This window comes from Panicum virgatum, chromosome 4N (assembly GCF_016808335.1).
Source record: "Panicum virgatum strain AP13 chromosome 4N, P.virgatum_v5, whole genome shotgun sequence".
NCBI lineage: Eukaryota > Viridiplantae > Streptophyta > Magnoliopsida > Poales > Poaceae > Panicum > Panicum virgatum.
The window spans coordinates 13,651,526-13,794,195 of NC_053148.1; the positions used below are offsets into that span (position 1 = coordinate 13,651,526).

At 48.5% G+C, this 142,670-nt stretch overlaps 8 protein-coding genes, 1 long non-coding RNA gene, 1 other non-coding gene and 2 pseudogenes across 10 annotated transcripts; 5 read left to right on the plus strand and 7 right to left on the minus strand.

Annotated features, from left to right (window-relative positions):
* Positions 1-2,469: 2,469 nt before the first annotated feature.
* LOC120671138 (12-oxophytodienoate reductase 1-like) lies at positions 2,470-4,099 on the minus strand. Its single transcript, XM_039951394.1, has 2 exons — positions 3,598-4,099; positions 2,470-3,491 (listed from the first exon to the last, which is right to left on the minus strand). The coding sequence occupies exons 1-2, from the start codon at positions 3,947-3,949 to the stop codon at positions 2,704-2,706; spliced, it is 1,140 nt and encodes a 379-aa protein (XP_039807328.1). The 5' UTR covers positions 3,950-4,099; the 3' UTR covers positions 2,470-2,703.
* A 7,628-nt stretch (positions 4,100-11,727) lies between these two features.
* Positions 11,728-13,289, minus strand: LOC120671459 (chitin elicitor receptor kinase 1-like). Its single transcript, XM_039951795.1, has one exon. It carries the CDS (start codon positions 13,226-13,228, stop codon positions 11,978-11,980), a length of 1,251 nt encoding a protein of 416 aa, XP_039807729.1. The 5' UTR covers positions 13,229-13,289; the 3' UTR covers positions 11,728-11,977.
* Positions 13,290-15,801: 2,512 nt separating this feature from the next.
* On the minus strand, positions 15,802-17,645 carry LOC120670777 (pentatricopeptide repeat-containing protein At3g29230-like). Its single transcript, XM_039950921.1, has one exon. The coding sequence runs from the start codon at positions 17,563-17,565 to the stop codon at positions 16,096-16,098; it is 1,470 nt and encodes a 489-aa protein (XP_039806855.1). The 5' UTR covers positions 17,566-17,645; the 3' UTR covers positions 15,802-16,095.
* Positions 17,646-24,765: 7,120 nt separating this feature from the next.
* On the plus strand, positions 24,766-26,289 carry LOC120670742 (annotated as a pseudogene).
* A 12,920-nt stretch (positions 26,290-39,209) lies between these two features.
* Positions 39,210-47,714, plus strand: LOC120669769 (annotated as a pseudogene).
* A 537-nt stretch (positions 47,715-48,251) lies between these two features.
* On the plus strand, positions 48,252-65,208 carry LOC120669768. The gene is made up of 18 exons (XM_039949615.1): positions 48,252-48,647; positions 49,545-49,714; positions 50,033-50,140; positions 50,225-50,296; positions 50,409-50,556; positions 56,101-56,183; positions 56,795-56,850; positions 57,069-57,196; positions 57,284-57,374; positions 57,469-57,534; positions 57,625-57,847; positions 63,332-63,433; positions 63,577-63,662; positions 63,763-63,885; positions 64,274-64,343; positions 64,436-64,527; positions 64,662-64,766; positions 64,859-65,208. Exons 1-18 carry the CDS (start codon positions 48,325-48,327, stop codon positions 64,970-64,972), a joined length of 2,160 nt encoding a protein of 719 aa, XP_039805549.1. The 5' UTR covers positions 48,252-48,324; the 3' UTR covers positions 64,973-65,208.
* Positions 65,209-66,389: 1,181 nt separating this feature from the next.
* Positions 66,390-69,479, plus strand: LOC120670348 (zinc finger protein ZOP1-like). Its single transcript, XM_039950431.1, has 5 exons — positions 66,390-66,549; positions 67,201-67,401; positions 67,671-67,752; positions 68,640-68,735; positions 68,845-69,479. The coding sequence occupies exons 1-5, from the start codon at positions 66,541-66,543 to the stop codon at positions 69,195-69,197; spliced, it is 741 nt and encodes a 246-aa protein (XP_039806365.1). The 5' UTR covers positions 66,390-66,540; the 3' UTR covers positions 69,198-69,479.
* Positions 69,480-81,861: 12,382 nt separating this feature from the next.
* On the minus strand, positions 81,862-83,501 carry LOC120671390. Its single transcript, XM_039951697.1, has one exon. The coding sequence runs from the start codon at positions 83,393-83,395 to the stop codon at positions 82,166-82,168; it is 1,230 nt and encodes a 409-aa protein (XP_039807631.1). The 5' UTR covers positions 83,396-83,501; the 3' UTR covers positions 81,862-82,165.
* Positions 83,502-90,280: 6,779 nt separating this feature from the next.
* On the minus strand, positions 90,281-90,387 carry LOC120671690. Its single transcript, XR_005673788.1, has one exon. It is a non-coding gene; the product is annotated as a small nucleolar RNA R71 (small nucleolar RNA).
* Positions 90,388-117,893: 27,506 nt separating this feature from the next.
* Positions 117,894-118,460, plus strand: LOC120668842. The gene has a single exon (XM_039948638.1). The coding sequence runs from the start codon at positions 117,894-117,896 to the stop codon at positions 118,458-118,460; it is 567 nt and encodes a 188-aa protein (XP_039804572.1).
* Positions 118,461-127,603: 9,143 nt separating this feature from the next.
* Positions 127,604-128,455, minus strand: LOC120669157 (skin secretory protein xP2-like). The gene is made up of 2 exons (XM_039948955.1): positions 127,700-128,455; positions 127,604-127,621 (listed from the first exon to the last, which is right to left on the minus strand). Exons 1-2 carry the CDS (start codon positions 128,453-128,455, stop codon positions 127,604-127,606), a joined length of 774 nt encoding a protein of 257 aa, XP_039804889.1.
* Positions 128,456-136,233: 7,778 nt separating this feature from the next.
* LOC120671184 lies at positions 136,234-137,728 on the minus strand. The gene is made up of 2 exons (XR_005673527.1): positions 137,273-137,728; positions 136,234-136,569 (listed from the first exon to the last, which is right to left on the minus strand). It is a non-coding gene; the product is annotated as an uncharacterized LOC120671184 (long non-coding RNA).
* Between the last annotated feature and the right edge of the window lie 4,942 nt (positions 137,729-142,670).

Genomic DNA, 142,670 nt, shown 5'->3' on the forward strand with positions numbered 1-142,670 from the left:
CGGTGGTTGATTGGTTTTCGACATGAAGTAGGTGATCCAAGCTATTTTCAAAGGAGGATCTAATCATCTGTTTGTAAATAGACAATGAATTGTGCAAACCAAAGACAGGTTGCGCGATAAGAGTCCCAATCTGAGTGGATTTGGGTTTGAGATCAATCTGAGTCCGAATAGAACTCGAGTTGTTTTCGAGTTTCGGCTCGATCTCCTTATCGAGGTCGGGAAGCAACATAACGATGCGATCATGAGATCTGGCGAGCTTGTTCGAGTCTTCCGACATAGAGCTCTACGGCGTGGGAGAGTTGGTTAAGTGGCTATCGAAGACGCCTGAACCATTGGCGACACAAACCCACGAACCGAAGATGAAGGTGGCACCTCTGGGAGGCGTCATGGTGCTGAAGGCGAAAGTGGCCATCGAACTTGCCGATGAACTCGCCGAGTCCCCTACCTGGCGCACCAGCTGTCGGTGTTTACCGCCAAGCCTGCTCAGGGATACCCTTAGCAGTAGGGTTTGTAGGTAAGGATCGACGGCTCTGGAACTCGATGGTGAAAGGAACACAAAGATTTAGACAGGTTCAGGCCGCGAGTTGCGTGATACCATACGTACTGTGTGGTGGTCTGTATTGCCTTAGGTGTAGATATGTTTCGAGGGGGTCCCTGCCCGCCCTTATATATCCGGGGGGACAGGGTTACATGGAAAGTCCTAGATGAGTACAGTTGGAGTCCTTTTACAATACAATCGGTTAGTTTCCTTGTACTGCAGCTAGTTCTACGACTATTCGGGTAGTTACAAAAGTGGTAAGGTACAACCATGAGCTATCCCTTACTTCAGAACATTCTATGTTTATAAGCAGTCACGCTGTCCCAGGTCTGACACATGGGGATGACGCAACGAACTCCACATACTTAGGGGTGTTTGGGAGCACTCCACTCCACAAAATTTGGCTCCACTCCATAAAAAAATACCCAAACACCTCATCTAGCTCCACTCCACTACATTTTTTTTGTGGAGCTCCTCAAGAGGTGCTCCACCAATTCTTGGAGCCGGTGGAGTTGATAAGAATTACCCACCATGCCACTGGTTATGTGCATCCCGTACCCCTTCAGCAAAAAAAATAGACAAAGTCAACAGGCGCACCTCCCTCCCTCGGTCTCTAGCACCCTCCGCTGCCCATGGCCCCGCCGCCGAGCTCGTCGCCATTGCGCCCTCCGCCGCCGAGCTCGTCGCCGTTGCGCCCTCCGCCGCCCTCGCGCCGCCACTAGCCACACTTGCGCCGCCGTCCCCCGCTTGCCGGACTCACGCTGCCCCGCCCCCACGCTGTCGACGGCCGCAGTGGCGCGCAACCTTCTCCCACCGGGCTGCGCCGCCAGCGCCTCCTCCGCCGGCCAGGGCACGCCGCCAACGCCAACAGTTGTCGCGCAGAGCCCCTCCGCCGTGGAGCCCGTCCACCGCCAAGCGCCACCGCCGCACGGAGCCCCTCCACCGCCGTGCCCTTCGTCGCCGAGCGCCACCGCCGCACAGAGTCTGGCCGCCGCGAGAAGCCCCTTTGCCGTTGAGCCCTCCACCGCAGAGCCTCGTCGCCACGCGGAGCCTTCCGCCTCCGCACGAAATCCCTCTGCCGTCTAGCCCCGCTGCCATGCTAAACCCATCCGCGACGGTCGAGCCTCCTCCGGCTTCCCTGTCTCACCGTGGCCCCAGTGGCCTTGGGGTCTCGCCACCATCCGCAGGCCTCGGGGTGTCGACGCCGACCTCGCGCCGCCGCCGACCTCGTTGGTGGGCTAGCTGCGTTGATTGGAAGCCTGCTGCTGGTAGAAGAAGTACCTGACAGTGGGACCCGCATGGAAGTGGGTGGAAGAAAGGTGGGCAGAGATGGGCCAGCGAAGGAGGTGGTGTTGGGCCGTTGGTTTGCGCTGGGCTGGCCTGCTAAAGTTAGTGGAGTGGAGCTATACAATAGCCAAATAGAATGAAATGAAATTGGTGGAGTGGAGTCACAATGTGGAGTGGCGTTTGTAGAGTGGAGCTCCTTTTTCTGGAGTGGAGAGGTTCCAAACAGGCCCTATCCGTATCTTTAGTTCAACTTGGATCCCTATCCATATTTGTAGTTCAACTTGGATTTCGTAAAAAAAAAGGTCGCAGAGGGGAGATAAGGTTGGGGCATCATGGGCTCGTGGGTGTAGACGCGTTGCGGGGGTTTTTTATTTTTTTCTTAATCCTTTCCTGTTCATTTTGATCTCAATTGTTTCAAAGAAGCAACAAAAATGCATACAAAGGTCTTATTTAAGCTAGATCATGAACACATATATTTATTAAATAGTTTATAGATGGTCAAATAGACAATCCATTGTACAAATTGTCTATTTACTATCTGTGTGCGTTGCTCAATATACTTACAAACGGCAACTGTCTACACCATTGTACGTAACTTTATGCGTGGATTACAAGAGTTGAACGAATAATGGTAGTATTGTTAGTTAACCGGATGAATGGAACATGTGAAAGGGAAAATAGATTTAGCAGTATATCGTATTACACGTACACTTTTTCTTTGTTTCTCCTGATACAAGCTAAACAGTAGCACTGAAAAGCAACATGTGTGTACTAATTCGCATCTATATATAAATCAATGAAGAGTAGTGGATAATGGACAAATGATGCATGAATCCTGCACATTATTAGCCCTGATGAAATCAATAAAACCCGCGGGCTCAAGCTTGGGTACCGGATTCTTTGCTGTTGCTATCGTCTTCAAGAAAAGGGTAGTCCGTGTAGCCAACGACGGGATCCTGTATGTAGAAGGTGGATCGGTCGTACTTGTTCAGTGGCGCACCCAGCTCAAACCTCCTGGGCAGGTCTGGGTTGGCCAGGAAGAGCCTTCCATACGCGACAAGGTCAGCATAGCCTTCCGCCACGACCTTGTTGCCTTCCTCCCTGTCGTACCCGCCGGCGGCGATGAACGTGCCGTTGAACGCCTTCCTGAACGGCAACAGCCGGTGTGGAATCTGCCTGCGACCGTCGACGATGGCCATCCGAGGCTCCACCATGTGGCAGTAGACGAAGCCCTCGTGCCTGTTGAGCTGTTGGATCATGTAGTTGCCGAGCGCCACCGGGTCGGAGTCGACGCAATCCATGTAGTCGACGAACGGCGACAGCCTGATGCCCACGCGGTGCGCGCCCACCTCGCCGACGACGGCGTCGATGACCTCGACGGCGAAGCGGCACCGGTTCTCGAGGCTGCCGCCGTACTCGTCGGTGCGGTCGTTGGAGCTGTCCTTCATGAACTGCTCGAGGAGGTACCCGTGCGCGCCGTGGATCTCCACGCCGTCGAAGCCCGCCTCGATGGCGTTCCGCGCGGCACGCCTGAAGTCGTCGACGACCCCCCGGATCTCCTCGGTCCCCAGCCGGCGTGGTTTCGAGTACACAGTCCAGGACTCGGGGTCAGGGGAAATCTGCCTGTCCGTGCTCGAGATGGGCGCCAGCCCGCCAGACTGGAGCTCTGCCAATTGGGCCAAAAGGGTAAAAAATCAGTAACCAGTCAGCAACAGAACAAGCAATGACACTGCTAGCAGGCAACAAGAATAGCATCGTAGTTGGAAAGTCACCGTTGGTGGAGACCCTGCCGACGTGCCAGATCTGGCAGAAGAAGATGCCGCCCTTGCGGTGGACGGCATCGACGATGGGCTTCCACGCCTCGACCTGCTCCGGCGTCCAGATGCCGGGGGTCTCCGGGTACCCCTGCGCGGTGGTGGAGACCCCCGTGGCCTCGGCGATGAGGAGGCCGCCCTTGGTGGCGCGCTGCGCGTAGTACAACGCGGCGTGCGGCTGCGGCACGTTGCCGTAGGAGCGGCAGCGCGTGAGCGGCGCGAGCACCACCCGGTGCGAGAGCTGGAACTGGCCCATCTTGTACGGAGTCATCAGCGGGACCACCTCCTTGGCGGCTTCTTGGTGCACCATCTTGCCTGCCTGATCGGCCACGGTCGCCGGCGTGCCGGAGATGCTTCGGTCTGGAACGCCGCGGCTGCTCGCTGGCTCTCTCTGCTCTTGGGCTCTGCTTGCTTCGCTTGCTCTGTTTCCTGCTTGATGATGCTTCTGCCTCTCCAGCCGGGCAGGGGTGCGCCCGGATTTATACGTGTCGGAGTGGGTGCGCCAGGCGTGATGCTTATTGGCTTTCCTTTTTTCTTCGCCGGCCGTTTTCGTTCTCAAGTGTCCAGATTGTTCGGATCCCTGGCCCGGCGTCACCCTTCTCGTCATCCAGCCTTGACTCGCGCGCGTGCGGCAAAAGCGGCCAATCGGCCATGGTTTCTCACGCACGCAGGTTCATTGTATACAGCCGTGTTTCGTCTCGTCTGCAAAACCAACCGCACGTGAGCTTTCAGACTGTCGTACTGGCCGATTCTTTGTTAGGGGGCGTTTAGTTCCAAAAAAAAGTTTGTGCAGTACATGTTACATTAAATTTTCGCACACATGCATGAATCATTAAATATAATTGAAAAAATAACTAATTATATTGTCTAACTGATTCTTACAAGATGAATCTAATAATACTAATTAATTCATGATTGAACATTAATTATCAAATAACAACGAAATGTGCTGCAGTACCCAAACTCAAATTTTTTCACCAACTAAACACCCTCTTAAAGTGCAAATTACACGTATAAGGGATAACATCTCAGCAAAATATATTGTAATATCTCATATGGCATCGTTACATTTATGACATGCAGATCTCCGCAGTCTCTGACAGTGGAATATAAGGAATCTAGAATTTAACCAATGATAAGTGGGATTTTTTTTCTAAGTACAGTGGTGGTTCTTAAATTTGTCCACTGGGTTAGGGGATTAGTTATTTTTTAGACATGAAAGGGTTCCGGTTATCTGGATCCACGGTAGTGTATTAGCAATGTTCATTGGTGCTCCCTCCACCCAAATTATTAATCATTTTTATTTTTCTATATGCATATATTTTTTGCTATGTATCTAGATATATATCATATCTAGATGTATAGTAAAATCAATATATATAAGAAAATTTGGGACGGAGGGAGTATATTGCAAAAAGAAAAACAAAATAAGAAACTAGACACATAGCCTAAATCACGTGCTCATTCATTGATTAACTCACATTAGGTAACACAATATAAACATGTAAGTTTAAAGGTGCAAATTGATGATCCATAGGTGCATCTACAACTCTTTTTAGTTTGCATCTCTATATATGCACTTATTTAGGGCTAACGCTCTTTCTACTTTTATATGGATTTAGAAACTCGTTCCTCGATCGATATGGATCAACCAGATATGTGTACGAGTAGTACAGTAGAACGTCGCGGAGGTTGCAAAGTGTGGTGTCAGTATATGCGTGTGAGGGTAAAAACTTCAATTACGGATAGTCCTATATTGTACTCCCTCCGTCATAAAATAAATACAATTTTAGAACCGAGCACACAAACTAATGCTAGGTATAAATTACCAAATTATTCCTTGTCTTTTTGTAAGAAAAATCTAAACTTTGGCTTGTCTTTTGTACAAAAAGTTTCCGGAGACTGTTGTCTTTTGTGGTTGTTTAATCAAAGTTGCATTCTTTGTGGGACAAATTTTAAATTATAGAATTGTATTTATTTTGAGAATGATGAAGTAGTATAATAACTATTTTTCCAACATAAAGAAAACTTGAGTTCTCCAAATGTGTACCGGGGTGTGCAGGTGCTGCTGATAACGACCCGGCGCCACATTTTTCCCACGAGGCGTTGACGCATCGGGCACACGCTGCGGAGCGCATCCCCCCAGACGCATCCGCGCGACGGGCGCCGTTTAGTTACCAAAAAAATTCTCACGCTATCCGTCACATCGAATTTTCGAATACATGTATAAGGACGCGTTTAGTTCCGTTTGCAAAAAAATTTTGGGTGTCAAATCGATTCTTTGACCAGATGTCGGGAGGATTTTTCGGACACTAATTAAAAAACTAATTTCAGAACTCACTTGGAAACCGCGAGACGATTCTTTTGAGGCCTTTGACGCATCATTAGCACATGTGGGTTACTGTAGCACTTATGGCTAATCATGCACTAATTAGGCTCAAAAGATTCGTCTCGACGTGTACATCCAAACTGTGTAATTAGTTTTGTTATTCAATTACATTTAGTGCTTCATACGTGTGTTTAAAGGGGAGGTGAAAATTTTTGGGAACTAAACGCGCCCTAAAATATTAAATGTAGTTGAAAAAAAACTAATTACACAATCTAACTGATTACCATAAACTAATTTTTTTAAAACAAATTAGTTTATACTTAAATATATTTATCAAATAATAATAAAATATGCTGCAGTATCAAAATATAAATTTTTTCACTAACTAAACGCACCCGAAAACAGTGACGCGAAGGTTCCCCACCGTCCGTTGGTTGGGCGGCGGTGTCAGGCTACCGTACGTGCTTACGTCCTGCCGACGTCAGAGCATGCGGGTTCCAATACGGGCCGCGTGCTACTGCTACTGGAAATGGAAAGCAAAGCCCTCGGAGAAGACGCGACGCGATCACAATGAGCCCAGCTCGAAATCTCACTAACCTTCGTTCTGGGCTCCTGTTTTTGTATTTTTTTAAAAAAAATTACAGAAATATATTTTTGGTTTTAGATTTTATAGGTCTATACCCCTACCGCCCGGCAGGGGGCGGTAGGGACCTATATGTAAATAAAAATAATTTTTTTTGCGCAGAGGTCCTTGGCCGGAGCCTGCTGCCCCCCTGTCGGGCGGCAGGCCCCCTGCCGCCCCCGCCCCAAATATAAAACTCCGCCCCTTCCCTCTGCGCCTTCATTTTCTGCCCACGAGATCCAGAGAGGGGAGAGGGAGAGAGGAGGGGTGAGGGAGGTAATTCCACCGGCGAAACCCTGCCGGATTTTGGATCCAAACCGCAGGTAACCAATATTTCTCAACTATTATATACTTGTTTCTAAAATAATTATGAATTAGAATAGATTTAGTTTTTGGATAGTGAAATATAGAATAGTAAACTTAAAATGACAGTACCTTATTGTTATTGCAGCATAAGGCAATAGATGCCTCCAATTCTGTTGGATTTTCATGGACCGAAGAAAAATCTAATATATTTCTTGAGATCATGACACATCTTGTAATCAGTAAGAAGTTGGATCCATTAGCGGATGGTACGATAGAGATGGTGTTGTCCAAATTAGTTGAGTTTAAAGATTTGACATTGTTTCGAGATATTACAATGCAAGATTTAAAGGAACATCAGCTTGAACGTCGGAAGATATACATGAGGGTATGTGAACTAGCGAATCATCCTTATGTTATTGGATTCTTACAAACTACTTGTAAGATATGGATGCGGCTAGAGGTGTATGAGATGCGCATTAAGGTAACTCTTATTCAGTTCTAATCACGTCCGTTATTTGTAATCCATATTTACGAAATAGTAAAATTATTGTGTAATTATATGCTAGGATTACCCCGAGGACACGGAGATGATTAACAAATCGATACCAAATTTCCATAAATTGGTATGTATCTTCGGTGGAGTTATGCCGCAAACTAGACGAAGGAGGTGGAAAAGATCTTCGGGTGATAGTTCTCGGCCTCCGCAAGAACAAATGACCGGAGGTTCGTCAAGTCATGCTGCACCACCTCGAGCACCTAGTTGTGTTAACTGGGATGACAATATGGATGACTTCATGCCCCCCAAATCATAGCCTCGAACACCTGATGTTCCTCCCCCTGTGCATGAACCTAGAACCAGAAAAGAGAGAACAGGAAAGTCGAGAGGTTCGTCAAGTAATGCTACACCACCTACAGCACCACCATCTGTCAACTGGGATGACGACTTAGATGATTTCATGACATGATCTGTAACATATGATGGACATCAGTTTTAGATTGTGATGTAAATTGTGACGGGACGCCTGTACCTTTAATTGCAATACTTATATGTTTGCTATGTTTGATTGTAATGATTATATTTATGATACAATACCACATAAGATACAATGAACGAAATATAAATAGAACGTTAGACAAAATACCACATAACATATTACAGTGAAGGTTTCATTCGTTACAACCAAATTCGAGACAAATACATAATATACTTAGTTTCATACACACAAATACATGCAAGCTGTTACGTGCACAACTAGATGCGGCGAATTCTTGTAGGTGGAGCCGATCCATCCGTCGGATTCCGGAAGGTCCAGCCTCGGCAGCAGCGGTGGGTACTAAAAGTTGTGGGCACTTCTTGTAAGTGTGACCGTCCGCTCCACACAAGTTGCAATATTTTTTCTTCTTTCCAGCCTCGGACTCGTCCATTCCGTTCCGGATCTGACGTGTCTGCCATCGGCCTATGCCCCGCTTCGTAGCTGCATCAGGGATGAGCATTGGATGTGGATTTTTTTTTGAGTGAATGGGCCTAGAATACCGATGCTGTATATCTCATGACACCAAGTCTGTGTTGCGGCTTCTTTTGTGAAATATTGAGAAACATAGGACGCAGCATCTAACCCAGATACAGAACAAGCCGCGATGACATGGGAGCATGGTAAGTGATGCACCTTTGGCTTCTGACATCGGCAGAACACCCTCCCGTCAATGGTTATCAAAACTTCTTGAATTACCCTTTGTCTGCGGACACCCTGTCCGGTCCTGTCCCTACATGATACCTCAAATCTTTGCTCCTTTGTGCCCATCGATATGACTGAGTGAAATCGAGCCTTTTCAATTTTTTTCTTCATGTACTCATTGACACTTCTGCAAAAATGCACTCCTGGATCATTAAGTAAGGGAGCGGCTGATGCGTATCGCTCCCGAAAATACCTTATACATCCATACATGATGAACTCAACAATGCCAACAAGAGGAAATCCACGAACACGACGCATTACCATATTGTAACATTCAGCATGGTTGGTCGTCTCGATCCCATAACGTCTCCCATCTGTGTCATACATAAGTGACCACTTCTCTTTAGGTGCACCATCAATCCACTGTGAAAATGGCTTAGCATGTCCAACTAATGAATCTGTAGAACGTCTCCTGCTGGATGATGAGGCCTGGCTCTTAAGCAATTCAGCGCTCATGTCATCAATTATACCCCACAAAGCATCGAACTTTCTCTGCTGATTCTGAGTGCACAATCGATTGAACAAATTCATCAGATCCTTATTATTGAACCGCTCATAAAAGTTAGCAGCCATATGCCTCACACAACACCTATTGACAACATCTGGCCATATAGGAGGTGAAAATTGACTATCTTCTTGGAGCTGCCTTATAGCTACAAGTAGACCTGCATGCCTATCACTGATAAGGCAAACATTAGGCCTTCCAGCAACAACGTGAATCTTCAAACGTTCAAGAAACCAGTACCAGCTTTCTGTGTTCTCATTCTCAACAAAGGCAAAGGCGATGGGAACTATCTGCTTGTTGCAACCAATTCCGATTGCCGTCAATATTGTTCCCTTATATTTCCCTGTCAGGAAAGTGCCGTCAATACACAGAACAGGAAGGCAGTAAATGAATGCCCTCACACATGCTCCAATGCAGAAGAAAGCTCGCAGCAGAATGCTTGGCCCCTCTGACAAGCTCGGTACACTGTATGTATCAAAAGCACTTCCAGGATTTCTGTGCACAATTGCTTCAAGCATACGAGGTAGGTTGTCATATGATGCTTCATAAGTGCCAAACCTCATCTCAAATACTTTTTGTTTAGCCCGCCAAGCCTTTGTATAGCTGATCACATACTTGAAATTCTGTTCAATGTCCCTAATTATCAATACAGTCTCGTAATCCATTTTGTCAAGAATCACCCCATACATCTTCTTAGCCATGAAAGTTGATGTGATATTACGATGATGTCCCACAATACCTGTCAATCTACAAGTATGTGGTGTAACAATTGAACATTCCCAGTGTGTCTTGAACTTTCCCTTGTATGCATGCACTCGCCATGTACAGTCTCTATCTGCACACCTTACCTCGTATTCTTTGCTGCTAGACTTCAGTACTCTGAATTCCTTCCTCAGAGATACAGCCCAGAGCTTCACAGCATCCTTCACATCCTCAATGGTACGATACTTTGCCCCTTGTATGACCTCATTCACTCTGTATTCAAACTCCAGACATCTAATATCTTGTACCACTGGATTACCAAAACCCTCTTTACGCCATTCACCTAGCACTGGGAAGTGCTCATCGTCCGATGAGTCCCCACATTGCTCTATTATTTGTGCATCCTGGTCTTCTTTCTCCATGTCCTCCACAATTCCAAGTATCCACTCGTCTTCATCTGCTAAACCTTATGGTTCTGGTTCTGGTTCTGTAGCTTGTATGTTCTCTTCTTCTTTATCCTCTTCCATCTCTTCTTTGCAGTCAGATGTTGTGTGTGTTGACCCTTCACCTAAATCACCGGTCTTCTGGTGAATCTGAATTACCATTGCGAGAGGCCACCCATTTTCAAGAGCTGCGTGCATGTAATGTTGTCATTCTTCCGTACTTCTTATATGCGTCAACTCCCAGAAATCCCTATTAGTTTCCCAGGAAGTCAAGGTATGAACCGTAAGCAAATGGGTCTTTGGATTCACATTGAACATCCTGTGAAGACATTTCCGTATGGACTCAAAACTCCTCTCTAGGGGTTTATCTAGACTGCACTGTCTTCTTTCCAATGCTGATAGATTTACTCCATAGGAATCATGAGTAATTCTATAGAAGTCAGCGTAATGAACTTGAAACGCCACTTTGCTCGACATATCTGGCCATGCAAAGACTTCATTTTAATTAATCTAATATCTATAAATATACTATGGCTTCAATTATAATCACTAATCCGAACCCTAAGTGCTTACAATAATAACAAATACTAATCATAAAATTAAACATACAAAAAATCTGGAATGACAAAGTTGAGAAATATTAGTTACCTGCGGTTCGGATCCAAAATCCGGCAGGGCTTCGCCGGTGTAATTACCTCCCTCACCCCTCCTCTCTCCCTCTCCACTCTCTGGATCTCGTGGGCAGAAAATGAGGGCGCAGAGGGAAGGGGCGGAGTTTTATATTTGGGGCGGGAGCCTGCCGCCCCCCTGCGGGGCGGCAGGCCCCCTGCCGCCCCACCAGTTGGCGGCAGGGGCCTGCCGCTTGACAGGGGGGTGGCAGGCTCCCGCCAAGGACCTCTGCACAGAAAAAAATTATTTTTATTTATATATAGGTCCCTACCGCCCCCTGCCGGGCGGTAGGCCCCCTGCCGCCTCCCTGCCGGGCGGTAGGAGTATAAAACTATAAAATCTAAAACTAAAAATATATTTCTGTAATTTTTTTTTTGAAAAATACAAAAATAAAAAAGACGCAACAAATGGTAACGCAGCTAACGGGCTCAAGCCTCTGGGACCAAAAGAGCAAAAACAATTACCTTGTGAAAAGAACCGAGAGACTCTTTCTTTTTTCACACAAAAGGGCTTCCCGTACTAAACAAATGGTAACGCAGCTAACGGGCTCAAGCCTCTGGGACCAAAAGAGCAAAAACAATTACCTTGTGAAAAGAACCGAGAGACTCTTTCTTTTTTCACACAAAAGGGCTTCCTGCACTGTGCGGGGTCCGGGAAGTGCGGAAGCACAAATCTACCCGTGATGCGTGAGCGTGATGTGCTGGCCAGCCGCACATGCTTTTACGATCGATCAATCCTCTGAACGAGGACTGGTGCACGTGCACACAAAGATCATCTTTCCCCGTCGACTCATCTGATCTTTCCCTGCTTTCAATAAATTTGTCTACAGCAGAATCAGGATATACATAGTTTTCAGAATTGAAATTTCACAAGAATTCCAATAAATTTCCTATGGATTTCTGGTTTGCCTACTTTCCCCAACCCCACTACCACGAGTCCACGATCGAGCCACCAAAGCCGCACCCAGCTGAAAAGGGCAATCGGTTCACCGCCGGCGATGTCGGCGCGTGGTCGCGTTGGGTCGGTTCACCGCGGCGCCACCGAGACGGAGAACTCGGTGGGCACTTGGACCTTCTGCTCCCACGCCCGGGACTCGAGGTAAACCTTGGACACCTTCCCCGCGACCCACGTCATGTCCGGCCGGTTCTCCGCCGACGCGCACCGGAGCGCTACCTCCACCAGCCTCTCCGCGGCCGCCACGGGGAACGAATCCCCCAGCCTCCTGTCGACCCAGCTCCTCACGCTCCCGCCAGCCGCCGCCGTCTCGAGCACCGACACCAGCTGGAACTCCTTGGTGCCCCTGTCGAAGCGGTACCTCGCCGGCTCCTCCCCGGAGAGCAGCTCCAGCAGCAGCACCCCGAAGGCGTACACGTCCGCCTCCCGCGACGGCTCGCCCGAGCCCGTCGCCGCGTAAGGGGAATCGCCGGCCCCCCGGGCGTCGGCGGGGGCCGCGAACTCGGCCGCGCCGAAGTGGGTGAGCCGCGCGCGGAGGCCCGGGTCGGACACGACCACGGCGGAGGGCGAGACGCGGCCGTGGACGGCGCCCGCGTGGTAGTGGACGTACTCGAGCCCCTGGGTGACGTCGGCGGCGACCTGGACGCGGGAGACCCAGGTGCGGAGCGCGGTGAAGCTGGGGTTCCGCGGGCTGCGCAGGCACGCCGCCAGCGTGGCGGCGCCCGGCGGGAGCTCGTAGGCGAGGTACAGGTGCGCGCCCGCGGGGCACGCGCCCAGCAGCCGCGCCAGGCTGGTGTGGTGGTACCTGCCGACCCGGGCGAGCACGGCGGCGTCGACGGCGGCGGCGCCGGGGCGGCGCGGGAGCTGGACGAGCGCCGTGTCGCGGCCGCGGAGGGAGCAGCGCCAGTAGGCGCCGCCCCCGGCGCGCTTGGCGAGGAAGCTGTTGGTGGCGGCGGCGAGCTCCTGGAACGGGTAGAGCACGGGCGGGTCCGGGAGCGAGGCGCGCGCCGCGGCGAGGGAGGCGCGGCCGGAGGACGCGGACGAGTTTGAGGACGACGAGGTGGCGCCGCGCCGCTGCCCGCTGCCCGTGCCGGCGCCGGAGGGCCCCGGCCCCGAGTAGGAGGAAGTGAAGGCGGTGGCGGAGGAGTCGCCGGCCGCGGCGAGGCGGCGCTTGGCGGAGGACGAGTTGGAGGAGGAGCGGCGGGACGAGGGGGCCGCCGCCGGCGCCGCGTCGGAGCCGGGCCTGGGCTTGCACATCGCCCGCTGCGACCGCGTCCAGCTGCGGCTGCCGATTGCGACCGCGCCAGAGCCAGAGCACAGCATATCCCCCCAGCAAAATCGCGAGGCGCGTGCGTGCTCCGCTGGCTCTGCCGGTGGAATGTCGGGGGGGGGGGGGGGGGGGGGGGGGGGGGGGGGCTAATGCTTTGCTACTCCTACTGCTAAGCATGTGGATTAGCCACGCGGCCGCCTGGTTTTGCAGGGGAAAGGAGACAGGGACAACGGGAGAGCGCCTTCGCAGTTCACACTCGTTGTCGTTGGGTATCGTCACGGGCTGCTGGAACCTGACGCCGTGGTGCACTGGTACTGTTGCTAAGACTGACTCCAACAAGCTATTGCAAAATGGGATAAGCATTGTTCATATGCATTGTGTACAGAGACCGGCTCGAGCAGGCAAAAAACTTCGTCTCCAACAGCAGGTAGAAACTGCCTCTCCCGTCCGTCCTCGCTCTCCTCCGATCCGCGCCGCCCCCTCCCCTTCATCTCCGGCCGGAGCCGCGCCCTCCCACCATCTCCGGCCAGCGCTGCCCACTCCCCTCCTCTTCCGCTGCCACCTCTGGTCCCCGGCCCTCACCGGAGCAGCAGCACCCGCCCCAACGCGCCGAGGAGGCGCGGCGTGCACAGCGCTCGCCGCCGCTCCACGCTCTCTCGCGTGGCCTCGCGGAGCGTGCCCATCGCCGCCGTCCTCGTCCACCTCCCTCCCTATTCTCTCCCCACCGAGCAAGAGCGTGGCCGGCAGAGTCCTATGCACCGCGGGAGGCACCGGAGCCGGCGCGCGGCGTGGCTGGCAGGGTGGCGCTACGAGCGCCCTCTCCCTCCCCTTCTCTCTGCGGATCCATGGTGGCCAGGCCGGCGGCACCTCCCTCGCAACCTCCAAGCGGCGGCGGGCGCGACCTCCTTCGCTCCCCAGCCTCCTCCATGGCGAGCAGCGCGGCTACGGTGCGGCGGCGGCGGCCCCCGCGGCGAGCATCTGTCTCCGCGAGCTCCAGCGGCCCGGCGGCCTCCGCCCTGCTCCTTGCCCCTGGATCCGGCCGTCGAGGCGAGCCGGGGCAGCCGGCGTGCGGTGCGAGGCCTGCACGCGGCGTCGCAGCTCGCGCCCGGCAGCGGGGCCCACACGGAGCTGTAGCGCGGTCGGGTGGCGCAGAGCGGCGGCGAGAAGCTTGCCGTGGCGCGGAGCTGCGGCGAGGCGAAGCGGCGGCGGCGCGCGCATGGGAGCAGCGACAGCGAAGGGGCGGGCCGACGCGGTGGAACGGCAGCAGCACGGTGCCGCCGCCGGAGCTTCGCTCCCCTCCCACGGCTCCGGGGCCCAGGCCGGCGGAGCTCCCCGGCCCTCTCCCTCCGGCTCGAATGCCTTGCATCCCCTCTCTCCTTCGAAGGTAATTTGTCTCCCACGACGCCACTTCTGTTGGAGAAGAAACCGAGCATGCACAGTAGCCAGGCAGAGGCAAAATGCTTTTGCCTCCGCAGTTGGAGTTAGTCTAAGGTTTGCTTTGCTTCCTTCTCCCCCCCGGCCGGCCTCCAATGACCCATCACAGTTCACGTCACAGCCAGCAGCCAAACGCGACGAAGTGACACAGAGCGGATACTCTACTATCTACATCACCTGCCTATGCCTGCCCTACGAGCCTTTGGGCGTTTTTTCATGTATGCACACACCATCAGTCCATGATGTAAATAAAACAAGGTATGCCAGTCAACTGAGTCAAGATAGGCTAGCTTCTGCTTATCCGAGCGCGTGTTCTCTTCTCCAACTAGCATTATCCTATAGGGGAACGGGAGTACCAGGTGTGCAATAGGCAAGGCACGCCGGCTGCCTGCCTGCTATTCTATCTGATCGGGGCACAAGTGCAGGAGGAAACACGCGGCTTTTTTTTTTGAACAAAAACACGCGGCTTTTACATTGCATGACTGGGGATCTCTTTCCCGGTTTTACCCGTGTGATCCGGCCAGCCGGTGGGGACATTTTGGTTTTTGGAGATACTGGCAAGGCACAAACACCATGCAATCATCATATTGAGCCGATTCTACACGCTGATCTGGTCAACATTTGCACGCTCATTTAGCTATGCCGTATGCTTGCTGCAATCGAGGCAGGGCGTCCTCCGGAGGATCTGTCACACGTGTGCAGCCACAGCACAACGATATGCATCCTAGCCTCAAATAGGAACAGTGCGGATCAAGGGGGGTGCAGTGCAGGGGAGATCCAGCCCCCCCCCTCAGCCATAGTGCCAATGGAAATGAAGGGGAGGAAGAAGGGAGAAAAAAAATGAAATACAGAAGAAAAGGTCAAAGGGAGATGAAGGAGGAAGATTTTTTTTAAAGAAAAATCCAATTTACACCCTTAAACTATTATAAAAGCCTGATTTCAACATGCAACTGCAAGAAGATCATCCAACTGTCAAAATTGGACAAATTTGGGTCTTTGGATGGTTTCGAAGATAATTTCCATTTTGCAAACTTTGCGCCTGCATTCGCTTCTCCTTACAGTAGCATAAAAGAGACTTCATTTGATTTTTTTTCAATAGCAAGTCAGACCTAATGAACAATTCCATTCAAAGGAATGTTCTAAAGCGGGGCCCTTTTTCACTACATTCGTGATATGGAACAAAATGGAAGAAATTCCTGACAATTCCTAGATTTCTAGGATTACTTCACTGACATCGATTTTTGCATAAGCACAACCTCTAGGTTAGCTGAAAGTGTAGTACAACATAAATTCTTGATATTCCTTTTTATTTACCATCAAACGAATGGCATCTGTTGAGACGATAAGCAGGTTTCTGGCATCCAAGTCAGCTTTGACTTTGAGGGTACTAGACGGAATCGTGAATCCTATACAACCTGATTCCTTGAAGAGGATGTGAACTATGGAGAACGGAGTACCTCGCATCCCCTGCTACCGCCGTCGCGTTTCAATTTGCGCACGAGCTCGCCAGGTCATAGCAGGTACGCCCGGGCTGCTTGTGGCGCGTGCCCCTGCCGTGCCTCGCGGCCGCGCGCACCCCGCTCCTGTGCTCCTCGACGCGGTCCCACCGCTGCAGGGACGCGTACACATTGGACAGGCCGTACGCGGCGCCATCCCCGAGGTCCATCTCTGAGATCCGTCGCGCCGCCCACTCGCTCAGCCTGACGCCGCCCTCCCGCTCCGGGGCGTGGGCGTCAAGTAGGAGCAGGCTTCCGAGCACCTTGGCATTGGGCCGGCCGGGCATCGTCCGCACGAGCCGCGCCGCCTCGTCGACGCGGCCCGCACGGCACAGGAGGTCGACCACGCACCCGTAGTGCTCCGTCTGGGGCGGCAAGCCGTACACCGGCAGCATGTCGGCGAAGAGCTTCCGGCCCGCGGCCACCAGCCCCGAGTGGCTGCACGCCGACAGGAGCGCCACGAACGTCACCGCGTCCGGCTTGACCTCGTGCTGCCGTCGGTTCCTCGCCCCGTCGACCATGTCACGGAACGCGTTGACGGCGTCCTGGCCGCGGCCGTTCATGCCGAGCCCCGCGATCACCGTGTTCCAGCAGAAGAGGTTGGGGCGGCTGGGCATGGTGCGGAAGACGTCGAGCGCGCGGTCCACGCTCCCGCACTTGAAGTACATGTCCATCAGGGAATTGCTCAGCACGGCGTCGACTCGTGTCCCCTGCTGCCGGATCTGCAGATGGATCTGCTGGCCCAGGGCGAAATCCCCCACCTGGGTGCACGCGGTCACCACGGTGGCCATGGTCACCGTGGTGGGCCTCAGCCTGTGTTCCTCCTCATGCTGCTGCTGTTGCTGATGAATGTGCACCAGACGGTGGAACATGGCAATGGCGGCGGCGGGTTCCCCTTGGTGCAGGTACCCGGCCATCATCGTGTTCCACGTCACAACGTCCGGCAACGTGCAGCCCATACGGTCGAACAGGTCCCGCGCGGCGTCCATCCGCCCAACCTTGCAGTACCCGTCGATCATCGCGTTCCACGACACAACACTGCTGCTCCCCGCGCGGAGGCTTGCCTCGAAGACCCGCCGAGCCGAGGCGAGGTCGCCGGCCCTGCAGTGGCACGTGACCATGGTGTTCCACGAGGCAGGGGTCCTGTCCGGCATTCGCTCGAACAGCGCACGGGTGTCAGCGGTCCTCCCGGCGGCGCCGAGCGCGGCGAGCATGGCGTTGCAGGCGACCACATCCCTACGCGGCATTTCGTCGAACAGCCTCTGGGCGGAGGCCAGGAGGCCCCGCTTCGCGTAGCGGGTCAGCAAGGCGGTGGCCAGCACCACGTCGGAGGCGAGGCCCAGCTTCCAGGTCAGGGAGTGGAGGGCCTGCGCTTCCCGGCAGCCGGCACACGCAGTGACCGCTCGGACGAGGGCTGCGCGGGAGTGCGTAAGCATGGGGTTGTGCCGTTGTGGTAGCATCCGCAACTGTCGACGGGTTTTCTCTGCACGTGCGCGCCTGTGGCGTAACAGGCCATATAGACATGAACAGTCTGCATGAGTATAAAACATCTCTCAAACTTTCCTTGCTTAATAAACATCTCTCAAACAGTTCCTTCTCGTGTGAGTTGACTCGTGGTAACGCACTTGTGCAGTTGTGCCTGTCGATGTGCATGACCTTGACCGGATCTCTGTTTTGAGAAATCAATTTATTTGGAACAGATTGATCCGACATAGGATTAATTTATCTTTTGATTTTTTTTGTGAAATGTGGTCATTTCTCGTTAGTGGATAACTATGGGCCTGTTTAGTTCGCGAAATTATTGGATTTGGGTACTGTAGTATTTTTGTTGTTATTTGGCAATTAATGTCCAATCATGAAATAATTAGGCTCAAAAGATTCGTCTCGTCATTTACAGCTGAACTGTGTAATTAGTTATTTTTTCAACTGCATTTAATACTCCATGCATGTGTCCGAAGAGTCGATGTGATGAGTACTGTAGGAAAATTTTTGGAAACTAAACAGGGCATGGATCACCTCACTCCAACTATGTGATTTGTGAGGATGGATCACCTCACTCCATTCATCAAAGCAAACAAATAACCAAACAACCTACAAATCTCGTCGATTGCGCTGTCGAATATAGTAAACAAGAGTTCTGGTTTCTAGCTCACCAGCTTGCAAAAAGTATAATGACAAACACTTATAGGAAATGTAAATGCAACAAGGGAAATCATCAACTGCAATCATATAGGTGGAGAGCAAATGAGGGCGTCTATTCACCGCAGCTACGATTGGAACTCAATCAATTGAAGCATCGCCAGCGCCCCCGCCCCGCCCTCCGGTCGAGACGGGGTCGCCGCCTCCAGCACCCGCCCTCATCTGGCGACGTTGTGCTCTCCACCCTAATTCTAACACGCCTGTACTAACAAAGTGCAGACACATATGTTGTACTGTACTTGCCTAGGCTCCCACATGCACCATATGTGCCTGCTCTGACCTAACACATGCTTGTGCAGTTGTGAGGGTCATTTCTACTTCCATGCTTATAACACGGCAGCCTCCATATTGTGTGCATTTGCAAAATAGGCAATGCACTTGCACCAATCTGAAATCAGCTGACAGTTGATGTGCATTTGATCAACCATAATGAATTTATGTTGTCTGCTGGTACCATCATTCTACTAAGCCAGCTCTCGGCCTTTACAAGCCACATCCTTTTTCCTTTTCAGCGAGGCACCAGCCAGCTGCACTGCATGTCAAGGTTTCTGAGTCTGAGGCCTGAGGTCTGAGGCCTGAGGCCTGAGGCCATCCTTAGTCTTGAGATAACCTTTACAATTGAAAACAAGGACTGCAAATATGTATTTATCAATTTTTACTTACTCTCCATGCCTTCTGAATTTCGACTAGACTTTCAATAATGCATCTTAATTTCCTTTTCATTTGATAATAATAATATGCAAAAGATGAAGTAGTGGAGGGCCTGCTAGGCCAACTCAACTGGGGTTCCCAGATTCCCAGTTTCTGGTGACTAACCAGAAAGTCGGTTCCAGATCCACGCTTCCCTATATATCCATACCTTGTGCACTATATGTTTACCTTTGCTGTTGGTGTCAGTTCCGCATCTTCCTACAATTGGTGACTTAGAATGATGTCAACTACTGACAAGTCACTTCTATATTTAAATAACCCCTCCCCTTAATCTCTATATCCATCCCTAACTGGAGGGTCCGGTTACTTATCGTTGTGCATTAGCTAGTGCTTTATATGGTGGAGTACCCGCCAGTGAGAGCAGCCCACAAGCTGGAATCCACATACGCTTCCTGCACGATGTGCCTGTCAGCCCGGGGCAGCGGGACTGCTTATAGGCATAGAATCTTCTACAGTATGGGATAGTTCATAGATGTACCTTACTTCTCTTGTAACTACCTAAATAGGTATAGAACTAGCTGCAGTACAAAGGAAACTACCCGATTGTGTTGTAGTAGGACTCCAATTGTACTCGGCTAGGACTTTTCATGTAACCCTGTCCCCCCCGGATATATAAGGGCGGGCAGGGACTCCCTCAAAAGACATCAATACCTAAGGCAATACAAACAACCACATAGGACGTAGGGTATTACGCAACTCGCTGCCCGAACCTGTCTAAATCTTTGTGTTCCTTGCACGATCGAGTTCCAGAGCAGTCGATCCCTACCTACAAACCTACTGCTAAGGGTATCCCTGAGTAGGCTTAGCGGTAAACACCGACAGCTGGCGTGCCAGGTAGGGGATTTGGCGAGTTCATCGGCGAATTCGATGGCCGGATCAAGCGACGCCAACAACATGCCTGAGGGCACAACTCTCATTTTCGGTTCCTGGGCTTGCACGGCTGATGAATCGGGGAGCTTCTCCAGCCACCTTGTCACACCCAACTCGCCTGAGCTGAAAACCATCAACCAACCCGCCGAAATCTACAAGACTGCAGAATTCGACGGAAAACGAGCTCCACTCGAGCTCAGTTCGGATATCACAGAAAATATGTCAACCCAACTCCAACCCACGAGTCAGTCGAGTTCGACACAAACTCTGATTCCGAAAATCTTCACTTTTCCGAAACCCTCGGAAAATACATGACGTATCTCAAGTCAATCAAACGCCCCAAGATCGTCAACCATGAACTACTCGATGGAGTATATCAGGTCTCACGATCAATAGAGGGATGCATCAAGCTTGCAGAATCCGCTCTTGGCTCATCTAAACTGCAGCAGAACCCAAAAGCATTAAACCCACCATAGGAACGGTCGGGCGATATACTCTCAGGGATCGATCGAGTAGATTCTAAGCTCATCGACTGCATCAAGATGGCTGAAAGCACTCTGCAAAACAAGAAGCAGAATTCAGGAGGAGGAACCTGCAGGAAATCTAGAAAGACAAACCCTCGGCTTGCTCGGATGGGACCGTCTTCCTCCAGGAAACCTTAGAACCCTTCACCGAAACCTGCTCACAGTTGGATTCCTGAACCAACTGACACTTCCGATTCCTTATTCGATCAGGATTTCAATCATTTCATGAACAGTCTCGACAACTTTGAACCGTTCGATGACCTCGAAGACTAGTTAGACAACGTCAACTTGTTCATGGATGCAATGGCCCATCCACCCCAGAATGTTGACGCCCTCTGGGATTCAGCCAAGCTAAAAGGAAAATCCAAAGCTCCTGAACAATCCAGCAAGTTGATTTTCGACAAACCCTGGATAAAAGAGCCAGAAGGCTTGACTCCCACGCAATCATGGCTAAATTGGATGAACGAGAATGCCCTCCGTGTCGAGATGGGCATCCCGCTTTTCGCTCACCCAAAGCACACATACTCCAAAATCGGTGTCCTAACAGTTTCCGACTCCGAGTACTCTTACGACTCGGAGGACAAACTGGATGACCTAATTCAGTACAGCAAAGAAGTCGAATTCAACTTGACTAAGAATTCCAAGTCCGATCAGGACTCCCTTCCAAACTTGGTCATATATGCAACACCGCAAGGACGGACAGTGCGCTTGAAGGAGGCACAAGATTCTAAGGCTTTCAGCTCTCAGCCAACAGATCTTCCCTTCCAGCAGAGCACTCCGCTAGACCTGTCATCAAACAAACAAGACTAAAAAATTAAAGATCTTTGCTGTGAAATCCTCATGGTTCGCATCTCCGAAGTCCATGAACCAGAGGATGACTCTACGGAGCGTCTTAACCTCGATGACTATAATTCTGACTTGCTCGATCCCTTGAGTTGGGTCTTTTTCAACCACTCCTCCTTTCCACTATCTTGATCCTTTCCACCAAGGGAGCAAGATCACGCCCGCACAAACATGCCACTGCTCACCACACCGTCGGGAGCTAGCCGACGACACCTAGCCGTCTAGGAGGCTCACCTCCAAGAGTAACAAATGCAAAGATGTATCTTTGATGGAATCAAGAGTGCTCAAGCTATGAATGCTCTCAGCTGCTCGAAGTGCAGCTCTCACAATGATCACTTTGCGCACACACACTCAATCTCTCAACCCAATCTAAAGATATGCAATCTAGTTAGCACAACTCACAAAGAGTGTTGGGGAGAGATAGCTCGTCAAGAAAATAGCTCAAGAAGCTCAGGAGAATGCCAAGAACCAGCAGCCCTCAATGGAGAGGGCTGAGGGGTATAAATACCCCACTTCCAAAAACTAGCCGTTGCTCTATCAGTACAGACCGGTCCCCAGACCGTCCAGACCGGTCTGTTCAAATAAACTAACCGTTGGACCCTGGACCGGCCAGACCGGTCCCCCAGACCGGTCAGGGCCAGAGAACTCCAAACCCCTGTTTATAAGACCCTACTTGATCCATCAAGTTAAGACTTGATCATTCAAGTATTTCTATGTTAGCTCTCATAGGTTTTCTTTCCGGATCCTCTCATGGGTTATCTATGAGCATTTTTGACCGAGTCAAATAATCAATGTTGCATCCCTCTTGATAGTATGGCATACCTATACTCAAGATTAAATTTAAAACACATTTCATCCACTTGAGTCTTGAATCACTTCATATTTTCCATACTTTGATTTTCTCTAACTTGGGATTCCAACATTGCACAATCTTCTCTTTTGAGCAAATCCATACTTGGAAATCTATCCTTGGATCCTCAAGTCACTCTAATAATATATTTGATGCATTACATTTCCTATCACAATAAGGCTTGGATATGATTCTTCGAACACCCCACGGATACTAGCACTTCACCTTAGCAATTCGCACATATGGTGAGCCGTCGCTCCACCAAAGCCTGCTTAGTCCCTCGCACTAGTCATCTCAGTTGGTTTCTTCATCACTTACCGTTGCTATGTTGAGTTAAGCTTTGCACACCAACAATGAATTCCATATACCATTCTCATATCTTCATTTCTTTGTCTTGCGTTGTAATCATGAATGATAACCATATTTCACGCATTGCAAGCTTCCATAAATAAGACCAATATATCTAGCTCACAAGTGTATGTCTCTTTTTATTTTTATTAAACCATGAAGTCTTGCAATAATACTTTCAACAATTTGTACTTCAAATATGCCAAGCCATGAACAGAGACCATTTGATAATATTTCAAGAATACTTGTCTCTTGCCTTCCTTCACAATATACTTGACTTTCAACGATAAGTTTCTCTTTTATTTGATTCTTTTTCACATGAGTCAAAGTATAAATGATATACAAACAAATTTCTGCTCATGATATCTCAAATAAAGCATTAGTTCTTTAATCATGTTTGTCACTCAATTCACCAAAACCCATTAAGGATTTAATTGCACTTTCAGGAGTGCACCCCATTTTTAGCGCCCATTCACCCAGGGTGCACCCTATTTTTAGCGCCCATGCACCCGGAGTGCACCGCATTTTTAGCATTAGCGCTTTCAAACGCAATGTCACGTGGAGGTTGAATCGAATATTATATTGGCTATGGACTACTTTTACTCCCCATTGCAGCGGCCTTACTGGGATGAAAGAATATTCCCTGATAACTGCTGGCTATAGATGGCTAAATGGGCCGGCACAGCATGATCCGACCCTAACCCTAACAGGCACGGCACGATCCGACCCTACCCCTAACTTGCATGATAGCTTAGTCGTGCCGGTACTGCGTGCCTGCTCCTCGGCCCAGGCGCAACTGGTCTTGACGAATCCTGGTTTCGTAGGCCGGGTTTGGACTAGAGTCCCAGAACTGCAGCCATTCAAAAAGCTATCAATCTGATTCGAAATACCAAGGTTCGTCGTGCGCAGTCATGCCGTGCCGACACGATAAGCACAATGTAGACGACGTGCCTGTGCTGAGCCGAGCCCATCCCGGCCGCCGGCCTCCGCCATCCGTGCGCTTGCCAGCCGCCGGCCTTTGCAACACGCTCGCGGGCCTCCGCCACGCTTGCCGGCATCTCCTCCTCCATCGGCAAGGGAAGAGAAGGGGCATCGGGAGAGGGAGAGAGAGAGAGGGGGAGGGAGAGAGAGAAAGAGAGGTGGCTTTCACCCACCGGCGATGTTGTTTAATTCCTGCTCGATCTACGAGTAGATGGGTTTCTTTGGGCCCAGGTCTATCCCATTTCTGGCTATAATTTGCTCTTAGTTTTGACACTAATAAGGAATAAGTTTGTCCTAAAAGTGTAGTTGTGTTAATTAAAGTGGAAAGCGAGTTTTGATATATAGCACCACAGGTGGCTTGGTATCACATGGATTGCTTGATCCTAATACTTCATTGGTTAGAAGAGCTGGTTCATTGTATTCTGCCCCGGCCCACTAAGGACCAACCATCGGTTTGACATCATTATATTATTGTCACTCTAGTACAGCTATTTATTTTTCAACACCATTGTCATTGGAAATTTCATAAACTTGAATTGGCTTTTGGGTGATCCGGTTTGAGCTTATTATTGGCATATGCACATAGGGAGAGAGAGAGGGAGAGAGAGAGAGGCGGGAAGACAGTAAAGGGAGTTAGAGATGAGGATAAGATGGGAGGAGTTGGGCTGTTAAATGGGCCGGATTGTGCCGGCCTAAAATCGTGTCGTGTTCGAATCGGCACTACGTGTCAAGGTTACGGTCCAGACACGACCCTATGCATCGGGTTGGGTTGGCACTGATCCTATTGGTCGCGGGCTGGGCTGGATTAGGATAGGGTTTTTTCATATTGTGCCTAGTGCGGCCCATTTGACCCAGCTTATTTGACCATCTATATTGCTGGCTGCCATCTCTTGCACGTGTGATGACTGGGAAAGGACTGAAAGGAGACGTAGAGAGCGAGCAGGGTGCTGCGTGCTGCCGGCCCGATATATCCTCACGCACGTGTGCTTTGCTGCGCGATGAGACGAAGCCGCCATGCATTGGTACACCTGTGGCTGTGGCTGCGCTCGTGTGATAGGAAAAGTTGAAGAAAATGGATAGTGCCATGTGGCACGTCGACCATCTCTGTGACCAGTGACCACATGACCACTGGATTCGCGGTGGAAATGGTGAAGAACAAACAGTATAATCTCGAGCTAGCAAACAAGAGGGAGACGCGTCAAAACCAATCACACGGCCGGAAGATCCAAAGCAACCACGCCATCTCCAGTAGTTCTCCACTCCGGCACGTACAAATACTCATGCACCCCCTCACCCCGTGGGAGAGGAACAAAGCCAGCAGCGGAGAGCAAGCAACGAGCTCGCTCCCTTGCGGCAAAATGGCGCAGCAGCAGGCGGCGAAGGAGGCGATCCCGCTGATGACTCCGTTCAGGATGGGGCAGTTCGAGCTCGCCCACCGGGTGGTGCTCGCGCCGATGGCGCGGTTCCGCTCCTACGGCAACGTGCCGCAGCCGCACGCCGCCGTCTACTACTCTCAGCGCGCCACCAGGGGCGGCCTCCTCATCGCCGAGGCCACGGGCGTGTCCGCCACCGCGCAGGGCTACCCGCACACGCCGGGCATCTGGACGCCGGAGCAGGTGGAGGCGTGGAGGCCCGTCGTTGACGCCGTCCACCGCAAGGGCGCGCTCTTCTTCTGCCAGATTTTGCACGTCGGCAGGGTCTCCACAACCGGTAATAACGTGGCAATGCTTGTTTTCCTTCCATCAGCTACTCCCATAAGATTAATTGATGGATTCAAGTGTCTTTATTATTTGTGTGGAGAATTCTGAACCGTATCGATCCGGCCGCGCCGGCAGATTTTTAGCCTGACGGACAGGCGCCGATCTCGAGCACGGACAAGCCGATCTCCCCCAACGCCGAGCCCGGCAAGGTGTACTCGAAACCACGGCGGCTACGGGCAGAGGAGATCCCCGGGATCGTCGACGACTTCCGGCGCGCGGCGCGGAACGCCATCACGGCCGGGTTCGACGGCGTGGAGATCCACGGCGCGCACGGGTACCTCCTCGAGCAGTTCATGAAGGACGGCACCAACGACCGCACCGACGGGTACGGCGGCGGCCTCGAGAACCGGTGCCGCTTCGCGGTGGAGGTCGTCGGCGCCGTCGTCGGCGAGGTGGGCGCGGGCCGCGTCGGCATGAGGCTGTCGCCGTTCACCGAGTTCATGGAATGCGCGGACTCGGACCCCGTGGCGCTCGGGAGCTACATGGTGCGGCAGCTCAATAAGCACGAGGGCTTCCTCTACTGCCACATGGTCGAGCCCCGGCTGTCCTACAATGGCATGTTTGCTGCCGATGATCGCAGGCGTGTTCCGCACGGGCTGTTGCCGTTTCGGAAGATCTTCCATGGAACGTTCATCGCCGCTGGGGCTTACAACCTGGAAGAAGGCAACGAGGTGGTGGCCAGTGGCTATACAGATCTCGTGGCTTACGGGAGGCTCTTCTTGGCTAACCCAGATCTGCCTAGGAGATTCGAGCTAGGTGCACCATTGAACAAGTATGACCGTTCCACCTTCTACACACAAGATCCTGTCATTGGCTACACGGACTACCCATTCCTTGAGGACGATCATGATGAGCCACCAGTTCATGCTTAGTCATGCGGTTCAAGATTTATTTTCAAAACGAAAATAATTTGCATGATTCCTGTAATGCGTATGCATGGTTGCTTTCCGGCATGCATTACTATCAAATGATTTGTACTCAGGATTTTGTAGCATGTACTTTATTTGTTTACTTTACTGTTTGCTATAGTGTGCAGAGAAATAATGCATTGTATAAGTGCTGGAATAAATTATTGATTATATGAACATTTGAAGTTAAGTTCACGAAAGGGACACGAGGAATTGAATGCAAGCGTTGTCTGATTCAGGTTTTAGTTAAGGCAGATGTTATCCATGCTTTTGAATGTCAAGGTTTTCTTCTAAATGAAAAAGGAAATGGTTCGCGAACTACGAATTATCCATATATTTTCCCAGAGTTCAAATTGTTGGGATAAAGGTAGTAGCAATACACTAATTAATCTCTCATCTTGTGATGAACATTGAGAAGAGAATATTTACCAATAGATATGCAGTGGAATAATAATAATCAAAGATATAGCGGGTTTACGTGGAAAAACTCCTCAAGGTGGGGAGTAGGGAGTAAAAATCAATGGGAGCAATCGATCCACTCCAAACTTTCACTATAATTAATAAATGGTTACAAGAAGTCTTCTCTGGGACCTCTAGACTCTAGAAGATTACACCAGCAACAATAAATTCACCATGATACAACTGTTATGAATAGCACTTGTATTCAATACATATGAGGGCTCTAGGCCCAAATATATATATGTACAGACATTAGAAAATATGCACAAAACCCCTTATTCAACGAGGAAACTACAAAAAATACATATACATCTAAGGTGCAAGTGCAACACCAGGATTTCGAATTAGGGAGAGGAGGAGGAAGAACTAACCCTAATTATGGCTCTAATACCATGTTATGAATAGTACTTGTATATACAAGGACTCTAGGCCCGAATATGTACATGTACATGCATTAGAAAATATAAACAAAACCTTTTATACAACGAAGAAACTATAAATGGTACATATACATCTAACAACAACCACAACTATCTAGCAAAAGTTATGACAACCGTTTAATAGAGAAGTCAAAGATTATGCCCTCTTCAATAATCGGTTCATATCTTACAAACCACAGGTCCACTGTTTAATAATTTTGGTAGGAAAGTAGATCCACAAGTTCCCTGACCATTGGCAAAGTTTCAGCTCAACCGGACATCGTTTCACCACCCAAACTAATCATATACCGAAACTGCTCTGTCTGAAAATGCAGTCACCTGAACTGATGAAACCCCTTAAAAATCTGATGCTCTGTTACACCAATCCTCAAACCAACTGATTAGATCAAAATACTCTAAGTGTAGAACAAGCTCACCAAATTTGGCGCAAAACTCGAAGAACGTTCGAGTCTCCAATCACTGACTTAAAATAGATCGGTTTAGAGCCACCAAATCTAGACAGACCTCATTTTCCTTCCCGTTCCTCCCTTGTCTCAAGTCGAATTATATGTTGGAAAAAGTCTACATAACCCCTCCAACTAACCTCCAACCTGTAAAACCGGGTATTCCACACCCAAACCTTTTCAAAATCGGACAAATAACCCCCCAAGCGGTTTTGGACAGTGGTTTTTGTCGGTGTTTACTGCCAAGCCTGCTCAGGGATACTCTTAGCAGTAGGATTTGCAGGTAGGGATCGACTGCTCTAGAACTCGATGGTACAAGAAACATAAAGATTTAGACAGGTTCGGGCCGCGAGTTTGCGTAATACCCTACGTCCTGTGTGGTTTGTATTGCCGTAGGTGTTGATGATGATTGTTTAGATGGGGTCCCTGCCCGCCCTTATATATCTGGGGGGACAGGGTTACATGGAAAGTCCTAGCTAGGGCTGAAAAAAAGCTCGCGGCTCGCGAGCCGGCTGGGGCTCGGAGCGGCTCGGCTCGGCTCAGAGCGGCTCGCGAGCCTGGAACGAGCCGAGCCGAACCTCTTTTCTCGGCTCGCTAAAATACCGAGCCGAGCTGAGCCACATATGGACCACTTGTCAATTGTCATGTAATTTAAAATGTTTTCTCTTCATTTTACCTTGTTGTGGCTATGGTACTGTTAAAATCTTGATATGGCACTGTTAAAATCTTTATGTGGTACTGTTAAAATCTTGATGTGGTTGCACTCTTGTATGTGATATGTGAATCTGTGAACTGTGATGCAAATATGCAATAACTAGCTGTGGCTCGCGAGCCGGCTCGAGCCGGCTCGCGAGCCGATAACGAGCCGAGCCGAGCCTCTTTCAACGGCTCTTGAAATTACCGAGCCGAGCCAGGCTCGCCTCGCTGGATGACCGAGCCGTGGCGAGCCGAGCCGGCTCGGCTCGGCTCGTTTCCTGCCCTAGTCCTAGCTGAGTACAGTTGGAATCCTATTACCACATAATCGGGTAGTTTCCTTTGTACTGCAGCTAGTTCTACGCCTATTCGAGAAGTTATAGAAGAGATAAGGTACATCCATGAGCTATCCCTTACTCTAGAACATTCTATGCCTATAAGCAGTCCCGCTGCCCCGGGTCTGACAAGCCCCCGAGCTCTTCGTAGCCAAGTCCTGCAAGCATCGAGTACTTGGTGAGGCATCTTCGAGTACTTCAAGTAATCAGAACATCCTTCTGGTTATTCTAGTCCTTCCTTCAGATAAGTCGAGTAGTCCTCCAAGTACTTTCGTTTGCTCCGAGGTTGTGAGGTGCTCAAGCCCCGAAATCTTGATCATATATGGTACGCGAAGTACTCGCGCTCCATATGGAGTAGCCCCCGATCCTTAGGTTGAATCGCAGAATCAGGCTGAGGGTCACTTCAGTCTTTTTACTTCTTTATTTTCCAAAAAATTTGAAAAATAAATCTCTGATGTCTATATCCCGTAGCCCACGAGCCTTAAATCAAAATCCCTTTTGCTGTGAGTAGCCCCCGAGCGTAGATTTGGAATTAAGGATTTAAGACGTGGCATCAAATTTTATCCTTCTAATTATTTGCAGGATTCATCAGATCCGGAATCCGAAAAGACCTCTTTTTAAGGTAAAATCCCAGAAAAATGATACAATTGGATCCGCCACACTGATTGCACCCGAAATAATGTCAGGAATAAAACCCGGGATGTATGGCCCTTTATTCAACGCTCACGTGGGATGCTACTATTTGGAGAATATGCATTGTTGCATCTTTGACTGCGTCCGTGAATGCTGCCATGAATGCGTCCGTGAGACGTGCACTGTTGGTCCACAGGTTCTTCTCAGTTAGCCCCTTTGTGGCTATAAAAGGTAGGGGAGAGGCCCTTAGCAGAAGCACCGAAGTGTAGCAGCCATGGCTTTTCCTTGGTGTTTTTGCTCTCGCCCTCCTGAGATTTGTATAGTTCTTCCCAACAAAAGATGCTAGAAGAGAACTTGTGAGTGACAAGAGAAGCCCCTGCTACCTCATCCTGTCACTTTCTTGCTCCCATTGGATCCATTTTGGACATCATGTCCTTGCATCTTCCAATGAGACAAGTTCTTTGTGGACTGGTTGAGTCTTGTTGTGTCACATCCTTGGGGCTGCCTGTTTCCGGGTGCCCAAGAACTGATATCTCTGGCGGGGAAGATTGATCTTGCCACAACATATTTTGGGAGAAAGAGAAGTTTCTCCAGAAGATGCTACAAGAGGACTTGCGAGGTGATTACTATAATCTGCCTCCATACTCTTGAAACTTGTCTCCCAGGATACATGTATCATTATTCCCTTGATGGAAATAACAAGTTTGTACTTTGTCACGGCCTCGGGCCGATCTAGCTGCAACAGGCTTCTCAGGAAGCCAAGAAGTGTGCATGCAGACCTAAGTTGTTTGTAAAGTTATATAAAAAGTACTCGAATTGTAATATCGAGTAGTTGTACTATGTCGAGTACTTATCCTTGTTCTGGAATGTAATCCCAGTTAAGGAAAGAAGAGTCGAGTAGTCGACTAGGAATGTGAGTGTTTTCTTTTTCCAGAATGTAATCTCAGAAAAAAGAATGTCTCTTTAAAATCCCGTTGTTTCCGCGATTTGCAACGGACTGTTGTCCTACTGAAAGTTTTTACCATGCTGCCACTGCTATTAGAAAACGAAACAGTAACTTAGGTTTTACCCCACCGGCCGCCACTTGTGTTTACTGCCTTAGATCTGTTTTCGCGCTCAAGCCCCCAGATCTAGAGTCTTTGCTCCCCTTTGCTCCCCACTTTCGCCCTAGGGTTTCTGCCAGTGTATGCGCGTGAAGCGATCCTTAGATTTCCGGATGGCTCCCAAAAAGGCAACCAAGGGAAAGGGTGCAGTTGCGGAACCAACCCACGATGAAGGCTGGAACACTAGTAAGTGTTCCCAATCTGACTTGGAATCTTTAGTGAAATAGGGCCTTTTGGTTTCCAAATCTACTGTCCAATGGCGTCCTGCCTTGGGAAGAGATCATCTGTATGAAAATACGGGGGAAGTTGTTGCTTTCACCTCATTTTTGGAACGGAGATTGGGGTTTCCTTGTTCTTCTTTCTTTTCTGTACTCCTACGCTACTACAGGATCCAGCTGCATCATCTGATCCCCAATTCCTTTGTTCATATTTCAATCTTCGTGCATTTGTGCGAAGCTTTCCTGGGCATCAAGCCCCATTTTGAGCTTTTCCGATTCTTTTTCCATTTGAAGCCTCAACCCGACTCCTACGTCTTAGATGTAGTAGGAGGTGCGGGTCTCCAACTTAGACAAGGGAAACATAGAGAGTATATCTCATATAGTCTTAATAATAAGGTGATCGAGTGGAAACCCAAGTGGTTCTATGTCGAGAACCGATTAGGAAACTTTCCACCAATTTCTCCAGGCCCTCCAATTTAGTGGCCTGAATGGAATAAAAAATCAGTCGACGAGAGTCAGATCCCACAACTTCTCGAATGAATTGCCATTCTAAGACAGAATATGTTGACTGGGGAAGCAGTCATGTTTGACTGGATGAAGCGAAGAATTCAGCCATTGCAGGCTCGGGACTCGCTTGGGTTTCAGTACCAAGGAACAACTGATCCGTCAAGATTCTCACAGAAAGAGATCTCGAATGATGTAGTTTTTAGTCGAGTACAACGACTTCTAAAGAATGTAAAGAAAATCTCAGTTGTTTGTGGTACATTTTCTGCTGGGAATCCTCCAAAGCAGGTACTTGATAAGAGTAGTCGATGCGTAGAAATCGAGTACTTTACCTTAGTGTGAACCTGATAGGATTTGATTTCTATAGGAGGATGTGGAGCACTTTAAAAGTAGTCCTTCGCTACCAGGCATTTATTCTTCCGAATTTCTCAATCTGTTAATCAAGTATAAATATGTCCATATGAAGTTTCATACGAACAATACTTATGTATAATTTTGATTATGCAGGTGAGGAGGAAGCTGAAGGGAGGAGTGATAGGGATCTCAGCCCTACTCCAAGCACTGATACCCAATCTGTGCAGCCTAGGAGTACTCGAACTGCGGCAAGGAAGCGTCGCGGATCCTCCCGAATTACAGCCGATAGGTAAGTAGCTGGTTGTCTTTAGAATCGAGTACTTTTGATATCGATTTGCTAATTGTGCTTTACTTTTTCAAAGTCCGGCGGCTAAAATGCCGTGGATATCATCATCTGGGGATGATACTGCGGTGGGACAGACTATCCCCTCCACCATAGTAGACCCATCAAGTGGGATCAGAGCTACTCCTTCAGCGAGTAATTCCGAAGTAGATAAAACCTTCGATGCGGGTAAGCTGGCCGTGATCATAAAGCCTGCCCGCAAATTTGGCATCAAGGGGTTTACCCTAATAAGAGCTCCCACGTAAGTTCCTTAGAACTTGTAGCCATAGGATTTGTTTTTGAGTCTAGTAGTTTTTTAACTACCTCATCTTTGCAGAGATGCAGTCCTGGAAGAGGACGTGGAGGCTGAGAGCCACTCAGCTTCCCAGTCAGGGCTGGAGAAGCCCCCAAATACTCCTGAGATGAGTGCTCACGATGCAGGGGCAATGGCCAACGCTATGTTTCTGGATTCTCCATTGCCGAACTTGGAGAGGGACAATGATGAAATCCCAGAAGATGACAGAAGCAGCAAGCTTCCAGAAGGAGGAGAAGGCGAGAAGCTTTCTGAGGGAGGCGATGATAAACAGCCTGTGGAGACCCCTGCAGGTAAGCTTGTAGTGCCTTGTAGGAAAGATATCCTTTTATTTGCCCTTAGAGTGATTAAGTAGCATGTTCTTCCTTTAGATTTCCAAGTCACAGGGAATACTATAGGAAGAATTGAAGAAGTGCCCAAGAGGGCTGTGGTTGTGGCAAGTACTTCCCAAATCACATCGGGAAGTGACTTGCCGCGAGAGAAGGTGGAGCATGCTCTCAAGCTGCTGGAAGTAAGTAGTCGAATACCTCGAGAACTTTTTGTAGTAGATCGAGTAGTATACTGATCTTTTTTGTTTTTGCAGGAAGCGCTAGGACGGAAGGGTGGCCAGTCCCAGGATGAAACAAAGCTAAATGTTATCAAGGAGAGGGTTAAAACACTCCCGTCTGAGAAGACTGCTCTTGAGGGAAGGCTGAAGAAGCTTTCCCAGTCTAAAAAAGGTTAGTCTTTGGCATTTGATATGCAATCGACTTATAGATCTGCTTAGTGTTTATAAGATTTTCTTTCTATCGAGTACACAGCTTGTGCCAAATCTTTAGAGATTTAGGAAAACTTGGTACTGGATTTAAAGATTCTTATGTACCAAAACGCAGATGAGATAGAGAAGCTTAAGAAGATTAAGGAGGACTCTGACCGAAAAGCAGCATCAATGCTGCAACAACTCAAGACTTTATCAGAGTCTCGAGACTCGATGCAGCAGGAGCTCGTGGAGCAGAAAGAGGTCAGAGATGCCGCCCTGGAGGTGACAGAGGCCATGGATATCCCACAAAAAGGATGGTGGTAAGCCGCTAACACTGGCTGTGAGGCTTCGCAGGGTGCTTGGAGCCTTCGAGAGGTTTATCTCCCACATCACCCGCCAGTACATAGGTCACGTACTTGGGCTGGTGAAATCTTATTGGCCAACCACTCGTCTGGACGCTCTTGGACAAGGAGCCAAGGCTAGCTGTTCTGATGATTAGTTCCGTTAGTATTTGGCGGAAACTTCCGGGGTGGCTGATCAGATTGTAGAAACCTTGAGCAGGGCAGAGTCTCCTTAAGCTTTTCTTGTAATTGAGTTGGCGTGTGAGCCAGAAGTACTTTGAACAAATGTTGGATATTTGTGTAGTGTTAAGTACTTGGTGGTAGGATTGTGGAATCCTTTGTTGTGTCGAGTGGTTGTACTCGTGGATCCTGAGTCTAGGCAGCATCGGGCCCACTCAGTCGTAAAAGCAGATACAAGGAATTGTATCCGTAGGTGCCTTGGGTGGCAAGATTTTCTCGAATATAATCGAGTTTGTATGGTTCTGAAATCATAGTGCTAACCGGTTAGGATTGAATCCCTCGGGATTAACCAAGTCGGAATAGCACTAGAAGATGAAAGAAGCCGTAGCTTAGAATAGATTTCCTTTTTTGGAGGAAAATTTTCAATTAGCACGCAGCTAATGCGGACTTTGTTGTCCAAATGGGGGAAGAACTCTTATTGAGTATTTAGGAGTTTTAAGAAGTTTCTCGATAGATAAGAAGACAGGCAGCTCTCGACAACTACTTAGAGTACTGAGGGAAGACAGGAGTTCCTTTTGTTCGTCAAGCAAGCGGGTAGTACCCGTCAAGTACTAGAGGCAAAAAGATTCTGTATCAGAGATTCCCATAGTAAACTAAGCAAGTGGGAAACTTGTGTCGACTTATTTTAGAGTATCAAGAACTCATCTGTACTCCTTGAAGGGTTTACGTAGTTGACCAGTTAGGATAGACCTTGTTTGGTTACCTAGATAGTATGCAACTGTTTGCGAGAATATCCAAAATACACGATCGTATCGAGTAGTATGTCCCATTAATGGACTGGATTGATTTCTAGAATAGGACTGTTAGGATTGAACTCTGTCGAGTTAACCAAGACGTGAATATTCTAGAAACATCCTAAACTTACTCGAGCAGGGCGAGTAAGGTGTCCTACTTGAGGACTGGAGTAACTCTAAGGCAAGTCTGTTAGGTACTAACCCCGTCGGGTTGTCCAAGACGAAGGTGCCAAAAGAGTATCCAAGACCTACTCGAGCCAGCGAGTAGGGTGTCCTTTAACCAAGGACTGGAGTAATCTGTAAGATAGAACTATTAGGTACGAACCCCGACGGGTTGCCCAAGACGTAAATGTCGAAGGGATATCCAAAACTTACTCGAGCAGGGCGAGTAAGGTGTCCTTTTAACCAAGGACTGGAGTAATCCGTAAGACAGAACTATTAGGTACGAACCCCGTTGGATTGCCCAAGACGTAAATGTCGAAGGGATATCCAAAACTTACTCGAGCAGGGCGAGTAAGGTATCCTTTTAACCAAAGACTAGAGTAATCCGTAAGACAGAACTGTTAGGTACGAACCCCGTCGGGTTGCCCAAGACGTAAATGTCGAAGGGATATCCAAAATTTACTTGAGCAAGGCGAGTAAGGTGTCCTTTTAACTAAGGACTAGAGTAACTCTTAGGGCAAGTCTATTACGTACTAACCCCGTCGGGTTGCCCAAGATGAAGGTGCCGAAAAAGTATCCAAGACCTACTCGAGCAGGGCAAGTAGGTTGTCCTTCCGGAGGACTAGAGTGTCTTTTAGGACAGAACTGTTAGGTACGAACCCCGTTGGGTTGCCCAAGATGTAAATGCCCAAAAAACACTCGAGTATGAATCATAAAACTACTCGATAGCTGCTCTAAAGCTGAGCAAGACTTTCGAGATGGGGTATTGGTTGTGTGAGCGAGAGCCAAGTAGTCAATATATGAGGAATCAACTTTATTTGGATTTGTCGAAATTACGATAACTGTAAAATGACAGACTTTGACTCTTAAGATCTACCCCTTGCTCGTTGGATGTGAGCAATGGTTTATATGACTGAATAAAACTTATTCGAAGAAAAAAACTTAGTCGATGTGGTGGTCGACTAAATTCGAGGTAGAACTAGTCGATGTAGAGGTCGACTAGATTTATTGGTAGGGTCTCCTTTAGGAGAGGTGCCCCAAGGGCCTTGCGGAGTGAGTCACACTAGAAGATCGTGTGAGAGCTCTTTGGGTGGATAAAGCACTTGCGTAGAAGTACTTTGTTGATCCTGTTGCCACCCTGAGATGATTCACCTTGATGCGGGGTGCGTGGTTTACCCTGAGGACGGCTACTGATGGTTGCCGGCTTGTGCTTCTTGAAGGATGCGGAAGCCTTTGGCGGGATGCGGTAGTTGGAAGAAGGGCTGTACGCCTCGACTTCCTCTCGTTCCTTTCTCCTTGCGATGATGATGTTGCGCGCATCACGCCCAACATTGATCACACTGCGGAGGTCGCAGTCGGAGTAGTCGTAGTTGTCGCCTTGTTGTTCCTGTAGGCTGTTAGCGAGGCGCTGACATCTGAATGCCCTCTTCTGGTTGAGCTGGCGATGACGTTCATAGAGATCTTCTGCTGGATGCTGCTCGTCCAGTTCGATGGTGACGGTCACCGCTGGAGGAGGAGGAGGAGGAGGAGCAGGTAGATTCTCCTTGGTAGTAACTTGGGCTTCTGTGATTCTAGGAGTATTAGTTTCCATGTTGTCAGAAAGGTACTCGTCGAAATCATGAGAATTGTAGTCGTCGAGGTTGAGATGCTCCGTGGGATCGCCCTCAGGTTCTTCGGCGATACGAACCATGAGGATTTCACGGCAGAGGTCTTGGACTTCTTGGTTTTGTTTGCTTGGGGACGTGTCTAAAGGAGTGCTCTGTTGGTAGGGCAGATCCGCTGGCTGTGGGGCGGAAGCGTTGGGATCTTGAGCCTTCCCTAGATGCACTATCTGTCCTTGCGGAGTTGCATATATGATCAGGTTAGGGAGAGAGTCCTGATCAGACTTGGAGTTCTTGGCCGAGTTGGACTCGACTTGCTTGCTGTACTGGATTAGATTATCCAGCTCATCCTCCGAGTTGGAAGAGTAATCGGGTTCGGAATCCATTAGGCCACCGATTTTAGAGTATGTATGCTTTGGGTGAGTGAGAAGCGGGATGCCCATCTCAACACGGAGGGCGTTCTCGTTCATCCAGTGTAGCCATGATTGGGCAGGAGTCAGCCCCTCAGGCTCCTTGATTCAGGGTTTATCATAGATTGAATCACTGGGTTGTTCTGGAGCCTTGGCTTTTCCTTTTTTAAGCTTGGCCAGTCCCCAAAGAGTGTCAGCATCCTCGGTTGGTTTGGCCATAGCGTTTATGAACAGCTCGATGTTGTCTGACCACTCTTCAAGATCGTCGAACGGTTCAAAGTTCTCGAGACCGTTCAAGAAGCGATCAAAATCCTGATCGAACTTGGACTCGACTGGTTTCGGAGTCCGAGTGTGAGCAGGTTTCGATGAAGGGCTCTGAGGTATCCTGGAGATAGACTGCCCCATCCGAACAAGCCGGGGGTTTGTCTCACCAGCTCCCCCGCAGATTCCTCCTCCCGATTTCTGCTTTTTGTTTTGCAGAGTGCTTTCATCCACCTTAATGCAGTTGGCAAGCTTCGAATTTACCCGATCGATCCTTGAGAGTATATCGCCCGACCTCTTCTGCGGTGGGTTTAGTGCTTTAGGGTTCTGCTGTGGCGCAGATGGGTTGAGAGCGGTTTCTATAAGTTTGATGCAGCCCTCTATCGATCGTGAGACTTGATCCACTCCGGCGAGTAGTTCTGAGTTTTTGATCTTAGGGCGTTTGATCGTCTTGAGATGAGCCAGGTATTTTCCGAGAGTTTTGGAAAAGTAAGACTTTTTGGAATCAGAATTTGTGTCAAACTCAACCGAACCAAGAGTTAGGTTTTGAGTTGTCACGTTTTCCGGGTTGTCTGAGTCGAGTTCGGGTAGAACTCTCTTTTCGTCGAGATCCGCAAATTCGTGGATGCCGGTGAGTTGGGAGCGTGTTTTCGATCTAGGCGAGTTAGGCGTGACAAGGTGGCTGGAAAAACCTCCCGTTCCGTCAGCTGTGCAAGCCTAGGAACCAAAAACGAGGGTCGTGCCTTCTGGCACGCTGTTGGCGTTGCTTGATCCGGCCATCGAATTCGTTGGTGAATTCGCCGAATCCCCTACCTGGCGCGCCAGCTGTCGGTGTTTACCGCCAAGCCTGCTCAGGGATACCCTTAGCAGTAGGGTTTGCAGGTAGGGATCGACAGCTCTAGAACTCGATGATACAAGGAACACAAAGATTTAGACAAGTTCGGGCCGCGAGTTTGCGTAATACCCTACGTCCTGTGTGGTTTGTATTGCCTTAGGTGTTGATGATGATTGTTTGGAGAAGGTCCCTGCCCGCCCTTATATATCTAGGGGGACAGGGTTACATGAAAAGTCCTAGCCGAGTACAGTTGGAATCCTATTACAACACAATCGGGCAGCTTCCTTTGTACTTCAGCTAGTTCTATGCCTATTCGAGTAGTTACAGAAGAGGTAAGGTACATCCATGAGCTATCCCTTACTCTAGAACATTCTATGCTTATAAGCAGTTCCGCTGCCTCGGGTCTGACAGTTTTGTCTTTTCATTTTTATATTTATTTCAGATGAATCATCAAAAAATCATAGTAAATCATAAAAAATCATAAAATAGAAATTCCAATTTTGTTGGGCTCCACATGAGCATATCTACACATTGAACATATAATATGGTATGTTGTAGTACAAATTTTTTGCTGTACATTTTGATCTATTTGTTTTTATAATTAATTTGAAAAATTCATAACTATAGTTTGTATGGTATAATTGCGGTGAAATTTTTATGGTGGCCTAACTATGCTTGAACAGTGTTACAAACTTTGTGCTTACTGGATCATATATAACTTAGTTATAAATTTAACAAGCATAAACCCTAAATAAATCTATTACTATGTAATGCATGATCCAATGAGTATGAAATTGTTATTACAGTTCAAGCATACAATAATAAGGTCAATATAAAAAATTTCACAACAATCGAACTATAGAAACTGCAGTTATGAATTATTCCAATTAATTATAGAAAAGAATAGAGAAAAATCTATAGCAAAAAAATTGTATTAAAATATACTATATTATATATTTATTGTATAGTTTTGCTCATGTGGAGTCCAACAAAATTAGATTTTCTATTTTACAATTTTTCTATGACTTACTATGATTTTTTGATGATTCATTTGAAATTAAAAAAAATGACAAAACCACCCTCCCAAATCATTTGAGGGGATTATTCGTCCGATTTTGGAAAGGTTGAGGTATAGAACACCTGATTTTATGGATTAGGGGGTTAAGTAGTCGACTGCCGACTCTCCGCCCCTCTCAAGCGGTATCCACGTAATGCTCAAATGTTGTTGAAGTTCCAAAGAAGGATTTGAATTTTTTTTATGCGAATCAGGATTTGAATCTTTAACTTTATGCGAATCAGGATTTGAATCTAAGTGACTGAATACGTGACCTCGGGCTCAAGTGATCTAAATACTTTTTTTCTTAATATCTTGTCATTTCCGCCTAGAAACACTTTGAAAATATATCTATTTTGATTCACGAAGCATTATTGTTTATTGATTTAGACTTGAGTCAACAAAAACACCTAAAAATTTTCTCTTGATTTATGTTAATAACAGAAATCGTACTAATAAGTAACTGTAACTCTAGTGCAACACCAAGTGTAATAGAAAAAATTATGACAAAAGAGTCTTGGTATCAGATGGAGAGATAAAAAAAACCACTACTATGTCAGATCAAGCAATTGTTTGACTTCTACTCCATTGCGTTAGCGGTTTTCCCGAAGAAAACACAGTAACACTTTGAGTTTGTCTTGGTTGCATAACCAAACTACCTGCTATCACCATTTAAAATTTCTATCTCCTTCGGTCAACTAAAATATCCATTCAATATTCAGACTCTGCCCCTGCTGCCACTATTTGATTATTTCCGACTAGTAGCAATCACTGAGTGGTTTTATATTTTTTTATCCGATTACCGACGAGAACGAGCACAAGTGTTTCATAAAATTCACTCGAAATTTCTCGTCTCCCAAAAGATGCCTTCAGCCTGTTCACCTTCCCGCTTGATTAGAACAGTGTGTGAGGTAGCAGTTGACTGTTGACTCACTGACTGCCGCGCACTCGCCACTCTCCGAGTAGGAGCCTCTCGTCCGCTCCCCCGACCCGCCGCCCGCGCGATCGCGAAGTGACTGCGGCGATGCATCCCCACGCCGCGGGCGGCGCCGGGAAGGCGACCGCGCCGTACGGGTCCTGGGAGTCGCCGATCAGCGCCGCCGCCGTCTCCGCCGCCGGGAGAACCGCCGAGGGGCTCGCCGTCGCCGGCGATGGCCGGCTTGTCTGGGTCGAGACGCGCCCCGAGGAAGGAGGGTACGCTCAGCCACCTGCTCCCCGTTTCCACGGCGACCGCTCCGAGATTTTAGAACTCAGTGTTGTGCGCGACTGTCTTATCTGAAGCTGTAATTTTTCCCCCTTTTCGTCGCCAGGCGCGCGGTCCTCGTGAAGGAACCGGCGGAGCCAGGCGGCAAGGCTCGGGATGTGACGCCGCAGGAGTTCGCGGTGCGCTCCCTCGCGCAGGAGTACGGCGGTGGTGCATTCGCCGTGCAAGGGGACGTTGTTGTCTTTTCTAACTACAGCGACCAGCGTCTGTACAAGCAAACAATCGGAGGTAAGGAGCTGAACCTACGTTTAACAGCGACCATTCCTCATTTCCTCCTTCCTGGTACTCTAACCATTACTCCCAGTCTCCCATCATACTTCGAAGCCTTGTCTTGTACTCTTGTCACTATTGGCCACCTAATTCCAATCATACATGTCACTCTGTCACCCCGAGCTTCAAACCCAGAATGCGGTCTGTACTGAAATTATGCAACAGTGAACGCTTATGCCCATTGTTCATGTGTTATGAGAATGCTAAATGGAGGCGGAGATGTCAGGAGGCAAAACATGGTGCATGCTTGGTGTACAAGCGGGGCAACGTCAACCATATGCATTGTTGATGCACTAACTAAACTTTGCCCAGGCAATTATACAAAAAGTTCTCTTTATAGCAAACTTAAGCTTTCTTCTGCTGTTAACCGGAGAAGCATCGTGTTGGGATCTTTATGTATTAGTGAAATAGAACACACAATGGTTGAATCTCCATGCTTTTTGGGATTCAAAAGAACATTCTGAAAATAGGAACTGTCTGGCTTTGATTTTTTGTGTGTAACTGTTGCCTAACTTTGATTTAAAAAGTTTGATTCTACGAACCTGTTTGGTCCTAAGTCATGACTTCTAATAAAGGGGTGTCACTGTATTCTCCAAAGTCCGAACTCATGTATAAGAAATCGTAATCAATCTTTCAAAACCATTTCCTTGTTGGTTTCAGATAGCTCGCCACTACCGTTGACACCAGATTATGCCGGATCAGTAGTACGCTATGCTGATGTTGTCTTTGATCCTCACTCCCATCGTTTTGTAACTATAATGGAAGGTGATTTTTCCTATTTCATGTATCATGCCAAAATGCTTCTTTGCTTAAATTATTAGTTAATATATAAAAAATGACTTTGACCACAGATCATCGCCACAGCAGCTCAAATCCCATCACTACAATTGCTGCTGTAAGAATAAGTGGTCCAGATATCGAAGGTAAGGAGCCCTTATGTTATGTACCTGGTGCTGTAATCTGTTCCTAAGATCTTTAGGCTTATTTGTAAACTTTACATCTTTCTTTGTGTCAGAACCTACTATGCTGGTCAGTGGCAATGACTTTTATGCCTTCCCACGTGTTGATCCAACTAAGAAACGTGTGGCATGGATCGAGTGGAGTAACCCGAACATGTCATGGGATAAATCACAACTGTGGGTTGGATATTTCAATGCGAAAGGGTAATATATCATTTCTTTTTTTAGTTCAAATTACTCCCCTCAATTATGACCAAAGTCCACATAACCACCAGAACTATTTTTCACTTCAATTTACTCCTACAACTATGTTAATTGGTTCAATTTAACCCTTAATAAGATTTGTCCTTTTTTTCTCCAAGCACAATTGGATTTTTAAATTTAAATTGTGCAGGGTGACACTGGACATCATAAATTATTTTTAAAAAATATTTAATGATTTTTTTGTACGCCTTTTGTATCCCAAGGATTAACTTATTATTTTTTGAAAACTGGATTAACTTATTATTAGAAGTCCTTGGCTATCAAAATAATGGCGAGAAAATCATATTGTACTTTTTTTAACATATGCTGTGATGTTCCCTATCAACTTGCAATTTTTTTACTCAAAACTATACTTGTGTGTATGCCCTAAAAAAAAAACTCTACTTGTGTGTAGTGAAGCAAAAAAGACAAATCTAGATTAATTGCATTCCTGGATTGCTTGTGGTGCTAAGGGCCTTGCTGCCCTGGGCTTTGGGAGAGCATCTTAACAGTGTTAGTTGTGTTTCTGTCTGTGGTCAGGTCCTACACCTTAGTTTGCTTGTAATAGTCCTAGAATTGCTGTAACTTCTACTCCCCTCTCTGATCCAAGGGGGGGAAGTGGTTTATGTATTTGGATCTTTTCTTCTCCTTAATACAAAGATACACAGCTCTCCTGCGTATTCGAGAAAAAAAAAGACAAATCTTGCTAAGGGGTAAACTGGATCAATTGATATATGTTATGAACCTTAGTTCATTTGGGGATAGGGAGGATAACCAGTGCCTGGAAGATGGCCAGGCAAAGTTGGCGTGGAGGGAGACTAGAGTATTTGGGGGATTTGGATTGTTTGTTCTTTCTTCATTGCTTGATTAAAAGAGATACAATCCCATCCTTATATAGATGGGCTGACTTGACCCTTAAGATACCAATCTCTAAATTTAAGGAAATAACAAACCAATCTAATCTAATCTTTCCTAATATCTGGTCCCTAATACTGTTCACGGCGTGAACAGTATTTTCTACACATAACATCTCCTCCCTCCTTCGAAGACAGCTCGCCCTCGAGCTGTGGTGGTCTGGTGGAGGCCATGGCTCCAAGTGCATGCGTGCCCTTGGTGGCCGGCGCCGAGGCGTGGTAGCATGTCCCGGAGACCCTGATTTCTTGATCTTGCCATGTAGATGCATGCCGAGGAGTTGCAGCTGATCTGCCCCCGCAGGGGAAGTGAGCCAAACCATGGAGACGCCGCCGGGGCTGTGAACCGCTGATTGCAGCAGAGTAGTAACCAAGCAGCAACGCACACATACCGCAATAGGGAAAAGCCGATCCTTGGGACAGCCGCTTTGTGGCTGTTGATCTACCTCCCTAGCAAAAAGCGGCAGCATCCACGTCACCTTTCTATCTGCGCGCAGTACCTGTGCTCGATGCCTCGCGAGGAATCCATGCGCCGCCGCCTGTAGCCGCACTGCCGCATCTTTACGCAACAAGCTCTCCTTCAACTTCAAGAGTACGGTTTGGATCTGTGCACAACAATCTAGTATGTCGACACACAAATCCTTCGCCGATTCTAATGGATCACCGGCAGCAGAAGCCATGGAATCAGATCGAAACCAAAGCTAACTGATACCAGATGTTATGAACCTTAGTTCATTTGGGGATAGGGAGGATAACCAGTGCCAGGAAGATGGCCAGGCAAAGTTGGTGTGGAGGGAGACTAGAGTATTTGGGGGATTTGGATTGTTTGTTCTTTCTTCATTGCTTGATTAAAAGAGATACAATCCCATGCTTATATAGATGGGCTGACTTGACCCTTAAGAAACCAATCTTTAAATTTAAGGAAATAACAAACCAATCTAATCTAATCTTTCCTAATATCTGGACCCTATTACTGTTCACGGCGTGAACAGTCCTTTCTACACATAACAATATAGCTGTGGGAGTAAATTGAACCAAAAAATAGTTTAGGGGTTATGCTTACTTTGGTCATCTTTGAGGGGAGTAATTTGGACTTTTTCCCATATTATTGCATCCTTGTGTTTTCACTTCTTTTTAACGAAAGAAAGATATTTTCTACACATATATACTTGTAACTTCAACAGCTGCTGGGGTCCTTTTTTTCATTAACTGAAAGGTGTCACTAGATCTTGAGCATGAAGTCTTTTATGCCTACTAGTAACATATACTGAAGATTTGTCTATATTTCCTATCACTGTCACTCTAGACTTGTAATTAGGCCAGGGGAATCAATTATCTGTTATACTTTATGTAGTCTAGCTATTGTCTCAGAACATGGGTTATCGTAACATCATATGTATTTGGCTATGGATCTATATGATCAGTTTTACAGGTTATTCATCTTTTCCACTCCCATTTATTTTTGATAAAAGCGATTAATGTTTGAGTTGCTTGTCACCTCAAGTATGCATGAAGGTTTCAGGACCCTCTCCCAACATTTACAAATTTATTGCAGTGCTTATTATGTGCAGTGAGGTACAAAAACGTATCTGTGTTGCTGGTGGCGACCCAACACTAGTAGAATCTCCTACTGAACCCAAGTGGTCTTCAAAAGGTATATGCGATTAGATCCAGATTTTTTTTCCTTAGTTTTACATGGGTTGCAAGTGTTATGATTCAAGGACACAAATAGGTGATGTTCTGCATGTTAAAAGTATTCACTAGGTTTTTGGTTTCATCAGAATAAATGCAAACTATATTTTAAAATCTCACTTAATTTAACAAACTTTTTTCTAGGGGAGCTGTTCTTCGTAACCGATCGACGGAGTGGGTTTTGGAACATTTATAAATGGGTATAATTTTCTATGGCACCTATATTTGTTTCTATTGAGTTGCCTATTGATCTGATTGCACTCCTGGGTTGGCAAATGCATATGTTTCTGTATTGCCGTTGGGCACATCTGTCTACATTTCCCTGCAACTCCCATACTGGATGTTCTAAATGTACCACTTCCACCAACTTTTCCACAGTCTGATTCCTTTGTATGAGAAATAGTTATGCATGTAAACATCGATCAACTTGTATCTTTCACAGGAACAGTTGTTATTTTTGGCAATTCCATGCAGCCAACAATTGTTCTTTGTGTTGATAGCCTACTCTCTCTAATAAGGAGGGAGCTATATGAACTCAAATTGTCATTTTAGAAAATTATTCTCTCTGTTTTTGTCTTGTATCTATAATGAATCAACAGGCATCAACTTGATGCTCTGGCTCCAAGAAATTGAAACTGTTCAACAGTAAGTTATACCTGTCCATGACAGCTAAGGGCTCAACACCCTCAGCTGGTTTACACCAAAAACTTGATGATTACATCAATGAAGAAAATAAAAGAATTTTTTATGCCACTATTCCTGTTATCAAATTTATGTGCTGATTTGTATATGACAGGATGAGCAGAGCAATGTGGTAACAACACTGTATTCACTCAATGCTGAATTCTCCAAGCCCATGTGGATTTTTGGTGTCAGCTCCTATGATTTCCTTGGAAAAGACGGCTCAAGTCACAAAATCATTTGCTGTTACAGGTTTTCAGTTTTAACATTTTCTGATAGTTGGACCTTATGCATTTCAGAAGAATCAGCATACTTTTTTTTTATCCAGGCAGAATGGAAAGTCATACGTTGGTGTGCTTGACCATGATTCAGACTCTTTTTCAAAAGTTGACATCCCCTTCTCTTCTGTAAATAACATTGTAAGTACAGTATCTGATGAGTTACCTAATAACTAATTAAAGTGGGCAATTTATCATTTTGTAGGATTAGGTACTTAATGCTCAAACTTATTAATGTGATTATGCTTTATCTTATAGCTTTGATTTGCTAGGTGTCTGGAGATGGATCCTTCTACATCGAAGGTGCATCTGCTAGTCTTCCAGTATCAATAGCAAAGGTTCACCTAACTGCTTAATTTATGGTTCTCTCATATCCTCTTGTCAACTATTAATATTAAATCCTGCATTGTACATTTTAGCTTTATCCTTTGTTTTCCCACCAGGTGACACTTGATGAAAAGAGAACTATGGCAACTGATTTCTCTATAGTTTGGTCCTCCTCAGAGGATGTTGCAAAATTTAAATCCTACTTCAGCTTTCCTGAATTTGTGGAGTTTCCAACTGTAATCCCTGGTCAGCATGCATATGCTTATTTCTATGCTCCATATAGTGATATTTTCCAAGGTTCATCAGACGAAAAGCCTCCGCTACTGGTCAGGACCCATGGTATTCAATTATATCTTTTCTTGTCCTTTTTATTGGAGTTATTCTTAATGTCATCATGTTCGCAGCATCATGTTAGGTACTTAGGTTTGTTCGAGAAAAAATGTTGGATTGCACGTACAAATTGTCTGTCAGTATATAACGGTTACAAATATTTGCCCATTACTTCAGTTTTTTCCTTTATTTGAGCAAAGTCTCTGTTAATTCAGTCTTTTCTTTCACATAAGCTGCCAGTGCACTCTGATGATAAAGGAGCATACCGTGGTCCAAACTAACTTGATTTACCAACTCCATGAATTGCTAAGGATAGTAAAATTAATCTTTTGCTTCAATTTCTTGGCAAAGCATCAGAGTCGAAATTTTTCTTAGCATTATTGTAATTTCTTTATACTTCTTCAATGTTTAGGTGGACCTACAGATGAAGCACGAGGGGTCCTGGATCTCACTGTGCAGTACTGGACAAGCCGAGGATGGGCATTTGTCGATGTTAACTATGGGGGAAGCTCAGGTCTTTGGCCCTTTTTTGTCTCGACTTATATATCCAATAAAGAACTCCACGTTCTTTGTACTTCCAGATCTGATGCATTTATTATTCAGTGTTGAATATCGATCCTCTTATTAGTAGCACCTTAATCTGTTTGTGAACAAAGAATTTTGTGTTGATAGTTATTGATGTTCCTTCACTTTCTTGAAGGCTATGGGAGAGAATTCCGAGAGAGGCTTTTAGGGCAATGGGGTGTTGTTGATGTAAATGATTGCTGCAGTTGTGCTGCATTCCTGGTATGGCTTGTTCGGACTGATAAACCCAATTTGTTAAATTTTGTAGCGGCTGTACTCAGCATTTACAGTGGCTACTAAGAAAATAAGAATGAACATGCTTATACCATGGTGATTATTAAGGTGGAAACCGGAAGAGTGGATGGACAACGGCTTTGTGTAACAGGAGTCTGCTGGTGGATTCACAACTTTAGCTTGTCTTGCTTTCAGACAGACCTTCAAGGCTGGTTCATCTTTATATGGGGCAAGTTTTAATTCTCATAAGTTTTTCTTTCTTTCGGTTTTAGCTTTTATTTTTTGATAATATTTGGGTTGAGCTTAATACCAGCTAAGAGCTTATACATGCGGGCTATGCTATGTTTGCAAGCAGATAGCTGACTTAGCTTCATTGAGGGCAGGAATGCACAAGTTTGAAGCATACTATATTGATAACCTTGTGGGTAAGGAACTTTGCACTCGCTTATACTGGAAATTGAATATCCATTTTGTTTTCTTGGTTTCTATTAACAGCATTACTGTTCCTCCAATTTTCAGGGAATAAACAAGATTACTTTGAGAGATCGCCAATAAACTTTGTTGACAAATTTTCATGTCCAGTTATTTTATTTCAAGGATTGGAAGACACAGTAAGGCTACAAGCTTACAAGACCTGAACTTACAGTGGAGATTTGCTAACCTAAGTCGAGTTTCAGAACATGCCTGAAAATACCTAATTATATTAATAACATTTATGGAATGTGTTGGTTATGCGTCAATGCAGATAGAGATGAACATTAACATCCCCTTAATGCAGCATCTAGAGATGAACATGTTCAAACTGTCAATCAGAATCTGCCAGGGATAACTTGCCATTTTGCCAGTCTTTTCCATTCTTACCACGTCCATTCAGCTACTGTTTTCAGTATCTTCTTTCCTTACCATCTTTCACATATATTATCTTCAGGTTGTATCACCAGATCAGGCACCAAAAATATACAAGGCGATAAAGGACAAAGGTCTTCCAGTTGCTTTGGTTGAGTATGAAGGGGAACAACACGGTTTCCGCAAGGTCTATAATTACTCTCTCTACCCACCACACCTTCTATGTCACATTGGGTCTGTGCAGTAAAAAACTGAGGTGGTCGACAGAATTGAGTATTTAGTATACTGTGAAACACGCTATCTGCAGTTGTTCTCTATCAAGTCAAACTTTTTAAATTATTAGTAAACTCAAATTTTACAGTGCATAGGGGATAGCTCATACCTGACATGCAGTCCTTGGAACAGGCTGAGAATATCAAATTCACCTTGGAGCAGGAGATGTTGTTCTTTGCCAGATTAGTGGGGAAGTTCAAGGTGGCTGATGACATAACTCCTCTCAGGATCGATAACTTTGATTAGTCCCCTTGCGAACTGTTTTAAATGGCAGCAATATGTGTACTAGTTAACCATCAACTGCTCAACTTCAAGGCAGCTTGTGGAGCAGGCTGTCCTTCCTAGCTTTGTTCTAGTCTGTACTTTCGAGCAATAATGGAAGCAAGCTTAATTTGCTTAGCTTTTCCATGATGTTGACCTGTTAATTTTCATGTTCCACGATTTGTTGGCATGTGAAGACATGGCCATTACTGTTTGACCATGGTTTAGTTTTTTTTTTTTGAAGCACCGCCGTGATTTTGCTAACATGAGTTGGCTATGATTCTTATACTGCTTGGAATGCAATTTCAAAGAAATTGTTGTAAATACTACAAATCCTCTGGAGTTACTTTTAGACTCGTGTATTCCAAAGTGACCAGTACACCTGCCTCAGTGCCTGTTCCCTTTTTAGCTAATTGCTTTGCAATTCTGGTGTAGGTTACCGAGTCTGGAAATTTTTCGATAGGTCCAAACTCGTAGCGGTAGCACATAAGGAATATGGTTTGTCTCCTAGTCTCTAGAATATTGCACAAGTCTAAGGTCTTGTTTGGAGAAGTTAAAGTTAAGTGCTAAACTTTAGCACATATTATTAGCACTTATACACAAGCTAAAGGTTTTAAATCTTGGTTAAAGTTTAGTCCATCTCATTAGCACTTCCGTGTTTCGAGAAGCTAATGTTAAAGTTTAGTACTTCCACCAATTAGCACTTGGATCCGAACATGATTTAATCTTATCATTGGAAGTCCCTGAAGCATATTAGCAAACAGTGAGCCGTTCGAAATGAAAAAAGAATACAAGAATTTTACGTGAAATGGTTCGTTTTACGCTGGATGAGATTGCAGTCCTGCTCCCTGACCAAAACCCCGCGAAAACCTTATAAAACAGAAGCCGCACCCCGCGAATGGCGACACGCCTCGCCAGCATCTTCTCGCCTGCGCGCAGCCCAGCTTCCACCCCGGCCCACCTCCACCTCGCTCTCCCCCGCTTCCGCCACCGGCGAGCCTGCCCCTCGCCGCCCCGCATGTCCTCCTCCTCGGCCGCCTCCCCCGCGCCACCCTCCACGGTGGCGGCCGGCGGCGACAAGCCCGCGGCGGCGCCGTACGGGTCCTGGAGGTCGCCTATCACCGCGGACGTCGTCTCTGGCGCCGAAAGGCGCCTCGGAGGGATCGCCCTAGCTGGGGATGGACGCCTCCTCTGGATCGAGGGCCGCCCCGAGGAGAAAGGGTAACTGACATCCGCCTCCGAGCTTTAGTGGACATCGCGTTGACATTTGGGCGCGATGTTTTTCCTGAAAATCTACGTGTTGCTAGCTTCGTTTTATACATGTTCTGATTAAACCCCAACTTAAGTTGCCTGCCCCAGCTTTATTGTTTTTTTAGGGGGAAAAAGGCTTTAGTGTTGTTGTATATTTTGATCAAACCCTGTTAAGCATGAAAAGGAATTCACATTTGTGCCTCGCAACGTCAAATGGCTGTGATGTTGGATGTATCGGGCATGGCATGTAGTTGTGCAAGGCTGCTATCTAGGTTTTTTTTGTTGTTCTGAACTTTTGGTCAGATAGTTAATCATAGATAGATTATTTATTTTCTAGTTTACGTTGTAGTAACTGTTATTCTAGATTTTTGTGGATGTAGCTTTTTGTGCATGGAGATTATACAGGCAAGGAGTGAAAGGAATGTACGATTGGATTTATTTTCTCTGTTCAATTGGAGCAATAACAGCATTTCTGTAGAGAGTTGAGGGACAGTAAATAGATCAACTAATGAGGTTTTGTCTGTATGGACAAGCCAAAACAGGATTGGCATCAGGCTAATAGCAAAAGGTGCATCAGGCTAAATAGCAAAAAGACTTAGCATGTTTGGTTTCTTGTCGAAGGTTACCACAAAATGAAGCTATTCTAAAAACTAAATGTGCAATTTGAGAACCCAGATTTTATTTTGTTTCTGCTGTCGGATGTGTGAGAATTTGCTTATATCATTTCTGCTGTCGTATGTGTGAGAAATTGCTTATATCATTTACATCTGATTAGTAGTGCAGTACATTCAGTTTCTTGGTAGTTCTCGATTAGTCTGTTTTTGAACTAGTACTTTTCAAATAATATTTAACTAAATCTGTATTCAGGCGTATGGTTATTGTAAAGGAGGAGGATAAGCCTGTGGATGTCATACCTCAGGAATTTGCAGCACGCACCCTGGCTCAAGAATATGGAGGTGGTGCATTTGCAGTTGACAAAAGTGTTGTTGTGTTCTCGAATTACAAGGATCAATGTCTATACAAGCAAACAATTGGAAGTAAGTATCAAGTACGGTGCTATTCTCTTACTATCGAGGCTGGATTAAACTAATATTAATCAGTTAATGTTCATTAAAATTATAGACAAATTCTAAGGATGTGGTGTTTAATCTCATTATTTCTTTTAACTGTTCTGGTTTATGCTGTACATTTACATGCTAGCACGTACTACTAGATCCATTTTTAATACTTGGTACCTTTGCCCAAATCATGCATACCAAGCTTTTCATTTTTCAAAAAAATATGCAATGAAAGTTGAGAGATATGCTTATGAATTTCATAATGCTTAATCACACATGATTATTTTACCTTGTCAGTTGCTGGTCCACCTGTGCCTCTTACACCTGATTATGGTGCGCCGGATGTCAGCTATGCTGATGGTGTATTTGATCCTCACTTTGGCCGTTATGTTACTGTTGTGGAAGGTACTTGAGTACTTGGCCTATGATTTTATTTCAATATATGTGTAGTTCGCTACAAACTACTAACACGCTCACATTTTCTGATAGACCGTCGGAAAAGTAGCTTGAACCCCACCACAGCAATTGCTGCTATAAACTTGAGCGGTGATGATGTTTGTGGTAAGATATCCCAAGAATGTTATAACCAACCAGTGCCAAGTTAGATCAATGCTTGCTTTTGATGTTTATCCGCTTTCCTACATAAGTACCTTACACATCTTCTATATTGAAGAACCAAAGGAGCTGATCGGTGGCAATGATTTCTATGCTTTTCCTCGCATTGATCAAAACAAAAGGCGGATGGCATGGATTGAATGGAGTCATCCCAATATGCCCTGGGATAAATCAGAACTTTGGGTTGGCCACTTCTCTGAAAGCGGGTAAATGTCATTATCTTCTGAGCAACATCTTAGAAAAAGCCTTTTGTTGCATTCGGATATTTCATGAATAAAAACCTACTTTGTCTGCACCAAATTATTAACTGCACAGGCAATGTATATCGACAATGAATATTCAAGCTTTATCATGACAGCTTCTACCCTTGAAGGACCCTTTCATTTATTAAATATCTAAAAGACATGTCATCACATTGTAGTTGAAACTGATAGCCTATAAGCCTAGTGTTTGTATCTTAATTATGCATTAGCTTTATGTTTAAGACTTGCCTTGGCTTCCAAGTTGATGAGCCGGGCTACTTTTGCTTTAAGCACTTTAGTGGGTGAGCTCCTGCTATATAGGCAGAGCATCCCCACCTCTCTTTGTAACCAAATTCCATTTTGATTCAATCAAGTGGCCTTTGGTCAAGCTGACCTCCGGCCTTACCCATGAGTTTGTGAGTTATATGGGCAACAATTGGCATCAAGAGCTAGGGTTCTAGTGTGCTTTTCCCTCCCCAGCCGCCGCCGCCACCATGTCTACCTCCAGCTCGAGAGCTCGCCGCCTTGCGGACGCCTCCAAGGCCCCTGGTGCGGGCGGCGACGACGCCGCCGCACAGGCGCGGAAGGTGCGTCTCGAGGCCGCCGAGGCAGCTGCTGCGCAGGCGGCGCAGGCAGCTGCGGACGTAGCGGCCGCGGCCAAGGCCGCGGTGGAAGCCGCTGCAGCTCTGCGAGCGGAGATCACGGCGGAGGAGGCGGAAGAGGAGGAAGGGGAGGCGGAGTCAGAGGAGTCCGACGGATCGCGCCAGTCGAAGAACCACCGCCGCCGCATGTCTCCATCTCCACCACGGCACCGCGGGCGGCGCGGGCGTTCGCCGGCTGCGCACATCTACCGTGAGATCGGCACTGGGTGGCCGATGCTCACGCGGTCGAACTACTACGAGTGGAGTCTCCTCATGAAGGTGAAGATGCAAGCTCGCTTCTTGTGGGACGCCATCAAGTACGACGACGTCGACTTCGAGCAGGATCGCCAGGCGATGGAGGCCCTCTGTGCCTCTGCGCCACCCTCGCCAACAAGCCCACCGCCAAGCTCGCCTGGGAGGCGATCGAAGCTAGGCGCGTTGGGAGCGATCGAGTTCGCCGCGCCGCGCTCCAGTGTCTTCGCGGGGAGTGGGAAGGTCTCACCTTTCGCCCCGACGAGCAAATTGAAGATTTTGCGGTTCGCCTCACCAACCTGATGGAGCAGATGGTGCGCAACGGCGACACCGATCTCGACGAGGCGCGCGCCGTGGAGAAGTTTATCCGGTGCATGCCCAAGAGGTACGAGCAGCTCGTCTTCTCCATTGAGACCCTCCTCGACCTCCAGGATCTCTCCATCGACGACGTTGCCGGGCGGTTCAAGGTGGTCGAGGACCGCGAACGCGCGCTGGAGTCAGAGCAGGGCAAGCTGCTGTACTCTGAGCAGCGGCGCGCCGGCGGCCGGAAGGGAGACAACGCCACCACGTCCAAGGACGGCCAGGAGCGGCGGCGTCGCCCCCGTGGAAGCAGGAAGAACAAGCCCAAGGGCGACCGTGCTGGCGGCGCGGCCGATCCCGGCGACGGACGCGGTGATCGTGGAGGTGACACCGGCGGCGAACACAGAGCGGGCCGCGACGACACCTACCACATCTGCAACCACGCTGGGCACTGGGCTAGAGACTGCCCCCAGCCGCGGCGAAATCGCGGTGCCGCACATGTTGCGGAGGGAGACGTCGACGTCGGCCTCTTCCTCGCGCATGGCACCGTCGAGCTGGATGCAGAACGTGCAGCGGCGCACGGCCTCTTCCTCGAGCTCGACGAGCGGCGCGCCCGAGTCGTCCTCAACACCGCCGTCGAAGAGGATGTCGACGAGTGGTACCTCGACAACGGCGCGACCCACCACATGACCGGGAGCTGTGAGCTCTTCACCGACCTCGACGGCGATGTGTTCGGCTCGGTGCGGTTCGGCGACGCGTCCAGGGTGGACATCCAGGGCGTCGGCACCATCGCGTTCGAGGGGAAGAACGGCGAACGGTGGCTGCTGCACGGCGTCTTCTACATCCCGGCGCTCAAGAACTCGATCATGAGCCTCGGGCGGCTGGACAAGGACGGATCGGAAGTGAGGATCCGAGACGGTGTTCTGAGGGTCTGGGATCAGCGCGGACGTCTCCTGATCGAAGTCCTGCGCGGTCCCAACTTCCAATACACCCACCACTTCACCGCGGCCAAGCCGCGCCGTCCTGACCAAGCCGAGGACCAAAAGCTCTGCCTCGCCGCGCGCAAGGATGATCAAGCGTTGCTGTGGCATGAGCGCTACGGTCATCTCCACTTCGACGCCCTGCACAAGCTCTGCAAGGACGACATGGTGCGCGGGATGCCGGTAATCAAGCGCGCCGACCACCTCTGCGACACGTGCGTCCTCACCAAGCAGAGGCGTGCGCCCTTCCCCGCCCAGGCCCAGTACCGTGCGCAGGAGCAGCTGGAACTGGTGCACGGCGGCCTGTGCGGACGGGTGATGCCGGCGACGCCCGGCGGCAGGCGCTTCTTCTTGTTGTTGGTGGACGACGCCACGCGCTTCATGTGGGTGTCCCTGCTGACAGCAAAGTCGGCCACCGCAGACGCGATCAAGCGCGTCCAGGCGGAGGCGGAGAAGGCCAGCGGGCGCAAGCTGCGCGTCCTCCGCACCGACAACGGCCGGGAATTCACCGCCGCAGAGTTCGCCGACTACTGCGCCGACAAAGGCATCACGCGTCATTACTCCGCTCCCTATTCGCCTCAGCAGAACGGCGTGGTCGAGCGGAGAAATCGGACCGTGGTGGCCACGGCGCGGGCTCTGCTCAAGCAGCGAGCCATGCCGGCCAAGTTCTGGGGGGGAAGCGGTGGCCACGGTGGTCCACCTGCTGAACCGATCGCCGACCAAGAGCCTGCAAGGCAAGACGCCATACGAGGCTTGGCACGGGCGAGCTCCGGCGGTGGCGCACCTGCACGTCTTCGGCTGCCTCTGCTTCGTCAAGGAGCTGAACCAGGTGCGGAAGCTCGACGACCGCAGCAGGCCGGGCATCTTCATCGGCTACGCAGACGGCGCCAAGGCGTACTGCGTCTACAACCCGGTGTCGCGGCGCGTGCTTGTGTCGCGCAACGTCGTCTTCGACGAGACGCGCGGATGGGACTGGAGCAAGAGCGCAGATCATGCTGCGTCGGTGGCGGAGGAGCTCGTCTTCGACGACGAGCTGATCGACGCCGGCGGACCAGGTGCGCAAGACGCCTCTGCGACTGCGGCCTCACCCTTGCCTCTATCTCCTTCTCCGGGGGAGATTGGGAGCGCAGCATCAACGGGCGGCGCGCCCTACTCTGCTTCCGCTCCGTCCCCTGCTCCCGCGCCATCCCCTGCTTCGGCTTCGCCCTCGCCATCCCCTGCTTCGACAACTCCTGGAGGGACATCGCAGAAGGATGAGAAGGGCGCCATCCGCGTGGCTTTGTCCAGCAGGAAGGGATCGACTATGACGACGCATTCGCGCCGGTGGCGAGGATGGAGTCCGTCCGTGTCCTTCTCGCGCTGGCGGCCCAGGAAGGATGGGGCGTGCACCACATGGACGTGAAGTCCGCCTTCCTCAACGGGGATCTCAAGGAGGAGGTGTACGTGCGGCAGCCACCCGGCTTCGCCGTCCCCGGAGAAGAACGCAAGGTGTATCGCTTGCGCAAGGCGTTGTACGGGCTCAGGCAGGCGCCGCGGGCCTGGAATGCGAAGCTGGACACCACGCTCAAGGAAATGGGCTTCCAGCAGAGCGCGCACGAGGCGGCGATGTACCGGCGGGGCAGCGGGCACTCTGTCCTGCTGGTCGGGGTCTACGTCGACGACCTCATCATCGCCGGCGCAGATGCAGGGGAGGTGGAGAAGTTCAAGGCGGCCATGGAGCAGAGGTTCGACATGAGCGACCTCGGGCTGCTGAGCTTCTACCTCGGCATCGAAGTGCACCAGGACGACAGCGGCATCACGCTTCGCCAAGCTCACTACGCCAAGCGCATCTTGGAGCTCGGCGGCATGGAGGGCTACAGCCCCGTCCACACGCCGATGGAGGAGAAGCTCAAGCTCAGCCGCGACAGTGAAGCAGAGGAGGTTGATCCTACTCACTATCGCCAGCTGGTGGGCAGTCTCCGCTACCTCGTCCACACCCGGCCGGACCTGGCGTTCGCGGTCGGGTATGTGAGCCGATTCATGGAGCGGCTGATGGCGGAGCATTTGCAGGCTGTCTAGCGGATCCTGCGCTACATCGCGGGGACGCTGGACTTCGGCCTGCACTACAAGTGCGCCCCTGGTGCGATGCGCTTCACCGGCTACTGCGACAGCGACCTCGCCGGCGACATTGACACAAGCAAGAGCACCAGCGGGACCATGTTCTTCCTCGGTGGCTGCTTGGTCTGCTGGCAATCCACCAAGCAGAATGTGATGGCGTTGTCTAGCTGTGAGGCAGAGTACATCGCCGCCGCATCAGCCGCCACACAAGCGTTGTGGCTGTCCAGGCTGCTCGGGGAGCTGTGGGGCAGCAGCGCGGATATGGTGGAGCTCAAGGTGGACAGCAGGTCAGCCTTAGCTCTGGCCAAGAACCCCGTCTTCCATGGGAGAAGCAAGCACATCCGGATCAAGTATCACTTCATCAGGGATTGCTTGGAAGACGGGAGCATCAAGGCTGAACACATTCCCACCATTGATCAGCTGGCCGACATCCTCACCAAGTCGCTGGGCAAGACCAAGTTCCAGGAGATGAGGGAGAAGATCGGGCTGAAGCAGATCACTCAGCACTAGGCTTAGGGGGAGATTGATAGCCTATAAGCCTAGTGTTTGTATCTTAATTATGCATTAGCTTTATGTTTAAGACTTGCCTTGGCTTCCAAGTTGATGAGCCGGGCTACTTTTGCTTTAAGCACTTTAGTGGGTGAGCTCCTGCTATATAGGCAGAGCATCCCCCCCTCTCTCTTTGCAACCGAATTCCATTTTGATTCAATCAAGCGGCCTTTGGTCAAACTGACCTCCGGCCTTACCCATGAGTTCATGAGTTATCTGGGCAACAGAAACAACAAATTTCTAGAATAGTAGTACAAAAACCAGATATACGAGGACATATCTAGTGCTGCCTTGCTACCAAATACGGTAGCACCTTTCAGTGCATGATAAATTTCTGGATGAATTTTTCATGCACCGGTTTAGGTGCTACCGTTTTTGGCTGCACGTAACACCATAATGGGGGCAGTAGCACGGGATATGTCCTCAACCAGATTTCTCATCCTTTTTCCCCTGTTAGTTTGACTTCTTTTGTGTTTTTATTATAATAAATTGATAAAGTATCTTGACTTGAAAGTTCCATATGCATACACTAAATTTCTAAAACCATAGAGATTATATGGGCTGTTATTGTGAACTTGCATCATGGTACTGTTATTCTTTTGGAAAGCTCTGAACATGTTCGTGTAGATGAATTCCCCTTTAAGACTATTGCTGATTTAGTCCCATATGTTTGTTTTGGGTGTTTGCAGAGACTTGGCTAAACGGGTCTGTGTTGCTGGTGGCAATCCGCTGGTGGTTGAATCTCCTACCGAACCTAAGTGGTCTCCCAAAGGTACCATATTCCTGCTATATTTGTAATTTGTATAGACTCTTGATGTTTTTTTTATAAAAAAATGCTACTTATGTGCAATCGTTTGAGTGGTAATAACATCAGCTTAATATCTTTTGTGCCTTTTATTTTTGTGGGAAGAGACTTTGAAATTTATATTCTGAAGCTTTCACATCTCTTATCATACTCTTAGTTCTCATATCTTCAATCACTTATCGTATCAGAAATCTGAACTAATTATGTTCTATTGAGATTTCATGGAACTTTTTTCTGTTAGTTTACATTATGTGACATTCAGCATTTTCTTGAGCTTTCTTTGCTCCACAAAAATATACTAGTGTAGTCCATCTCCATGATTTATAATCATGCAAAACTTCCCCTCTTTTTTGTGAAAAATGGAAAGTAAGGTGCTTTGTAATTAACCAGGTGAATGTATGCACTGGTGTTTAATGGGTCCTTTATGTCCGCAGTTCACACTGCCTAGTACTATTGATTTTTTTTATTTCCTATTGAAACCCTCATAAGTAATAAGAATATATTATCTTGCACAGTATTGTAGCTGCTGGCCACTGTAATCTCATACCATACTTCATCTAATGCATTCAAACGTGCAGGAGAACTGTTTTTTGTAACTGACAGAGGGAGTGGATTTTGGAACATTTATAAATTGGTAAGTAGTTTTATCTCATAAAAACTTTTTTGACCGTATGGTATAGCTTTATCTTGGACGATTGAGATTGTTGTTGTTAGTAATAAATTTGGAGTTCATAATCCATGTGACTCATGAACGAGCTAAATTAATACAATTGTTATATTCCCTTTTTCTATAAGAGTTCATCATCTGAACTGTATTTGCCATATGATTTCTCTACATTACCTTGACTTCAGGTTGAACAAACCAGTGAGATTGTTCCAATATATGCACTAGATGCTGAATTCACAAGACCATTATGGGTTTTTGGCATCAGCTCTTACGATTTTCTTGGAAACAGCAACCACATCATTTTCAGTTACAGGTATTGATAGTAGCGTAAGTTTGTTTATCCCGTTGTCATTTTTGTTTGTGAGATTTAGTAAATCATCGAAATAATTATGCTGCGCAGGCAGCAAGGAAGGTCATATCTTGGTGTGCTTGATTGTGATTCAGGTTCTGTTTCATTGCTCGACATCCCTTTCTCTGATTTATCTAATGTGGTATGTATCCAGATCTTGATTACCAGTTTGAAAATTTTAGTATGTGTGTTTGTTCTGTGATCTATATTGGCTTGTTACTTGCTCGATCTGGCAGGTTGCTGGTGATGATTACTTTTATATCGAAGGTGCTTCTGCAAGTATTCCACTGTCAATTGCAAAGGTTTGTCAGACCTCAAATGCATATTTTTGGATTGTTGATGATGTGCAAATTTTGTGTCTTGACTGCCAATTGATGCATGTTTTTTCCCAGGTGACATTGAATGAGAGCAAAACAAAAGTAAGCAATTTCTCAATAGTCTGGTCCTCCTCGCCAGATGTCGTCCAATATAAACATTTCTTCAGCAAACCTGAAATTGTTGAGTTCCCTACATACAAGCCTGGCCAGAAAGCTTATGCCTATTTCTATCCACCTACAAATCCCAATTTTCAAGGTTTGCCAGATGTGAAACCTCCTTTGCTTGTCAAAACGCATGGTAAGTGATTTATTCACATTTGGATGTTTCAAAATAATTATTCACTTTGATCCCTCAAAACTGGTCTTTCGGTTTTTGTTGGTGTATATTGAGCCCATGTGTATAGAGACCCATCTAGAGGCCATGTATAGGAATTATATATATACCCACCCTTCTAAGGTTGGAGGAATACATCAATTATTCCCTCCTATATGGTATCATTAGCCTAGGGTTAGGGTTCCTTCTCCCTCACCTCCCAGCCGCCGCTGCCGCCGGCAGCCATGGCCGGCCGCCGGGGCCCCCTCCTCTCTCCTCCTTCCCTCCCCTCCCCTCCTCCTCTGCTGCCGCCGCCGGGCCCTCCTCTGGTTCGGCCGCCAGCGTCTTCCCCATCCCATCCTCTGCTCCGGCCGTCGCGTAGACTTGACCGGTCCGCTCCATCGCCGCTGCGGGGGCCGGTGCCGCCGCCGCCCCCTGGGCTGCCTCCCCGCGGGCCGCCACTGCAGGAGCCCGCGCAGGGGCCGCGGGAGGGGCTGAGCAGGGCCCCCTGCAGCCGGCCCCTCTTTAGCCGGGTGTCGATCCCGTCGCCGCCGCTGCCGCCGCTGCGGCCCACCGTGCTGCTGGCGCGGGGAATGCGGGGGCCCAGCAGCGCGCCGCCGTCGTCGATCCGGCCGCCCTGCGGACCGCGGCGCAGCTGCTGCAGGAACCCGCCACTGCCGCCGCGGCCCACTGCGCCGCTGTCGCGGCGGGCAAGCAGCCCGCCGCTAACGCCGCGCCCGATCCCGCGTGGCCTGGCCTCGGGATGTCGCCCGCGGATGCTCCGCTCTCCTCCGCCGCTCTCCGTGGGCAGCAGGCCGACGCCGCTCTCGCCGCGGCCCTCCTCGCCGCCAAGTCGGAGGCTTCGGCGGCCCAGGAGCAGGTCCGCGTGGCTGCCCTCGCCTGGGAGCGCGAGCGCGCCACGGCCGACGCCCTCTCTGGGTCGCCGAGGCGGAGCAGCACTTCTTCCGTGTCTCCTCCGGCCAGCCCGTCGACCCCGAGCCCATCGCCTCTTCCTCCCACCAGGCCCCGCCCGCTAGATCTGGAGCCCGGTACGACCCGACCGACCCCATGGTCGCCCAGCTCCACCTCCAGGCCGCCGGCGTCCAAAACATTCGGGCCCTGGTCACCGTCCTCTTCGACCCCGCGTCCTCCTACGGACGCTGGAGGGACCAGCTCCTCCTCGCCCTCCGCCGCTACGCCCTCGACGACCACGTCCTCCTCGACACGCCGATCGAGGCGCGGGACGTGGTGTGGCTGCGCCTCGACAGCGTTGCCATGTCTTGGATCTTCGAGACCATCTCCCTCGATCTTCAGGATCTCGTCAGGACCCACGGCGGCACCGCGCGACAGGCTTGGGTGGCGCTCGAGGGGCAGTTCCTCGGCAACGCCGAGTTCCGCGCCCTTCAGCTCGACGCCACCTTCCGCACCTTCGTGCAAGGGGACCTTTCCGTTGGTGAGTTCTGCCGGAGGATGAAGGGCATGGCCGATGCTCTTCACGACCTCGGGTGTCCGGTGTCCGATCGGGTTTTGGTGCTCAATGTCCTGCGGGGCCTGAGCAGCACCTATGACCACCTGAAGACCTGGATCACCCGCCAGAGGCCCTTCCCCTCCTTCCTGCAGGTCCGGGACGACCTCGCCCTCGAGGAGATCACCAGGGGTCTCGCGCCCGGATCATCCTCATCCACCCCCACCGCGCTCGTCGCTGCTCCACCGGCCTCCTCCGCCGCTCCTACCACCTCCCTTCTCAGTGCTGTTCCCGCCGGGCAGACCGGAGGTGGGGGGGCCATGGACGTCGCCGGCAGGAGGGGGGTGGGGGGTGGTGGCACTGGTGGCCCTGCTTCTAGGGGTAACGGTACCGGTGGGGGCCGTCGGGGCACGCCGACTCCGGCTCCGGCTTCCGGCCCCTACCCCTGCCCCTGGAGGTACGCCCTGGCCATCCTTCAGCAACCCATGGTCAGGGCGCATCTCGATGTGGCCGTTCCAGGGTCCGAGAGGGGGGCCTCGTCCTCAGCTCCAGGCGGCGGCCATGTTCACCGGTACTGCTCCCCTCTTCGCGCCGTCCTGGACCCCGCCCGCTCAGCCCAGCCAGCAGCCGACCTGGCCTGGGGGGTGGGACCAGGCCGCTCTGGCACAGTCCTTCAGCACCATGGGACTGACGCCGCCGGTCAGCACCTAGTGGATCGCCGACTCGGGTGCCTCCTTCCACACCACTCCTGATGTCGGTATCCTCTCTTCCGTCCGACCTCCACACCCCTCTTGTCCTTCCATCATGGTTGGTGATGGGTCTTGCCTTCCTGTCACCGCCGTGGGTTCTGCTCCTCGTCTTCCTAATGTTCTCGTTGCTCCTTAGATGGTTCACAACATTCTTTCCATTTGTTAGTTTACTGCTGACAACTCCTGTTCTATCGAACTTGGCTCTTCTGGTTTTACTGTGAAGGATTCGGCTTTCCGGCGTCCGTTTCTCCGATGTGACAGCCCGGGGCCCCTTTACACTCTTCGGCTTCCTGCTTCTGCTGCTCCGCCTTCGGTTTCTTCTTCTTCGTCTGCTGTTTTTGCCGTGACGCCTTCTTCCACCAACTGGCACCGCCGGCTTGGACACCCCGGCCGCGATGTTTTGACTCAGCTCAGTCGTAGTACCGATGTTCCATGTACTAGGGCTCCTGCTGAGCACCTCTGTCATGCGTGCCAGTTAGGTCGTCATGTTAGACTTCCTTTTTCTTCTTTTTCTTCGCATGTTGCGCATGCTTTTGATCTTATTCACTGTAACATGGGGACATCTCCTGTACTCAGCATGTCTGGCTATAAATATTTTCTGGTCGTGGTGGATGATTTCTCTCATTACTCTTGGATTTTCCCTTTGCGCGCCAAGTCTGAGACCTTCCCCACTCTCCTCCACTTCTTTGCCTGGGTGTCCACTCAGTTCGGCCTCACCGTTAAGACCGTCCAGTGCGACAACGGGCGTGAGTTCGATAACTCCACCTCCCGTTCCTTCTTTCTCTCTCGGGGTATTCAGCTGCGTATGTCTTGTCCGTATACCTCTCCTCAGAACGGCAAGGCTGAGCGGATGATTCGCACGACAAACGACGTCGTGCGCACCCTTCTGATCCAGGCCTCTCTGCCCCCGCGCTTCTGGGCTGAGGGCCTCCACACCGCCACCTACTTGCTTAACCGTCTTTCGTCTACTGCTTCTCCTGCTCCCACTCCACACCACGCTCTTTTCGGTACCCTCCTCGCTACGACCACCTTCGGGTCTTCGGGTGTGCGTGTTACCCTAACACCTCCGTCACCGCTTCTCACAAGCTGGCGCCCCGCTCGACTCGTTGTGTGTTCCTTGGTTACTCCTTTGACCACAAGCGGTACCGATGCTTTGACCTCACCTCACGCCGCGTTCTGATCTCCCGACACGTCGTCTTTGACGAGTCGGATTTCCCCTACTCCACCTCCTCCACTCTGTCTCCTAACCCCGAGTTGGATTCACTGTTTTCGACTGACCCGGTGGTTCAGCCACCGTTACCTGTTTGTCCTTTCCCTCTAGGTTTTCTCGGTACACCGGCGGGTCTCTCCGGTACCCTTCTCTATCCTCGACGCCCTGGCGGATCCTCACTGGCGTCGCGCGATGGAAGAGGAGTACGCGGCTCTCCTCGCCAACCAGGCGTGGGACCTCGTGCCGCGTCCGTCTGGTTGCAATGTGGTGACTGGCAAGTGGATCTGGACGCATAAGCGTCGGCCTGACGGTACACTGAAGCGCTACAAGGCTCGCTGGGTTCTCTGGGGGTTCACCCAGCGGCCTGGTGTGGACTATGATGAGACTTTCAGTCTAGTGGTCAAGCCTGCTACTGTGCGCACGGTTCTCTTGCTTGCGCTCTCGCGCTCTTGGCCTGTGCACCAACTTGACGTGAAGAATGCGTTTCTTCACGGCACTCTGTCAGAGACTGTCTACTGCTCTCAGCCAGCGGGATTTGTGGACTCGAGTCGTCCGGATATGGTCTGCCGGCTCAACAAGTCTCTCTATGGTCTGAAGCAGACTCCTCGGGTTTGGTACTCTCGGTTCGCCACGTTCTTGCTGACATTGGGGTTCAGCGAGGTCAAGTCTAACACGTCTCTCTTCATCTACCGCCGTGGGGATGAGGCTGCATATCTGCTGCTCTATGTTGATGACATTGTGCTCACAGCCTCCAGTCAGCAGTTGCTTCAGAGTGTCATCTCCTCTCTGCAGCAGGAGTTCGCTATGAAGGATCTTGGTCAGCTCCACCACTTCTTGGGTGTCACTGTTGAGCCTCGCCCGTCTGGTCTTCTCCTTCACCAGCGGCAGTATGCACTTGATATCCTGGAGCGGGCTGGGATGACTGATTGCAAGCCCTGCTCCACTCCTGTCGACACTCAGGCGAAGCTGTCTGCTGATCTGGGTGATCCGGTGGCTGATCCTACTGCCTACCAGAGTCTAGCCGGCATTTTGTAGTACCTCACCTTCACCAGGCCGGACCTCACCTACGCTGTCCAGCAGGTCTGTCTCCATATGCATGATCCTCGGGAGTCACACCTTGCTGCGCTGAAGCGTCTCCTCCACTACGTCCGTGGCACAGTGGACCTCGGCCTGGTTCTTCACCACTCGTCCTCTGCGGAGCTGGTTGTCTACACCGACGCTGACTGGGCTGGCTGCCCGGACACTCGTCGCTCCACTTCCGGCTACGCCGTCTTTCTGGGCGGCAACCTGGTCTTCTGGTCGTCCAAGCGGTAGCCGGTTGTCTCCCACTCCAGTGCTGAGGCGGAGTACCGGGCTGTCGCTAACGGCGTGGCGGAGTCGTCCTAGCTACGACAACTCTTGGCGGATCTCCACAGCCCGCTCGCCAAGAGCATGCTCGTCTACTGCGACAACGTCAGCGCCGTGTATCTCTCCACCAACCCCGTCCAACATCAGCGGACGAAGCATGTGGAGATTGACCTGCACTTCGTGCGCGATAGAGTCGCCATCGGCGATGTTCGGGTACTCCATGTCCCGACTAACTCCCAGTTTGCTGACATCTTCATCAAGGTACTGCCCTTCTCGACCTTCTCGGAGTTTCGCTCCAGCCTCAACGTAGCCGGTGGCTAGTTGGGGGGGTATTAGCCCTTTGTACTCTCTTTGTACTTTCTTCTTGTCCAGTCTTGAACACCGCTGCGCCGGTTGTTCAGACTGCAGGGGGGTGTTGGCTTTCTTGTTGTCCAGTCTTAAACACCGCTGTGCCGGTAGTTCAGACTGCGGGGGGGTGTTGGTGTATATTGAGCCTATGTGTATAGAGGCCCATGTATAGGAATTATATATATACCCACCCTTGTAGGGTTGGAGGAATACATCCATTATTTCCTCCTACAGTTTTATCTTTAGGTAACTGAAACTGAAACAAGTGATTCTCGTAAGTAGGTTATTGAAATATTTCTTTTCAGACGAAAACCACAGAATGCTTTGACACTTTTAACAATAATTTTCAGGAGGACCTACAGCTGAAACGCGTGCAGTTCTGGACCTCAGTGTCCAGTATTGGACAAGTAGAGGGTGGGCATATGTTGATGTTAACTATGGAGGAAGCACTGGTTTGTCCTTAACTTCCACTGTTTAGGTTAAGCCCTTTATGTTAATGTGTTTGCTTGTTAGGGGACTGCATAACTAAGTTCAAGTCATTTTAATAACTATATCTGTACCAAATATTAAAACGTACTGAAATATCAAACTGAAGGTTATGGAAGAGAGTATCGGGAGAGACTATTGGAGAAATGGGGCATCGTCGATGTTGATGATTGTTGCAGTTGTGCAAGATTCCTGGTACATCCTTTTAGGAATGGTTATAATGTTATATTAGTGTTTTAACTTTTGAGCAATGATAATGATGGACCCCAATGCTTTAATTTTCTTTTCTGTGAAGGTGGAGAGTGGGAAAGTGGATGGGCAACGCCTTTGTATTACTGGTAGATCAGCAGGTGGATACACTACTCTAGCTGCACTTGCATTCAGAGACACATTCAAGGCTGGAGCTTCTTTGTATGGTGTAAGTTCTAGCTTTGTAGAATTCTACTGTTTCTTTTTGTTGGCAATACATATAAACCAAATCATTCACACCTTAATCCGTTTGTCTAAGTATTTGATAACTGGTTTGCTGCATTTATAAGCTTGTCTCCTGCACACCTTTTTAGTTATATGGCTTGATTGATGGAGTTAAGAATATATCAAATTAGACGTACTTTCTGAAGGTTCTAGGGCATTAATGCATGCTTATGCCTGGTAATTCACAATAGTAATATGATCAAAATATTCAGCTGGCTTGGTGAAATAGCTTTTTTTTTTCTTTTGTTTGCTCTAGTTGTAATTTTGGTTTTTGTTTGTACTGTTGTGATAATAAGAACTAATTTTTGTCATGTTACCAAATTTATGATTAGATTGGTGACTTGACTTTGATGAGAGCGGAGACACACAAATTTGAGTCCCACTATATTGACAACCTTGTAGGTAAGAAAGAGTATTGCCATTTCTTTAGGAATAAGAAGTTTAACCCAATTCCTTGGTGCGGTTTATAGTTAACATTGGTCCCATTCCTTCAGGAAATGAAAAGGCTTACTATGAGAGATCACCAATCAACTTTGTAGATCAGTTTACATGTCCAGTGATTTTATTTCAAGGGTTGGAGGATAAGGTATGTGCTGAACATCGACCGTAATAGATATCATACTGCATTATTTGGTAATATATCGGTGTCTCTATAATATGACTTGGTTCCATGATCAGAGGAGTGTAGCAAAATTTACCATACCTGTTAATGGTTTCCAGGTCGTGCCACCAGATCAGGCACAAAAAATATACAAGGCCTTAAAAGAGAAAGGTTTGCCTGTTGCTTTGGTGGAATATGAGGGGGAGCAGCACGGGTTCCGCAAGGTTGTACAAAAACTGCGTTACTTCTACACCTTCAGTCCAGTTGATCTTCCACGGTTAACATGGCTTGCAATTTCTTTCACAATTTTGAACAGGCCGAGAACATCAAGTTCACCTTGGAGCAGCAGATGGTGTTCTTTGCACGGCTAGTTGGGAAATTCGAGGTGGCAGATGAAATAACTCCAATCAAGATTGAAAACTTCGACTGATTGCTTCGAGAAGCACTTGTAGCAGAAATTGGCCTCTCCTTAGAGCATAATCTTTTGTAGGTGAAACGGCTTCTGCTTCTAGTGTTGCCGATGTTCTATAGAGGCTCTGCATACTCATGTTCGTCCTTCAGAGCAAATACTTTCACTCCTGTACTTGTACCTTACAGTGCAGTGTACATATAGTCATTTTCCGTTACCAGGATATTTAAGTCAGGCTGATAGCGTTGTGTAGCGTACGAGCTTCCTGAAGCTCGAGCAACGCCGAGCAAGTTGCCAAGTTGGCTTCTTGGATACTCCCTTTCAAGTTTTTAGTCCTTTTAATTTTCTCAATTTATAGATTTTACCAGTATCTACTCCCTCCATCCCAAAATATAAGTCATTCTAGAAATTTTAAGACAGATTAACAAGAATGTAAAATGACCATGTTTACCTCTATTTATTACCCATATTTAGTAATAATTAATTTCTATATGAACATGCACTTTCTAAATAGGGTAAAGTGACTTGTTTTTTTTGGACAAATTTTGAATCCCAGAATGACTTGTTTTTTTGGGACGGAGGGAGTATATATATAATATTATGTATAAGTGTATAACAAAATAAATCTAGAAAAATTAAAATAACAAATAATTTGGAACGGGGAGGGTAGTAGAAAGGGGCTGTCTTGTAAGTTGGAAGCCTAAATAAACTCAAATACCATTGGTTAAATGGCTTCGTTTTTTCAAATTAGAATATACTCCATCCCAGTTTTTGGGCCTGGGGCCGTTGGGCAAGTCCGAAGAGAGATAAAGAAAGAAAACTCTGAAGCCGACATCTTGAAACCAAGGTTAATCTAACCGGTGGGAACCGGTCTGGTTTGACCGGTTACCGGTCAAACCGGTCCGGTCCGGTTCCGGTTCCGGCCGGTACCCAATCAGCCAAAATTCAAATTTTAAATTTGAATTCAAAAAATGAAAAATTCTCAAAAAATTCTTAAAAATACTTCAAGGTGTGATGAATCTAATGGTGTCAAATTTTCTCAAAAATTCATTCATTTAGTATAGTTTGTGAGAATTTAAAGTTAAATCAAAAAAGAAAAAGAAAAAAAATGGGTCGGCCCATGAAGGCCCACCGGTCAAACCGGCCGGTAAACCGGTCAAACCGGTCGGTAAACCGGTAAAACCGGCCGGTAAACCGGTTGCACGGGAGCGTTTGAATTTCAAACTGGTCAAACCGACCGGTAAACCGGTAAAACCGGCCGGTAAACCGGTCAAACCGGCCGGTAAACCGGTCGGAACCGGTTGCACGGGAAAATTTAAATTTATTTGAATTTTGATTTGAATTCAACCGGTTTCCACTGGTTATCGGCCTAACCGGTCCGGTAAACCGGTACCGGAGGGCGGCGGTAACCGGTTTCCGGTTGGGAAATAAAACCCTGCTTGAAACTCGACTCTTGAGGGATACCCGAACACGCCGGCCGCGACCGCCTCCACCAGACGCGCCCGCACCTTGCTCTGCTGCGCCGGCGATTCCCCGCCGCCAGAGGCGAAGTTCCGTTTCCCGTTCGCGCCGGTCCCCTGCCCGCCGCCATGACAGAGGTACGCACCCCCCCCCCCCCGCTTCGAAATTCAGGGCCGCGTATATGGGCGATTTGCGAAATCGCGGTGTTGTTTGAGCTCGTTAGCGATCTTCGTCGCCATAGGGAAGAACGTTTTCTGCTAGGCTGAGTTCTAGCTTGGACCCCGCGGGGTCTTCCTTTCTGTCCCGTGGGTGGATTAGGGTTAGCTGCGCCTGCTTGCGCTTGTGGATGCTTGACACTATACAATGTCAAGTGTGGCTTCACGAGGCAGGACTGCGGAGATGACGGATGTCTGGTGTGGTGGTGTTATTAGGTTCTGCTGGTTGAGGGAATTACTGACTACGGTTCAATTGTTATTGTAGATGCTAGCCATTGCTCAGTCATTTGTCCACAGCTGTGATTCCCTTGTAGTGAACTTAAATGCATACAAGGCTATGAGAGTGCCACTGTGTCATGCCAAAGTTATTTAGTCTTATTCTGAGTTCGTGATAATATGAGCATATGTAATGTTTATCGTTTGTGAAAGAATAGAAGGTGTTTTTTACTCTTTAAAAATGGTGTCTGCAATCAGCTGCTTACTGCTATTTGTTAAACTCTTGCTACTGAAAACATCCAATTGTGCAAATTAGCTTTGGGAATAATAACTTGTCTTTTATCTGCCCTGTTTCAGTACTGGGTGAGCCAGGGAAACAAATGGTGTGACTTCTGCAAGATTTTTATAGCCAATAATCCCTTTAGCATCAGAACGCATGAACTTGGTAAGCGTCACAAGGACAATGTCAGCAAAAGATTGTCAACGATGCAAAAGGAGAGTGATGCAAAGGACAAGGAACAGCAGCAAGCTGCCCGAGCCCTTCAGCAGATAGAAGCAGTAAGTCCTCAGATTCAAAAAGAAAAAAAAATTCTGTTATAATTTTATCTAATATCCATCGGTCTACTGATTGATATACATATGATTATCTCATTCTCTCATAAACTAGAATGCAATTTACATGGAAAACCTTACTACATCAATACAGCATGAGGCCGTTGCTTTTTGACATGCCTTGGGCTTTTTCGCTGTGCTTTTGTAATTTGCCTTGCATTTGGTTGATGGACTATGGAACCATATCTGATTATGTTCAATTTTTTTCTCTGCAGAAAGCTAAAAAGAGCTATCAAAAGGATTTGGAGAATAGCCAGAGGAATGTGGATGGAGACACTTCTGCAGCACCTGGAGATGGCTGTGTATGGTTTTCCTGTTTCTGTATATAACAATAATTCATTATATTCTTTAGTATGCTAGTTCAATGTGTCCTTTATATTCTTTAGATCCACATCTAGCATCATCACCCTTCTTCATGTAGTTTAATATATTTTGAACCTAGTTCCCCTCCAGCTCACACCACCAAACTTACATTGTCGAACCAAGAAGTAGCCTGATAAGTGGCCATGTGGCTGTTAGTTTATAAAGGCCGCTTGTTTGATGTAGAGCTTACACAATTAAATCGACCATTCAAACACTTATTTCTTCTAGCCCAGAAGTATATCCATGTTTTCCTACTCTCTGTTGTTCTTGCTTATACACAATTAAATTGACCATTCAAACATTTATTTCTTCTAGCGCCGGAAGTATATCTTTGCTTTCCTACTTCCTGTTGTTGTTGCAAGGGGATATCCTTACTGGTGAAGAAGGCACAAAATGCTTCTGTCAGCCTACAAATTCATTGTTGTGTTGTCAACTGTTTTACAACATCATTTCAATTAAGTCAAAGATGTTTCATGACTGTACCTCAGTTGTTGCTTTAACAATTTTTTCATATATGAACTGGCCTGAGTATTAATTCATGTTATGTACCAATGTTAGCAGATAAGCTGGCTAGAGATCATCAGATCATTGCCTAGATATGCTGACTTGATCATTACCTTAGCAGATATGTATGCTGACTAGACCACTGGATACTAATGAGTGTCTGACAGTACAGAACCCGTCGGAGCCTTTTAGACTATACTTCCAAGTCCCAAGTGATATGAACTACGAAGCATTCTTTGCATAGACTGATCACACTGCTGTCTACATCAATGTCCTCTTTCTGTTTGGTAACGTTTCCTTAAATCTGGTATGTGCAGGATGGGTATTTGACTCAACATCAGGATACTACTATGACAAATCTACTGGACTTCACTACGATTCAAACTCCGGCTTCTATTATTCTGATGGTTTAGGTGATCTCATCAAGCATACACATATATCTGAACAATTGGTTCCATCCAGTCTTTCTCCAAGCTGTTTTTTCCCCACTTATATTGATGTTTATTAGTTTAAAATGGGCAGGGAAATGGGTTACTCAAGAAGAGGCGTACAAATCTGTGCAAACTTCCAAAACAGATGTTGGTCAATCCTCAACGTCACAAACAAAAGCTCCTCCTGCTGCAGAAACGGCTGTTCCGGCTATTAAAGGAGGTCCAGCTCCAGGTCGGGTTGTCACAAAGCCACTGAACCTGATGAGACCTATCAAGGGTGCTCCTGCTCCGTCAGTGGTTGCTGCTAACAAGAGGAAGAGGGAGGACAAAAAGCCTAAGGTGATCTCCAAGGAGGAGGAAGCGGCTCTCAAAGCCCGGGAAGCAGCCAGGAAGAGAGTAGAGGATAGAGAGAAGCCACTGATGGGATTATACAGAACTTACTGAGGCGTCTGCTGTCCTTCCTAGACTATTCTCCCCATATGGACCAAACGATTGCACTACCTGATGTTGTAAGAAACGTTGACAAATGCTGTTCATTGAGAGAATGGGCAGGGTTTCAAAGAAGCAACTCGTTTGCAATATGCGTCAACCGTGTGTGCCTGTCTGCCTGTACAATGCCTAAGCGGTTCTTGCGTGGGCCGAGTTCCCTGCTGCAGATGTAAAAGGATATGTTCACTACATATCGTTTTTCACAAATGGATAGTGTGGCGTGTGCTCCGAACCATACATTGTGCTGACTCTTTTCATGAGACATGGTGATGGCCGTTTTCAGCATTGTCAATAGTACGGTATGTGCTCATCCAAAAAAAAAAGAAAAAAGAAACTAGTATGTTATGAGCTTGAGATTTTATTCAGCATCCGCCGAGGCGAGTTGGCCATGGCTGTAAGAAATCTCTCCCTCAAGTGGTGATCACCAACGGTACATGGGTGTCTTATCTTATTAAAAAAAAACATGCTTGTGTATGTGTGTGTTACATAATCATGTCAGCACTCAGCAGTACTCTGCTTTGCTTTCTCTGATTGCCTTTATGTCCCAGGTATAATATTATGTCGGTTGCATTGCATGTATAGGAACTTCGGAACGAAGCTGACCCAGATTAATAGTGCGATCCCCAGAAGATAGAGTACTTCTCCAGTCAGTTATGGGCTCGACACCAGGGGCGGGCCCAAGATTTGTAAGTTGGGTATTCGAAATTTCAAATGGTGTAAAAAAAGTTTTTGACAACCCAAAGTACATATTAGAAGCATATAAATGAGTACAAAAATATAAATATAAATTGTTCATAACTTGAAATTTTCAGCATATAGATAATAAATGCACTAAATGATCAACATATTAAAGTAGGAATATCTAAAATAAGTAGAGGATAAAATTCTAAAATAACATATGGCATTGATAAGGATGCTTAAAATTACAAGATAACTTTACAACCATCATAGATAATTTTGATAGATTTCTCAAATTTTTGAAGTTCTCATCATACACAACTCTAATAGACTTCTCTAATTTTTTTTCGCAAACATAAGTTATCACAAGTTGCAATCCCCTGCTCACCTTGGTCAATCACAAACTGGCTTGCAAGTTGCAATTTTGCTTAATCAGCAGTAAAGTCAAGCGTGGCGGTAGGCCGGCAGTGCATTGGGCGCGTGCGCCCCTGCCTGCCTGTGCGCCGAGCCGCCGATCGGCCTAGCACCGCTGCGCAGCTCGGTAGCGCCACTCCGGCCTGCGGCCGCGCGCGCGGTAGGCGGCCCCTACGGCACAGCGGTTGTGCGGGCGTGCGCCATGCGGCCCTGCCTGGCTGTGCCGCCTTGCCCGTGGTCGCGGCCCGCGGCCTGCGCCAGCCGCGAGCGCGGTGTCGGCCTGTGCGTGTGGGGCCTGAGCCTCGGGGGCGACCAGCACGGGCGGCGGCCGGCATGCGGCGGCGGGGCAGGTAGGGAAAGGAGCGACGCCGGTCGGGGAATTGGTGGGGAGGGGGCGTCGGGAGAGGCTGGGAGGGGGATTGGGCTTGGGGAATGATAAATTTTGGGCCGTGGGGTGTACGTGGGCCGGCGGTGGTGTAGCGAAATTGGGCTGCTGAGGTTGTTTTGGGTTAAAAGAGGAATTTGGAGCTCTAGTAGTCAGATCTGTTGTGGTATTTTCGTTTTTTTACATCATATACATACAATACACTATATATATACAAACTTTTTTGTCAAAAATAATGGGTATTCAACTGGATACCATTGAATTCAATGGGGCCCGCCCCTGCTCGACACAAGAATCATGGGAGCCACTCCACTACACTGCTTGTTGCCACAATAATCAAACCTTTATTTTTGCCACAATAATCAAACCTTTATTTTTATTTAGTTGCCAAATTAAAGGTAACGACGACTACTTAACTAGCTAGCTCCTGGCCGGCCGGCGCAATGCTTTGCATGTTGGCATCTTTTCTAATTTCTATCTTTTCCTTTTGAAATTAGAAACCCCTCCAGATCAGAAGCAGCTTGCAGATGCATATAGCTAAGCTTAATTTGCAGATGTCATACGCTCATGCTGCGATCAGATATGCAGCCAACACAGCGTAGCGGGGCGGGGGTGGGCACGGAATGACGGAAGTACGGAACGCGCCCGCGCCCGCAGGAGTTGAACGGCGCGACGGGAGCATGCGTTGCCACCTGCCACCCACCCTCTCTCTCACGTGTGCGGGTTCTTTTTTTTTTCCTTCCTGGAGATGCTTTACAAGCGACCGTAACCTCTCTTGGAGCAGTCGATTTTTTCTTCACCCACGTGTGCAGATCCCACTATTGGAAAAATAGACAATTGTAAGTTTAAATTCTGAACTAGATTTATTATGACGAGAATTAAACTTAGCATGCATGACTCTAACATACTAGACAGTACGTATATCATAAACATGATCTCAGAAAAACATGATTATAAAGCGAATCTGATCACAAAATACGTACTGTGCGGGAGCCGTCGGGAAGACGAAAGGCGCAGACGAGACGAAGACGGTCCTTCGAACGGAGCGCAGCAACCGGCGTTGCAGACGACGGTACGCCACAGCTCCTGACTTGGACGGAGGACGAGCCGTGGCAAAGAAGATGAGCAGTCGCGCTTGGCGCTTCCCAAAAACCTGATTCGCCCTCTCCCGGTGCAGGATCATAAGAGCGAGCGGTTCCGGAGACCTGCTCTCCCGTTCGCCGGTGCACGCCGGCGTTCGGGATGGAGCAACTACGAAGGCGGCACAGCAACGAGGAGAGGCAAAACCCTAACCCGATTAGATTCGTTTTGGTAAAGGCCGACGGGTCAGTTATATAGAAGAGCCCACCACCTCGCGTCGTGATCGGTTCCAAAAAATTAGAAAACCGATTAGGATTCCATATCTCAGTAGACTTAAAGGCCAAGTAACCAAAACAAAAACAGCAAAAGAAAGCAACGTCCCCGTAAGGCGAGGAACCAGATTTCGGCGAACAATTCACGCATACGTCGTGCGCCAGCGTATCTCGCCCCGCCCGGCGAGGCGAGCGAGCGCGCGCGTGTGTAGCACCTCTTCTCTCCCCACACACATAGCTTGGAGAAGTGAGTACAACTTCAATATTTAAGTTGGTCATACTCTACTTCAACTAGCAAGGTGGGACTAAAGGATTGCACACTAGCTCACTTTCTTCATGCACCATGGGCCTTTGAGATTTATTTGGAATTTCTGAAATTGTTCATGGGCCTAGCCCAAATTCCATCAATTCCCCACCAGATCTCAAATACCCATTAGTGATTTTGCATGTCTCTCACTACTGTTTATATACCAGTCTTTTAGCAAGGACTGTTAAGCTGAACTCTCGCTTAGAGCTTCAAGCTACACTCATTCACAACTTGAACAATGGACTAAACTTTGAATTGCAAGTTTTGTGCGAACAAGATTCACTCAAAGCCCGAACCAGTACACGGCAGCCAGTAGCCTGCTCAGCGGGTGGAGCATATACGTCGTACTCCCTGATCTCTTCATGAGTTTACTAGAGATCACCCAAATCTCATAGACTGCGATGTTAGACAGTCAGACTCATATATGTGTGTTTTTTCAAGAATGCTCTGTAGGACAGCATCTTACATCAGAGCCAACACAAATACATTAAGGCATATAGCCAACTTGCCTTACAGCAACTGAGAGTATTGCATCTTCACTTAGAGAGGGTTTAACCATTACTCTCCTCAGTTCACCATCAGCTTGTTCTCCCCAAATCCTAATTCACGGGATCTCCGATCACATAGGTTGGGTTACCACTGTGGTAACTTATACGGGTCTCATACCATCTTCCTTGATGCACTATCTATCACATTCCATGATAATCCTTTTGTAAAGGGATCTACCAGGTTTTTATATGTTTGAATATAAGTCACACTTATCACTCCGGAGTTCCTCAACTTCCTGACAGACTTCAATCATCTTTTAACATGTCTTGATAACTTTGTATTATCCTTAGCACTGTTCACTTTGACTATCACGGTTTGATTGTCACAGTTCATAAGAATAGCCGGTACTGGTTTCAACCACAGGCAAGTCCATCAAGAGCTCACGCAGCCACTCTGCCTCAACAGTAGCTGTGTCCAAAGCAGTGAGTTCTGCTTTCATGGTTGACCGCATCAAAATGGTCTGTTTGCAAGACCTCTATGATATCGCATCACCTCCAAGGGTAAACACATATCCACTCGTGGCATATAGCTCATCAGCGTCAGATATCCAGTTCGAATCACTATATCCCCCAAGCACAATAGGGTGCCCAGAATAGTGAATTTCATAACTCATAGTACCTACTAGATAGCGCATAACCCTTTCAAGTGCATGCCAATGATTAGTACCGGATTTGACATGAACCTGCTCAATTTGCTCACAGCAAAAGAAATATCGGGTCTCGTTGCGCTAGCTAAGTACATGTGTGAACCAATAATCTGCGAATATCTCAGTTGATCTTTGGCAATTTTTCTGTTCTTTCTCAACATCACACTGGGGGCATAAGGTGTTGGAGAAGACTTGCTGTCGATATAGTCAAAACGGCTCAAGTCCTTTTCCACATAATGGGATTGTGAAAGAGTAATCTCATTCTCTAACTTAATAAGCTTGATGTTCAGGATAACATCAACTTCTCCCAGATCCTTCATATCAAAGCTCTTTGATAGAAAGGACTTGACCACATTGATCACATCAATGTTTGTGCCAAAGATCAGTATGTCGTCCACATACAAGCATAATATAACTCTTCCACCCCCACCATAGCGATAGTACACACATCTATCAGCCTCATTAATGACAAAGTCCGCAGAAGTTAAAGTTCTGTCAAACTTCTCATGACATTGCTTAGGTGCTTGTTTCAAACCATACAAAGACTTCAAGAGCTTACACACCTTATTTTCTTGACCTTTCACTACAAATCCATCAGGCTGATCCATGTAGATCTCCTCATCCAACTCTCCATTTAGGAAAACTGTCTTAATATCCATTTGATGAATGATAAGACCATATGAGACAGTCAAGGAAATTAATGCTCGAATAGTGGTCAATCTAGCGATAGGTGAGTAAGTATCAAAGAAGTCTTCGCCTTTCTTTTGTGTGTACCCTTTAGCAACAAGCCGAGCCTTGTACTTGTCAATAGTACCGTCAGGCTTAAGCTTCTTCTTGAATATCCACTTACATCCCACTGTCTTGCAACCATAGGGTCGTTCAGTGAGCTCCCATGTCCCATTAGAAAGAATTGAGTCCATCTCACTTTGGACTGCTTCTTTCCAATCATCTGCATTTGGAGATGCATACGCCTCGGCAATAGACATGGGAGTATTGTCCACAAAGTACACAGTGAAATCATCACCAAAAGATTTGCAATCCTTTGTCTCTTGCTCCTTCTAGGAGCTTCACTGTCATCCTTCTCTAGAACATGCTCATGTTCATCGGATTGTTCAGAAGACTCTATAGGTGCTGCTGGTTGAGGAGTTATCTCTGTCGAAAATCTAGAATTACTATACATATCTTTTATAGGAAAAATATTCTCAAAAAATATTACATCACGAGATTCCATAATAGTATCAACATGCACATCTGGTACCTCAGATTTAACCACTAAGAATCTATAAGCAATGCTCCTCTGAGCATATCCTAGAAAGACACAATCCACTGTCTTAGGTCCCAACTTGCGCTTATTTGGAATAGGCACATTAACTTTTGCTAAGCACCCCCACGTGCGCAGATAAGAAAGTGATGGTTTTCTCCCATTCCACATCTCATATGGAGTTTGATCTTGATTCTTGTTTGGAACTTTATTAAGGACATGACACGAAGTCAATATAGCCTCCCCCACCATGTCTTAGAAAGACCAGCTGTGTCTAACATGGAGTTAACCAAGTCAGTCACCATGCGGTTTTTCCTCTCGGCATTCCCGTTTGATTCGGGAGAATAGGGAGGCATCCTCTCATGAATAATTCCATGCTCCTCACAGAATTCATCAAATATTTTGGGAAAATACTCGCCACCATGATCTGACCTTAGATGCTTGATTTTTCTCTCTAGTTGATTCTCAACTTCAGCTTTATAGATTTTAAAGTAGTCTAACGCTTTGTCCTTAGTTTGCAACAAATAAACATAGTAAAATCTAGTCGCATCGTCAATTAACGTCATGAAGTATCTTTTCCCACCTTTTGTCAATACACCATTCATCTCACATAGATCAGAATGTATGAGTTCTAGAGGTGCCAAGTGTCTCTCCTCAGCAGCCTTGTGAGGCTTCCGAGGTTGCTTTGATTGCACACAACTATGGCACTTAGAACCTTTGGCAATGGTGAATTTCGGAATTAAACACATGCTGGAAAGCCGAGACATCAAACCAAAATTAACATGACACAAACGTGAATGCCAAACACTCGCATCATCGCTAACATTGCCACAAATATGGTTCACCGACTTATTACAAAATTCAGCAAGAGAAAAGCGGAACAAGCCTCCGCTATCATAGCCTTTACCAACGAATTGTCCATGTTTCGACACGACAAATTTATTGGACTCTAACACTACCTTAAACTCGTCCTTGCATAGGACTGACCCGCTGACCAGATTCTTGTTGATAGTGGGCACATGTTGTACGTTCCTCAGCTGCACGATCTTTCCCGAAGTAAACTTCAGATCTACCGTGCCAACACCATAAACATAAGCATGTGAGCCGTTCCCTATCAGCACGGAGAAGTCCCGGACGGTCTGGTAAGAAGAAAGCATAGAGATGTCAGCACACACATAAACATTAGCACCCGTATCAAGCCACCAACTCGTGGATTGAAAAACTGAAAGAATTGTAGGTAAATTACCGTACCCATCTCCAGTGTTGCTCATGGTCACCATGTTGACATCCTTGGACTCATTTGCTTTCTTGGCCCTGCAGTCTGCCCGATCTGGGCACTCCTTTGAGAAGTGTCCAAGCTTACCACATGCATAGCACTTTTCCAAAGCCTTGTTCTTCTTCTTCTTGAAGGTAGTGGTCTTGTTAGGCTTGTTCTCTTTGTTCTTGCCACGTGGGAACTTCTGCATCAGGTTGGCACTGGACTGACCTTGGTCTCCTTTCTCAGGCACGTTCTTCTTCCGAGCCTTCTCCTCAACATAAAGAGTCGCTATCAGATTTTCAACTGATATCTCATGTCTCTTGTGTTTCAGAGTTGTGGCGACGTTCCTTCACTAGGAAGGCAACTTTGCAATAATACATCCAGCCACAAATTTATCGGGAATAGGACACTTAAAGAGATCAAGATCCTTGACAATGCACTGCACCTCATGCGCCAGTTCCACCACAGAACGGTTATTCACCATCCTGTAGTCATGGAAACTCTCCATGAGATACAGTTCATTGCCCGTATCTGTTGCATCATACTTTGCAACCAGAGCATCCCACAACGTCTTCGCCACTGTCTTATCAATGTACACACGGACTAATCTGTCTGACAGATTGCTAATGATACATCCGACAAAGAGATTATTGGCCTCATCGTACTTCTTCTGCTCTCCAGCAGTAAGTACGCCCTCAGGCTTGCCAAGTCTCATGTCGCAGATGTGCATAGCAGTAAACCAGAAGCGAACCTTAGACTTCCAGATCTTAAAGTTCACGCCAGTAAACTTTTCTGGCCTCAGTGACTTAGCGAAACCAGCCATTGTTAAATCAACAGATTGCCTATCAAGTTTTTGGATTGTTAGAAAAATAGACAACTGTAAGTTTAAATTCCTAACTAGATTTATCATGACGAGAATTAAACCTAGCATGCATGACTCTAACATACTAAATAGTACGTATATCATAAACATGATCTCAGAAAATGTGATTATGAAATAGACCTGATCACAAAATACGTACTGTGCAGAAGCCACCGGGAAGACGAAAGGCGCAGACGAGATGAAGACGGTCCTTCGAACGGAGCGTAGGAACCGGCGTTGCAGACGACGGTACGCCGCAGCTCCTGACTTGGACGGAGGACGAGCCGTGGCGAAGAAGATGAGCAGTCGCGCTTGGCGCTTCCCAAAAACCTGATTCGCCCTCTCCTGGTGCAGGATCACAAGAGCGAGTGGTTCCGGAGACCTGTTCTCCCGTTCGCCGGTGCACGCCGGCGTTCGGGATGGAGCAACTACGAAGGTGGCACAGCAGCGAGGAGAGGCAAAACCCTAATCCGATTAGATTCGTTTTGGTAGAGGCCAACGGGTCAGGTATATAGAAGAGCCCACGACCTCGCGTCGTGATCGGTTCTGAAAAATTAGGAAACTGATTAGGATTCCATATCTCAGTAGACTTAAAGGCCAAGTAACCAAAACAAAAATAGCAAAAGGAAGCAGCGTCCCCGCAAGGCGAGGAACCAGATTTCGGCGGACCATTCACGCGTACGTCGTGCGCCAGCGTATCTCGCCACGCCCAGCCCGACCCGGCCCGGCGAGCGAGCGCGCATGTCTGTAGCTCCCCTTCTCTCCCCACACACATAGCTTGGAGAGGTGAGTACAACTTCCATATTTAAATTGGTCATACTCTACTTCAACTAGTAAGGTGGGACTAAAGGATTGCACACTAGCTCACTTCCTTCATGCACCATGGGCCTTTGAGATTTATTTGGAATTTCTGAAATTGTTCATGGGCCTAGCCCAAATTTCATCACTGACAAGACTTTATCTCTCCGCCTCTCCTTTCCATTCCACTTCCTCCTTTCCCTCTTTCTCCCTCCATCTGAATCCCGCGGCTTCATGGCGATGCTCCCCTTCCTCCTTTTTCCTCTACTCCATGCGGCCTGAGAGGGAGGCATGCGGGCCGGCGGCGGGAGGCGCGGCGGGGCCCGCGGGAGGCGCGGCGGAGCCAACGGGCTAGCGGCGGGAGGCGTGGCGGCGCTCGCCCCCAGCCCCGGCCCCGGCCAGATCCAATTTTTTTCATTTTTTTTCTTATTTTCATACAAAAATTTTTAGAAAAAAAATGTTACCCGAGTTTTTTTATTTGGATCTACAATTTTGTTTCTTCAATTTTTTCAATTTATTTGATAAATTTCTTTGATTCAAATTTTTTCTCGTAAAATGCAGCCTAACACACTGTAAATCTGGCCGGGGGGACTGTAAGGGAAGGCGTCGTGGGTGTGCAAATCGTCAGCGCACACCATATTTACCACCCGTTGACACTGACCACGGTGAAAGCACCGAGCTTCCCTGTCAAGCAGTCTCCTTGATCAGCTACCGGCCGGAGCCGGGCCAGCGGGGGGTCAACTCACCTCACAGGCTCACACGTCGCGAGGCCGCGGCTCCGCCACGCACAGCCGCACAGGTGGTCTAGTAGTCAACCAGCTCCGGCCTCCGTTGGCCAAGCCGACGGCTCGTCGGCTCCGCGTCCGTTCAGGCGTCTGGTCGGCAAGGCAGAGGCAGCGGCCGGGGCGGGCATGGAACGCGCGCCCGCGGGAGTTGAACGGCGCGACGCGAGCATGGGTTGCCACCTGCCACCGGTCACCCACCCTCTCTTACGTAGTCACGTGTGCCGATTCTTTTTTTCTTCTTCTTCCTAGAGATGCTCCGCACGTTCGACGGTTCGCGAGGGTCGCGCACGTACGCGGGCGCTTTATTCGCGGCCCGGCGCAGCGGGGCAAAAAAAAAAAAACGATTCCGCGCGTGCCCTGGTGGCTGGCGTGGGCCCCCCGCGTCACGTCACGTCGCCTTTGACCGGCGAAAACGGTGGCGGTGGCGCGGCGCCGAACGGATCGGAGCCGGCCTGGTCCTCCGGTCAAAATAAGCACGCGCGGGCCGCCGGGCTGCCGGGGCCGTAGGACGGCAACTACCACTGCTACTAGTACTGCACCATCACGCCAACGCTGTGGCCTCACAGCCGTGGGTAATGGGCTAATGGCAAGTAAGTAGGACCGGCGATCAGAGTTGTCGGGATCAAATTTCCGTCATTACCTTGTGCATAAACCGCACTTAGAGAGGGCGGATCGAGAATCTCACCGTTGACGAGGTGGGGCCTCAAGTCAAGTGAACACGATGATGCCACGCGGAAACGGCCAACTTTGTTCACTGGCAGATTGTACCGGCTCGTCACTGTTCCTCACCTACTACTACTGCTCGATAACCCCCGGGCTTTATTAATTTCTTGGGCTTACGGTTGATGCCGATGACCACTTTTGGGCACGGGAACGAAAGAGAGACCTGCTTAGCCAATTCGGACGCCACTAGCGACGACATGAGTAGCACCAAGGCGCCACGACTACAAGCTTTTGAATTCTGTTGGTTTTAAAAAAAATAAAATAATAACAAGAAAAGTTGAAGAAGATAGGAACCAGTTCTCTGCCTGCTAAATCGGACCTACGCAGACGTGCTCGCAGCAAGCCGCCGACTGGGATATGACTTGGCGCTACACCAATGTCTACAACCTTTATATATATATATATATATATATATATATATATATATATATATATATATATATATATATATATATATATGCATTACAGCATACTACAAAGTAATAGAAATTCGTCCAAAGAATAAACATATAGCTAAATGATTACGAGCAATACCTGCCTGTTAAGATGCTTGAATTGCGGTATTCCATCCGTTTCTAAATATTTGTCACAATTGACTTTTTGATCGTGACGTTTGCTTATTATCCGTCGTGTTTGAAAATTTAATGCCAATATGAAAACAAATATGCATCATGCTCAAGGTGTCATTAAGGTAGGATATCAAATTTTCATGTGTGGATGGTATACCATATGACAAATGTATCTTAAGGGAGCCTAATGATTGTCACTGACGATGAGCCGAGGATATCTTCCCTTTGGATCGTCATATACATACTGCAGAAAATGATAGATAATATATGCCATTTGCCCATTTAGTTGGTTGCAGGTCCTTGTACGGAGCAAAGGTGTTCGGACGAGTACATCTAATTGGCACCGCCCCTTTTCTCTTTATCCTCCTTTTTCTTTACAAGAGGGAATAGTTCCTTTTTTGTGTATTTTTTTAAGGAGTAGAGATTCAATTTATATTGATACTTTTAGGTGTTCTTCCGGGGCAATTTTTCTTGCCACTGAACCTGAAATTATAGTAGCCATCAGGACCAAATCTTTCCAGCATCCATCAGTAGAGTTTGAGAAGAAATATACTGAAAAGATATAGTTTGAGAAGAAATATACTAAAAAGACTAAACTTTTTGGTACTACACTCGTATAACTGATGAGACAGAAGGAGAGAAGCCACTGCTGGCCACAAAATCCATGGGTCAGCACACTATGCTCTGCCACTGAGCACTATTAGCTAGGCGTCTCGTGTGTATCCCTTTCCTTAGGTAAGAGGAAACGAATTTGGGTGGAAGCACCTTTGAAAAGAATGGCAGTGGAGAGAAGTGCACAGGATTCTGATTCGAATACGAAATCCAGCATCAATGATGGAGCCAGCCGTATATGCAAGATAATAATTAACTTTATTTTTTAAAAAATATCGATCAGCTGTACTCGCTTAAATAAAAGTCAAGTGTAGTAGGCGTCACTTGTCTTCATATACCATGAATATTAAAAAATGTCTAAAAGTGAAAAGATGGAGCACTGCAAAAATAAATCAATTTTGTTGTGCTGTTCATGTACAGATGTACTTCATTTGGCTCATCCTATCTGAAATTTCTTGGACTTCGTTTTTTATTAGGAAAACTACCGTAGGTAAGAAGCCGTCCTGAACATTTTGTATTAATGCAAGATGCAGCATTGGACATTCAACACCATACCGTACCTTATAGTAGAATGCACTTAAGGATTTCAAATTCAATGTTAGAAGGAAAATAAATTTAGAGGCCCAATTTAATAAATACTCCATCCATCCACTTTTGATAGCTATATTTCAGAACCTCAAATGTTCAAAAATGATAACTACATTTGCTATTGGCATGGGTTGTGGCAATAAATAACACTAGAAATGAGGAGTTCCCAGTTAAAATATTGGAGGACCAACAAAAAGTCTATGTTGTATTTATTAGATTGATAAGCACGCTTGGTGCCCTTGGTCATTGTGCCATATGAAAATATATCAATCAAAATTGGATGGAGGGAGTACAATTCAGCATAATCACTTGTCGGTGTGTATTTGTACAACTTTTGCCTACTAGTGCCCACTATTCCACACTTGCAAGAATATGAGTATTTTGATAGGTCAAATCTATACATGTGCAATTAACAGATGGCGCGCTTGTGACCTTTCTAACTAAGAGAAACTCTTAGTAAAGAAACCAATTATCATAACAGACATTATTGGAAAATTGAGACCCAACAAAAGAAATGGAGTCCCTAAAAGAACAAACTAAATTGAGAGAGTAAAGCCATACTAATTTGTGTTCTTAGAATTGGACTCCATTATTGCTTCCTTGTCCATAGTCTCGAGTACATACAGAACGTTCCATGTCAATAAGACATCACGACTTTTTTTTTTTTTGCTAATGTGAGAAACCCAAGTCGTCCCGTGATGAAAGAAACACCTATACGGCAGAACAGCTACTGTAGACCTGTAGTTTTATATGCAACCTTCATGATGCTAGGCATGCTACACTTTGATAATTGAATCACTTTTGTGAAGGCAGAATCTAACTTTATCACAAGTTTAAGGAAAAAAACTTGATCATGCATGCCAATGATCAAGGGCACATTAACCCATGGCACTTAAACATATTTTGGCATCATCGTATAATCTCTTCTGCAAATAGGACACCACGCAGTACAGTCAGGCTCTAGCGAGAGAGAGAGAAACCAACACCAAGAACAGTGTTGGCGGCAAATTGCACTTGTACATGGTTTCACACTATGCAAATGCAAAGAAGAAGAAAAAACGAAAATAGAAAAAAAAAATCCCCACTTGTATGGACAAGAACCGGGCAAAGCAATGCGGCTAAACGAGTCGGACTCTTCACCCTTTGGTCGCCGGCGCCGCCATGTCGCGGCCGTAGTGCCACGAGTACGCGCCGAGCCCTTTGGCCAGCCGCTGGAGCGGGCTCAGCCGGGCGCACCCGGCGACGCTCTCCGCCGCCGCGGCCGCGCTCCTGTTGCCATGCTTCTTGGCCTTGCCCACGTCGTCGCCTTTGCCGCTGGCTTTGATCGTCACCGCCGGCTGCGCGAACGCCTTCTTAACGGGCGCGTCGAACTGCTGCGCCGGCTTGAAGATCGGATCCTGCTTGTTAGCACGGCCGCCGGCGCCGTCGGACGAGCTCCGGAACAGGAGGAGGTCGCTGAGCCGCCACCTCCTCCAGCCGGCGCTCCTCGACGCGGGACGCGTGGCCAGTTTCTTGGGCGGAGAGCCTGGGCCGCAGCCGCCGCCGTTGTCTTCTTTGCCGCCGAGCGGGGAGGGCGCCTTGGTCGCCTCCAGCAGCGCGGCGGCGAACGGGTCGAAGTCGAAGCCGGAGCCGACCCTGCTCCGCCGCCGCGGCGACCGCATGCCACCTCTCGCCATGGGCGACCGCGGCGATGACGCGACGCTCCCGCCGTCCAGCAGCCCTGGCGGCGGCTTCAGCGGGCGAACCTTGGGCTCGTCGGCCGTCTTGAGCCGCGGCTTCAAAGGCCTGATTTTCCCCTCCTCGAAGAGCTCATCGGCCGTCGTCAGCGTCTCTGCCGGCGCCGCCTTGTCGGCGATCGTGCCGAACTCGAAGTCCGTGTCCCACGCCGCCTCGTTCGCGGCCCCGGCGCCGAGCCCCCTCTTGGGCGTCCCGGGCCGCTCCTCCCAGTCGAACGGCACGGACGAGCCTCCCGTGGCGTACGACCCGCGCGGCTGGAACTCCTCGTCGCCGTCGCTGTCTTCCTCGCCATCCCCATCGCGCCTGCCGACGCCGCCGTTCCCCTCGGCGAAGTGCGCGTATATGGCCGCGGCGCGCCGTGGGCTGGCAGGCGCGCTGGTGAAGTGCTGGAAGAGGTCGAACGGGTTGGCGCCGGTGAGACGCGGGGTGGCCGGCGGCAGGAGGTCGAACTGATTGGGGGACGGCGGCGCCGTCAAGAACGTGCCGCCCGCCGCTCCCTCGTCCCGGACGAGGCGACCGCGCGGACTGGACGGCGCCGTGGCGTACGGGCTCGCGGCCGCGCTGTCGAGCCGCAATTCCTTCGCGGGCGGCGGCGTTGGCGGCGAGGCGGGAGCCATCCTCAGCTCCATTTCAGTGGTCTCGGGATGGATTCTTGGGCCTGGAGAGTCTCTGGTCGTGGCTGCCGCGGGTTTAAGAGCGCGGCGGAGAGGACGGCGACGGAATGAGGCCAAGGAAACAGGGGAAGGATCTGAATACGCATACTGAATATAAAAGGGATGAAATTTTAGGAAGTTTCATGTAACGACCCAAATGTAATTATCATGTTAAGCTTTGTATCATGAACATTCTTGTTAGCATTCATAAAGATTTTCATACTTCATTTGAATTTAATTTTGAATTATTAATGCATTTTGAACTCATGCTTTAGTAAGCAATTTGCATTTTCATTATATGACTTATGTTGTGAATTATTTTGATAAAATACTATTTTCAAAAACTTAAATTTATGTGATTTTTCCCGGATTTTAGGAAACCATCTTGAAGCCAAACAGCTTAGCCGAACCGAGAAATAGCATTTCGGGAAGAATTTTCATTTCAAATACACAATAGCTTTTCTACCAATTCCAAGCAAAATGGGTAGCTCTTGATTTCTAGTATCAACACAAAAATTGGTGGAATTTTTGGAGGCTTGGAAGATCAGTTTTGGGAGTTGAAGTAAAAGAAGAAGTTTCTGTATAGAACCAGCCCGTAACGTAACCCTCCCCTCCGGACGGTCCGCTCCTCTACCGCGAACGGTCCGCTCCTCTACCGCGAACGGTCCGCTCCTCTACCGCGGACGGTCCGCGAGAGGCTCATGCCTGCGTGTCGCCTGCGCAGAGAAGCTGTGCCATGTATCCTCATGGCCCCCACTTGTGCCCCACCACCACCAGCGCCCCCTCCCCTCCCCGTTGCCTCTCTTCCCCAACCAAGCCATAGAGGAAGAACTCACACCCTCCCACCAAATCCACCCCACCCTCACCGGAGATCGACGGATGACTAGAGAAGGACGACGCCGATGAGCTCCTCCACCACCTCGGCCACCTCTTCCTCGCCGGAGACCAAGGAGAAGGACATCCCCAAACTTCTTCTTCACTTATCCAAGCTCTCAAGGGTGAACTGGACCCGATCTACACCGCCGCCGCTCTACTCCAACATGGGGCCCCTTACTCATGCTCTACTCGTCGCCAGTGAGCTCTTCTTGCCAATCACCTTCCTTCCTTTGCCCTAAATCGAGCTCCCTAGCCCATTCATGGTCCTTCACCATTGATGATGTAGAGCTTTAGAAACTCCATGCATATCAAATTTTCTAGCCAAAACAAGTCCCCATGTCCTTAGGAACCTATAGAAACAAACCGCACTCAAAACCGATGCCGGAGGTGCCGCCGGCGACCTCGCCGGTGAGCCACGGCCGACGAGTGGACGGTCCGCGACCCACGGCCGGACAGTTCGCGAGTCATGACCCTCAACACCGAGCCTCTGCACAAAAACATGTCCCCAGAATTTTCTACGGCGGACAGTCCGCCATTCATCCCCGGACGGTCCGCCGTTCACTTCCAAATTTTACACAGAACCGATACGTTTCTGGAACTCATCCCGGGCTTATATTGCGGACGGTCCGCCCTTCCAGACCGGACGGTCCGCGGTACTGTAGTAGCACAGTAGCAGCCCTATTCGTTTAAGTGCATAAGCATGCATCATCTTGCATAATTTATATAAAATTGAATATAACTCCGATTGATGTGAAACAAATTTTGTTGGTTTTGTCTTGATGTTCCCTACCTGCTAAAAATATGTTTGCTCCCAAAATAGTTATATTATTTTCTAGTTTATTAAATATGTGTTTATCTTGTTAATTATATAATTAATTCTCTGTTAGTCCAAAAATTATGAAACCAATTTTGCTAGCTTCCTTATGATGTGTACTATCCATTAGACATATCGTTTTGTGTGAATTATTTCTAGATTGGTACAGTTTGATCAATATTTGTTTAGACCTAGTTAACTAGTAAATTCCACAACAAGGGCATATGTGCCTCTAAAATTGTGAATCCAATTTTGTATACTTTTCTCAACCTTTATCTACTGTCTAAAATTAATAACACCTATGCAATAGTTGTATGTTCATGTAGTTTCTAATTTATTAATTAAGTGCTTGTTCCCTAGTTGAATGCATGGTTAATTAGTTTATGATGCTCTTTCTAAAATCATGAACGACTCTTGTTAATTACCTATGACCATAATATGTTGTTGTAAATACTAGCTTTCATTAGATGTTTGTAGGAGGATATAAATTTGAATATGTTGTTCTAGGATTAATCTATTTGCAAAATGCTTAGTGAATCACTTGTGCTCATGTGAGCTATCAACCTTTCTCCGATAATTAAAAATAAATATGATATGCTTTTGTGGTTAGTAACCTCCATGAAATAACTTATAGTAATGATGTCACCTTAGTTAAATAGAACATGATTTGCTAGCTTCCCTTCTATATAATGATGATCTTGCCTTAACTAAAATGTGATGTTGCTAGAGTTACCCATTAATTCTTGAATTGTCTAAATTTAGCTATAACAATATTCCTAATTTGTATGAGCATACTCTAGTCTCTTGCACTCCATGTTGATAGCAATCATTAACTACTCCTATGGTTGATGCTTGACGTTGAGATGAGTTACTTACTATTAATTTATATGATGACTAGTAATACCATAACTAGTTTTATAGTATCGTCATGTTACAACTTGTCTTGTAAAGTGTGTGTGCAAATGTGTGAGTAATTGTTTTGCATCTCCACCCTATGTAATGTTTGTGTGGCCTTATTTACCTCTTTGAATTGATTCCTTTATGACCTTGAATCATGTTAGCTTTTACCTCTCATAAATCATTGCATCTCATAAACATATGCATTCATGACATCTTTTCTAATTCATCATAAGCATATGCATTGGCATCCTTTCTAATTCATGCATTTTCTACTTTCTTAGATGATGACGTTTCGGAGTGTCGCGGTTGCGGAGTACCAAGGCAGGCACCTATGTATCTCAAACCTTACTTTTGAATCTTAATTTGCTATTCTAAATTATTGCTTGTGCATGGGCTTAACCCTATCTAGTCATGTGATTTGTGTAGAACCCACTTGTCATGTTTTCCCTTTTAGCTCTAGAACAACTTATACTAGGTAAAGTATGTATGCTTAGACTTCTCGAATTAATTTGCTTAGCCATGCTTAGCTTACGGTAGAAGTCGAGAGATGGCAAGGTCACCATCACTCGCGAGCTATAGGGTGTTTGCTTAAATATACTTGAGTAGATGAGAAAGATTAAAACATGAACAAGGTATGAATGATGGATCGAGACTTGAGCAAGTGTGGTAGGGCCATGTTGGAAGTGGAATCCAAATGGTTTAGACTTGCTTGAGTTGGTTAAGGACCGTCTCTTTGGATGCTGGTTTCTTGAGCACTTTTCCATACAAACCACATGCTTTATAATGGGATGGTAAGCTCAGTACCATACGCGCACCCTTCACTGAGCGGATTCGGCGCGGTTTGTGATGGGGTGTAGTCGGCGGTTCCGTTGCACCTGTCCATCCCGGCCGTTCGTCTCAGCATTGGGGATGGGTATGCGAACAGTTGACACGTGAATCATTGCTTACGGACCGACGGGTAGTATGGCCTATGGTCTCGTTTCGTGTGGGAAAAGTTGTACACCTCTGCAGGGTATTAATCTATTGCAATAGCTGCGCTCTTGGTCATGGAGCACGCTCTCTGAGGTTCGCTCCAATGTAGAGTCTCGTGATGGAGTTCATGGAAGACTGAGCTCATGAATATATGATCACTTTACTTATGCAATTGTATTGGTGCTTGATATAAAAATATTAGATGCCATGTCTTTTGCTTATTCACTTGACAACTATGCTCACATTTTTATATATCAATATTAAAACTTGACTAGCCTTCTGCATCCACCAAATATATAGTATTGTGGATAAGTCCTGCAAGTACGAAATGTACTTACGGTGCTGCCGTTAAGTTGTTTTGCAGGTTCTCTCCTAAGGAGCGACCGCCACATTCATCCCGCCAGAGCCGGCAAAGTGGATGGACGGTGGAACTCGCTCAAAGCTTATGCAAGTGGTGTCTTATGGGCAAGGACATCATTATTATTGCTACCTAATACTCTCTAAATAACCGTTGCGTTCAGGCTCTGAATCTTAAGAGAAACATGGTAGGTTATCCACCTAGACCTAGGATACATCTTAGTTGTAAAGAAACTATTTAATTGCTAAAAACCCTCATGTATAGTTGCTTATGTTTAGTTAAAGTCATGAGCTTTATAAGATAAATAAGACTTGTAATCAAAAGTTTAAAATCTTGCTCTCATATGTATCCTTGTGATGGTTGCTATGACGTGAACCAACGGTATGCAAGTTGATCCTGGGCGTTGCTCAAGGCGCATACCGGGGACTACCGGGGTTATCTCGCTTAAGTTGGGTTGATCAATGGACGATGACCCGGTTTAGTCGAGATAATTTGGGCGGTTCCTCACATTTTATATTTGGCAAATTATCCAGAGGAGCCTCAGTTTAAGCTTTGCTCGAGGACGAGCAAAAGTTTAAGCTTGGGGGGGGGGTGTTGACGGCCATAATTCCACATTCTAAGCCATCAACTTCTTGGAAATAATATGAGCTTTGCACTATGTTCCATTCATATTTTATTTAATTCTAACGAGTCCCACGAGTTTTGGATGAGTTATGATTGCAGGAGCAGGTGTACCAAAATTGAGCAGAATTGGGCAAAATCCCAGGCCGACCGGCCTCTCCTAGGCCGGCCGGCCTGGTACTTCCACAAACACGGTCCCGGCTTCTAACCAGTGGCAATGTGACACAATTAAGGGGCTCTAAGTCAGGGGGTTAGGCCTTGGTCCAACTGGAAACACCGAAAGGCCTCAACATCCATCCAAAGATTCACAAGGCAGCCCAAGATCACAAGTGTTTCAAGAACCCACTTCCCTGGAGACTACACAAGAGCAGAGCAGGGCCTCGACCAAGTCAGAGGCCGAGATGGGCCAGAGGGAGGCCGACCGACCTCCCCCAGGCCGGCCGGCCTAGCAACTGCAAAACCGACGCAAGACCAACTGCCAACCGCCTCCAGGAAGTAATCAGAGCCACTGTCTGAAGGTCGGTGGCCACGTGGCAGGATCCCCAGGCCGGCTGTCCGAGCGGCCGGCCCCACTCTGCAGTGTCTCAAGCCCCGGCTTCGCGTGGAAGTTAAGCGCAACGAGATTACCTACTTGCAACCGACGCTACCTGCAGTAACCGCCAGTACCGACCTTGGAAGGGCTATAAAAGGAGGCACCATCTATCACTCAACACACACACCATTGGAGCTCTTCTCTTCCACTTGTACTTTCTAGAGTAGGTTAGTAACTTGGGAGTTAGAGTCGAGTCGAGCTTGCTCGGGACTCTGGAGTCGTCGAAAGTTTGGTATAGCTCTTGTATCTTTCTTTTGACTTTATTAATATAAGTTATCTTTTTTACTTTTCTGAGTTCAGCTTTACTTTCCGTAGTCTTTTATTTACTCAAGTCTGAGGTTCAGCTTGACAAGGAAATTTTCCTTTAGCTTAGGCTAAGTTATCTTTCTTAGTGATCGGGAACTTATCTTACGGGTTTTCTCGCCCGGACTAGAGTATCTCAAGTTAGTGCTCTAGGTTGAGGGGGATTTCTCTCGAAGGCCTCGAGAGAAATCCTAACACCGAGTGCAGACGTGGTGTTTGACCTTAGTGTTAGCTAGAAAGTGTGTTCCACCCCACGAAACCGTTGTGGTAGTCGGTAGGTGGTGACAGCCCTATCCATCCTTTGTAGTCCACCATGTTCGGATGTTTTCATAGCAGTAGTGCAGGTTGCCATTGGACTCCCCTCTCATCTTTTTTGAAGTCCTTCGTCTTCCAGCCGCTGAAGTAAGCTCTATTTTCCCGAGAACTAGTTAGGTGGTTAGTCTGATCTGGAAAGGCTAGCTCGATAGTTCAGAAGTGTATCAGGTGTCTTATCTCGCTCGTTGTCCTCCCAGCTCTACCTCTCTAAAGTTTAGAATCTCCGTGTGTCACTTGGTCATTGCCTGGCCATTTATCTCACTTACCCATCTGGCTTACCCCCATCTAGTCAGTCGGTCTATCAAGCTAGTATGGTTATCATTCGATTTACGATACTCTTTACCATAGTGCTTCCCTGAGGAAAAATACGATACCCTGGAATACTCCAAGGTGAAGTGCTACAACGGTGATTCTGTGCGCTTGCAGAATATCTATTCTAATCGGGCATAAGAACCGCCAACAAGCATTTCTGGCGCCATTGCCGGGGAAGCAATTGGCTAAAGATATCGCAGATAGTTTGATAAACTATTCTAGTTTGTCGCCGCTAACCCTAGCGGGCTTACCATTGCTCTCTCCATCTTTTTGATCGATGCAGAGCAGTACATGACCGGTTTCGACCTACCAAGTAACTTCCACCCAAATCCAGAAAGAATTGGGAGAATTGTGAGACGCCGCGTCGTCCCACCTCAGAAAAAGCTCACTTGGCCTATCATTTCACCTTCCACTTCAGCATCTCCATCCATGGCTCAGAAGACTCTCTGTCAGTTTTCTGCCCCGTCCAGCAGCCACATCCCTTCTGGACTGAACGTCAACCAAGCCGACAATGACGGCTTTGAGCTGAAGACTGGACTCGTGAACATGGTCCAACCAAGTCCGTTCTGCGGAAAGACATCCGAGGATGCCAATGCCCATCTCCAGAACTTTCTGGATGTGAGTAACACCATTAACCCTAGAGGAACTACTCTGGATGACGTCCGTCTTCGCCTGTTCCCGTTCTCACTACTCGGGAAGGCCAAGACGTGGTTGTACTCCAACAAGGAAGCTTTCACGACATGGGAATCTTGTTCAAATGTATTCCTAGCCAAGTACTTTCCAGTGGGCAAGACCAATGCCCTCCGGAACAGGATTACCGGAATCCAGCAATTGCCGGAAGAGACCATCTTGGAAGTCTGGGAGCGTCTCCATGAGTACATACTAGCATGCCCACATCACGGCATCGAAGAGTGGCTGATCATTCAGAACTTCTTCCCTGGCCTGAATCAGCAAGCCCAGGACCACGTTGACGCAACTGCAGGTGGTTCCTTCCTTTCTCTCGATGTTGCAGGAGCAAAGGCGCTGATTGACAAGATAGCTTTCAACCAAAGTTGGAAAGGAGAAAGGTAGCCAGCCCATCCCAGGGGCGTGCATCAGATCGACACGGTCGACATGTTAGCTGCTAAGTTGGAACTTCTGATGAAGAAGCTGGAATCTCCGCATCAGGAGGTTAATCAAGTTTCGGAGTCTCGTATGACATGTGAAACATGTGGCGAGACTGGGCACTCGGGCACCTCGTGCCCCTTAACTCAAGAGGACGCAAACTTCATTGGGAGCAACAACAATCCCAACTCAGGATTTCGTCCTCGGCAGGGTTGGAACTCCAAGCCCAACCTCCCCTTCGGTCAACAACAAGGTACGAATTTCAATAACAGTTTTCAGCCCACGCTAAAAGACCTAGTGTACGGACAGAAACAAATAAATGATAACATTAGTAGGAAATTCTTTGCTAATGATAAGATTCTACAATCTATGGCTGCACAACTAGAGGGATTCAATTCTGTTATTAAAAATCAACTGAGCTTTAACAAAATAATAGAAACCCAAGTAGCTCAGCTTGCATCTTCATGTCCTAACACTAATACGGGGAAACTGCCCGGGCAACCGGAAGTGCCCTCGAAAGAAAATGTTAGTGCGGTGACCACGCGTGGTGGTAAGACCACGCAAGAGCCACCTTTCCCAAAGGATGCAGGAAAACAGTGGAAGACCGTAACCGCTAGCGGTACCGAAGTTGAAGACGAAGAGCAGGAAGAGGCCATCGACTCCAACACACCTGCTACCCAGGAAGACCCTGTGGAACCCCAGAGAACTTCACGGGACTATCACGACACAACTGCCTTACCGTTTCCGGAGTGGATAAGGAAGCTAGTGGCCGACGGACAATTTCGCAAGTTCATCGAGGTAATCAAGAAGTTATATGTCCGTATACCACTTCTTGACGCTATGCAGGTACCCACGTATGCCAAGTATATCAAATATATTCTTGGAAACAAGCGGACTCTGCCCACTACTAAGGTCGTGCAGTTAACGGAAGAGTGTAGCGCTGCTATACTCGATCCTCTCCTGGTGAAGAAGAAATACCCAGGCTGCCCCACCATCACTTGCTCGATCGGGGCTCAACATTTCTCCAATGCCCTCTGTGACTTGGGAGCAAGCGTCAATGTCATGCCCAAGGTAGTTTATGACAAACTTAACCATCATGCACTTGCCCCTATTGCCATGTGTTTGCAGCTAGCGGATCAAACGGTCCTATACCCTATGGGAATAGTAGAGAATATCCCGGTGAAAATCCGGAATTTCTTTATTCCCATCGACTTCGTCGTACTCGACATGGAAGTCGATGCCAAGACGCCGCTCATCCTGGGCAGGCCGTTCTTGAGCATAGCAAACGCCCACATTGATGTTGGAGCCGGAGAGATCTAGCTCAACATCAATGGCCAGCAGGAGAAGTTCGCCTTCAAATCGAAGGTCGAACAATGCAATCAAGTCAAAGAGATCCGAAGGAAGAAGAAACCCGAGAAAGAGACAAAAAAACCCTCGCTTCCAAATATTGAAGCCCTCATCGCATTTGTGGAGAATCTGCGGATTCAGGAGGAGCTACGACTTCAAGAGGAAGCGAAGCAAATCAAGCTTCACAATCAGAGGAATGCCAAATGTCGAATCCAGCGTAAGAAATTTCTGGACTCTCAGGAAGTAAAGGTCGAAGCACAACCCACACCCAAAAAGGTGTGGCGAAAGAAGGTGTCATCGCCCAAGACTCCATCAGGCGATGACAATCGAACTGAAGGAATGGAGAGTCCGGCTCCGGACTCAAAACCCGAGCCCTCGCCATGAGGTACGTGGCACATATCCATCACTTGAATTGCATATAGGATAGTTTTAATTTCTCTTTGCATAATTTTCTTTCCAACTTGCATAATCATGTTTTGAATTTCAACCAACCCATGTTTAAAATTTGAAAGTTTTGCATCAGAGAACTTCACAAAAAAATTTCAAAATTTTTTGGCCGAGCTCTAGGCCGGCCAGCCCCACCTAGGCCAGCCGGCCCCACCTCTTTCATGTCTGCCAGAAACCAGAAAAGTGTGGTGACTTTGATTAAGGGTGAAGCAAAGAGAAAAGGGGGGAGCATGGGAATGTGCAGAGGCACGCCGAGCGGCCTCAATAGGCCGGCCGGCCTCTGCCATCCGCTCGTGTCCCATCACCACCGACGGGGATCACCATACCTGCATGCCTACGAACTAGAGCATTGACGTTGTGCAATGGGCGCCGCTTAGGGAGCCGACCGGCCTGGCCCAGGCCGGCCGACCTGGCCTCTGCGCGCGGCTATAAAAGTCAGCGAGCCCGACGTCCCTCCGTGCACCAGAAGCTCAGGTACTCGTGATCCAGCCCGAGCTCCTTAGTCCCTTCTCTCTTCCTTGAGTTTCTTGCCTAATTGAGCTCTTTTGAGTTGATTAGGAGAAGAACTCAAGTGCTAGCTCGCTTAAAAACAAAATTTGAGTAGTAATTAGTGAAGTTCATAAACCAGAAAACACAAAAATATTTCCCTTCTTAATAAATTCTTGGCTCGCTGAACGTTGAACGTTTGTGATGGTTTAACGCCCCGCAAGAATGACTAACGACTAACGCTAACCCTCCTCTTAACTTCTTGTTTCCTTCGGGTATCGCTCGTGCTAACCTTTTGCAGGCATCACGATAACTCGAGCAAAGGAGAAGGTCAAGAAGGCGTTCTCAAGAAGGTCGAGAAGCTTGCGGAGTTCCTCTTCTTCTCGGGATAACATGTCGGTCGACTCCGGTCACCACTCGTATGCATCCCGGGAAGAAGAAGAAGAAATTCCAGCAGTCCCAAGAAGCCGCTTCCGCATCAGGATCTTGACGATGGTCGAGCATATCGTCTACAAGAACGACTACGAGCGGCAAGCACTCGAGCTACTGAAGAGGCAAACCTATGCACATGCCAAGAGGTTTGAAACCCACTTCCTCATCATGATGGGGCTTCTGCAAGACATGAACCAAGCCTTCACCGCCGTCGGATGGGAGAACTTCGCCGACATTGTCGAGCCAAGTTTGCATCTCTTGACCATGGAGTTTCTTATGTCTCTTACCGTTGAAGAAACCAGCACTGAAACTAAAGTTTACTTTCGGTTCTTTAACGAACAATTTGAAATGACTCTCCAACAATTTAGTGTTGCTTTGGGCTTTAATAAAATATGCATCTTAGACCCCCAACACACTTGTTGAGCATTATCAATATGACCGTAGCTCTTGGTGGAGTGAAATTTCTAATGAACCCGTGGGTAGTCAGAACAGCATAGTTTCAATTCATAATCCTACTCTGAGGTTTCTCGCCAAGTGGCTCGCCATGGTTGTGCATTCCCGCACAGACCTTCGCCTCTGCAGCTTGCCTGAGCTGCAGTGTCTGTACGCTATGGCGAACAAGATTCGCTTCTCGCCCGTCCGGAGCATGCTTGCCGATTGGTAGAAGATGATTATGACCAAAGGCCCATCGACATAACCCCACTGGTCACCCGTGTGGCAAGGTATGTCAAAGCGATGGATGGCGCCGAAGTCACCTTCTTGCTGAGATGGAGGCGTACCGATACGAGATCAGTCTTAAGTATTTTGTGCAAGGACACATGATGCGGGAAGGGCCAGGAAATTCTATCTTCATGTGTTACCCCGGGTACGATAGGGAGATCGAGCTTCCATGCCCGAGACTCTCTCTCTACTCGGTGAAAATTCTAACGTTGCAGATGGAAAAGAGAGAACCCGCATGACGGAGTGTTGTAGGTCCACAGACGAGGAGCAGGACACGGTGCGGACAAGCCGGAGCAAGTCCATCACATGCCTCAGCACAGCCGGGGCAGTCCGCGCAGAACATGAGCTTCGAGGAGTCGTACGGTCATTAAAACTATGATCCATACCAGGCCGGCAATAGCGGATTCGCCGGTGGACAAGGACCGTACTACCCCGCAGGTATGTATTCGTCTTATGGTCCACAGATGGGTCCCTCATCATCAGCTCGCTTCAACTATGAGGACCCGATTCTTCGGAGCATCGCGGACCTGTCAAACCGCATCAGCACCCTTGGTACACAGTAGTGGGAGATGCAGAACACGATGGCACACAACACCCAGCTCACTCAGGAGAGCTGGGGGTTGACCTCTGCTTTGCAGTACGATGTCTCGAACGTCTTCATCCACCTTGGACTGGACTATCAGCAGTCCCAGCCGCACTAGCTGTACCAGCAGCACCAGCCGTACCAGCAGGAGAACAACGACGAGGAGGAGGAGGAGAACAACAACAACAACGATGAGGAGGAGGACCCCAACGAGGGAGATCAGGACTCCGATGAGGAGGACTGAGCTTCATCGAATCTGGGGGGGAGTCACACCGCCAGGTAAGTCATCGCACCCATTCTTTCCATTCAGTAGCCATGCCAAAAAAACAAAAATAATAGTAGTAGTAATAAATAAATAATCTCTTAACAAAAATCCCAAAAATATTTACATGCTTTGAATAAAATATATGAGTGGAAATTCGTGTAAGCTTTCACTTTGGAAATGATGAATAGTTGCTCTGTTTAGACTCTGTATGTGCCTCGTTTACAATTTTTTACTCTCCTAGTACCTGAACTAGTTGGCACATAGTAGTTCCACTGAAAATCTGGTTGAGTGGAGGCATGAGTTTAATTTCTGAAAGTCTAAGTTGTTGCAGGATTCGAGATAGCCCAAACCGGAATTTAAACTGCTTGCTCTAGTAGGGAACCCCTATGAATTCTTTTAAAACTAAAAGTTTGGTGAAGGTTTCCCATGGTAAAAATGACCTATCCAGAGCCTTATATTGCATAAACCGTTTGAGCTATCTGAAGTTACCTTGAGCTTTATCGAATGGTGCATCCACTTCGGGAATGGTACTTGCCATCTACAGGTCTTTATCCCACAAAAATCCACCATTTGCTAGCCCAAACATAGCTGGCCTGTCAGTCACCCACTCCGGGTATTGACATCCACTCTTGCCAGCTATGTCTCCCTCGCAATCACCATCTCATGTACCACGAGTTCATTCCATAAAGCTTCCCATTCAAACTCCAAAGAAATTCAAGACATTCCAGCAAGGGAGAGTGGAGTTATCTTCTTTAAGAGAGAGATAGAGAGAGAGAGAGAAAGAGAAGTCCACTCTCCATTTCAAGTTGCAAATTATGGAGTTCCAATAAATTCAAATGGGAAGCCATTCATTCCATCCACTTCATATCCTCCAAAAACCCCATGTTCCATGAGACCTGGATTTGGCAAAGTACCGACCCCGTCTTGGATCACCCTTCGGCTAAGCAATACAGGTAACTAAGGTATGCATACATCTTCCAACCCATAAACTCCACATATCAGCTTTAGAGATAGGAAGAAGATGGTCAGATTTCTCGACCATATGTGAGGATCATACACTTTGAGAGACTCGAGAGTACCATTGGGAAACCTGAACCTCTTTTGAAAAAATCTTGCAAAAATCCGAGTTAGGAACCTGAACAGGTAGCTGGGAATATTCCGGTGAAGGTTGTTCAGTCCAACAACCGCTCAAGACCGAGGGATGAAAAACGAATACGCCCCATCTTCCAGAACCTTAGGTATGTGCTAACTTTTCATAAGTACATACGGGAAGAGTAATATGCTGTGCACAAGGTACCTGCAAGGGAGTAAATATTGATGCAACTCCTGATCCACCGAGCCTCAGTTTAAGCTTTGCTCGAGGACGAGCAAAAGTTTAAGCTTGGGGGGGTGTTGACGGCCATAATTCCACATTCTAAGCCATCAACTTCTCGGAAATAATATGAGCTTTGCACTATATTCCATTCATATTTTTTTAATTCTAACGAATTCCATGTGTTTTGGATGAGTTATGATTGCAGGAGCAGGTGTACCAAAATTGAGCAGAATTGGGCAAAATCCCAGGCCGACCGGCCTCTCCTAGGCCGGCTGGCCTGGCACTTCCATAGACACAGTCCTGGCTTCGAACCAGTGGCATTGTAACACAATTAAGGGGCTCTAAGTCAGGGGTTAGGCCTTGGTCCAACTGGAGACACCGAAAGGCCTCAACATCCATCCAAAGGTTCACAAGGCAGCCCAAGATCACAAGTGTTCCAAGAAACCACTTCCCTGGAGACTACACAAGAGCAGAGCAGGGCCTCGGCCAAGTCAGAGGCCGAGATGGGCCAGAGGGAGGCCGGCCGGCCTCCTCCAGGCCGGTCGGCCTAGCAACTGCAAAACCGACGCAAGACCAACTGCCAACCGCCTCCAGGAAGTAATCAGAGCCACTGTCTGAAGGTCGGTGGCCACGTGGCAGGATCCCCAGGCCGGCCGGCCTAGGGGAGGCCGGCCGGCCCCACTCTGTAGTGTCTCAAGCCCCGGCTTCGCGTGGAAGTCAAGCGCAACGAGATTACCTGCTTGCAACCGACGCTACCTGCATTAACTGCCAGTAACGACCTTGGGAGGGCTATAAAAGGAGGCACCATCCATCACTCAACACACACACCATTGGAGCTCTTCTCTTCCACTTGTACTTTCGAGAGTAGGTTAGTAGCTTGGGAGTTAGAGTCGAGTCGAGCTTGCTCGGGACTCTGGAGTAGTCGGAAGTCTGGTATAGCTCTTGTATCTTTCTTTTGACTTTATTAATATAAGTTATCTTTTTTACTTCTCCGAGTTCAGCTTTACTTTCCGTAGTCTTTTATTTACTCAAGTCTGAGGTTCAGCTTGAGCACAGAAGTTTTCCTTTAGCTTAGGCTTAGTTATCTTTCTTAGTGATCGGGAACTTATCTTATGGGTTTTCTCGTCCGGACTAGGGTATCTCAAGTTAGTGCTCTAGGTTGAGGGGGATTTCTCTCGAAGGCCTCGAGAGAAATCCTAACACTGAGTGCAGACGTGGTGTCTGACATTAGTGTTAGCTAGAAAGTGTGTTCCACCCCACAGAACCGTTGTGGTAGTCGGTAGGTGGTGACAGCCCTATAGGTTCTTTGTAGTCCACCACGTTCAAGTGTTTTCATAGCAGTAGCGCAGGTTGCCATTGGACTCCCCTCTCATCCCTTTCTGAAGTCCTTCCTCTTCTAGCCGCCGAAGTAAGCTCTGCTTTCCTGAGAACTAGTTTGGTGTTTAGTCTGATCTGGAGAGGCTAGCTCGATAGTTCAGAAGTGTATCAGGTGTCTTATCTCGCTCGTTGTCCTCCCAGCTCTACCTCTCTAAGGTTTACAATCTCCGTGTGTTACTCGGTCATTGCCTGGCCATTTATCTCACTTACCCATCTGGCTTACCCCCGTCTAGTCAGTCAGTCGATCAAGCTAGTACGGTTATCATTCGATTTACGATACTCTTTACCATAGTGCTTCCCTGAGGAAAAATACGATACCCTGGAATACTCCAAGGTGAAGTGCTACAGCAGTGATTCTGTGCGCTTGCAGAATATCTATTCTAATCGGGCATAAGAACCGCCAACACTTTTATATTGCAATTTATCCTAGACTAATGTTTTAATCTCTGCACTACTCATGAACGATTTATCTTGCATAAGTATTTTTTATGTAGCTTATTTATCATGCATTGAACTGTTCGGGCTTGCTGAGGTTTCTAAAAAATCATGACCATATGCATTGGAATTTATGTTGAGTCACACCATATATGTTCTAGTGTAAAAGAGATTTTATGTAGGTAGTATCCTTGCTGAAATTTCTGGAGAATGACGAGTGTGAGATAACGTTTAGCTAGAATTGCGGTAATATAGTCATCATGCTGTTGCATCCATTCATTTGTATATATGTTGCTAATGATTTTCATAAGCATACATGATTTTATATATTTGGTATCTTGCTGTCCAACATCTACAAAAATCTTCCATCTTGCTGTTCAAATTCTTTCACATGAGCCATCTAACTTTCCCATGCTATCAATAACTAGATATCATACCAATTTTTGTTCCATAGGTTACCTGCTAAATTGGTCCCCTCTCCTTGCTGTCCAAAACTTTAGAAAATATGTTCTTTGATGATAGGTGCCATTTGGTTGCTATCGGTGGCTTGCTTGTGGTGATGCCATACCATGTGACCCATAGTGCCGCGACGGAACCTAGGACCCCCATGTGTGCTGTAGCCACATGGTTGTGCCGCTAGGCGCGCGCTGGTGCTCGGGCATATAGTTTTGACATGCTACAAAAGCCTCCCGGTGCACTATTTTGACCTTCAAAAATTCTAGTGCTCTTATTCTTGAAACCCAATTATACCATATAGCTTCTATCTAACAGGCTGAGTCATTCTTATGGTGGTAGTAGCTACCAATTTAGGTCCTCTTTCTCCATTCCATCATATAAACACCGGTGTATCCAATAAAATTTTACCTAGTGAACCTTTCCTTATGCTCTGTAACTTTTGAGTAAGTTGATAACTATTTAGGTTAAATCCAATCATCCTTGATCAAAAAGAGCCTATTTGTCAACATGAAGATAGTTTTCCCCAATCACCATGACCTTACCCAACTTGAATTATAGTCCATGTATACATTGTGCTAGGTGTAAGATAGAAGCAACACCATGACAACGCCTCTAGCAAGTTATAGGTGTGCCACATATGTCCTAGTCCATGTGTTTCCATTCTTCAAAAAAAATTGCAATCATGTATGTATGTGCACTATAATAATCTTCATGAGCATGTGCATCCCTGCAATAATTTACACTATTGCACCTACACCATCTCATATGTGTATTGCATCATTACAATCATGTGATGCACCATGCATTGCATCATTGTGGCAGTACCGCCCTAATTAATCCGGCTCAAGTGCGCTAACCATCATCTTAAAGATAATCCCGGCTAACACGCACTTCAAACGGAGTAATTCGGCAGTGCTGTCGGGTAAAGTCCCGAAGAATCCACCTGAGCGTCGATCGAACCCAAAGCTTACATGCAACCCACACGAAGGTGAGTCCAGAGAGTACAACATTTCACAGATACATTACATTACAGAGTCTTAACTTAATTATTACAACCCAGTTTCGAAATCTCCGAAAGGTATTTGAAGTTCGAAAAGAAAGCAGTTCAGAGTTCATTGCAGCGGAAAATAAAACGAGTTCTAAACGACGATACATGATGTCATGATGAAGCCCGTACATGACATCACTCGGCATTGTCATCGTTGGCCGGAGTCGTATCCCACTCCACCGACCAACGAGGAGGCAGAGTACACGGCCAAGTCAAACTAGCAATCATGTCCTCAAAAGTATCACCTGAAACAAAATTGAGCCACAAGCAAGGCTGAGTATACTAATACTCAGCAAGGCTTACCCGACTAGGATATAATTAGCCCTCTAACTAGACATGCAAGGCTTTTGGCTTGAGGGGTTTGTCTTTGCCGAAAAGCAATAAAGAGTAACTCCTTATTTTCCGATTTTAGCTTTCAAGTTCTAGTTTGATTAACCATTCTACATTAGCATCTACCCTAAGGCATGCATGGTGAAAAACAATTATTTTCCATCATTCAATCATATTTCTCATCATCATTGTTCCACTTCTTACTCTATGTGGCAAAAGGGTTAAGCAGTCTCAATATCCGTGAGAGACGGACAATTCGAATCGAATTTGTTAACCTGGCCAGGCAGACCTAAACACACACATGGGGAATGCAATCACCCACGCGACTTTTCCCCTTTTTCCCCGGGCATGAAACAGGCTCACCGCCCTAGGGTGCCCTACACCCGTGCGTGACCAAAGACCAGACAGTGGGGAGTATGTTCCATGGCCGGTTCCATCAGGTACTTAAGCTTACCGATTACCATATTCTCGGTATGTGGTTAGTACGTTCAAACGCTTAACCACCACTACCACACACCGCGGCCTTATCCATTTTCACTAAACAGACGGGGTATCACAAGTACAACAACCCCGCCCGTAAACCTTATATTGCAGTGTGTAGCAAGCATTCAACTCCTATGAGCTCGCAAGTGACAGGAAATCACTCGACTTCTACCGAACCATTAGCATAGCCAACTAGCGACCTACACATACTAGTGTTCAAGAATAGGTACCTAGGATCATGCAACTAAGGTTCCAAACAATTCCTGCAACTTAAATGCACAAATAAATAAGGATATAATTAGTTGCATAAATTAAAATAGGTAGGACATGCTCCGGTGCTTGCCTTCCTGAGCGGAGCTAGCCTTGGGCTCTTCTGAACTCTGGTTCAGGTCTTCAGTGATTTCAGTTAGGTTAACTTGAGCTTCATGCTGCTCACTCTAGGACTCCGGCACCAGTTCGTACGTACCGTCTGGGAGAGTAGTCGAATCTATATGAAATGCATATGCGTGAGCTACTTTAGTGATAACGATTTAATCAATTCTTCACTATAGCGTTGTAATCCAACGCAACTTAAGAGGATTTGTAAATCATTCTGTTACATCATTTTGGGCAATCAGTTATAGAGTAATAATTATTATATCTGACTTTACAAAGTAACTAGGGTGGATTTTACCTTTTCTTCCTATGCAGCAAAAGAATGGTTTTTCTCATTTATTACTAGGTTAAGCATGTCCTTATCATAATTAAAGTTACACAGAGATTCTGGATTTGAAATTTTTATGAAAGGTACATATCTGAGTAACTTGCCTACTGTGAAATTTTCAGCCCATTTCATGCAGCCTATTAACCATGAAAAATAAAATAAACAGATACTGCTAGAAACAAAAATGAATTTTACAGATCAAACTATGCAAGTACTGGTAATGAAATTTTAACTGAGTGTTGCCTACCTAAAGGTGAGCTTTCCATAAATTGTTTACAATCAAACAAGCTTGGTACAGGGCATGAAAAATAGTACAATGCGTATCTGCATGGATCAAAATTAAATTCTATAGACTGTTATAGCAAGTTCCAGAGCCTCATCTTTTACCAGCATGGTTATATACTCAAATTTAACCCCCAGAAAAATTATTATAATTTTTCATGTACAGAAACTATTTGTAATGATTTAAAGTATCTATCCTCACCAAAAATCATTTGTTCCAGATAAACTTTTTCTTTAGACTCTGGGAACTAACATACCAGTACTGTAAAAGTTTTAACCCATGAAACATATCATAACAACTTGAATAAATAAAACTATCCCTCCTAGGCATACATCAAGATTTATAGAAACTGATAGTTAGGCATGTCAACTGTCCACGAAACTTTTACACAACTCTATACATCTAACATGTACCCCACTGACCAAAAATGGCTAACAACTCATGCTTGTAACTCGAGATCTAATATAAAGTACATTTTCTTTGTATTTTAATTGAAGTAAAAACTATTGAGCAAAAGAAAAAGTGCATGACACGAAAGTAGTAGATATAGTCACAAGGAACTCAGAAAAGTTAAGTTTTAATTTTTTTGATTTTTCTACGATTTTAAAACGAATTTACAAGTTTGCTGATTTTCAAAACAAAAAGAAAAAGGAAATGTAAACTTGCATCTAGGCCCCTGGAACAATTTGGGGGCTCACAGACATGCCCTTGGCCGGAGCCAAGAACAGGGGAGGTGGCGGCGGAGGTTTTTCGGCGAGGAGGAGGCTCGCCGGCGGCGGGGATGGTGTCCAGGGGTGAGAGCTCACCGAGCTCTACCTAGGGGTGGGTGATGTGGTCGACGGGGATGGCCGGAGCAGGGATGGCGGCGTAGCAGCACGGCCGGCGGCGGTGGCGAGCTGCGACGGCGGCACTCCGGCGCGAGAGGAGGGGCAAGAGCAGGCCGGGGAGCTTCACGGCGCCATGAGGAAGCTAGCTCGGGGGTTGATTGGGGTCGGGGAGGGGCGGAGCAGGGGGTTCCGCGGCGGGCGGCGCTGGCGGCGGCTCTGCCCCGGCGAGCTTCGGTGGTCGGAGCGGACGAAGGAGGGGGCCGGTGAGCACCAAGGGGAGGTGGGGATCCCATTCCCGGGCTCCGTTGGGGCGGAGGGAGGCCGGAGGTGGGGGCTCCGCGGTGAGGCGGTGCTCGGCGGCGGCAATGGCATGGGCGGCGGCGTTCCAGGGCGCGGGGAGCGGAGTGGGAGCTGGGCTTGGGGTGGAAGGGAGAGGGAAGGAGAGGGAACGCGGGATGGCGAAGCAAAATGGGGAGGAGAGGGCTGCAGAGGGGAGCTCGGCAGGGGAGGAGTTAAGGGCGGGCACACTGGCGTGGGCGGCGGCTCGTCGCGTCGCCGTCGTCGCGGAGTGCCAGCACTCGAGCGTGGCACAGCGAGGCAGGCGAGCACTCGAATGCGGCGCGGGGTCAACGACGGGGACGGGAGCGTGGTGGCGTGGCCGGGCGGCGGGGCAGTAATGGCGCGGCGGCAGGCGCTGCGAGCTCTGGTGGCGAGGGTGCCGTGCGGGCGGGCGGCAGCGAGCGGCATCCGGGCGCGTGCGCACTCGAGCGGGGTAGGGAGGGGTTAGCGGCGCGGCAAGGCAGCGCGGCGGCAGCGAGCGCAGCGAGCCCGCAGTCAGCGGCGTGCTCAAGTGCCTGCGCGCGCGCAGAGCAGAGAGGGGAGGGTCAGCGAGGGAGAGAGAGAGGAGAGAGAGAAAGGGAGTGGAGAGAGAAATAAAAATCAGCGGTTTGACTTGGTTCAAACTCGAAATTTTCAATTGAAACTCGAAAAATTTTGAACACGAAAGTTGTTCAAAATTAAATTTCCTACAACTTTCCTTTCAGGCAAAACTTCGTTTGAGCAACGATTTGAAAGTTAAAAAATTTGAAATCAAGTTTAAATGAACCCACTGTTTTTCGGGGTTTTTCTCAAAATTTCATGTTGTAACTTGAAAAACTTTGAACACGAAAGTTGTTTATCTTATCAAACCCTACAACTTTCATCTTGGGCAAAAGTTCATTTGGACAAAGGTGCGAGAGTTGACTTTTTGGTGTATTTAAACGGAACTCGGCTTTTAAGTAATCACCAAAATAGGGTTTACTGTGTCATTTGATGTTAATGGCATGTTTAAACAGTGCTAAACACCGGAGGTGTTACAATCATGCCATGCATTATGTTTTCATACTAACCATTTAGGACCCCTATTAATAGAGCTACATTTTTGTAAATAATTGCATAACCCATCAATTTGTCATGTGCAATCATGTGATTTCAAATGAGCATATACCATGAAAAGGGATTTGGGGAATAGCCAGAATGATACCTTTGAGTCAAAATACTAGATTAAGTTGGGGAGTAATTTTGTGAAGAATAGATACCTATGGCTGCTCATAAACATATAGAAATATCTTGGAATCAGCCTTTTGTAGAACCAATTCAATTTCCTTTATGCATACCTCCTTCTCTCCTTCACCCAAAATATGTCCATCACTAAATCTAGTAGACAACATCTATATGGAGATCGATTGCAACCTCTCATCTTTACCTTCTTTAGGTGTTTCTTAGATCTTTTAGAGAAAACTACCAATGAGCTAGCACACCCCAAATTCTAAATTCCATGACTAAGATGACTATTCCTTTCTTCCTCTTCCCTAGGAAACAAAAATCTCTACACAAGCCAATATGAATCAATACCCCACATGTTATATCTTAGTTAGATGAACTCATCTTCTATTATCGAACTGCAAACTTCCTAGTCTACCATGCTCTTGACCATATATTATTATCAAATATCTCTCTACAATGTTCTACCACCAATTCTATCTTTTACCATATCCTTTTTCAAGCTTTTGTTGAATCTCGGGACGAGATTCTTCTAAGGGGGTAGAATTTGTAACGACCCAAATGTAATTATCATGTTAAGCTTTGCATCATGAGCATTCTTGTTAGCATTCATAAAGATTTTCATACTTCATTTGAATGCATTTGAATTTAATTTTGAATTATTAATGCATTTTGAACTCATGCTTTGGGAAGCAACTTGCATTTTCATTATATGACTTATATTGGGAACTACTTTGATAAAATACTATTTTTAGAAACTTGAATTTAGGTGATTTTTCCCAGATTTTAGGAAACCATCTTGAAGCCAAACAGCTTAGCCGAAAATCGAGAAATAGCATTTCGGGAAGAATTTTCATTTCAAATCCGCAATAGCTTTTCTACCAATTCCAAGCAAAATGGGTAGCTCTTGATTTCTAGTATCAACACAAAAATTGGTGGAATTTTTGGAGGCTTGGAAGATCAGTTTTGGGAGTTGAAGTAAAGGAAGAAGTTTATATACAGAACCAGCCTGTAACGTAACCCTCCCCTCCAGACGGTCCGCTCCTCTACCGCGGACGGTCCGCAAGAGGCCCATGCCTGCATGTCGCCTGCGCAGAGAAGCTATGCCACGTATCCTCATCGGCCCCATTTGTGCCCCACCACTACCAGCGCCCCCTCCCCTCCCCGTTGCCTCTCTTCCCCAACAGAACACTCCTTTCCTCTCCCTTCTCTTCCCCAACCAAGCCATGGAGGAAGAACTCACACCCTCCCACCAAATCCACCCCACCCTCGCCGGAGATCGACGGAGGACTAGAGAAGGACGACGCCGACGAGCTCCTCCACCACCTCGGCCACCTCTTCCTCGCCGGAGACCAAGGAGAAGGACATCCCCAAGCTTCTTCTTCATCTTCCCCAAGCTCTCAAGGGTGAACTCGACCCGATCTACACCGACGCTGCTCTACTCCAACATGGGGCCCCTTACCCGTGCTCTACTCGTCGCCGGTGAGCTCTCCTTGCCAATCACCTTCCTTCCTTTGTCCTAAATCGAGCTCCCTAGCCCATTCATGGTCCTTCACCATTGATGATGTAGAGCTTTAGAAACTCCATGCATGTCAAATCTTCTAGCCAAAACAAGTTCCCCATGTCCTTAGGAACCTATAGAAACAAACCACACTCAAAACCGATGCCGGAGGTGCCGCCGGTGACCTCGCTGGTGAGCCTCGGCCGACGAGTGGACGGTCCGCGACCCACGGCCAGACAGTCCGTGAATCATGACCCTCAACACCGAGCCTCTGCACAAAAACATGTCCCCAGAATTTTCTACGGCGGACAGTCCGCCATTCACCCCCGGACAGTCCGCTGTTTACTTCCAAATTTTACACAGAACCGATGCGGTTCTGGAACTCATCCCGGGCTTGTATTGCGGACGGTCCGCCTTTCCGGACCGGACGGTCCGCAGTACTGTAGTAGCGCAGTAGCAGCCCTATTCGTTTAAGTGCATAAGCATGCATCATCTTGCATAATTTATATAAAATTGAATATAACTCCGATTGATGTGAAACAAATTTTGTTGGTTTTGTCTTGATGTTCCCTACCTGTTACAAATATGTTTGCTCCCAAAATAGTTATATTATTTTCCAATTTATTAAATATGTGTTTATTTTTTAATTGCATAATTAATTCTCTGTTAGTCCAAAAATTATGAAACCAATTTTGCTAGCTTCCTTATGATGTGTACTATCCATTAGACATGTTGTTTTGTGTGAATTGTTTCTAGATTAGTACAATTTAATCAATATTTGTTTGAACCTAGTTAACTAGTAAATTCCACAACAAGGGCATATGCGCCTTTAAAATTGTGAATCCAATTTTGTATACTTTTCTCAACCTTTATCTACTGTCTAAAATTAATAACACCTATGCAATAGTTGTATGTTCATGTAGTTTCTAATTTATTAATTAAGAGCTTGTTCCCTAGTTGAAAGCACGGTTAATTAGTTTGTGATGCTCTTTCTAAAATCATGAACCACTCTTGTTAATTACCTATGGCCATGATATGTTGTTGTAAATACTAGCTTTCATTAGATGTTTGTAGGAGGATACAAATTTGAATATGTTGTTCTAGAATTAATCTATTTGCAAAATGCTTAGTGAATCACTTGTGCTCATGTGAGCTATCAACCTTTCTCCGATAATTAAAAATATGATATGCTTTTATGGTTAGTAAACTCCATGAAATAACTTATAGTAATGATGTCACCTTAATTAAATAGAACATGATTTGCTAGCTTCCCTTCTATATAATGATGATCTTGCCTTAACTAAAATGTGATGTTGCTAGAGTTACCCATTAATTCTTGAATTGTCTAAATTTAGCTATAACAATATTCCTAACTTGTATGAGCATACTCTAGTCTCTTGCACTCCATGTTGATAGCAATCATTAACTACTCCTATGGTTGATGCTTGACGTTGAGATGAGTTACTTACTGTTAATTTATATAATGACTAGTAATACCATAACTAGTTTTATAGTATCGTCATTTTACAACTTGTCTTGTAAAGTGTGTGTACAAATGTGTGAGTAATTGTTTTGCATCTCTACCCTATGTAATGTTTGTGTGGTCTTATTTACCTCTTTGAATTGATTCCTTTATGACCTTGAATCATGTTAGCTTTTACCTCTCATAAATCATTGCATCTCATAAACATATGCATTCATGACATCTTTTCTAATTCATCATAAGCATATGCATTGGCATCCTTTCTAATTCATGCATTTTTATACTTTCTTAGAGGATGATGTTTCGGAGTGTCGCGGTTGCGGAGTACCAAGGCAGGCACCTATGTATCTCAAACCTTACTTTTGAATCTTAATTTGCTATTCTAAATTATTGCTTGTGCATGGGCTTAACCCTATCTAGTCATGTGATTTGTGTAGAACCCACTTGTCATGTTTTCCCTTTTAGCTCTAGAACAACTTATACTAGGTAAAGTATGTATGCTTAGACTTCTCGAATTAATTTGCTTAGCCATGCTTAGCTTACGGTTGAAGTCGAGAGATGGCAAGGTCACCATCACTCGCGAGCTATAGGGTGTTTGCTTAAATATACTTGAGTAGATGAGAAAGATTAAAACATGAACAAAGTATGAATGATGGATCGAGACTTGAGCAAGTGTGGTAGGGCCATATTGGAAGTGGAATCCAAATGACTTAGACTTGCTTGAGTTGGTTAAGAACCGTCTCTTTGGATGCTGGTTTCTTGAGTATTTTTCCGTACAAACCATATGCTTTATAATGGGATGGTAAGCTCAATACCATACGTGCACCCTTCACTGAGCGGATTCGGCGCGGTTTGTGATGGGGTGTAGTCAGCGGTTCCGTTGCACCTGTCCATCCCGGCCGTTCGTCTCAGCGTTGGGGATGGGTATGCGAACGGTTGACACGTGAATCATTGCTTACGGACCGACGGGTAGTATGTCCTATGGTCTCGTGTCGTGTGGGAAAAGTTGTACATCCCTATAGGGTATTAATCTATTGCAATAGCCGCGCTCTCGGTCATGGAGCACGCTCTCTGAGGTTCGCTCCAATGTAGAGTCTCGTGATGGAGTTCATGGAAGACTGAGCTCATCAATATATGATCACTTATGCAATTGTATTGGTGCTTGATAAAGAAATATTAGATGCCATGTCTTTTGCTTATTCACTTGGCAACTATGCTCGCATTTTTATATATCAATATTAAAACTTGACTAGCCTTCTGCATCCACCAAATATATAGTATTGTGGATAAGTCCTGCAAGTACGAAATATACTTACGGTGCTGCTGTTAAGTTGTTTTGCAGGTTCTCTCCTAAGGAGCGACCGCCACGTTCATCCTGCCAGAGCCGGCAAAGTGGATGGACGGTGGAACTCGCTCAAAGCTTATGCAAGTGGTGTCTTATGGGCAAAGACATCATTATTATTGCTACCTAATACTCTCTAAATATCCGCTGGGTTCAGGCTCTGAATTTTAAGAGAAACATGGTAGGTTATCCACCTAGACCTAGGATACATCTTAGTTGTAAAGAAACTCTTTAATTGCTAAAAACCCTCATGTATAGTTGCTTATGTTTAGTTAAAGTCATGAACTTTGTAAGATAAATAGGACTTGTAATCAAAAGTTTAAAATTTTGCTCTCATATATATTTTTGTGATGGTTGTTATGACGTGAACTAACGGTATGCGAGTTGATCCTGGGCGTTACTCAAGACGCATATCGGGGACTACCGGAGTTATCTCGTTTAAACTGGGTTGATCAATGGACGATGACTCGGTTTAGTCGAGATAATTTGTGTGGTTCCTCACATTTTATATTTGGCAAATTATCCAGAGGAGCACGTTTGGAACACGGAACGTCGAGTTGCCATCGTAAGAAATATAAATATTGTTTTCCTAAATTCTCATTTTAAAGTTTGAGCCGGATTTCTAGCAATATTACTTGAAATATGCCTGGCCTACAACAGTAGGATGTCTTTTTTTTAAAGGGTTATTTTGATTCATGCTATTGTAATTTTTGAACTTTGGAGAAACACCATTACATTTTGCGTATTTTGAAGCGTATCATTACAATTCTTCGCTTCCCACAATAATACCACTGAATACGTATAAAATAATTTGAGCCCATCTGCATGCGCATAAAAATACATATACTTCATTGCAGCCCCTCTCCTCTATCATCGTGCGAGCCCCACGTGTCATATTTTTTTTTCCTCCTCTGGCCATCTTCTATTGCTGATTGAACAGCATCCGCTTCCGTCGAAGGTGAGCAGCCGCAGAAGCACGTACGCGTCCGGGGAGCTCGTGGCCTGGGCGATGGCGAGCTGCAGCTGCAGCGCGCGGCTTGGGTGGTGGTGACCAGTAGCAGCAACAAATGGCCGAGGAACTCGCTGAGGAGAAGCACGACCAACGTGCAGCACGTGGTCGGCGGAGCAAGCGACCGACACAAGGAGCTCGCTGCTCGCGGCTTGGGCGGCGCTCGGAGCACATGGGCACGCGGCCTACGCGGAACTTGCGACCTGGGCGGCGCGCGGAGCTCGTGGCATCGTCAATGGCAAGTACTCCGGCGTGCTGCTGCTGCCCTTCGCCCCAACGTTGGCGAGCTCGAGATTTCCGGCCGGGATGGAGCTCTCAACCGGCATGTTGCTGCTGCTGCTTGTGTGGATGGCGCGGTCGGCAATGAACTTTACTCAGCAAATGGAAAATAAGGTGAGGAGGAAGAAGATGACAAGTGGGACCCGCACATCAGTGATAGAGGAGAGAGGCTGCAATGAAGTATACGTATTCATATATGACTGTAGCTGGGCCCAAGTCATATCCATACGTATTAAGTAGCATTTTTGTGGGAAGTGAAGAATTGTAATAGTATGCTTCAAAATATGCGAATTGTAATGGTGTTTGTCAAAAATTTGAAAATTACAATGGTATGAATTAAAATAACCCTTTTTTAAATTGACTTATCGGTTTCATCTTTGTATTTGCCGACAAATTTTGTCTGCTGGAAGTACGGACGAAGGCAAGTTGGACCAAATCCTGCATGTTTTTTGTGCTTGTCAGGAACTATGAGAAGTGAGAAGAGTATGGTTGGTGATACACTCTGACAGTGATCGGCTCGTGCGAGCTGCTGCATAAACAACGTCTTTGCTCAGGCGCCCAGCGTGATTCTGATGGGCAAATGCGAGCCTTCTCTAAAGCCTTCGCTGATGACAACACTGATCTGACAATAAAATATGAATCAGAAAGGAAACAGACGGCCGGTTTCTTTCGTCGAAAAAAAAAACTAGTGCTCTGTACTTCCATCGCAGGAGGATTCTGATTTCGTGTCGCCGCTAATGACGCCAGTCTTGATCTATCACTCCTTGTTGACATCAGCTTCTCGATCGAGTTTCAGTGCTATGCTCTGGGTTCTGACGCAACACTTGGAATTCTTTTTTTCTTCTTTTGTAAGATACCAATTTCACAGGAAACCATTCAGGCCTAGGATATTGTTTGATATGAAGTTCTTGCAGAAGGGTGAAATTCCCAAGCTCTGAACTTTTAAGTGTCAAGTTGCATCTTCCTGAGGCCACCGATCCGTTGAAACGGCAAGCGCAGAAGTCAGCTCCGTGGCTCTCCGTCGTGTAGGAAAGGGAAATACTTTTGACCCAACAATATCGCGGTTTTCCTTTGGAAGTTCACAAAAATTTCGGGTGCTTCGCTGTAATAATCTTCACGCGCCATTTCCTTCCGTGGGAGCACTCCGTGAAAGGAAGACATTTTACGACCCAATCACTTGAGGAAAAAAGGTACTGTTACTGTCAATAATCCAGCTGGGGTTCGAGGACTGCTAAGCTTCTTCAAGAGTAGAATTTTCCTGAATCGGATGCCTTGATCGTGACAGACAACTGAGGACCAAGACCCATCTCTGAACTTTTCACAAATGGCTCCATAGCTTATATATGGGTGGTCATCAGCTGATCAGACCACCATTTTCCTCCATCGCCGACACTTAATCAGTTGACCAGACGGAGTAGGTTTCCCGTGGTGTACTCGTTCCGTCAATGCGCCGGCCGGCATGTCTGCTCCGGGCAGCCTTGCTCCCCGCCGGCACGTCGGAGTCGGCGAGGCAAGTTGGCCCAGTTGAGGGCTGAGGCAAACCACCGCAAGTCGCAGCGTTTTGTCCTGGCTCTCCTTCCCCCCGCGTGGGTCCGCGTGGAAGACCTCGGAGGGGCGTGCGTTCCGGCGACCGGCGTCCGCTAGCTTCCTTGCTTGGAGAGGTGTCGCCGTCGTTGTCGATTGTGCCCGGCCACCACCGCGGCCCCGCCGGCCGTCCGCATTGACTAGTCGGCGTTGACTGGAAAGGCGTTTCCAAGGCGAACTCAGATATCCTTAAATTAGATTAGCACCTAATCTGCCGCGATACATCGCTGGCCGCTGCTCTTTTTGACGAGAGTTAATTCACTGAGTGCCATCAAAATTTAAGACAATCCCCTCAATACCATTAAAATTTAGGTCATTCCTTCATTGCCATTGAAATTTTACTTCAATCTCCTCAATGTCATTCCGTGAGTCTGCTGTTAGAATGACTGTTAAACAAGGACAAAAAGACGTTAGTGCCCCAATGAGACATGGACGGCGGCGCCACTCCCGTGGTCCTGCGCGCGGTCGTTATCTTGCCACTGTGTCTTTGTCAGCAATCATACATGTGCACGAATTTTCTTGGCGTGGCAAGACCGGCATATGGTAGACCGACCAACAGTGACAGGCCGGCGGGCGGCGACGGCGAGAGAGGAGATTGAAAGCTGCTACACAAGACGCACCGTGCTCGTCCATGGCGTGGTGGAGGAGCGGCGCGGCCCTGGGGACGTCGGTGTGGCAGCCCGACGGCAAGGACGGACGAGACCTGGCCTCTCGGGTGAGCCGGTCGGCCAGCGGCGCGTCGCTGGCCAACGGGGGGTACGCCGTGCCGCGGAGGCCCTGCGCCCGCAGCGCCCGACCCGAGCACCGCGGCCGCGGCCACGCCCACTCCGCCAGCGCGCACGGCGGCGGCGCACCACGCCCATGCGGCGGCCGCGCACAGCAGCAGCGGCGCCTGCGCCCCCCATGACCCAGCTGCTGGCTCGGCTACTACTTGCTGATCGATCGACAAGCTAGGCTCGTGGTCGTGGCGGCTCTGTACTGGGAGGGAGTAAATCTTATAGAGAGGTGGCCACGGGCGCCGGCGTGTGGGCGCCGAGCAGGGGCGCCGCCGGCCCCCGCTCCCTCCCCCACCCCAGGGCCCAGGGCGCCTCCGCGCGGGCGCTGAGCAGGGGCGCCGCTAGGGCCCCCACGCGCCGAGCAGGGGCGCCGCCGCGTGGGCACCTGCTCCGTTAGGCGGTTCGTGGGCTCGAGGATCTGCCGAGAGTCTGGGAGCCGCGCGGGTGGCGGCAGGGGCGCTAGTCTGCCCTCGCGTGCCCTCCTGCGTCGCCGGCGCGCGTGGGGGAAGGGGTGGGCGGCACCCGCTGGGGGGTGGGGAGGGAGCTGAGGTGGGGTTGGGAGTTGGGATAGGATTACAAACGGAACAAAAAAAAATTGGACAGATCGGACTTCAACATTTGGTACAGTATTTTCACGGTTTCCGCTTGGAAACTAATGGAAATGGCACTGAGGGGATTAAAATAAAATTTCAATGGCAATGAAAGGATAGCTTAAATTTTAATGGCATTGAGGAGATTGTCTTAAATTTTGATGGCATTCAGGGAATTAACTCTTTTGACGAACATGAAGACCACCAACCCAAACCCAGCTCAATATTCGGATGGGAGAATCGGTAGCGGTAGATCGAGAGGCGATGGTTTGCCATGTTTGTTGGGCTGGGGTTACTATCATGTACTTCCTCGGTCACAAAAAGAATATAAATCTCATTTGTTGAGAAGTCAAACAATTCCAATTTTAACCGAATTTATACAAAATAATACTAATATATATTACAATATAAATATCTTTAAATTAATCATGTAACGTATTTCTATACTACATCAATTGCGAGACACAAATATTAGTATTTTTTTGTATGAATTTAGTCAAAATTAAAAGTGTTTGACTTCTCGGGATTTACATTTTTTTTGGATGGAGGGAGTACCTACTCACGCAGGTCGAGTTTTTTTACTGGCCTCGTTTGGTTTGGGCTGTGCTAATGAATATTGTCATTTTGACCGCTAATTATGGTGTCAAACAAAGCCAGTTTACAAAATTAACTTTAGAACCTGCGCGCTAGTGACCCTAAAGAATCTAATGAGGCCTTTGACCGCGCGATTATAGGATGGTACTGTAGCATCACAGTAGCAATTATCGATTAATTGCCGCCATTAGATTCGTAGCGAAAAGTTACACCCATCCCTGAAAAGATTTTGTAAATTGACTTCATTTACTACTTCATGCATAGAAGATTCTCTCGTAAAATGGAATAGCGTAGCGTGAACCAAACGGGGCCACTATCAGGTACGTAGGGCATCTCTATCACACTATTGTCAATATTTTGCTTACATAGTAGGACAAGTTAATAAGGAAAGATAAAATCTTATTACTAGTTAGTACGTGGTCTATTAAAATTTTTCAACACACATGCAGTAAACAAAGTTCCACACCATGTGGATCCATGTTAATTTTTTTAAAAATATGTAGTAACATGTTGTTTATTGCACTATCTTTAGGCGCCGTGCACATTTCACCTATGTGGGGGCAGATTAGGCGTTTTTATCCTTTAATTATTGTCTGTCTGTGGTTCAATTTTATCTCTAAACTATTAAAATAACCGTTTTAGTCCTTTAACTTTTATTTTGAGCTCAATCTCATCCTTTTCTACGTTGCATGCCACATCAGCTCCAGAATTCCACGTTATTTGATCTTTGCGATGATTAGAATGTTACTGTTTATAAAAGAGCAGGAATGTCGAACATCATTGTCTTAAGTCTTAACCACTTGATCCGAAAAGTATCGTGGGAGGAAATTTTGTAGTCTTATTTCTTCGTGCTCACGTGCTAATTGTTGGGTACCACGATTAGGGATACCCTAATCGGGGTACTAAGATCACCTTAAAAACGCAAACACGTATTAGGCAACTGGGCCCACGAAGGCCCACGGCCTCCTTCCAATCTGAAGAAAGGAAAGGACTCAAAGAAGCCCAGTATGCGGCCCATCCGCACCCCCCTCGACCGTGGGGTGATTTCCGCCTCGCTCGAGGGCTCCCACCAAGACCCTCGACTGCGCCTCGTACCTCCGCCTCGCTCGAGGGTAGCGAACCTACCCTCGAGCGGGCAAAGCATCTCCGCCTCGCTCGAGGGTAGCGGACCTACCCTCGAGCTGGCAAAGCATCTCCGCCTCACTCGAGGGTACCCTCGACGTAAAGGACAAACAGCCCTTCCGCTCACCCGCCCGTCGTACGGAAGCATTAAATGCCAACCACTCCTCCACAGCGCCCAGGACAGACGGCGTCAGGCCGCCATTCCCCACAGTGGCAGTGACCGGAGTCCCGTCCGCCAACTCCGGTCACTGCTACGCCATCCCGGACGCTGTGGCAGCACTGTGGGAACCTGCGACGCGGGACGAGACGCGCTCGGCACAGTTCCCGTTACTATTCTGCAACTCCGGCTATCAGGACTCCACCTCACCACACGTATGGCCCCAGACCCGCCCCCTACTCGGGAAGGGGTCCGGCGTCGCCACGTGCCCCTCAAGGAGGGACGCCCAGCACTAGCAGCCGGAGTCCCGGACCTCCCCCCTCGAGGGGTCCGGGACCTCCACGTGACTCCTGGACATCCTTAGTGCATACCCCAGCACTCCGTCCAGGGGGGTCCGGGACCGCCACGCGCCCCATCACCGGTGGTGCACGTATATAGGCAAGACCCTGACCTACAGAGCCCACGGAACGCCACCACGCCACATCTGGAAGACTGTACACCCTACAGCGACGACCACGCCGCTTGCTGGGGCTGGCAGAATGCCAGCGCGATCTCCGCAAGACCAAGGACGATATCCAGGACGACTGCGACGCCCGACGCCATGCCCCATAGTGCACTTCCTACAGTGTTCGACCACTGCACCCCCGCGATTTGGGGGGAAAATGACAACTTCCACAATCCCCTGCTCATGTACACCGCCCCTCCTTGTGACTATAAAAGGAGGAGCCGGTCTTCCTTTAAGGGGGATGGTCATCTACGACGTTGGCGATCATTCTCACCCGAGCACAACGCTTAGCACTCGATATTGGCACTCGCCTCAATTGACTTCCTCTCTAGCAGAGACCTGGGAGCTTCCCTCCCTCTCTCGTCATGCCTGTATTCCCCTACTACAGGCACCTCTGGTGCAAGATAGTATAGTGCCCTCGCACACCCCTTTGCTGGACGTACGGCCCCGCGGCCGGAACCAGGATAAACCCGTGCATTACTGTGTTGCCTCCTGCATTAACATCTGGGACAAGGAAACACGCAGCATTTACTAGTTGGGATCCGGACCCCTGGGTTAGGACACCGACAGTTGGCGCGCCAGGTAGGGGGGCGCTGCGTGACATTTTCTCTTTTGTTCCCATTTGATCTCCAGGGATGGCGAGCAGATCCAACCCATTCCCCATGGTCGTCTCGGATCCGCTCCCAGCTAGATACGTGATCTGGTTCGGGAGTCTCGAGTTCAGAGCAACCGGCAACGGTTACCTCATGGAGTTTCTCTCGCCCAGACGCAACCCAGACACTCCGACTTCACCAGCGCGGTGCAACAGGCGCTCGGGCCAGCATGCGAAGACAAGCGCGCGCAGAGCGGCAACGGGCGGCACGCCTCACCTCCCCCACGTGGGTCGAGGTTGCTATGTCGCGACTCAGCGTCGCGGCCGACGGGGCCATCGCTTCGTCATCACGTGCTTCGGCGTCGGCAGCGCCGGCACCATCATCGACTGCAGCCCTATTGCCTCCCAGGGGGCGCGACCGCGGCGTCTCCCCTCCCCATCGGGATGCGCAACGCTGCGTCCTACGCTTCTTCGATCAGCACCAAATTCGCCGAGTATGAGGATCTACCGAGTCATCATCTCCTGTCGATCCACAGCCTCATCGCATCATCTCCTAACGACTCCTACCCCGAGACGGTGAGCTCGATCGCTGACGACGTCAACTTCTTCATGGACAACTTCACGGCCGAGGAGGCCGAGGACTACTCCGGGGTCCATGACCCCGGCGCTTTCCGCTCGTTCCAGCTGGCGACGGCTTACTGCCTCACCTGCTCTGAGGACTCCAGCGAGGGGGATTACGATCCCGCCCGGGAATGCTTCATGGTACAGCTTGCGGACGGGCAAGACGACAACGCTCCGGGTGATGACGGGAGCGACGGTGCAGACGCGCAGGCGAACCAACCGGTGGTGCCGCCTGCGGCCCTTTCTTCTTCGTCAAGCTCGGCGGTGCGGCAGGCACAGCTGGCACAGCTCAAGGAGCTTCAAGCCAAGCTCGATGAGCAGCATCGGCAGACTCAGGAGCTGCGCACCACACTCGAGCAACAGCGCACCGCGCATGGCGCACATGCCCAGGCAGCGGCACGCGTTGCACGGGAGCGGATCCTTGCAGATGACAACATCGACAAACCTCCGGAACTGAAGACAGCCGGCAAAAAACACATCGCTGCGGCCTACCTATTCCAAGCGACGTCCGAGCCATCGATGACTTCAGGTCGCAACCTGCGCCGCGAGGCACAGACGCTCATCAAGCAAGCTGCTGTGCAGCAGGCCGAGAGCTCTGCGTCTCGCATGCGCTCGATAGCCCCGAAGTAGCCCGGTGGGACTGCACGCCAGGACCACGAGGCCTCGGTGCACACTCCGCTAGGAAGGAAAGGAAAGGCAGCCGTAGCGCACGACGCGAAGGCACCCTCTGTGCACGACCGCATCAGAAAGGCTCCTGCAAGGGAGCGACTCCACGACACGCACGGGCATGCCGGAGACGGTGACGCCCGCTACGTCGTCAACGGCAGGAAGTACACCCCTCGGCGGGGTGGACGCTTCGACCCCGAGCACGACAGGGGTGAGTCACCGGAGCCTCCGGGCACTCGGGTGTTCAGCCGGGAGATTCGAACCGCTTCTTTTCCCCCGCGCTTTCGACAACCCACCACCCTCGTCAAGTACTCGGGCGAGACCGATCCCGCAGTCTGGCTCAACGACTACTGCCTAGCCTGCCAGCTGGGCGGAGCGACGGAAGACGTGGTTATCATCCGCAACCTTCCCATTCACCTAGCTGATGCCACACGAACGTGGCTCGAGCACTTGCCCGCGAACCAGATCCACAAATGGGCCGACTTGGTTCAGATCTTCGTGGGCAACTTCCAGGGCACATACGTGCGCCCTGGGAACTCCTGGGACCTCAAAGGGTGTCGCCAGAAGCCCAATGAATCCCAACACGACTACGTGCGGTGCTTCTCCAAGCAATGCACCGAGCTCCCTAGCGTCACCCACGTCAAGGTCATCAACGCTTTCCTCGAGGGCACGACGTGCAGGAACCTGGTGCACGAGCTTGCGCGAAGCCGACCCGCCAACACCAACGAATTGTTCAACGCTGCCACCAACTACGCCGCCGTCGAAGAGGCAGTTGGTGCCATTTTCAACGACAAGCCGAACAAGCGCAAGGAAGACGCGCCCGCGGAGGGCAACAACGCCAAGATCAACGCCCCCGCCAGGAAACAAAAGCGGGGAAGAAAGGGGAAGAAGCAGGCCCCACCAATCCAATGCGGACCAGGGTGGGCGGAAGACTCCGACGAGGCCTTCGCTGCCGCCCCGGACCACAAAGGACCTCGAGGCCCCCCTCGAGGTGGAGGCGGCCTATTCGACGACATGCTGAAGAAACCGTGTCCTTACCACAATGGCTCGGTCAACCACACCCTCGAGCAGTGCGAAATGCTCAAGAAGGACTACAACCGCGTCGCGCATCGCGATGAGGAAAAGAAGAAGGATGCTGGCGACAAAGGTGGAGATGACGAGTTCCCCCCGGTGGAGAACGCCTTCTTCATCTTTGGAGGACCAACGACGAATATGACCTCGCGGCAGCGCAAACGTGAGCGCCGGGAAGTCTTCTCCGTCACCAAGGCCACGCCGTCCTACCTCGACTGGTCGAAGGACACTATTTCCTTTGGTCGCGAGGACCACCCCGACTACGTCCCGCATCCGGGACGGTACCCGCTCGTTGTCGACCCCATCATCGGCAACACCCGCTTCTCCAAGGTGCTCATGGACGGAGGCAGTAGCCTCAACATCATGTACGCCCACACTTTGGAGCTCATGGGGATTGGATTGAACAAGCTTCGCCCCAGCAAGTCGCCATTTCATGGCGTTGCGCCGGGGAAGCGAGTCCAACCCCTCGGCCAGATCGATCTGCCTGTCTGCTTCGGCACGGCAGCCAACTTCCGCAAGGAAGTACTCACCTTTGAGGTGGTGGGGTTTCGGGGATCCTATCATGCCATTCTTGGTCGTCCCTGCTACGCCAAGTTCATGGCCATCCCCAACTACACCTACCTCAAGCTGAAGATGCCGGGTCCGAAGGGTGTCATCACCGTCGGCTCTTCGTTCGAGCACGCCTACGAGTGCGATGTCGAGTGCGTTGAGCACGCGGAGGCTCAATCGGAGGACGAGGCCCTCGCAGCCACCCTCGACAAAATGGCAAGCGAGGCCTTGGACTCCACGCACCGACACGCGGGAAGCTTCGAACCCGCCGAGGGTATCAAGAAGGTGCCCCTCGACCCGAATCGCTCCGACGACAACGCGTTGCAGGTCAGCGCCACCCTCGACAGCAAATAGGAAGTGGTGCTCGTTGACTTTCTCCGCGCCAACACAGACATCTTTGTGTGGAGTCCATCGGACATGCCTGGCATACCGAGGGAGGTCGCCGATCACTCCCTTGATATCCAACCCAACTCCAAGCCGGCGATGCAGCGCCTGCGATGCTTCGACGAGCTCAAGCGCCGAGCGATAGGCGAGGAGCTGCAGAAACTTCTGGCGGCCGGATTCATCAAGGAAGTATTCCATCCCGAGTGGCTAGCTAATCCTGTATTAGTAAAGAAAAAGAATGGGAGTTGGCGGATGTGCGTAGACTACACTAGTTTAAATAAAGCATGTCCGAAGGTTCCCTTTCCTTTGCCACGCATTGATCAAATCGTAGATTCAACTGCGGGATATGAACTTTTATCCTTTCTTGATGCTTACTCCGGTTACCACCAAATCAAGATGAAAGAGTCCGACCAGCTCGCGACTTCTTTTATCACACCTTTCGGCATGTACTGCTACGTCACGATGCCCTTTGGCCTCAGAAACGCCGGAGCTACATATCAGCGGTGTATGCTCCACGTTTTCGGGGACCATCTCGGGCGGAACGTAGAGGCATATGTCGACGACATTGTTGTAAAATCCAGGAAGGCAGACGACCTGGTTGCTGATCTCAGGATCGCTTTCGATTGCCTAAGGGCCAAAGGAGTAAAACTCAACCCCGAGAAGTGTGTGTTCGGAGTCCCTCGAGGCATGCTCTTGGGCTTCATTGTCTCCCAGCGGGGCATCGAACCCAACCCTGACAAAGTCTCGGCCATCACTCGGATGGGACCGATCCGATACCTAAAGGGGGTACAGAGGGTCATGGGATGCCTAGCGTCCCTCAGCCGATTCATCTCGCGACTCGGCGAGAAAGGCTTACCCCTGTATCGACTCCTAAGGAAAACCGAGCGCTTCACGTGGACCCCCGAAGCTCAAGAAGCCCTCGACAGGCTGAAGGCATCGCTCACTCACGCCCCCATTCTCACGCCACCCGCGGATGGCGAGCCCTTCTGTCTGTACGTAGCCGAGACGACCCAAGTGGTATGGGCGGTGGTCGTTGTCGAAAGACAAGAGGAGGGCCATGCTTTGCCCGTCCAATGGCCGGTGTACTACATCAGCGAGGTGTTGTCTGAAAGTAAGACATGCTATCCACAGATTCAGAAGCTACAATAGGCGGTGGTTTTGGCACGGCGCAAGCTGCGCCACTACTTGGAGGCCCATCCCGTCACCGTGGTCTCGTCTTTCCCTTTGGGAGAGATAGTCTGCAACAGGGAGGCCGAGGGTAGAATTGCCAAATGGTCTATGGAGCTGATGGGAGAAACTCTCACCTACGCACCCCACAAAGCGATCAAGTCCCAAGTCTTGGCTGACTTCGTGGCTGAGTGGACGGACACTCAGCTACCCCCACCACAAATCCAGGCCGAATGCTGGACCATGTACTTCGACGGGTCGGTGATGAAAACCGGCGCCGGTGCCGGCCTCCTCTTCATCTCACCCCTCGGAGATCACATGCGGTACGTGATACGCTTGCACTTCCCTGCGTCTAACAATATGGTGGAGTACGAGGCCCTCCTCAGCGGCCTCCGCATCGCCATCGAGCTCGGCGTCAAACGCCTCGACGTGCGCGGCGACTCTAAACTCATCATCGACCAAGTGATGAAGGAGTCTAGCTGCCACGACCCGAAGATGGAGGCATACTGCGAAGCAGTGCGCTGCCTTGAGGACAAATTTGACGGCCTAGAACTCAGTCATGTCCCGCGTAAGTACAACGAGGATGCCGATGAACTAGCCAAGATCGCGTCGGGGTGGACCACCGTCCCCCCGAACATCTTCGCTCGCGACGTCACCAAGCCCTCCGTCGAATTCAAGAATCTGGCGGAGCTAGGCCCCTCGCCCGCGGGGCCCTCCGACGGGAACCCCCCGGCAGACGAGGCCGAAGCAATGGAAGTCGACGAGGCCCCCACTTCGCAAGATTGGCGCGCCCAGTACCTTGACTGGATGATTCGAGGGGACCTACCCTCGAACCGCTCTCAGGCGCGGCGCCTCGCTTGGTGGGCCAAGTCCTTCGTCCTAATCGACAATGAGCTATACAAGCGCAGTCCCTCGGGTGTCTTGCAGCGATGCATCCCCATCCCCGAGGGCAAGGAGCTGATCCGCGACATCCACGCTGGCACCTGCGGTCATCACGCCGCACCACGTACCCTCGTGGGTAACGCGTTTCGGCAAGGTTTTTACTGGCCCACTGCGGTCGCCGACGCAACCGACGTCGTGCGGACATGCGAAGGTTGCCAGTTCTACGCTCGAAAAACACACCTCCCGGCCCATGCTCTGCAGACCATCCCCATCACATGGCCGTTTGCCGTGTGGGACTGGACCTCGTTGGCCCGCTGCAGAAGGCACCAGGGGGCTTCACCCACTTGCTGGTGGCAGTCGACAAATTCTCCAAGTGGATCGAGGCTCGACCCATCGGCAAGATTAAATCCGAGCAAGCCGTTCTGTTCTTCACCGACATCGTCTTCAGGTTCGGGGTCCTGAACTCGATCATCACCGACAACGGCACCCAGTTCACAGGCAAGAAGTTCTTGGCGTTCTGCGACGGTTTCCACATACGTGTGGACTGGTCGGCTGTGGTGCACCCACAGACGAACGGGGAAGTGGAGCGTGCCAATGGCATGATCCTCCAAGGACTGAAGCCAAGAATATTCAACAAGCTGAACAAGTTTGGTCGGAGGTGGCTCACAGAGTTACCCTCGGTTATTTGGAGCCTGAGGATGAACCCAAGCAGAGCCACGGGCTTCACCCCGTTCTTCCTCGTCTATGGCGCCGAGGCCATGCTCCCCACAGACTTGGAGTACGGGTCGCCATGGCTCAAGGCCTATCAAGAGCAACAGAACCAGCGAGCCCGCGAGGACTCGCTGGATCAAGTGGACGAGGCTCGAGATGTGGCACTCCTACACTCTGCGCGTTACCAGCAGTCTCTGCAAAGATATCAAGCGCAGAGAGTCCGGCGCCGAGACCTCAACAAAGGGGGACTTGGTGCTGAGGCTTCGACAGGACAACAGGGGCCGCCACAATCTCTCAACACTGTGGGAAGGCCCATACATCGTCGCCGAAGTGCTCAAGGCCGGCACGTACAAGCTAGCGAACGAAAACGGTGAAGTCTTCACCAACGCTTGGAACATACAGCAGCTACGTCGCTTCTATCCTTAGAATTCTGAGCTATTTGTACATCATTTGTACTCGCATTTTCGATTTCCCGAAATAATAAAGAAGTACGCTCACTACAAATTGACACCCCCTTTTGCAACGGATAGATGGCAACACATAATTTATTTGTTGCAAGGAATAAGACAGCAATGTTTACTAAACCATTGGAAGCATATCCACTAAGACAGCAACGTTTACTAAACCGTTGGAAGCATATCCGCGCTCCTATGTGCCTTTGTCAGCTATGCGGGACTTAGTGTTTTTTTAATTTTTTTTTTTACAACAAGCAAGCTCTTTTGATGCGCTGTGTATGAGGTTGATGATTAATAAAATAATATACACAGGTGCTGTCGACAAAAAAAGGGCAAGACACAGGTTCGAACCCACGATCCCCAACATGTTAAACTCTTCTCTACCATTAGACTACACACATATTTGTGCTTAAAAGTAGGTCATTGACATTTTTTATTTCAGAACCTTGTTATGGGGTGCACAAAAAACTTCGTAACTTTCTTATATGACTTGCAATCAGGGCCGGCTTAAGGGGGAGGGCAGCCGGGGCGATAGCCCGGGCTCACGGAGGAGGGGGGCCCAACATCTAGTATGTTGTAGGTACTAGGTAGTAGTACTTGACTCAATTCGGAGTATACGAGCCCAGGCATGCAGGTTTTTCAGCAAATGTTAGGAGTCCCCACGTGTGACTGGCAATCAAACTATCACACATGACGGAATAATCTTTTGATTTTGGAAAATTGAACCATGTTAAAAAAGTGTTCCTATTTTTTATATGTACCACAAATTGATATATTGGGCCAATCTAACTTCTTATTTTCGGCCCATCCAAGAAGAAAGTAGCTCATCATGCCTTCTGTGATAGATCCATTCGGGGTCCGAGCAGCGCCCGGTCTTACGGACTCCCCCCCTTCCACGCCGCGATTGTGACTCGATGTTTGGTGTTTTGTTTTCATCTACTTTCGCTTGGACCCGATGTCGGGTGTTCTCCTTCTCTAGACGACGACCCGACACCGACACCGGAGATCAGAGTCCAATGCACTCATGCAAACACAGGCCGGTCGGCGTGGCGGCACCATGGCCCACGCGAGCATCTACTACCTAGGCGCTAGCATTAGCGCTCTAGCAGGTTGCTGGTAATTCTAGTTTTATATTTCTATCATTTTTGTTTGTAATATTGGCATTATTCTTCATAAATTACATATATTATTAGAATTTATACCTTCCTTTTAGTTACCATTACAAATGAAAAATACTTAATCTAAAGGGCCCATAGTATCAGGCTCGCCCTGTGGCCTTTGAAAACCGTGAGCCGGCCCTGCTTGCAATGAAGATGAACATTATACCAAAGTTGTAGTACTTTTCACATTTGAAATTCCAATTTTTCGTACGACCTCGGATGGGTAATTGACCAAAAGCAAAGTTGTAGATCTCAAAAAGTTATAAACTATAGATAACTTTTTCATTTGAATCTATTTACAATCCCAAATATTCATTTAATTTGGATCTAACACTAATAACCATATTTTTAATTTAAACACAGCGTAATCATTTTTTTGTTTTTTTTTCTGGCTCCCGCCATCTTTTCCAAGGCCTATAATATATTTGGATCCGTAACCTTCTCCCGCCATTGTTTCCCTCTTTTTTTTTATTTGGTACCTTTTTCCCGCACACTTGTAATCTAATTATTGAGAAGTCTAACAATGGCCCCACCGTTCATAGAGACTAACTGGAGTGGACCGTGTGAAAACAGCCTGGGAACCGCCCCCTGATTTGTGGATCTCGTCAGTTATCCCAGCTGAAACAGGGTCCATTTTCTATTCTTTGCCATCGCACAAGCACTCCATAGTCCATACCTCTCCTCTTCCTGCCGCCTCAAGAGTCACCGTCGCTCGACCCAGATCCGGTCCGCTCCGCCGCCGAGACTGCCCATCACGGTGAATCCGGTAGGCGGGAGGCGCGTCTGCCCACCCCTGAGTACTGCTGCTTGATCTCAGGCCCGACCCTGAGGGGGGCGGGAGGGGCGGCCGCCGTCACGGACATCTGACGCCCATACGCCGTCACGCCAAGATGTGGATCGGATTCAATGATTCAAGGCGCCTCCCTCAGGCTGTGAGATCGTGAATGCGTGCACAGATCAGGTGATCGCCATGTTTCCATCACCCGTCTCAGACCCTTCTTTTGCTAATCAGTTGATCAATTCAATCCTGACTATCCTACTATGTTATTTAGTTAATTTTTGTCACAACAGAACACATCAAGGAGACGAGGAGAGTAGATAAGGTCATCCATTTTAGCGAACTAATCTGCTGGTCAGGAATCAGACAATTAGGACCAGGTACTGATTGAGGTTTACTCTAGTGCCTATTCCACTAATTATGCAATTGTTTGTTCCTTTAATTTACAGCACACAAGCACGTTATCTAGAAAATATCCATCTGGCAGTGAGAAAAGGAAGAAATAAAATAACTAGGAGACGGGTCCAAATCACAGAGAAGCCATTGATAATTTTTCTAGGAGTAAGAATACCATTAGTCATGTATGATGAATCTACTTTATACTATTCATCTATGATTGAGGAGGTTATTTGATATTCATATACCTTAAGTGCTTATCAACATCATCATCATCATCATCATTATTATTAGTATTAAGAGAAGGGCCCCAACATCATCATTATCATTATTATACCTTGTGCTTGCAGAGGCAAAATCTTATGATGCAGAGAAAAATAGATGTTCTTAGCTCAAAGAAACAGGTAAGGAAGCTATTTTTTAGTGATGAATCATTGTAAGGTATTTTGGTTAAATATTCTTTTGGTTCCTCTGTAAAGAAGGTGGCTGAGCACTCATATGAGGATGTTGGAGAATGAGGAAGCAAGATGATATATTAATTTATTCTTATTCACTATAGACGGAGCAAGATGATTACATGGAGAATGAGGATGTGCCAGCACATTACAGAGATAATTGTAGTAACGATAAGGTTTGCACACCAAACTTAACACATGGATGCAAAGCAATATATTCTGTTCATATTGCTAAATACCGTTATTGCCACTGCTTTCTGAGTTTTCTAATAGAATGGCAGTATACTGTTCTATGAACTTTATCAAATTGTACGAGCACATATTACAGGTTGTCTCAAAGGAAACATATGCAAATCCCTCAAATTTTGAAGCATCTCAGTACCAAGTAAATATCTTTCTAGCATTGATATTTTTGTTAGCTTATTTTCCACAACTAAGTTATCGATTTTGACTTGTTACCAGCTGAACAATATCTCAAAAAGTCCTAGTGCATCAGTACCTGCTAGTGTCTAAGACACATTGCTTACAACTTCATTTTATCCTTTTCTTAATTGTTCTTACAACTGGAGTCTAAGAATCCCCATATATACTTTTGTAGAAGAATCATCGTGGTACAGCAAGTTTGTCAACTGGCAATACAATGAAGGTATGATTATTCAATTTCTTAGACAGACTGTGATCTATTATGTGCTTATTTGTTGTATGCATATATTTGTGAACCAGGTTGGCACCAAAGTATACTTACAGAGATGGAAAAATCGAAACAAGACTGTTGCAATGGGTAAACTAGTGAGTTGTGATCCAAAACAGAAACTTGATGGTGTTCAGCTAGGCAAAGAATTTTGGATGGTTTCTGTTAGTTTTGTATTGGTAGAAGATGAACCATTGATACGACCATACAAAAACTACAAGGTTCTTAGAGATGTAGAAGGAGGAGCCCATGTTGCATGGCCTTCAACTTTTGTACGGTCTTTTCTATAACCCATTGAGATTTCAGTTCTCATGTGTGTCATATTATTTAATTTAATTTTCATTTGCAGATCGAGAAGATAGATATATGATCACAGTAGAGGAATGCTTGACTGAGCTGAAGGAAGGAGAAAGGAGGACAGCTAGCATGCTAAGATGGATCTTTTATATGTTTCATATTTGCTCACATAGGAACATGTGCTCTGTACAAAAAAAATGTGTCATGAATTTAGATGGTACTTTGTAATGCGACAAATTATTTATAATATATATATATGGCTCAGTGTGTTTATTTTTATGTTGGATGGTATTGCATTTTTTATTAAATTGTTCAATATTATTTTTATTGTTGTCTCAAAAAATAAATAATTATATAATATTAATGAACGAATGGTTTAATCCTTACAATGCATATAAGTGTTGCAATAAACTAAATCTATACGTTACAACAAACCATAGAGGCTATTCACACATGGTCTGTACAAACACATATAAGTGTTGCCATGATCAAACATTATGCGTTGCAACTTTGCAACGGTTATTACTACATGTTACCAACACATAAATAAGTGTTGCAATAGATCCTTGCAACGCCACTTTAGGCAACGCATACAAGATGCGTTGGTATAAACCCTACCAACGTATATATGAACTTTTAGCAACGCATATTTGCATTCTAAAAGGGGGGTGTCAATTTGTAGTGGCTTTACTTGTTTATTTTTTGGAACCTTCCGGACCCTCGAGGGCTCGGATGCGCACGGACACTGAGGTACGCCTGGTTTTACCCTCGGCAAAGCCAAGCCTCCCTCGGGGGCTACTACGGGGCGAACCCCCAAACGTCCCCAAAAATCGCCAACGTTTTTTCGAAAAATTTCCGTCCCATCTCTAAGCTTCTCGTACACTTGGAAAAAATGGACGCGAGGCATAAGCAACTACGGCACGGGGCCACCCGAGTCATGGGGCCGCCTACGCCTCTGGGATATGGCACCCCTCACCACCCCACGCCTACGTCGATTATGAACGCGAAATTCCTCGCAGAAGTTTATCTAAGTCGCATACAAGAACACGGAAGCAGAGTAAAGAAAACATGGGCTCGAACGCACAAGGCCTCGATGGGCGACACTGTCGATTTAACGATAACGAATTTCTATATTCATAAATACAAAGTACGATTACAATGAGTACTAATTCATTACATGGGCTTCGAGGCCCAGTCTATCTACAGGTTATCATCCCCTCTCTGTGGATCTGCAACAGCATCGAACTCGGCTATCATGGATCACCAGAAGGTGTCGTCAGGGTACGTCGTTCCCAACGACGCCGATGCGGCCACGGCAAGGGCCCGCAGGACACCGAGACAGAAGGTGCTCTTGGCATGCTCGGCGATCCGGCCACCTGGCGCTCACAGGCGGCTGATCACCGAGCTACCAGAGACAGCGCCCTCCCCCTCGAGCTCCTGGCACACGCTCACGGCAGTTCGATCCAAGTCAGCGTACTCCGTCTGCGCCACCATGAGCGCGGTGTTGACCGCCTCCCTTGCCGCAGTCTCATTTGCCACTTGCTACCTCAGCTCTGATCAAAGAAACGAGGATAAGCTACGAACAATTAGAATCCAACAACATCGAAATTCTGAGCACTCACCTGCGATGCTCTTCTATGCCTCTTCTCGTTGGATCCAGGCGGCCTGCTCGAGGGAAGACAAGGAGTTCTCCTTCTCTTTGAGGGCGGTCTCCGCGTTCTGGAGGGCCACCTCCTTCTCCTCGAAGGCTTTGCCCTTCTCCTCGAGGGTCCCGGTGAGCGTGGCGATGGTTGCCTTCTCGCGCTGGAGCTTGGCCTCCTTGTCTTGGAGCACAGCCTCCTTGCGCTGGAGTTCGGCTTCCTTCAGCACGAACGCCGTCCTGGTGCACTGCAGCTCGGCGGTTTGCGCCTCGGCTTTCGGAGCCTTCTGCTCTGCTGCAACTCTTTGGACGTCGCGCTCACCGGCGGTCCGCGCCAACTCCTCTTCCAGTACCTGCCGACGCGCCTCCAGATCCGTCCTCTTTGTGTTGGCGTCGATACTCTGGAGCACCAGGCCAGCATTGTGCTGCCCAAGCCAGCGTATCTGGGAATACTGCCGGGCCATCTCAGCGCTTTTCTTGCGCTAGATGTCCCTCAGCCGCTGCAAGAGGAAAGGCGTGGGTAAAACAAATAAAATCAGGGCCAAAACACAAATGATTCTCGGGGAGGAGCCGCTTACCTGGCTAATCTGGTAATCTGTCGTCCGATGGATCTCCAGGGCGCGATCGAGGTGGTTCTGAATCTGAGAACCTGCCTCGATCTGCGCCTGCCAGACGGCATCCTCCTCTTGCTCATCGCGGAGAAACTCCGAGGGGACCATGGACTGGATGACCGCCCCGTGCTGGGGCCCCTCGGATGTCCCCTCGCCGGGCACCTCCGCGTAGGCCGACGTGAACTCGGCGATCTTGTCGGCGGCGCACGCCGCAGCAGTGGGGTCGATGTCCCCCGAATCCCCGAACTCCTCGCTGTTGTCTGGCAGCTGCACCACAGGGATCACGTTGTTCATCGCCGCCTGCGCCGTCACCGTCTGCACCGTCATCGCCGCAACGACACCCTCGTCCTGGCCCTCTGCGGGCACCGAGACGCGGGCTTCCTCTACCGCCGGCGCCCTCGGTGCCAACTCCTCCTTCTCTGTCACTCCCTCGACCCCAGCCCTCAGGGGCTCGGGGACGGGGGTCTCCACCTCCGTTTGGCTGGCGGGGCAATCCTGCGCACCCCCACCAGCTCCCTCCTCTGCGACCGGCCGGGCGGTGCTATCCGCGTCGCCCCGACCGGCCTCGGCTCCGACGACCGGCCAAGCGGCGTCATCTGCGCCACCCCGACCGGCCTCCCCCACGGCGTCAGACGGAGCGGCTGCTTCAGCTCCACCCTGGCCATCATCGCCCCCGTTCCCCGGCGCTCGAGTCTGTTGGGCCGCTTGGGCCCCTCGAGCCATGGCTTCCCGTAGCTTCGCGGCCTCCGCCACGATGTCCACAACAGGCGGGGGCTGCGGCGCCGAGTGCGGCGTGGCTCACGTCCCGGTCTTGAGGGCTTTGGTCCGCGCGAGTGGGGCTGCGTCCTTAGCAATGGCCCGGGAGCTGGAAATTGGGGAAGGAGAGCTGAGGTTAGCAGGATTGGGGGAGCGATCAAAAGAACACAACAAGCAAAACCAAAAACACTTACCCAGACCGGGCACTCATGCTGCGTTTGCCCGTGCCGCTCCTTCGGGCTCGCGGCACACTGACGCCCCTCGACGCCTAATCCAAGGGTGTCACCCTCGGGCAGGCTGAGGCCTCAAGGCCGTCTGCGCGGACGTCTCCGCTCTTGCCGCGGACCCATCGCCGCCCGTCGACATCATGGGCGCGGGGACCCCCTCGCCCGTCGCTGGCAGGGGCGACCTCCGCTCTGTCGCAGGCGCAGACGATCCTCCACCCACTGCTGGCGTGGGTGACCCTCATCCCGCCGCCGGTGTGGGCGACCTTCGCTCCGTCTCCACGAGGGGCGGGTCCGCCGACAGCCCTGGTGCGGGCCTTGCCTCATGTTGTGTCGCTGGCGTGTCCTCGTCGCCGGCCTCTTGATAGACCGGCGGGGAATCCGCACCTGTTGCCTCCTCGCCACCACCCGGAAGGTGGGCCTCGGCATCCGAGGCATCCTCCTCCTCGTCTGTGGACTCAGGTGTGGCAGGCCACGGCTTCCCCTCCGCGCGAGCGATTTTGCACGCCTTATCGTGCCTTGCTTTCCTTTTCCTTTTCCTCTCAGTGGCAGCCTCCGCCGCTTCCTTCCGCCTCTTCACCACCTCTGCGTGAAGGCGGTTGACCTCACGTTCCTCCGGGATCGGAGGCCTCGAGGGGTGGCACTTGCGGCTCACCCCCTACAAGACACAATCAAATTGGAGTCAGGAAACAAGAAGGGAAAAGGAATAACACGAAGCAACAACGGATCAAAATCGGAGACTTACCAATGAGAGGAACCCCGGCTCGGGACGCATCTTGATCTCCCAGAGATCGTTTGCGTCGTTGGGGAACTCCGCCACCGCGTTCCTGGCCCTCCGTGCAGCGATGCCTCGAGGGAGTAGCACCGTCGATGTCCTCGAGCCCGAGGTCGGGACCTCGGGGGTGAGGCTGAAGATCGGCAGGCTTTTTTCCGTCAAAGGAATCACCCTCTGCCAGTGGAAGTTTGCGATGACGGCCGCCGCCATCAACCCCTTCCTCGCTAGGTCCACCAGCGCCTCGGTGAGGACCTCGAGCCTGGCTTGGTGCGCTGGGGGCGACACCCCCCAGTCCCACCTGGCTAGTCTCTCCCGAAGCACCTTGTTGGTGAAGGCCGGGAGCTTGTTGCCGAAGTTGCGCAGGTAGAACCACCCACGGGTCCATCCGGTGTTGTTGGTGGTCATCTTGTTGGGGATGTAGAGATTCTTCCGGCTCGGGTGCAAATGGAGCATCAGGCCTCCCGCGCGCACAAACCGCTTCGGCTGCCCCCGCACGTTCTCGACGAAGAGCTCGCCGCAGAAGAGGTGGATCCATAGATCCCAGTGGGCTTCGATCCCCAAGTATCCCTCGCAGACGGCGACGAAGACCGCCTCCTGCGAGATGGAATTGGCGCCGAAGTTGTGCAGCTCCTCTCCATAGTACTCGCACAAGGCCCGCATGAACCTGCTGACGGGGATGCCGAATCCCCGCTCGTGCAGACGCACGAGGCTCACGACGTAGCCCTCGGGGGGGGTTCGGCTCGGTCTCCTCCGGCCGCGGGGCAATCCACGCCAGCCGCTCGGGGCTGATATTCATCGGAAGCAGCCGGTCAGCCGCCAGCTGCTCAAGAACCGCCTCTGTGGCGGTGGACTTCCGCCACGGCACCGGCTCCCAGATATCCGACATGGATTCGAACTACGAGGAGGTGTGGGAAGACAAGCTTTGTGGTGCCTAAGGTACGCCATCGCTCTCTCCTTCTTCTTCCTCTCGCTCTTGGCTGTGGGCTCAGGATGCAGGGGAGGCGAAGAAGGCAAGGAAGATGAAGGCGAATGGCCAGGTGAGCCCAGACAGTCCCCCCTCTCTCGCTTTTATTTCACCACGACGCGCGGATATGCCGCCACGACCCGAATCCGGCGCATTCAATGCGGTAGATTTCGCCGTCGTTGACGGATGGGCCCCACGGCTGCGGAGTCTCCCACGCGCGCACTCGGCAATAATTACGGCGCGGTAACCGACGGGCGCGGCGCGACTGTTGCGCTGTTCCATCCGTCAGCCGCCGCCCACGCCGCTTCGTCTGCCCAAGGTAGTCGCCTGAAAAGGCGAGCCCGCACCGCACCGCACGAATCGAGCCACGTCGCCCACGACCAGCGGAAGACCCGCGCGCATGACTAGCGACTCCGCGCCACTTGCGAACCGTGACAGAATATTCCTTTCGGGGGCTTTTCACCCTCGAGGGAATCTTATTCCGAGGCCTTACTGATCAGGGGTTCGAAGCCTGGCCCGTCGAGGGTTCGACAGGCGCCCCAGATCGCCAGAGTCAGGGACTGCATGGATGTGCCGTACAAGCTACCCTCGAACGCGGAGTTCGAGACATCCTACGCAGTGTTCAAGGCCAGTTGAGGGTGCCTAGCAGGGGGATCCCATCGAGGGAGAGCATCGAGCCCTCGGACCCTATCGAATGGGTCCGAGCCCCGCCTAACGAACCTTTGCGAGTGCTTTTTGTGTTGTGTCCATGGACCACGAGCCGACCCTTATCGAACGGGGCATGGACGTCCACTTGAACTACCCGATAACAGCTCACCGAAGCAGCCATAGCTCGCGGCCCGGGCATGGGTAGCATGGTGCGCTTCACCCCTCCTCCCTGTGGAAGGGCGACGAGGGTCGTAACCAAAGTCGAGGGTTCCCTAAACGCCTTTATGTAGGCCGGGGCTCGGGGGCTCCTCGCACACTGCGGATCGGGCCGCACCCTCGAATGGGGCGACAATCGTCGATTGTGAAGTTCCGTATGTCTAACCAAAACTCCCACTCTTAACGCACGCCTGCTAGATGGTCAAGCTAGACACTGGGTCGCTGTGCCAGCACGAAGAATGCCGAGGGCGGCTGAAAGAGTGCCGATGCCGGCTGAAAAAAATGCTGGACGGCCACCCCAGTGAAGCAACCAAGCGTGGCGACGTTTATAGCCCTTGGATGAGTACAAACACTCCTCCAAGGCCTCGGGGGCTACACCCGCGGGTGCGCTGACGCGCCCCCACGGAGGAAACTTCACACATTCAAGGACTGAAATCTCCTGCAGGGGTGGCACCCACCCATACACTTTCGGTCGTCCTCTCCGTGAAGGAGAAGGAGACTTCATTGCTCTTTACAAACAAAGATTACAAAGGGCCACCGTCTTAAAGCCATCGAAAAGTACAAACACATTGCCACATACGTGGCAATTTTCCCTGTCTTGGGGAGAGCGAGCGACGAAGAAGAGCACCGAGCCCCTGCCTGGCGCGACGGCCAGGCTGCTAGGGATTGCGAGGACGACCCCCAGACCGTACGGGTCCAGCGGGATGCTTTCCTCGCAAGCTTTCTTCTAGCATCTCCTCCACCGAAGACCCTGCGGGGGTTCAAGCTGGCGGACAGCACCCTCCACATCGTCTCCCCGAGAGCAACCTTGTCGCCAGGGGGGACGATGCGAAGAACAGCCACCAAACCTGGCACCAACGCCATGGTCAGGCATCTCCATCCCCCTTCAGGCTAGGGGACATCGCAGAAGCAGGACCCCACAGGCCCGAGGCTCTTCTGCTGATCCCACTGAAGCTAAGGGATGGTGCGCACGCCCTCTCCGGCTTTCCCCCGCTGCTCGCAAGCATTCTTCTAGCATCGAAGCCTAAAAAAGCCAGGCCACCCCATCCGGGGGCCGGTCACGAAAGGCAAAGGAAAACATTACGAGACTTAGGCAATGCTAGAAGGAACGCAGGGAAGTTGGAGACGAAGGGGAGTCCCATGACCCCTATTTATAACTGCGACGGGCGCCAAGCTTCAAGCCTGTCGAAGGGCGGAGGCTTGGACCGCCCGTGACGGCACGGCCCTCCACGAGCGAAGATACCCTCGGTCACCGTGCTGAGACACGACGCGACAAAGCAAAGCTGAGCCCTTGGACGCTGAGCGGCGCAGCATCGGCGCTGGCCGATTGCCCTCGAACGGCGCGCCGCAAGGCGACCAGGGGGAGCAGGGCCGAGACCCTGAATACAGGACAGCATGGCAAACACACCAGCTGCAGAGCAGCAGGCGCCATCGTGGCCCTGGCCCGCTCGGCACGCTAACGCGTCTTGTCCCCGGAACAAAACAAAAAGGGACGCGCGCCTCGAAGTACTTTTCCCGCAGGCGCACTACCCCGACCGACTAGTTGTCACATCCGCTGGGCCGGCACCCAGGTGCGCCCGGCGGGAATGCTGCATCAATCACATCAAGGGGTGAAATCGCCGAAATATCCTTTGGCCGAATCCCATGACTCGACCAAAGCCACGGGGGCTACTGTCGGGTACCACGATTAGGGATACCCTAATCAGGGTACTAAGATCACCCTAAAAACGCAAACACGTATAAGGCAACTGGGCCCACGAAGGCCCACGGCCTCCTTCCAATCTGGAAGAAAGGAAAGGACTCAAAGAAGCCCAGTATGCGGCCCATCCGCACCCCCCTCGACCCGTGGGGTGATCTCCGCCTCGCTCGATGGCTCCCACCAAGACCCTCGACTGCGCCTCGTACCTCCGCCTCGCTCGAGGGTAGCGAACCTACCCTCGAGCGGGCAAAGCATCTCCGCCCTGCTCGAGGGTAGCGGACCTACCCTCGAGCGGGCAAAGCATCTCCGCCTCGCTCGAGGGTACCCCTCGACGTAAAGGACAAACATCCCTTCCGCTCACCCGCCCGTCGTATGGAAGCATTAAATGCCAACCACTCCTCCACAGCGCCCAGGACAGACGGCGTCAGGCCGCCATTCCCCGCAGTGGCTGTGACCGGAGTCCCGTCCTCCTACTCCGGTCACTGCTACGCCATCTCGGACGCTGTGGCAGCACTGTGGGAACCTGCGACGCGGGACGAGACGCGCTCGGCACAGTTCCCGTTACTATTCTGCCAAATCCGGCTGTCCGGACTCCACCTCACCACACGTATGGCCCCGGACCCGCCCCCTGCTCGGGAAGGGGTCCGGCGTCGCCACGTGCCCCTCAAGGCGGGACGCCCAGCACTAGCAGCCGGAGTCCCGGACCTCCCCCCTCGAGGGGTCCGGGACCTCCACGTGACTCCCGGACATATTTAGTGCATACCCTAGCACTCCGTCCAGGGGGGTCCAGGACCGCCACGCGCCCCATCACCGCTGGTGCACGTATATATGCAAGACCCTGACCTACAGGGCCCACGGAACGCCACCACGCCACATCTGGAAGACTGTACACCCTACAGCGACGACCACGCCGCCTGCTGGGGCTGGCAGGATGCCGGCGTGATCTCCGCAAGACCAAGGACGATATCCAGGACGACTGCCACGACCGACGCCATGCCCCACAGTGTACTTCCTACAGTATTCGACCACGCACCCCCGCAATTCGGGGGAAAAATGACGACTTCCACGATCCCCTGCTCATGTACACCGCCCCTCCTTGTGACTATAAAAGGAGGAGGCGGGCTTCCTTTAAGAGGGATGGGCATCTACGACATTGGCGATCATTCTCACCCGAGCACAACGCTCAGCACTCGATATTGGCACTCGCCTCAATCGACTTCCTCTCTAGCAGAGACCTGGGAGCTTCCCTCCCTCTCTCGCCATGCCTGTATCCCCCTACTACAGGCACCTTCGGTGCAAGATAGTACAGTGCCCTCACACATCCCTTTGCTGGACGTACGGGCCCGCGGCCGGAAACAGGATAAACCCGTGCGTTACTGTGTTGCCTCTTGCATCAATATCTGGGACGAGGAAACACGCCGCATTTACTAGTTGGGATCCGGACCCCCGGGTTAGGACACCGACACTAATAAATGAATTTTAAAGGTTCTGTTTGGATATTCTAACTGAGTTAGAGGTTAGAGTTAGTTTCTAACTCATAACTAACTCTGTACTAATTCTAACCAAAGATGTGTTTAGATGCAAGAATTAGACTGACAATAAATACACTTTTCCAATCATTTAGCTTCTTTAAATCCTCTTTCCAGCCAGATCTAGTGTGGCCGGCTCTTGTGTGACCTCCTCCCGCTCACAAATGACCAAACAAATCATCTCCAAAAGTGAAGCAAGGAAAACATGATAAAAATTAATTTTCCCATACAAATGAGATGGCTCACTCATACAAACATACAAGTCCTCGATGAAGGTAAACAAAAAATTACACTCCGTAAACACAATCCATGAGCTAACTCATCACGGAAGGCATTCATATTGGTATATTCAACAAGAGGTTCATCTTCTGGTCATCCGGATGTAGAAGAACTAGGCATTGGGTTATAATTTTCATCCGCATCGCAGGCATCAAATTCCCTATCTGCAATTCTGCTCTCTCGAATGAAACTATGAAGAGCCATACAAGCAATAATAATTATAGCTTGCTTGTCCTCTGGAAAGCTTGGCATGTTCAACAAAATCCTAAATTAATTTTGCACCAAAAGATCGCTCTATCACATTCCTAACTTTGGCATGTGCATGGCAGAAGGCGTCGGCGGGTTTGGTCTCCAGCAGCCGCAGCTTGAGGACGCGGCCCCGGAACTCATTAGGGGCAGCGGGCGAGGAGGAGTGGCGGCGTCGAGGGCCGGGGTGGAGGGCGGCAGACTCAAGGGTGGCGGACTCGGGGGGGCGGTAGCGGACTCGGGGGCAGTGGACTGGGGGGCGATGGGAGGGCGCGGGCGAGGAGGAGCTGCAGTGCCCCCTGGATCAGGGTGGAGGGCGGCGGACTGGGGAGGTTGGGCGCAAAAGGATCCGAGGAGGGGGGCAGAGGGGAAAAATAGTGGGGCCCAACTCAATAACCTCAATAAGCATATCTTGGGGGGATTTTTTTTGTAGGTTAGATGAATCTACCCCTAATCTAATCCTGTTGTTTGGATTATTTAGAGTTAGATGAGCCAAAAAACCAAATCTATCTCTAACCGTGACATCCAAACATGGCAAAAGTACTACCTACAACTCCAACCAAAATCCACCTAAAATTTTCAAGTCCAGCGTGGTGTGATGAAGCTGATGTGGCGTGGCTGCGTGGCATGGCACTAGGACCAGTGATGATATTGAACCCAAAAGATAATGTTTAAGGACTAAAATGACCATTTTAATAGTTCAAGGATGGAAGCGAGCCTTAACTCATAGTGAGGGACAAAAATGACTATTTTTCCATATATAGTGATTAACTTTACCATGAGAGGTGCTCTAGTGGTTTGAAATATTTAGTTTGGCACCACTTATATATTTGAGCCTGTCTTTCTGCCATATAAAACCAGCTGGGACTGCCGGATGTTTTTTTTTTACAATAATAGGACTACTAGATTGATAGTGTAATAACTGCAGCCTGCAGGGTAGTTTTTGCTATATGGTACACGTGCTCTAACATTCACAAGGTAACATATTATTTTGCAGCCTAAGACCAGTCTCAGTGGAGGATTTCATGAGGGTGTTTCCAAAACTGCCAAGTCAGTTTGACACTCAAATGAAACCACCTCTCTCAGTGCACAGTTTCATGACACAATTTCATAGACAGATTACAGCATTAAATTGTGCAATTATGGTGTGATCCAATGTGCCATGTGAACTATGTAACCATTTATAAAACAACATACTAGGATATAATTTCATTTAACTTCAATATTCATACAATATTAATATATATTAAAATGATTGCATATAATATATCACATGCTAAGGACCTTGGATCATTTTCACATTTAAATGAAAAATAACAAAAAAAATAAAACTCTCTCCAAATCACATGCCAACCCTTCACACAGGCAGCCACCAGCGCTATCCATCTCTCTGTCCAGCCAACCTTCACAAGGTCCTTCCTCCAGTGAGACAACAGCAAGCCAGGAAGCCCATCATCTGAACTGATTCACTCGACAAACTAATAAGAGGAGCATCCTTGCTCTGCAGTATAAGAGAAGAAAAATACTAACTAACAATCTTATTGCAGTTTTTTTTTTCATGGGACAATCAGACAAGCAATTTCAAAGCCAACACAAAGAAAATCAACTGGTTCACCAAGATGATTCCTAGCTAGCTAGCTATCAGAAGATAGAGCTGCAGGGCCATCATCACTACATGGCCTTTCTAATTTACTTAAGGGAATAGATGATTAATCCTCATTCCCACTATAGCTACCATTCTCCCATCTGTATCAATCCTCAACTCTGATACAGATATTTATCGAAAGAAACACACGTATAATCGATTTGTAGCATCAAACGATATTTATCTTTCAAAATGACACCTGAGAACAGTACGTGTAGTTCTGAGGCAAAATTTGCCATCGGACACCGTTAAAACGAGGCTTTTGCTATAAGCCACTAAAAAACTCGGTTGCTGCTGAGGGACACTGTAATTTTGCCTAGTTCTGAACGAGTGCAAACTTCCATCACAGCATGTTTGTTTTCCTTTTCCTAATGTTGCTACCACAGGTCATTTTACCGGCTCAACAACAACAATGAATCAAGATTTGCTAATGGCACATTAGTTGCTTCAGATTGTCAAACAAAGTCACGAGCTCAGTACAAAGGAAATAAGGGAAGGTCACATACTGACATGTTGTGCCAGGCCCAACAAGAGCTAGCTATGAAATGAGGGCGCTTACCATGGATTTGAAGCTTGGTTTCCATGTGCGGAAGAACTCGAGCCACTGGTTCCTCCAAATCCAAGCCAGCATGGAGCAGATGGTGGTGGGGGAAGCGAATCAGACAGGATTTGGGGGCAGAGGGACGAGCTGCAAAGGAGATCGACGGGGGCAGCGTCGATTTGGCGGGCTGCAAGGGGGAAGGCGCCGATTTGGCGCGCTGCAAAGTGGGGGCGCCGTTTTGGCGCGCTGCAGGGAAGGGGACGGGGTGGCGGCAGCGCCGCGGCGGTGGCGCGATTTGGCGCGCGAGCACGGGATGGGAGGGGGTGGTAGCGGCGGTGCAGCGCGGGAAGGGCGAGCGCGAGCGCGGGAAGCAGGGGAGCTGAGCTCGAGCGTGGGCGCGGGCGCGGGCGCAGCGGGGAGGAAGCCGGCTGCGGGGAGCGGGGAGGTCGGGAGGGGAGAGCGGGGAGCAGCGGATCCGCCGATGAAAGGAATCGGCGTCAGAGGCCCTGTTGCACACGATTTCCGAAAAAGAATCTCACATGCATAGAGTACTAAACGAAGTTTATTTGCAAAACTTTTTCACGGATGGATGTAACTTTTCACGACGAATCTAACGATAGTAATTAATCGATGATTGGCTATAGTAATGCTACATTAACCATCCTCTAATCGTGCGATCGAAGACCTCATTAGGTTCGTCTCGCGAAGTAACGCAGGGTTGTGGAGTTAGTTTTGTAAATTGACTTTATTTAGTACCCCTAATTATTGGTCAAAATTTTTGTGCTACTTGTGTTACTTCAAACCAAATAGGGCCTCGAACTAGGGGCTTGTTTAGATCCAAAACACAAAATATAAAATTTTTATAAATCACTTGCATGGTCTACCAAATATAGTTAAAAAATAAATCGTATTACACAAATAAATTGTAAATCGCGAGACGAATCTAATGAGCCTAATTATGGCGTGATTAGACACCAAATTGCTATAGTAATGCTACAGTAAACATGCTCTAATAATGGATTAATTAACCTCATTAGATTCGTCTCGTAGTTTACAGATGAGATCTGTAATTATTTTTGTGATAAGTCTACATTTAATACTTCAAATATTGAAGATTCTCTTCCAAAAACATAAAAATACAAAATGCAAAGTGATCTAAACAAACTCTAGGTAACTGTGCTGGTACGGTGTCGTGGTGATGAACCCCTTCTCCCTTCTCTCCTCATTAATTACCCTGCCATGTCAGCAAATCTGCTGATGTGTCATAGATTTAATGACTATGAAACTCTGATGAAATCCCCATTGAGACTGCCCTAATTGATACTCCTTCTTTTCCAAATTATAGATCATTTTGGTATTTCTGTGCATATAATTTTTACTATGTACTTAAATACTCCCTCCGTTCCAAATTGTTTAACTTTTTTTGACACCAAGTTTATCCACTCGTATTATTCAAAAGTATGTGTAAAATATCATTTTTTTTGTTGTGACTTGCTTTATTAATAAAAGTTCTCCAAAACGGTTTAAATTTAACTATATTTGCACATATTTCTTTAATAATATTAGTGGTCAAATTTGAAAAAAAAAATTAAAAGAATTATAATTTGGAAACGGAGTGAGTATACACTATGTCTAGATAAATAATAAAAACTTTACTAATTTAAAACGGAGGGAGTAGATGATATCCAATTGTTTTCTGCACAGGAGGTAGGAATTTGTGGAAAACCCAATTCCTAAATTCAAGAAGACTCGTTAGTGCTGTGCCAAATATGTTTCGAATGCTACCAGAACTGTTCACGAGACTTCTTTAGCAGTTCTCTGTGAAACCCTTTAGATTTCATTTGCACTGCCCTGTGATGAAGCTCCGACTGTACAAATTTCTCCTTTTGCAAGTTCTGACCATTACACGAACACATCTGGTCGAACCAATTTGTGTCAAAAAGATAATAAATGGAATACGAAATGACACGTAGGGATGAAAGAGGGAACCGAAGAATCCCGTACCGGTCAACACCGTATCCCGTTTTTAACGATCTAATACCGTATTTTCGAGAAAAAATGAAAACAGAAAAAAAATCCAGAAAAATTCAGCGAATTCGGGATCAAAATTTGTTGGAAGCTTTTCTGACCAAATTCGCAAATCACATTTTTAATCCGTTCCTCCCGTCTGTTTTCCCGAATTAGCAGTAGCCCATCCCTGCTTCGGAGTCTAGGAGCAGCCCGCACCAAAATCAATACTCAGGTCGCGTACGGAGTCCGTTTTCGATGCTCTTTATATGGATGGAAAGATAGTTTCGAGGAGCTTCCAATGGCACCGGTTTAAGACCCAAATTCATTCAGAGTCGACGGGAATCATCAAAACAAATAAACATACAGAATCTGTCAAGTTGCTGCAACACCATCTTTTGGGTTGTTGGCCCGTGTATCGTGTTGGGGTCCATGATGGACGTGGCTAGGGGGTTATGCATGCCCCAACACTCATATAATCAGCAGCCGCTGCCATATTAGGGTTTAGGGTTTTGTTTAGTTCTTGTGTTTTCCTTTGAGAAATAGAGATTGCATCGTTGTATCTGTGGCGACAAGTCCTTATACCTTGATCCAAAACCCCTGTTCTTATTCTCCTCGACTGTGTCGATTAGTCCTTTCGATTCGAGTGCTTGAACCCCTCTTGTGATTCGTTTAATCCATATCTGCAATTATCAGATTGCGTGTTTACATCTTCTTGCTTGTGTCCTTCGATTCGCTTGCAGGAAAAATGTAACACCCCTGTGTTAATCAAGGTGCTAATCACGTGTTAACTTGCTAATTATGGGCCTAAGCAAAGTCATTAGCATTAAGTACGTTGTGTAGTGTTTATCGTTTTAGCTATGTTCAACCGCATTTTTCTCCATGATCCGAGTCTCAAATCAACTCCCGCCCAAAAGCAAAGTTGTAGATCTTCTCTTCCTCTACAACTTTTATTTTGGCCAAATTTCAAGTTTCTATATGAAATTTTGAGTTTGATCCGGTCAAAATCGAGTCCAAATCGGTCAAACGGGTTCACTGTTCCTCCCTGTGGTGTCACTGTGTCGCCGACGCCCATACCGCGACCAACCGCCGGCGACACCACGCGTTGGCCGTCGCGGCGAACCTCGGCGTCCGAACGAGCTCGTTCTTATCCTTCCCCGACGCCGCGTTCCCCATTCCTCCTCATTCCCTTCAAGATCTTCAGAAGAAAAATACTCATGCATGTGAAATGTCACTTTTGCCCCTGCTAAAATTTTGGTTTGTATTTAAGCTAGTTTATTTTATACCAGTTGTTCTGTTGCTCTAAAAATTATGAAATTTTTACAGTAGCTTACTCTTTACTTGTGTAGTTCACTGAAAAATTTTCATATGTAAAAGCTTTGTGTAGGTTGCAAATCTTTGTTGTGCGCAGTTTATGTGGCTAGGGGCAAAATAAATACTTTCTTTTTGCGATAAAGGCTAATAAAATTGTTCTTGCATGTGATACCAATGTATTTCCATGCTAGTAAAATTTTGTTGCTTTATTCATGCCTGCAAGTTGAGTTCTTGCACGTGTTTCGCTCCTAACCGCAGTTTTCCTTTTTGCGCTGCCAAATAATCTTTCTTTTGGTAATATCATTGCATCATGAACATTTATATCATTTCATTGCACCATTTTAATAATTGCACTGCATCCTTTTTCGTACGTGTAGACGTCACGAACGAAGCCGTCTACGAGCTGCTTGCCGAGCCGATCCAGGAGCAGCAAACAAGAGAACCGCAAGCCGAAGCAGCTGCCGAGCCAGTTCCAGAAGAAGACGCTAACCCCGCTGACTTGCAAGGTAAGCCCCGGAGCATAACCCTAATTTAAGTATTCAATGTTTATTTAAGTAACTGGGCATTTATGGTCTAGGAGTTGTATGAAAATCCTAGTATGCATGTTTTCCCTAGGGACCTGCGAGTCTATACTAGTGTACAGGTATCGTTAGCAATGCTTTGCTAAGTAGGATCTTGGTAAAAGTTGAGTGATTACTGTCACTCGCGAGATTTTGGATCGTGAGTGGCAAATGGCTTTGAAATGAGTTGTTAAGTAAAGAGAAATGGAGACCGGGCGGAGATGAGTTGGATCTGGATATGAAAGGGATGGAAAGTAACCTCCGCCTGTGTCGATTGAGGACCGTACCGTTGTTGGCTGTGCTGACCAAGTTTGAACAGTACTAACCACATGCCGAAAGTAGGAGGTAGTCGAAACTGGTAAGCTAATTACCTGATTTGCAACGGTACTTTGAATCGCGACCCGCTACTCTGGGAGTGGAATGATGGCAGGTGTTGGATGGTATGTCGCCTCCGAGTTCTCTGGGAGTTCGCCATGAGGGACCCTTCACCCGGGTTTTGGCAGGCATGATTCAGACGTCGGGGTAAAGAGGGGAACAATTGACATGTCTGACCCGATGGGGTTTACACGTGTCGTGTGAGTTAGGTCCACCTTGTAAGGTTAAATCGGATCGATTCGCCGTGACTCGCGGATATGAGAACCCTGGTCACTTCGTCACATCGTAGTAAAGGATGGAATGAGAATGGAATGAAGACGTTTGATTTGTGTTTTACTAGAGGTTTAATGTGACCAACCAGGTGTGCTCTAGATGTTCAGGCTAATCTAGTTGTTACTTGTCAAACTAAATGGAGCTAAAATATTGAAAGTAAGGATCCGTATTAGTAGCTTTTCAGCAAAACAAACCCAGAGCCAAAAGCCTGCATGTCTAGGAGTGGGCTAAGTATACCCATAGTCGGGTAAGCCTTGCTGAGTATTAGTATACTCAGGGTAGTTGTTGTAACCCTTCTGAGCAGGTTGTGTTCCTGCTGACTTCGAGGAGGTCTGTGCGTCCTGGATGGGACAACCGCTTCCTCCTGGGTGGACCGTCGAGTGGGTCCCGTCTTCTCCGTGAAGTTCGGGCCGGTTGGCAGCACATCGTGGGCAAGATGTGAGGCCCACTTTTATCGTCGTTCGTAGTACTTTATTGTATTTCAAACTCCGTTTTAAACTTCCGCTGTATGTTTGAACTCTGTAGTGTGTATTCAAAGCTTGATGTCGCCCTTGAAATCCGTCGTGGTTGCTTGCAACATCTTTTGTTTGTCGAAGGTCGACCGCTTGTGTCTTTATTCACCAATGTTCTTGGGGCTCTTTCTCTGCTATAAGCCTCTGAATTCGATCATGCATGCTCAATGTAAGCCATCGCCCAAGCTCCTCCTTCTTGTTGTTGTCATCGTTATTTCCTATATCTTGTTCTCATCGCATTGCTCCTACCTCTTCTTCGTGGACTCTCTCCTGTGTACTCAACAGAACATATACCGAAATATAGATCTATTGAAAAATTTATGAAATTACCTTTCCAACGAGTGGTCATTCATCTTAATCCGAGTTCAGACGTGG

Coding starts and splice junctions, on each gene's coding strand:
- LOC120671138 (XM_039951394.1), bottom strand. CDS start 3,949: ATGGTGCACCAAGAAGCCGCCAAGGAGGTGGTCCCGCTGATGACTCCG. Junction 3,492..3,597: donor CGGCAGGGTCTCCACCAACG/GTGACTTTCCAA, acceptor CCCAATTGGCAG/AGCTCCAGTCTGGCGGGCTG.
- LOC120668842 (XM_039948638.1), top strand. CDS start 117,894: ATGGACGGAGGCAGTAGCCTCAACATCATGTACGCCCACACTTTGGAG.
- LOC120670777 (XM_039950921.1), bottom strand. CDS start 17,565: ATGCTACCACAACGGCACAACCCCATGCTTACGCACTCCCGCGCAGCC.
- LOC120669768 (XM_039949615.1), top strand. CDS start 48,325: ATGGCGACACGCCTCGCCAGCATCTTCTCGCCTGCGCGCAGCCCAGCT. Junction 56,184..56,794: donor ACCTAAGTGGTCTCCCAAAG/GTACCATATTCC, acceptor TCAAACGTGCAG/GAGAACTGTTTTTTGTAACT. Junction 63,434..63,576: donor TAACTATGGAGGAAGCACTG/GTTTGTCCTTAA, acceptor ATCAAACTGAAG/GTTATGGAAGAGAGTATCGG.
- LOC120671390 (XM_039951697.1), bottom strand. CDS start 83,395: ATGGAGCTGAGGATGGCTCCCGCCTCGCCGCCAACGCCGCCGCCCGCG.
- LOC120670348 (XM_039950431.1), top strand. Junction 67,402..67,670: donor CCCTTCAGCAGATAGAAGCA/GTAAGTCCTCAG, acceptor TTTTCTCTGCAG/AAAGCTAAAAAGAGCTATCA. Junction 67,753..68,639: donor TTCTGCAGCACCTGGAGATG/GCTGTGTATGGT, acceptor TGGTATGTGCAG/GATGGGTATTTGACTCAACA.
- LOC120671459 (XM_039951795.1), bottom strand. CDS start 13,228: ATGCTGTGCTCTGGCTCTGGCGCGGTCGCAATCGGCAGCCGCAGCTGG.
- LOC120669157 (XM_039948955.1), bottom strand. CDS start 128,455: ATGGCTCGAGGGGCCCAAGCGGCCCAACAGACTCGAGCGCCGGGGAAC.